This window comes from Mytilus californianus, unplaced genomic scaffold (assembly GCF_021869535.1).
Source record: "Mytilus californianus isolate M0D057914Y unplaced genomic scaffold, xbMytCali1.0.p SCAF_4, whole genome shotgun sequence".
Classification (NCBI taxonomy): Eukaryota; Metazoa; Mollusca; class Bivalvia; order Mytilida; family Mytilidae; genus Mytilus; species Mytilus californianus.
Genome location: NW_026262690.1, coordinates 8759412 through 8903590, shown reverse-complemented (window position 1 = coordinate 8903590; position 144179 = coordinate 8759412). Strand labels below are relative to the sequence as shown.

Genomic DNA, 144179 nt, shown 5'->3' with positions numbered 1-144179 from the left:
ATGCCATAAGAGATAATTCTTTGTATCTTCTGCCCTTTCTTTCACATTATAAAACTATATACCAAATATCAGCATATAACTAATGCCATAAGGGATAATTCTTTGTATCTTCTGCTGTTTCTTTCACATTAAAAATCTATATACCAAATATCAGCATATAACTAATGCCATAAGGGATAATTCTTTGTATCTTCTGCCCTTTCTTTCACATTATAAATCTTTATACCAAATATCAGCATATAACTAATGCCATAAGGGATAATTCTTTGTATCTTTTGCTGTTTCTTTCACATTATAATCCTATATACCAAATATCAGCATATAACTAATGCCTTAAGGGATAATTCTTTGTATCTTCTGCCCTTTCTTTCACATTATAAATCTTTATACCAAATATCAGCATATAACTAATGCCATAAGGGATAATTCTTCGTATCTTCTGCCCTTTCTTTCACATTATAAATCTATATACCAAATATCAGCATATAACTAATGCCATAAGAGATAATTCTTTGTATCTTCTGCCCTTTCTTTCACATTTATAAAACTATATACCAAATATCAGCATATAACTAATGCCATAAGGGATAATTCTTTGTAGCTTCTGCCCTTTCTTTCACATTATAAATCTATATACCAAATATCAGCATATAACTAATGCCATAAGAGATAATTCTTTGTATCTTCTGCCCTTTCTTTCACATTATAAAACTATACCAAATATCAGCATATAACTAATGCCATAAGGGATAATTCTTTGTATCTTTTGCTGTTTCTTTCACATTATAAATCTATATACCAAATATCAGCATATAACTAATGCCATAAGAGATAATTATTTGTATCTTCTGCTGTTTCTTTCACATTATAAATCTTTATACCAAATATCAGCATATAACTAATGCCATAAGAGATAATTCTTTGTATCTTCTGCCCTTTCTTTCACATTATAAAACTATATACCAAATATCAGCATATAACTAATGCCATAAGGGATAATTCTTTGTATCTTCTGCTGTTTCTTTCACATTAAAAATCTATATACCAAATATCAGCATATAACTAATGCCATAAGGGATAATTCTTTGTATCTTCTGCCCTTTCTTTCACATTATAAATCTTTATACCAAATATCAGCATATAACTAATGCCATAAGGGATAATTCTTTGTATCTTTTGCTGTTTCTTTCACATTATAAATCTATATACCAAATATCAGCATATAACTAATGCCTTAAGGGATAATTCTTTGTATCTTCTGCCCTTTCTTTCACATTATAAATCTTTATACCAAATATCAGCATATAACTAATGCCATAAGGGATAATTCTTTGTATCTTCTGCCCTTTCTTTCACATTATAAATCTATATACCAAATATCAGCATATAACTAATGCCATAAGAGATAATTCTTTGTATCTTCTGCCCTTTCTTTCACATTTATAAAACTATATACCAAATATCAGCATACAACTAATGCCATAAGGGATAATTCTTTGTAGCTTCTGCCCTTTCTTTCACATTATAAATCTATATACCAAATATCAGCATATAACTAATGCCATAAGAGATAATTCTTTGTATCTTCTGCCCTTTCTTTCACATTATAAAACTATACCAAATATCAGCATATATCTATTGCCATTAGAGATAATCTGGAACAAATTCTAACTACTCATTCTACAATAATAAACCAAATCATACTTTCATGCAATCGTGGTGCCAAATATCAAGACCAAAGCTGTCATTTATAGTTGCTGAGAAAAATGCAACAAAAATTTCTTATTTATACATCAATAAAAGAAAATACAATACATGCATCTTGCAAACTGGAAATAGATAAGTGTCAGATCTGAAAATGTGTCATTAGGTATAGCTTAGCAATATGATCTCTTGGTAACAGAGGTCAAGAAACTCTAATTTATAGTTGCTGTGACGAGAAAGTGGCACATAAATGTGAAGAACATATATATACGTGACCAACAGAAATTAGATAAAGTGATTGATCTGAAAACGTGTCTTGCAGTAAAGCTTACAAATATGAAGGGTGGTATATAATAATTTATTCACCATCAAGTCCAATTACAATATCAACCTCATAGGCAAACTGGTCTCCTGGTAGCATGCTCAATAAAAGGCAACATTAAAATAAGAATTATTGCATCTCCTCGATGAAAGCAGCATTTAGGAGTAATCATAAAGACGGGTTGGCTTGTAGTCTAAACTAACATGTCGGGTAAAGGAACTTGTCTTCAAATTGACTGCCAACTTGTTTGCAAGATTTTGAAATCTTTTTATTTATCATGTTTGTCTCAAATAAAGTACATTTATGTTACACGGATGAAAGGACCAACAAGGTGATTGCAATACAGCCTCCTCTCCTAGAGTGAGGGTTATATATTTCTTGTCTGATATAATGCAGTCATCTAAAAACAAACTATAAAATGGGGATGGTTTAAATATGTGACAAAAAAAAGCAGTAAGCAGTGTAATTTGTATTTTATATATTATTCCTTGATCACCGTAAGCTAATATCTGGAACTTACCATGTATGCATTATTTTCTACAGCAGATAGAGGTAGGCATTTAAAAGAAGGATACAATTTGTTCGATATCTTTTATTTTCAAAATAAAGTAACAATAGATATGAAACAAGTGAAAATTTAAGTATATATATCAAAATAATTTATCATATTAATATTGCACTTAAAAATTTATTGTCATATAACTGTAGAACTGATTATTGCACTTTGAAGTAACATGTAAATTTGGTATAAAGACTTATAAATAAAGCACTCAACATTTAAATACATTTACACTTTGGATATCTTTCTCAATGACTGGTAATATCAATATAAACTCCTATCATTTAAGATTAACATGCCTTTTAGGCTCGGAAAGTAAGAACTTTGAAAAAAAATAATCACATTTTATAAACCTTTCACAGATATATGAATGGTGTTTATTTAATAGTACTATGATTTTGTTGACTCTTACACACCTCTTTCTTTGCTTCCTTATATAATGTTTTCTTTAATTCTTACCAGATTTATCCTTTTCCTGACCCGTTTATTATTTTTATTTAATCAACGTGTGGTTCGTTTGATCTCAGTTATTCATTGATCAAAATTCAATTATGACGTCAAATTTTTTTGCCTTACTCTGAATTTTCTATTGTGACGTCATGAAAAAAGGCGACCATGCCTGATGACATCACATAGAAAGAACACATCTTTTTGCAGATCATTCGAAAAGAAGAATTGAGTCTGTCTGCATATCCTTAAAAAATCATTAGAGAAACAGATTCAACCACCAAATCTTGTGCAATACGATATATATCCACTCTCGACAGTTAAATTTTAAATATTTGAAAATTTAACTGTCTCGAGCAGATAAATATCGTATCACAATCGATACAGTGGTAGAATCTATATAAAACTGGCCATAATATATTTATAAGAATGAGTATCTCATAATTTAGAACCCGTTTGCAGCCTTTGCCACAAGCCAATTTGTATAGAAAGATGAGCATACTGTACCATTACAATTCATTCATGCCTCTAAACATATCAATAAATACTATGAATTACTTAATACTATCACAGTTCATAGATTTAAAGCAATTAGCCTTTTCTCAGTTACAATTTTAGATAAACAAAAAGTAGAAAAACATTACAGTTTCCCTATTTAAATACAGTAATATAATTACTCATATATAATGAGGAAAAAAAACATCCACAGAAAATGAAATCACATTTTTTATTGTGCTAACAGTTTAATGAGAATTTACAATATCCTTACTTGTCATAATTAAATACGCTTTGTCCTGAGATGAAAGTGAAATGAAAAAAAGAGTTAAATTTATCAACATTCTACAAAGCCAATTTAATTTTACCATACACATATATGAGCTCATTCACTATGGTTTTTCACTTGCACTAATTAGAGTTGAGCAGTTAGTATGTATACAGCCAGACAATCTTTAGTGATCAAACATTGTCTGTTCATGATCAGCTTTGTTTTCAACATTTGTTAGGTGGAATAATAAATTAAGCGATTTTTGGGAGGAAAAGAGATCTTAATTAATTTTGAGGTTTTTTTCCTGAAATTGACCTGGTTTTATAATATGAGAGGTTAAAAATTCATGCCTGTTTATGTTCTTTTGAAAAAGAATTACTACTTCTAGACTTTCAAAAAGCTACTACATATTTATATTTAATTATATTCCTTACTGTAGGTAAATATAAAAAAGAAGATGTGGTATGATTGCCAATGAGACATCTCTCCACAAGGGACCAAATAACACAGAAAAAAAGAAATAGAACATTAATATAATGGAATATGACAGCTCTCTCACAAGCAAAAAACCCTAACTGCATGACTGAATGGATAAGGGTCCAATAGGTGGGTATTCACACACAAAAACTGGAAGTAAAATAGCCATTTCTGGGTGAATGAAAAATAAAAAAATAGCTTGCACATATCTTTTTAACCAATTTACTCAAAACGCAGTGAATAGCGAGCTTCAAGAAAGAAAAAAATGTGAATTAAAATGGCAAACACATTGTAAATAAGCCTTTACCATCCAGTATCATGTTGGAAGAATGATATAATATCACATTTACAAACTAATATTTTAAAGATGAATATGATAAATGAAAATAATCACTTGATATGGATTTGTGCAAGCTTGGTATGACAGTGTTAATAGTCCTGATTAGATGAATGACTGCAATTTGTGTAAATTATTTTGATTGGCTTATTTAATGCCAATAAAACAGCATGTTGATATCATGCATGTATGTTTAACAAAATGCTATAACAACACACATCAAAGTACAAAATTAATTCCTTTGAGGAAGTCCGTTAATGTCTTGTTTATATATTTATTTACTTTATCTACCATCTCAATCTTGACATAAAAAGAAATTGATAATTGAATAGTGTGTATTGTTATTCATAGTAATTTTCATATGTAGTTTTCTCCTGTCAATTTTGTCTACTTGTAACATGATTTTTCTCTCTATTCTCTTTGTGTTGTGGTACTAGAACACCACAGTAATCTCCAGGTTGAAGCATTTCTGTCTTATTTCAAATTTCTCCATCTTGATAAAAACAGTTATCTTTCCTTGTTTAGAACCAATAGTTGATAGGGCCAATAATGCTGGTCTGGAACAGAATCAGTAGCACCAAACAGGACAGAACAATGATGGTTATCAAGTAGGCTGGCATAATTGGAATGTGGAATAACTTGGCCTATAATGTACAAATAATTAGATGTATTTATATATATAAAAGCTACTGATATAAAATATTTGTCCAATCTTTCACATACTGTGAAAGTACTTTTATTCGTGGGGTACCAATTTTTGTGGTTTTCGTGGAAGGCTTTTAATATCCACGAATTTAAGTGTCCGACGAAATATAACAACTGTTGTCCAAATCAAGACACAGAAAGATCCCCATGTAAGTTTGACTGCATGCATACTGGCAAATAATCTAGAGAATACATCAAATATCAGCAAACGCACTATGAACTATATATACAACTTGAGACAGGACTTTCTCTTTCAAAAATTTGAATAAATTGCTTCGCCAGGCGCAGCTGGATACAACCGCAGAGGTCCAACCCTGAACAGTTGGGGCAAAAATGGACACAATATTCATGCTTGATACAGGTCTGAATTTGGATTGTAATTAAATATTTGACACATAATAGGTTCCTGACACAGAATTCCTAATTCCTAAACGGTGAGCCATAACCCCCCAAAGCCAAACCTAACCATCCCTTTGTGGTATGGAAACTTGTGGTATAATTTCAGAGAGATCCATACACTTAAACACAAGTTATTGTCTGGAAGTTACAAAAATGCTTATTTTTGGCCCCTAATTCCTTAACTGTTGGTACCATAACCCCCAAAATCAATCCCAACCTTCCTTTTGTGGTATTGAACCTTATGGTAAAATTTCATAGAGATCCATTCACTTAAACTAAAGTTATTGTGCGAAAACCAATGTGTCTTCGGACGACGACGCCAACGTCATACCAATATACAACCGCAAACTAAAACTGTACCACTAATAACTTTTATTTTTCAAGAAAATTTAGTTTTGAGTGATGAAAGTCAGACTTCCGGTAATGATATGTGCTGATGAAGTATTATGTTTTAAATTTTATCTCCTCATAATTTTCATACGAAAAAAAAAATCCTTTTGGGATTGCGCTTTTACTTTTTAAGAATTAATTCTACAATTTAAAGTACATTTTCTAATGTACCTGTTTTTTTTTAGTGACATGTTTATGGCCCAATTAACACCTTTGATGATCTTTAATCTGTTGATCATTCGATCTCGGGTTAATTAGTGTCACCACTTCTGATTAATTACACTTGTGCAACAATTGAAATGTCTACTTAGCAAATTCCTTCAATCAAGACACTTTGTTAGCATAGAGGAATCATTTTATTTCCAAAAGCAATTATTTTATTAAAAATTTGATGAATGCTGTCAATAATAAAAGACGAACAAGTTAGTGAAAAAGAATACTTTATGTTGCAATGTCCCGCAAATCAGTATAAAACAACATATGATTATTTTCAAGGATCTTCGTTTCTGATGGCTTCAAATTCTTCACTCGATTATTTTTCAGAAAACTAAAATCCATGAATTTAAGAACCCACGAACATGTAACTTTCGCTCAAATCACGAAAATTGGTACCCATGAATAAAAGTACTTTCACAGTACAATATTTTGGTTCTTTGTTTCTAACAACAAAAGGCTCCCAGGACCTTGAATCCTAACCTGGTAAACATATACAACGATAAATCATTAGTAACAGTAGCTACGGCAGGGGCATAAAAATTGTTAAAGTAAATTTAGGATGGATAGATGAATTTGTGTTTAATGTCCAGTGGCTAATATAACATGCACATCATGATGAGAACATGTTTATGCAATTTAAATATGAATCATGCTGTGTATTAGACAAACAAGCTGAGCTGAGTAGTAAGTAATTAGTTTATTATAGTGACTTGTGAACATGTATCAATAAATATAACACAATAACAAATTTTGTATAGTCAATGTTTGGACCTATATCTCATCTATTTGACAAATTTAGTAACTTTATGAATATTAATACAAGGCTGTATCATAAGGTAATTCTCTGAAGGAAGACATGACACTTACATATACACATTATTCTGTGTCATAGTTGACCAGTCTTTTCTCTTACTAGTCTTTGCTTTTACTCCTAACCTAAATGCCTGCATGCTTAGAGGAAAAGCATCAAATATAAAATACTTTGGCCTGACAGGGAACAAACCCACAACCTCCCACACTAGAGACAAGCATGCAACCACGAGACATATGAGGGGGTCTCATCAAATTGTAATAGTTTTATCTTGTCTTTTTTTTGTTCAGTCAATTTAGAAAAAGTTATTTTTTAAATCCTACAAACTATATATTATCTTACCCTTAATTTAGTATTTGATACAAAATTCATAAAAGAATCAAGATCCAGCTGTGAACTTCCTTTGTAACCAAATACTCTCATTTCTAATGCAATCTTTATAATCCTACAACATACAGAATTCACTCTGGCTGCCTGAAATAAAACATTTCTGATGTAATCTTTATAATCCTACAAAATACATTTTTTAGTGAAATAATAATGAAAATGATGACATTCTACATTTCAATCTTTGTGTTGTCTGTTTTTTCAGTCCCTTGGTTTCTTCTCTGTTAAAAGTGTATTAAACACAAGTTAACATTTTGGGCTAAAATCACTTATCCTAAGTTGTGATGGTTGTCTCTATATAAATGTCTTACAAAAGCTTGTACATGTATAAAGAAAAAATATTGAAAATGAGATAAAAAAAATGTCCAACTACCTGTAGGTTAAAAATGGCTGGATCACAGGACAGGCAATTCTTTGATTTATTGTTGGTGAATAAGCATTGTTGGGTGTCAACTGTTTCATTGGTTTCTCCCTTTGTTTAAATATTGTACATAATTCAAGAAATCTTACTGGAGGACAAGTTTTTTTTCTTTACTAGTCGTTTTTTTCTAATATTAGTCATCTTCGCTAGCCAAGGGTTACGATTCAGTCCCCTCCTCTCCACCCTTAGCTAATTAAGGTAGAATTTCGGATCCACGAGGTAATGATTTCCCTTGGTCACAGTTGTAACTGGCTGCATCAAATCAAAAAGCGCCTTTAAGATGATCATGTGTAAATGTAGAAAATGTAAATAGACAATAGCCACGTGTTGATTGTGCAAAAAGTATTTACCCCAAAAACATAGGACGATATTTAGTGACAATTTTAAAGTTCAAAATTAACTAATTGAAGTTCCTGGGTAAGTTTCTCAAACAAATGTTGGAATGTCAACGTATAGTTTCGGTTCCTGCTTCACAAAATTTGTAAACACTACACACGACCATTTTACACCTCCACACTGAAGAGAGTTCAAGTGCTGCCATTGGTCAAGAATGATGTAGTCGGAATGGGCGTGACTTTTATCTACTAGCAGATGGTGCAGCATTGTAATCACAAATGTAGGCTTAATCTGCCAAGGGTTGAGAGGAGGGGACTGGATCGTAACCCTTGGCTAGCAAAGATGAATACTAGTAAGCACATTTTTTATCAGAAGTTAAATATTGCAAAGGAGAAGGTTATGATAAGGCCACTTTTTTATCCCCTTGAATTCAAAAAGCAAAAATTGTTATAAGCCTACCAAATGTTCATTAGACATTTGTCTGATAGATACAAGAATTTATAGTTATGAATGTTGCCTTACATATTTGCATTAAGTGTTCAAACTTCTTGAATTTAGTGAAAAATTGTAAACTGCTGAAATAACCTCATTTTGAGGTCTTGACATAAATATTTAGATATGAGCAACAACTTTACTCAAAAAGATATTTGCTACAAAATGTATTTTACACAGAGGTTAAGGTGTGTAAAATATCTTTTGGGGTAAGGCTGTTGCTCATATTCATTTTGTCCGAAAACTGTGCATAAAATAGCCATTTGTTGTCAAATATTTCAATTTCAACATGTTTATGAAGACAAATTGACTTCATAAGTAATTTTTTTGCACTAAAGTGTTCAGATTACATTACCCTATTCATTTATCAATTAAATTAACATAATTTTAAAAGCACAGCATAATTTTACTATTTTTGCAATTTCAGGGGCCAAATAATGGCTTTTATCTTACCTTCTCCTTCTGTTGGATACCGATAAGTTACGTTCTCTCATTATAAATGTATTGTTATATTCATTCATTAGTATTGCCTAATAATCTATTGACTTACCTGAAACAAAGGAAAACACAACATGACAAAAAATACCACTGGAAAAAAAGTCCTATACAGCCAGATCTTTGGTAGGTCATTCTTATTCAGCACTAAAATACTTATACCTGCAAATATCCAGTAAATTAATCACAGTGTCAAGGTTAGTTATTCTTTAAACAAGGTATTTGTATTCTTTATATGTTAATCTTAAATGCATGCAAACTATGTATCAGAATTAAAACCAAGTAACCAAGAAAATTGACATTGTTCTGCATTCTTTTCATGTTTCACAAAATAGACACATGGAAATAAAATAGATCAGTACCATTACGACATGTGTCAGACAGACTGATATACAGAGGAAACATTGTTGATCTATCATGTACAGCTAGTTTAAAAGAAATGTATCAGACAAATATACTCTTTGCATCCAATCTTCATACCAAATATTGTTGGCATACCATGGATAGGAAATGAGGAAGACATCATCTTGAAAATTTAACCTGACCACTCGAACGTGAAATTGACATAAATGTATTTAAAACTGGATATTAAATTAAGGTCAAGACCATGTGACATATAGAATATCATATGTGCTGATATTGTTGAAGAAATATTCTCTATCACATTAATTTAGGACTCAAACTTTAAAATGCAAAGCTCAGGTTCAATATATTGAGTTCTTACCTATAATAGTTAGTTCACAAAATATAACACAAATCAATGATGTCATTCTAGCCATAGGACCATTCAACACACTCAGGTTCTGTCGTACTGATAATACATCCTGAAAACATGTTCAACTGGGGGTTATAAGATGTTTTAAAAAAGAATTTGCATATATAACATAATACACTTTATTTTAGTTTAGTATGTTACTTCCATTTTATATATCGTAAGCAAAAATCATTAGCTGCCAAATTTATAAAGAGAAAATATTTATATTTCTACCATTTAAACTTAAACAGAGTAATGAAATCAATCTCTCCCACAGAACTACAATTTTTAAGAAGTCCCAAAAAATGTCAAATTCGTCAAGACAATCATAACCTGTATTACATGTCCTTATTAATGTTATTCCAAAACTTGGAAATGAACGGACTAGCCCTGAAACCATAAAATTACAGAAGTGAGTGCAAATTCTGAGCTGTGATCTGCATTTAAACATGAGGATATCCAAATTGTACCCATTTTGAAAGTTTTTTCACCTACGTTTATTTAAGAAACAGACAAAAGTTTCAACTTTGTGTTTATTTTGTAGATGTATCCTTATTTATTATTTAGTTACACAAATTCAACTTTGAATCCATACTGAAAAATGGGTTTGAATAGACTGCAATAACATCCAGGATTCTGTAATGAGGCATACCTAAATTGCACCCATGCTGAACTACACATCCATAAAAATCGAATCACTGATGTTTTGTTTTAATTCTTCACATTTTTTTAACAATTTGACGATAGTCCATGTGTTTTGTAAGAAATGGATGTCTGTGACATATTTTAATTTCTAATTTTTAAAAGTAGACTTTTTGTAGACATTGCATGCAACCTTTCCGTAAATTTTACTTCTTTCACTGGAGAATTCATCTGTTCACTTTAAAATAGTTTAGTCTTCTAGAAAACCTATAAAATTTCCTCTTCTTTTTTTTCTTCTGCAAATTGGATACTGTGATGATAGCAGAAGACAGTTTTTTTTTAGATTGAGTACATTGAAGATAACAAAATCTCCTGGCAAATGATGGGTGGTGGAAATGTTCAACATTTGGTTCAAAGGACTTCATGTTAAAACATAAATTGCGCCCAAATTTCAGTCTTTGATTAGCTACTGTTACCTTGGCCTTGAAATATTGACCCAAAAATCAATAGGGACTTCCAAATCCCAAGGGGCATTACTACACCAACAAACCAAGTTTGGGAAAAAACTGGACAAATGTTTGATAGGATAACATATGGAAACAAAACTTCTGCCAACATTTCAGTCTATAGATAGATGATGTGACCTTTACCTTTGACCCTAAAATCAATAGGGTTTTTCTTTATCCCATGGAACATTATCAAACTTGGTTTGGTAAAAGTTAAACATATGGTTTAAAAGATAATATTGCAAAGTTTAGTAAAGATATCCATAATGGCTCAAAGATTAGTTCGATTTCATTGCAATTCGGATTTCATTGCAATTCGGTATAAAAAATTGGCAAAGTGAGAGAACTTTATAATATACTGCCAACTCTTTCAGGTAAAACTTAAAATTGATTTCATTAAATGTCATCATACCTTCATAGCATATCTAAATGATTTTTACCTTCATGGCATTCCTAAGATCTGAAGACTTTTCTTGCAACCTAAGTGCCAGTCCACGTATATAGAATAACATCATCTCACATTGTGTGACATAATTAGCTACCACAGCCAATGACACAGAATTCAACACCATTGTTCCTAACAGTTCTATACTAAATAACACCCAGTGTACTGTTTTACTGGAAAAAAAGAGACTCCCATTAATAAATGTTATAAATAAACTGTTAACATAGAGATATACCTCGCCTATTGGCATAAAATTCAGGAAAAAACAATTTTATGGACAGCAACATTGCCTATTAATTCAGACACTGGACCATGATCTAGTGGGCAGGGCCTGAAAATGGTTGACAAACTGAGATGTACAGACAGTAATGTAACTTTATAGAAAATATTGTTGTCTATTGTAAGTAGTTCCTATCAATATGACTTATAAAGCAGAACACTTAACATTGAAAATTGCTAATTAATTCAGTCACTGGACCATGTCCTAGGGGTCAGGGCCTCAAAATAGTCATCAAACTGATATGTACTGATAGTAATGCAACTTTATATTGAATATCACTGATCTATTACAAGTTGTTCCTATCAAATTAACTTAAGCAGAAAACTAAACAATTGTTGACGCCGTCGTAGCCTGAAAAGCAATCCCTATGTCTTGCTTTCCGTGACTTTCGTCACAGGCGTGACAAAAACACATGCGTAAGAAAATATAATTATTCATATTCTAACATGAGCTGTTGTTAGTGTTAAATGGAGTGTGATGGTGAGAGATTTGGACACTGAACAGCACAAGTGTATGTCATCATAATAAATTTTCTACATACATTTTGAAAATGGTGTCATATCCAGAAATTAATTCCAAAATAGCATGTTATACATAGATTAAGATTTTGTTAAAATCCTACCTATATAAAATCATAGCACAAAAATTGTTTCTCAAAATTGTGCTTTAAAAAAAAGTTTTACTGCAAATTTTTGTTTCCCAATAAAAAATTATTTTTTCACTTTTCACGAGGAAACTGCATATTTTTACAAGAAGATATGAATACAGATACATTTATAATTGAGATACAGTATTCTTTACCAATATATAATAGTTTAATTGAATTCTTACCCTGTGGCTTGAAAAAAAATCAACTTAGGAAAATCGAATGCCCATTCATACATTCCTTGTAAAATAAGTGTGCTCAAAACCCATAATGCTCCTAAAACTTGGAATAATCTGAAATAGCAGAGTAAAATAGTATGGAATATTTGTATGCATAAAAAATTATATAAAACCATTGAAGTTGCTTACAAGCATGTCATTTGGACTCTAGCAATCATACCAAATCTTCTTATTTTATATTACATTCAATGTAATTATATAACTTATATTTTTACATTTAAAATACTTCTGAGAATAGTGTGTACTACATATTAAATATAAAATAATGATGCAAATGTCTGTGCACATGATACAAATATAGGTTTAAGGCTGGGGGATAATTGTGCATCAACATATTAGGGTTCAAAAAGGAATTTGTTCTAGAAAAAAGTTTCCACCATAATTGCAAACCATTCTTTTCAAAATCATTTAATGTTTCTTTCTCTTACAATTAATCAAAGACAATTTATGCTGTTTACTAAATTTGACTGTTTATTCTGAAGATGTTAGTTACTTCCCACCAAGCTTGTGTTTATTCTGAAGATGTTAGTTACTTCCCACCAAGCTTGTGTTTATTCTGAAGATGTTAGTTACTTCCCACCAAGCTTGTGTTTATTCTGAAGATGTTAGTTACTTCCCACCAAGCTTGTGTTTATTCTGAAGATGTTAGTTACTTCCCACCAAGCTTGTGTTTATTCTGAAGATGTTAGTTACTTCCCACCAAGCTTGTGTTTATTCTGAAGATGTTAGTTACTTCCCACCAAGCTTGTGTTTATTCTGAAGTTGCTAGTTACTTCCCACCAAGCTTGTGTTTATTCTGAAGATGTTAGTTACTTCCCACCAAGCTTGTGTTTATTCTGAAGATGTTAGTTACTTCCCACCAAGCTTGTGTTTATTCTGAAGTTGTTAGTTACTTCCCACCAAGCTTGTGTTTATTCTGAAGTTGTTAGTTACTTCCCACCAAGCTTGTGTTTATTCTGAAGTTGCTAGTTACTTCCCACCAAGCTTGTGTTTATTCTGAAGATGTTAGTTACTTCCCACCAAGCTTGTGTTATTCTGAAGATGTTAGTTACTTCCCACCAAGCTTGTGTTTTGTTAACAACTTATACATATTGATACCATGTCAACAGAAGAAATTAAACAATTCAAATAAAGATATGCCTTGACAGAAAGTTCTTTATCATGTGTCATGCTTCAGCATGGTAAAACCTAAACCCTTGTAAATACTCGTTTTGCACGGCAAAATTATCAGGAGCAGTTCAAATCTCCTTTGTTGTTCTACTGGTAATTTTGCAAAACTAACCAAAAAGTGTTCAATTTGTTCCTGTCATGAATAAGTATTATTATATAGCATGTATAGATAATGATTTCTCTAATTTTTGTGCTATTTTCACATTTCTTGATCGGTGTGAGAAAAATATTTCTCCTCACTAGTGAAATATCTGTTCTCTGCAAATGATTGGTCGAAATTTAATTATGACGTCAAATTTTCTTGATTTCTTCTGAATTTTCCTATTGTGACGTTATAAAAAAAGGCGACAATGCCTGATGATGTCACACATAAAGAACACAACTTTCTGCAAATCTTTGAAAAGGAAGGATAAAAATCATTAGAGAAACAGATGCCACCACTGTAACTCGTTTATTACGATATTTCTCCACTCTCAACAGTTAAATTTTAATTATTTAAAAAGCTCAGCAAGCCTCGTGCTTTAAATATTAAAATTTAACTGTCTCGAGTGGAGAAATATCGTAACACACTTGTTGCAGTGGTGAAATCTATATTTATAAGAATTTCCTTGCGAAAAATTCAGATATCTCACATGTGAAATAACTTGTTTATTTTCACCCTCAATACATTTTCTGCATTTTACCTGACCTTCACTTAAGAATTCTAACTGAAGGTTTGCACATTGGTTTTTAAAACTCATTGATTAAGTGTGTCACATTTAAAACAATTTCTTGTTTCACAATAATTGCCAAATCTGCATCAATTTTCTCGAAAAGCTGATCTGCCATTTTGAAAACTGTGTGCAATACACATATATTCACATGCCAGAAAAGTATAGTGAAATCGACAATACATAAAGTGAATTCATTGGCAGTAACACAGAAAAGACTTTTGATTGGTTGATTGTTGGTTGCTTAACGTCCTAAAAAGAGTTTTGATGTTCTGTTACTACATTATAAAAAGTATAACTAATCACCATATTAGATAAATAATAAGACCACTTGTGAACAAAAGACCGCTGTGGATTAAACTTGTGCTGCACAATCGTTTAATCCATGCATTTTTGGGTCACACGTCTTATTTTTTATATTCAAATATGGCAATTAGTTATATCATAAACATTTGCCATTCTAGATTAGATGTACAAAAACCAAAGAATCATATTATGTGCATGTATCTGTAATTAATGCCATGTCTATAGAAAAAGATATTTATCTATGTAAACTAGCATCCTATATATTACAAGGATCCACATTGTTACTCTTACCTTAGTTTTTTTATCATTCTATGTTGAGATGATGCTCTGTTTGATAAGGGTGTGGCCTGTAAAAATACCTGTAAGATAGATTGCAAATATATACATGAAGTTAACCGCAAGTCATCTAGGCCTTCATTTTTTTTTTTTTTTTTAATCAGAAGACATTTTTAACCCTTACCATGTTGGACTGTAATATTACTGTCTTACCCAAAACACGAACTTGGAAAATTGAATTCACATAAACTGGTTTTTCTGGAGGGGTGGACTTCCCTTCTGTGTCTAACACACGCAGTTCAGAAGCCTAAAACTTCCAAAAATAGTTTAGACCCACTGGAATAAAACTACTGATCATGTTTATTATTGAAATACACTTAGTGAACAACTACTTTCGGTTGCAGGTCCAGTTGAAGCCAAAAATCGAGAAATTCCGTTTTTTTTGTGTTAATGTCCTTCTTTAGACTGCTGTACACAAATCACTTTCACTCGACCTAAACTTTGTTTTGGTTTGTGTGTTTACTGGGGTCCATTCTACATGCAGACTACAGTAAGATACATCTATTTGCATCCCTCTGTCTTCCTGGTCAAGAAATAGGACGAAAAATTGTCAAAATTGACACTTTTTTTCACCTGATGACCAACTCTGGGGCAAAAGAGTTGTATCAAAATTCAGCTACTGGTTAAGAAAGTATTGACTGATTTTTTCACCTTCCCCAAACTATAAAGATATAGAAAAATCAATGTTTTGCCATTGGAAAGCAAGTATTTTCTTACAAGGATGCCTTGTCAAGAAAAAAATGAAAAAGTATCATTATTTTTTTGGTTTAAAAAAACTAGTGCCACTCAAGTGTTCTGTTAGTTATGCTGATCAAATATTACAGACCTGTGTTAACAATAAAAAGTTCTTAGTATATCAGTGACATACAAATCTAGACATTATATAAAATATAACATTCAGGTTAAACACACCCAAATTAATTCAAGCACTTATACTTTCAAAACTTTGTTCTAATATTGTTTTGCTACTCTTACAAAAAAATAACCTACTATGAAGGAATTTTGTTTTGCTCAATTTCAGTCAATTCATTAATGTTAACATTAAAAAATGTTGTATTCACCACACAATATTTTTTTTTTTAGGTAATTGAACTAGAATTATTGATCAATTTAGTGGCTATTGAAGATGATTATAAAGTTATTAAGAGACATATAATGAGTTCCTAAAAAAACCAAAATCTCCCATTTTTTACATGTCCGAACTAAAAATACTACAAGTGCTCTCATTGGTCAAGAATAATGTAGTATCAGTTTTGTTGCTTCTTTCTACCAGTAGATGGTGCAGCGTTGTATTAAAAAATTTGGCTTAATCTGCCAAGGGTGGAGAGACGGGGACTGGGTCATAACCCTTGGCTAGCGAAGATGTGTACAAATAAACAAGGGTTAACCTATATACCCATGTTTCAATCATTGTGAGGCAAATAAATTGATCATAACTAATGCTGACCTTCTCCATAATGGCATATAACTGTTCATTTTCGTGTATCCTGTAATGTACAAAGCCCATGACAAAGGCAACGAAATGTAAAATATTTGGTATAACATATGTTGTGATGACATGTTCACATGCCTCTGGTGGCAGGCTTCGCTTGGAATGGCTGAGATTCTGTAGTATCAGGTCTGAAGGACTGTATGTAGCTAATGGTTGATACTCATGTGTGGAATTTACAGATATAGTTGTTATTGCTGCTGTTGATGTCTGTAATATCTAAAACAAAAATGAAAATTCATAATTACCGACATAAACAACAATTTTTTCAATTATTTTGACTGCATTCAATAAACGTATTTACATTTTTGGTATTTAGCTATATTTTGCCTCCGAATGACCTTAGATATATTCCCAATCACCTTTTGACGTCAGGCAACAATCAATTTTTAATTGTGACGTCAAATGTTTTGAATTATGATGTCAAAGTTTACGGGAACCTGTGTGATTTTACGTAATGGCGGACAAATTTGCATACAAGTGTAAATACGTCTATATTCAAATGATTTTCTAGAACTTATAACACTAATGCATATATATATGTCAAACCTAACATATTAATATTTATTTGTTCTTCAATTTCATCAATACATGATTTTTTTTAATTTTTCAGCAAAAATGATTGATTGTGAATTGTTGGTTGCTTAACATCCAGCAGCAAATAGTTCATGCATTTTCAGGACAATCAGCAAAAATGAAGCTGTCAGTATACCAGATAATTCTGTCATTCTATAACTGATCTAATTGATTACAATGATATAAGGGTAAGAATTGCCTTTATCATCAATCACCAAAGGGCTTATTGCATTTGCAACAAATTAAAAAAAATCTAAATTTGCATTTGCTCCATCTTCAAATTACCTAGCCTTGAAGTCATTAACATTTTGATTTTTGTACTCACAGAAATCAACTAATTAAAATACTGGATTTGGTGTTTCGAGCACTAATTGTGTACTCCAAGTACTGAGCAAAGTTTTATGACTGAGAGCCCAGGTGAGATCATACTAATTTTAGATGATCAACTGTTAATCTTAAGACAGCTTGTTAATGGTGTGTAATGAGTTAATGGTCACCATACATGTACATGTATTGACACAATAGAAGAGCTCATTAGCTTAAAACACTTTAATGTGACAGGATTGATGTTTAGCACAATGAAACAAACTGAGGAAAAAAGTAAATAATTACATATATTAGATATTCTTAATCAGCAATAAAAAAGAAATTTGTTCTTGAAAAGTATCTGATGTACATTAGAGGAAAAATTGTATGTCCGAGGTTTAGAGTGAGCATGGAGATATTTGAATAGTTTTCAATGACCTTTCAGTGCTCAAAGAAATATTGATTATTCCTTGCAATCTCCTAGTGTGTGTGTCCTTCCTAAAGCTCACCATCGAAACCAGGCCTTATAATTTGGCACCTCAGACGACATGGTTTCATCTATATAACCTCATCATAAATTATATCTTATCATATTTTATTTCTATTTGTAAATGAGTTCCATAAGTTGATCTACTTTTCTTTATTGAAGAGTTAATAGTGACTTTTCAGATGATCATCTGTGTTTTTGCAGCATACATGCTTTTTATTTTACACTGCATCTAGGACTTCTTACAGTTGTGTACAAAATTATATCACTATGTTTTATTGCCTGAGTAACACTCACACTTTTGGTATCTTTCTTTACATTAAGTTTCCACTGACAGGCAACAATCTCATAGATATAAACATACCACAACAATAGTACAATAAATACTGGATAAACAGTGTTCAAGAACGAGTACACTTTGCTGCCTGAGTTAATAGACTCACGACCAAAACCTCGCCATCCTATCTGAAACAATAAATACTATACATAAGTACAGACAAGACATTATTATTACAAGGACTTAACCAATCGAATCTGAAATATTATAAAGAAATAATTACTTTACATGCATATGTTCTGGAAGGAATATCCTTGACTGATAAAAAATCATAGGTTTGTAAAATTGAAAATTATGAATAATTTGTTTCTTTTCTTTTCGACAAGAGTGCACACGCTGAAATGTCTCGCCTTCTCTATTAATCATTGATATTATGTTGATAGTCCTAAATATAAAGCTTTATTACAACTGTCACATAAACTTAACATTAACCAAGTAAACTAAACATTGACCAATGAACCATGAAAATGAGGTCAAGGTCAGATGAACCATGCTAGGCAGGCATGTATAGCTAACAATTCTTCCATACAACAAATATAGTTGACCTATTGCTTATAGTTTAAGAAAAACAGACCAAAACACAAAAACTTAACACTGAGCAATGAACCTTGAAAATGAGGTCAAGGTCAAATAAAACCTGTGTGACTGACATATAGATCATAAAATATTTCCATACACCAAATATAGTTGAACTATTGCATATAGTATTAGAAAAAAAGACCAAAACTCAAAAACTTAACTTTGACCACTGATCCATGAAAATGAGGTCAAGGTCAGATGACACCTGCCAGCTAGACATGTACACCTTACAATCATTCCTTACACCAAATATAGTAGACCTATTGCATACAGTATAAGAAAAACAGACCAAAACACCAAAACTTAACACTGAGCAATGAACCTTGAAAATGAGGTCAAGGTCAAATAAAACCTGCGTGACTGACATATAGATCACAAAATATTTCCATACACCAAATATAGTTGAACTATTGCATATAGTATTAGAAAAAAAGACCAAAACTCAAAAACTTAACTTTGACCACTGAACCATGAAAATGAGGTCAAGGTCAGATGACACCTGCCAGCTAGACATGTACACCTTACAATCATTCCATACACCATTTATAGTTGACCTATTGCATATAGTATTAGAAAAAAAGACCAAAACTCAAAAACTTAACTTTGACCACTGAACCATGAAAATGAGGTCAAGGTCACATGACACCTACCAGTTGGACATGTACACCTTACAATCATTCCATATACTAAATATAGTAGACCTACTGCTTATAGTATCTGATATATGGACTTGACCACGAAAACTTAACCTTGTTCACTGATCCATGAAATGAGGTCGAGGTCAAATGAAAATTGTCTGATGGGCATGAGGACCTTGCAAGGTACGCACATACTAAATATAGTTATCCTATTACTCATAATAAGAAAGAAATTAACATTACAAAAAATGTTGACTTTTTTTTCAAGTAGTCACTAAACCATGAAAATGAGGTCAAGGACATTGGACATATGACAGACGGAAACTTCGTAACATAAGGCATCTATATACAAAGTATGAAGCATCCAGGTCTTCTAGCTTCTAAAATATAAAGCTTTTAAGAAGTTAGCTAACGCCGCTGCCAGATCACTATCCCTATGTCGAGCTTTCTGCGACAAAAGTCGCAGGCTCGACAATAACATGTAATAATATGCTACCATATAAATTTTTATTACTAATCATTAACATGATGCTTTTGAATCTAGTTTATGGCAATGGAAACCTGAACAAATGTGCTACATGTATTGTGGTGGAGACTTGAATACATGTATCAATGGTGATGGATTAACTTGAATACATGTATCAATGGTGAAGGATTAACTTGAATACATGTATCAATGGTGATGGATTAACTTGAATACATGTATCAATGGTGATGGATTAACTTGAATACATGTATCAATGGTGATAGATTAACTTGAATACATGTATCAATGGTGATGGATTAACTTGAATACATTTACTATTGTGATGGAAACTTGAATACATGTACTATTAAGATGGAAACTTATATACATGAACTATTGGTGATGGAAACTTGAATACATGTACATGGTGATGGAAACTTGAATACATGTACTATTGGTGATGGAAACTTCAATACATGTACTTTTGGTGATGGAAACTTCAATACATATACTATTGGTGATGGAAACTTGAATTCATGTACTATTGGTGATGGAAACTTGAATACATGTCCTATTGGTGATGGGAACTTGAATACATGTACATGGTGATGGAAACTTGAATACATAAAATTGAGAATGGAAATGGGGAATGTGTCAAAGACACAACAACCCGCCAATAGAACAGACAACAGCAGAAGGTCACCAACAGGTCTTCAAAGCAGCGAGAAATTCCCGCACCCGGAGGCGTCCTTCAGCTGGCCCCTTAACAAATATATATACTAGTTCAGTGATATTGAACGCCATACTAAACTCCAAATTGTACACAAGAAACTAAAATTAAAAATAATACAAGACTAACAAAGGCTAGAGGCTCCTGACTTGGGACAGGCGCAAAAATGCGGCGGGGTTAAACATGTTTATGAGATCTCAACCCTCCCCCTATACCTCTAGCCAATGTAGAAAAGTAAACGCATAACAATACGCACATTAAAATTCAGTTCAAGAGAAGTCCGAGTCATGTACTATTGGTGATGGAAACTTCAATACATGTACTTTTGGTGATGGAAACTTGAATATATTGGAAACTTGAATACATGTACTATTGGTGATGGAAACTTGAATACATGTCCTATTGGTGATGGGAACTTGAATACATGTACTATTGGTGATTGAAACTTGAATACTTGAAATTTTGGTGATGGAAACTTGAATAAATGTACTATTGGCAATGGAAACTTGAATACATGAACTATTGGTGATGGAAACTTGAATACATGTACTATTGGTGATGGAAACCTGAATACATGTACTTTTGCAATGGAAACTTGAATACATGTACTATTGGCAATGGAAATTTGAAAACATGTACTATTGGTGATGGAAGTTTGAATACATGTACTATTGGTGATTGAAACTTGAATACTTGAACTTTTGGTGATGGAAACTTGAATACATGTACTATTGGTGGTGATAATTTGAGTACATGTACAATTGTCATGATTGTGATGGAAACTTCAATACACATGTACTATTGGCAATGGAAATTTGAAAACATGTACTGTTGTGATGGAAATTTGAATACATGTACTATTGGTGATTGAAATTTGAATACTTGAACTTTTAGTACTGGAAACTTCAATACATGTACTATTGGGGATGGAAACAAGAATACATGTACAATTGGTGATGGAAACTTGAATACATGTACTATTGGTAATGGAAACCTGAATACATGTTCTACTGGTGATGTAAACTTGAATACATGTCCTATTCGTGATGGAAACTTCAATACATGTACTTTTGGTGATGGAAACTTCAATACATGTACTATTGGTGATGGAAAATTGAATACATGTCCTACATGTCTTATTGGTGATGGGAACTTGATTACATGTACTATTGGCGAAGGAAACTTGAATACATGTCCTACATGTTTAATTGGTGATGGGAACTTGAATACATGTACTATTGGTGATGGAAACATGAATACATGTACTATTGGTGATGGAAACCTTAACACATGTTCTATTGGTGATGTAAACTTGAATACATGTCCTATTTGTGATGGAAACTTCAATACATATACTTTTGGTGATGGAAACTTCAATACATACACTTTTGGTGATGGAAACTTAAATACATGTCCTACATGTCTTATTGGTGATGGGAACTTGAATACATGTACTATTGGTGAAGGAAACTTGAATACATGTACTTTTGTGATGGAAACTTGAATACATGTACTATTGGTGGTGATAATTTGAGTACATGTACAATTGTCATGATTGTGATGGAAACTTCAATACACATGTACTATTGGCAATGGAAATTTGAAAACATGTACTATTGTGATGGAAATTTGAATACATGTACTATTGGTGATTGAAATTTGAATACTTGAACTTTTGGTGCTGGAAACTTCAATACATGTACTATTGGGGATGGAAACTTTGAATACATATACTATTGGTGATGGAAACTTGAATACATGCACTATTGGTGATGGAAACTTGAATACATGTACTATTGTGATGGAAATTTGAATACTTGTTCTATTGGCAACGGAAACTTGAATACATTTACTATTGGTGATGGAAACTTGAAGAGGTTTCAAAGCTGCATAAAAGAGGAAGTAATCTGCAAGTTTCTATCTTAACCAGGTGTCATTTAAGTAAACTTTCTTGACATTAAACAAAGAAATAATCAAATCCTATTTTAAGACACATACAGAAAAAAGATAAGAAACTATAAAGAAAGACTTCCGTTAACTCTCAACTCAGACATGCCTTACAGGACAAGTAAAACCTTACTTTTGAGTATCATATCTTTTCTCTGCCTAGTCACAAGTTACAAATTTCTTATAATCTTTACACCTACTCACTAACAGAAGAAGTCTCCAATAAGGTCTCAGAATTTGTTGCTTACAGCGTCGTAGTGTTGTAGTAGTGAGATTTAAACTGTCTTCCCCATCCAAATCTGCAATCTGTCATAACAAAGAGGCAAATATCATTATAACACACATCTTTTGTTTCCTTTAACTGTCTCATTTCATAATTAAACCATGGACACAATACTTAATATTGTGACATAATTAATGTTAATTACTCTACCTTACATGTCTGCAAGGTGGTCTTGACACACAATTTGAATCTTTTCATTTTTTTACAAGGATATTGGAATGTACTAATAGTTATGTTAAGCTGCTACCCAAGAAAGGTACATTTTCTTATGCAAAAGTGACTAAAGCCCTCAAAATCCTAGCTTAAACCCTGACTGAATTTAACTGTAATTTTAAAAGGGTAATTTATTCTATGAGTGAACTAATTGATAACATGTATCTACAGAATCTTGTAAGTAAGTTTCTTTGATTATCAGGATTTCAGCTGTTAAAATTGAACGGGAGTATGGGAAGCCACAAATATTAGTTCAAAATATACCTGTATTTGCTGGATTTCTATTTCATAGAAATTTCCAGAATTTGTGTCTTTTGACACTTATCTAAAATCTGATTTTATTACAATAATTAAATGTCAGGAATAAAACCTCTAACATCCTAGTTTCTTATTTCCTTTGAGGGAATTTCTGTTGATGGTAGATCGTTGGTAATCTGTTTAATTTCATAATTTTTCCTGACTACAGGCAACTCAATAAACCTTATCACTATATTTGACAACCAATATATGTTATCATAGACATTCCAGTAAATTGTTGTGTCACAAATCACATCATAAAAGTGAAAGCTGTATAACATCAATGGGTAAGGTGTAGTAGAATCCACAATAGCAAAAAGGTCCATACCGGTACTTGACATCTATATTTTAGGCTTTTGTATATATTGCTGCAGACCTCAATATGTCTTTTTTTAAAATTCAGTGTGTTGTTGGATTGCTGTATCATTAACAACTAGAGGCTCTCAAGAGCCTGTGTCACTCACCTGACTCTACTTTGGTTTTAGAAATCATGTAAAGATAGATAAAAATCATAACAGATACCCAAATAATGATTGAGGCCAAATTTTGATTAATATTGGTCCCGTTATTTAATAAAATATCCAGGTGGCCATCTTGAACAGTAAATCGGCAACAAAGTAGCAACATTTGGTCAGCACTTCATAAGGAACATTCATGCCATGTTTGGTTTCATTCCATTCAGTGGTACTCTAAAAGAAGACATTTGTATGTATTTCCCATAGGGTCCTATGTTAAACTAAGCCCCCGCCCCCCCCCCCCCTAGCGGCCATCTTGGATGATGGATCGACTGCAAAGTAACAACACTTGGTCAGCAACTCATAAGGAACATTCATGCCATGTTTGGTTCAATTCCATTCAGTGGTTCTCTAAAAGAAGACAATTGTATGTATTTCCCATAGGGTCCTATGTTTAACTAAGTCCCCCGCTGTCGGCCATCTTGGATGATGGATCGGCTGCAAAGTAACAACACTTGGTCAACATCTCATAAGGAATATTCATGCCATGTTTGGTTCCATTCCATTTATTGGTACTCTAAAAGAAGACATTTGTATGTATTTCCCATAGGGTCCTATGTTAAACTAAGCCCCCCCCCCCTAGCGGCCATCTTGGATGATGGATCGACTGCAAAGTAACAACACTTGGTCAGCAACTCATAAGGAACATTCATGCCATGTTTGGTTCCATTCCATTTATTGGTTCTCTAAAAGAAGACATTTTTATGTATTTCCCAAAGGGTCCTATGTAAAACTAAGTCCCCCGCTGGCGGCCATCTTGGATGATGGATCAGCTACAAAGTAACAACACTTGGTCAGCATCTCATAAGGAACATTCATGCCATGTTTGGTTCAATTCCATTCAGTGGTTCTCTAAAAGAAGACAATTGTATGTATTTCCCATAGGGTCCTATGTTTAACTAAGTCCCCCGCTGTCGGCCATCTTGGATGATGGATCGGCTGCAAAGTAACAACACTTGGTCAACATCTCATAAGGAACATTCATGCCATGTTTGGTTCCATTCCATTTATTGGTACTCTAAAAGAAGACATTTGTATGTATTTCCCATGGTCCTATGTTAAACTAAGCCCCCCCCCCCCCCCCCCCCCCCCTAGCGGCCATCTTGGATGATGGATCGACTGCAAAGTAACAACACTTGGTCAGCAACTCATAAGGAACATTCATGCCATGTTTGGTTCAATTCCATTCAGTGGTTCTCTAAAAGAAGACAATTGTATGTATTTCCCATAGGGTCCTATGTTTAACTAAGTCCCCCGCTGTCGGCCATCTTGGATGATGGATCGGCTGCAAAGTAACAACACTTGGTCAACATCTCATAAGGAACATTCATGCCATGTTTGGTTCCATTCCATTTATTGGTTTTCTAAAAGAAGACATTTTTATGTATTTCCCAAAGGGTCCTATGTAAAACTAAGTCCCCCGTTGGCGGCCATCTTGGATGATGGATCAGCTACAAAGTAACAACACTTGGTCAGCATCTCATAAGGAAGATTCATGCCATGTTTAGTTTCATTCCATTCAGTGGTTCTCTAAAAGAAGACATTTGTATGTATTTCCCATAGGTCCTTTGTTAAACTAAATCCCCTGCTGTCGGCCATCTTGGATGATGGACCGACTGCAAAGTAACAACACTTGGTCAGCACCTCATAAGGAACATTCATGCCATGTTTGGTTTCATTCCATTCAGTGGTTCTCTAAAAGAAGACATTTGTATGTATTTCTCATAGGGTCCTATGTTAAACTAAGCCCCCCCCCCCTAGCGGCCATCTTGGATGATGGACCGACTGCAAAGTAACAACACTTGGTCAGCATCTCATAAGGAACATTCATGCCATGTTTGGTTCCATTCCATTCAGTGGTTCTCTAAAAGAAGACATTTGTATGTATTTCCCATAGGGTCCTATGTTAAACTAAGTCCCCCGCTGGCGGCCATCTTGGATGATGGATCGGCTACAAAGTAACAAGCTACAAAGTAACAACACTTGGTGAGCACCTCATAAGGAACATTCATGCCATGTTTGGTTTTATTCCATTCAGTGGTTCTCTAAAAGAAGTCATTTGTATGCATTTCCCATAGGGTCCTATGTTAAACTAAGTCCCCCGCTGGCGGCCATCTTGGATGATGGATCGGCTACAAAGTAACAAGCTACAAAGTAACAACACTTGGTGAGCACCTCATAAGGAACATTCATGCCATGTTTGGTTTTATTCCATTCAGTGGTTCTCTAAAAGAAGTCATTTTTATGTATTTCCCATAGGGTCCTATGTTTAACTAAGTCCCCCGCTGGCGGCCATCTTGGATGATGGATCAGCTACAAAGTAACAACACTTGGTCAGCACCTCATAAGGAACATTCATGCTATGTTTGGTTTCATTCCATTCAGTGGTTCTCTAAAAGAAGACATTTGTATGTATTTCCCATAGGGTCCTATGTTAAACTAAGTCCCCCGCTGGCGGCCATCTTGGATGATGGATCGGCTACAAAGTAACAAGCTACAAAGTAACAACACTTGGTGAGCACCTCATAAGGAACATTCATGCCATGTTTGGTTTTATTCCATTCAGTGGTTCTCTAAAAGAAGTCATTTGTATGCATTTCCCATAGGGTCCTATGTTAAACTAAGTCCCCCGCTGGCGGCCATCTTGGATGATGGATCGGCTACAAAGTAACAAGCTACAAAGTAACAACACTTGGTGAGCACCTCATAAGGAACATTCATGCCATGTTTGGTTTCATTCCATTCAGTGGTTCTCTAAAAGAAGTCATTTGTATGCATTTCCCATAGGGTCCTATGTTAAACTAAGTCCCCCACTGGCGGCCATCTTGGATGATGGATCGGCTACAAAGTAACAACACTTGGTCAGCACCTCATAAGGAACATTCATGCCATGTTTGGTTTTATTCCATTCAGTGGTTCTCTAAAAGAAGTCATTTGTATGCATTTCCCATAGGGTCCTATGTTAAACTAAGTCCCCCGCTGGCGGCCATCTTGGATGATGGATCGGCTACAAAGTAACAAGCTACAAAGTAACAACACTTGGTGAGCACCTCATAAGGAACATTCATGCCATGTTTGGTTTCATTCCATTCAGTGGTTCTCTAAAAGAAGTCATTTGTATGCATTTCCCATAGGGTCCTATGTTAAACTAAGTCCCCCGCTGGCGGCCATCTTGGATGATGGATCGGCTACAAAGTAACAACACTTGGTCAGCACCTCATAAGGAACATTCATGCCATGTTTGGTTTCATTCCATTCAGTGGTTCTCTAGAAGAAGTTCAAAATGTAAAAAGTTAACGCAGACGACGCCGGACGACGGACGCCAAGTGATGAGAAAAGCTCCAGGCGAGCTAAAAACCCACATATTTATTATTAACATCAACAAAACGTGACCAAACTTTTTTTTACTGTCAGAGGACCTAAGTAGTTGTTTCAGACAAATAAATACTACACATAGGCTACTGTATCCCTAAAGATGTTTAACTGTGTAGTGTTATTGCTTGTAAAAAGATGAAATATGAGGATCTGGATAGGGTTTCTCCATTTCTGTATTCTTTATTTTTTCAGGCCATTTTGCTTTTTTCTTTATTTGTTTTGAATATTATTCTTTATTCTTTATATTTCAGCACCCCATCATTCTCTATTGTTTTCTTTTCAGGCCAATTTTTCTCTATTTTTTATATTTTTTAACCTTTATCATGTTTATTTGCACTCTTTGCCCATTATTCTCTATTTTGTAAACCCCATCCAGACCCTGAAAAATTACACATGATAACTGATTTATCAACCTGCCACATTCTTTATGTGCCTCTCAGCATCACAAGTCAGGAGCCTGCAGTTCAGTGTTTGTTGTTGGTTCATGTCTATCATATTATTTTTTCGTAAATTGTTTTATTATAAATTAGGCCATTATTTTCTCAATTGAAATGTTTAACATTTTTCATGTTGGGGCCTTTTATAGCCGACTATAAGGTATGGGTTATTCTCATTGTTGAATGCTGTATGGTTGCCTATAACTGCTTACATCCACTTCATTTGATATTTGTCTTATTGGCAATCATACCACATCTCCTTATTTTTGTACATTGTATATGCCATACTGGACATTATCATAAAACCTTGACAAAGTGGACTCACAAACTTCAATGAAATACATACATCTACTCTAATAGCACTAGTATAGGACTCCCCAGACATGTCGCTGGCATTTTGTAACTCTTGATGTTCACCTGAGTTACTCATATTTATAATCTTTTCCTTTGGTACATCTTTTGTTTCTTCATTAGACAACTGTTCTTCCTAGAAATGAGAAAAATAATTCAATAATTTCCTTACAGCTGATTTTCTGTTAAAAGAAATTCATTGGCATAGGAGGCGGTAAGAGGGGCAATTCCCACAACACTATCAAAAGATGGGGGGGAGGGGTAGTTTGGCAAAACAAAAAAAATGAAAAATGAAAGAGGATAACTTCTATCTTTTAGACTATTATAGAAAAGTTTTCTTGCTTCTCAATTTCAGAACTTTGCAACCATATCCCCCTCTCCCCTACTTTTCAGTCCACTTCTATGCCACTGAAATTTTGTACAAGAAAAAAACAATATGAACTGCCTGCTCACTAATGATACCCCACTATAAATAATTATAAAACAGGAAGTTGAAGAGCAATGAATGTGAACTAACACATCAAAGAGTACAGCATGCAGTAGTTTCAGTTAATTTTGTTGAGTTTACAATGGCTAGAGTGCAAATTAGAAAAAGGGGATTCAAAAGCCAGGGATAGACCCATGAGGACCTCATCCAAACCAGTATTGGACACACCATTACTTATTTTATAATTCAACATGATTACAATTTACATTAATAATCCACTCACCAACATGAAGATTTTCAAGTACTCCTATCCTAGCTGATAATACAACAACTTTACATAAAATCATTTTATGTGATGTACACATAAGATGTCGGACAATTACTTATGTTCATCATATATATACATTGTACAATAATAGTATATCCTTCACAGGATATAAATGTGAAGTCACGTTAGCAGAGTATGACAGTATTTTCATCCTATAAATAATATCACCTTTTACCTTATACAGCTTTTCCCGTTTAAATTATATTATACAGTTATCATATCTTATTAGGAATTTACACATGTAATATATTAAGAAATCAATCAAAGTGGAATACTTTTAATTAAAAGGACCACTCAATTGAAACAACTAGTCTATAGTAATCCATAAAAATATACTTGATATATGATGAGGTTTGTATACCGGAAAAAAGGAAACTAATCATTTTCTATTCGTAGCATGCTTACATGTTAATTAATTCGACAGACCATGACATGAGGCTTTATAAATGTTTTTTTAATCAAAATTCCTTTCGATTAGGGCAAATGTTTAATGGTCATTTTCACAAATTAAATATGATACAATTATTAGGGTCTGAATTAATTATAAAAAAAACCCCATGAGCAATAAGTACATTGTATTTTATTTGTTTGAAATGACAGAAATTAGGGACTGCAAATTGTCCTTGTAGAAAAATTCTTCAATGGAATATATTTTCTAATATTAATTACTCCTCTTTAGAAAAATGTTAGATGCTGATACTGTGTGTAAGCCTTACCTTAAGATTAAAATATGTGACCATTATCTAACCAGTGTTACCAATTTGAATTAAATCACTTATGTACAAAATGTTATTATAAGATGCAAACTCAGTATATGAATATAACATTACAAATCCTCTAGAACACTTCTAAACAATATGATCTCCGTCTATATGACCATAAAACTATAAAGTCATGATCACTATAATGGACTTGTGCATCAATGTATCAAGATAAGATAAACCTAATCCAGAGTAGACTGACGTTAACTAACCAATTAAGACTCTGTCCTAAATAAAGGATGCTTACTACCTATATAGTGTTACCAACCTTAAGGTAATCAGATAATAATAATATACTGATATGGGATCATTTTTATCATTATTTGTCCATGAAGTGCAGATGTCAAATCTGATTGTGTCAGAAGTGTAGAGGATATAATACTTTAATACTATCATGACTTGGAAAACAGCACATAAACATGATAAAGGTGGCGGGGTTACATGTGTCTGTGATCTTGGACAGTAATGTAACAGCACAATACAAGAACAAACTGTAAAAATCAGCTGAAATTGGCTCGACTCAATAGATCGGTACAAAGTACACAAAAAAAAACTTACATAAACAATAGACACAAAGAACCGATATAAGAGTACTTGACTTAATTTATAGCAATATTGTGACATGAAAACTAAAGTTTGCAGTTGAAAATTAAAGTTGATAGTAGCCACAAAAAATATGTAAATATTTTTGAGAATAGTTGCAAGAATAATGGGATATTTAGAAGGCATTTAATCAGAAGCAAATGAAATGGCTCTGTAGAAACACATGCATGGGGATATACTTAGGCATACAAATATGTTGTCCAATATGCCTGTAAAAGTCCATTCCTAACAATAGCTTTAAGTTTGAACTGAGACTACAGTGAGTACTATAACACATAGTCAACTGTTATAGTAGTCTCGGGTTTGAAGTAATTTGATCCAAGCATTCTAGAGCAAGTGCATGACATTTAAAAAAAGCCTTTTATTCATTTGAGGGTTAAAGTCCCATAACTCTGGAATGAAACATCAGATTTTTTTCAAACTGTTTGTTATGTTGACCAATTCAAGCAAACTGAAGTTATGGTACAACAGGTGAAAAATTTACTTCAATCTGACAAATAAAGTCCCATAACTCTGGAATGACAAACAAGAAAATTAAAACAATCAGAAGGGAGCTTCCATTTATCAATCCCAACAATAATGTAAAGTTTTGAGAAATCAATCCAGGCATACTGGAGTTAGTACCACTTATGTGATAAATTGCCTTAATCAATCGGTTTACGTCTCTTAACTGTGAAACTACAAACCAGAAAATAAAAAAAATCTGAAGGTAGCTTCCTTTTATCAATCCCCACAATAATGAAAAGTTTTGAGGAAATAAATCCAGGCATACTGGAGTGCATATTATGTAAAAAGTTGCCTTAATTGAAACAATGAAAGTCCCATAACTTAACAAATGGACACTGGTATACAATAATATGTCCTCAGTCTTTGACGGGCATAAAAAAACAAAAGAAATGACTTTGTCCATGTACATGAATCCTGAATCGGTGACCATCAAGCATAAAATGGAACATTTTAGTAATCAGGTCAAAGCCTTGTAGTTTATCATTCTAAAATGGAAGAATTAAAGTCAAATTAGGTGAATTAAATAATATCTTAACTTGTAATGTTCAACAAAGATCAAGATATCTATAACTTTTAGTACAATAAGGTCACAGTAAAATTACATTCATGTATAAATCATTAAACCCTATGTCTGACACAAAGATCAAACTATTGAAAAATGAGTGATAATTGATAACAAATAAGGTACAAAGTTATATACCATGATATATGTCTGTTTATCATTGTTTATCTAGCAATGTCTAGGTAAGTTAAAAAATCACTTTCCATATAAACAACCATCATATCAAGTATTACCTTTTCAACATATATATAGCAATAGTGATCAATGATAGATTCAGAATTGAGATAAATTTAAAGTGGATTGGTACCAGAAATATACATCTTCATACAATTATTGTTTAAAGATAACTGGATGCACAATCATGACAATATAATCATGATGTTATCATTTCTCTCTGATTATAGAAAACGATGAGAAAAGGAGGCAAATTTGTGTAAAATTGGTCTAAAATGTTGCATATGGAAATAAATTCTCTACATGGTTGTACACCTCAATGGAACATGTCAATTATTTCATTATGTATGAAAAAACACACTAAAAAATTTGGTGATATACAACACTTGATTAACATTTTTGAAATTTAGTTACAAGGCATATTCTCTAGACCTTATTCCTCTATAATATTTAATGTGAGTTAACATCAAGAAGACCTCACATTCATGACAAAACATAGAGACAACTTATTCTTAAAATTGTTAAAACTAGATGTGTTGGAACATGTGGAAAGAAATGAATGGCCCAACTCACAAAAAAAGCTTGAAGCCATTTTTAGGCATTTAGGTGTGGAAATTTGAGAGTGAAAGTCAATAAATCTGTAACTCCTCATAGTAGACTCACATACTAAAAATTAGCTCAATATGTGAAGTCATTTAGATAAAGTCTGTAAAACTGTTATTTTCACGATATTTTTAAAGTCCAAGGCCCTCAATTTCGGCAAAAATCAGTGGAGCGGAACCAAACATAGTCTCAATCTGTAACACAGCATAGTAGACTCACATAATAAAATTCAGCTCAAAAGGTGAAGGCATTTAGAAAAAAAATTTGTATATTACTGTTATTTTTACGAAATTTAAAGTTAAAAGCCTATAATTTCTGAAAAAATCAGCAAAATGGAACTAAACGTAAACTTTATCTTTATAGGCGTTTAGAAAGAAAGTCTGTATAACTGTTCCTTGCGGAATGACGGACAAGGGTGAAACTATATGGCCCCGACCACTTTGTGGCGGGGCCATAAAAATAGTAATAAAAGAACAGAGTTCAAATGTCCCCCGCGTTGCACATATTTTATATTTCCAAGGGCATAACTCTTTTTAAAAAAGTTGATCGGCCACCATTATAGAACTTGTCCAAGATATTATTGATATTATACTATATAGTATAAGTTTTATAAAAATCTGGCAAGAATTGTACATGTGAGTGCGCTAACGAGGCCATTTTCCATAAATTTAATATTTCGAAGGAGCATAACTCTTTTAAAAGAAGTCGATCGGCCACCATTATACAACTTGGCCAAGATATTGCTGATATTAACCTATAGTATAAGTTTTATAAAAATCTGGCAAGTATTGTACCTGTGAGAGCGCTATCAATACTGGACAGACGGAAAGACAGACAGACGGACGCCCGGTATTTCCATGTCCCCTGCAACGCGTTACACGGGGGACAATAAGTCTTTAAAGAGCCAGTCTGCCAGAAAACAATGCAAAATCAAAAATTTTGTCCAAATGGCAAGTCAGAACTTTTGAAATCTTTTTGTATTTTTGAAATTTCAGGTATAAAGGAAAACGTAAAATACATCTTAGGCTTTGGTGAATCATGTTTATTTCTAGCAACAGCCTCATTTGCATAATGCCCCAAAAATCACTAAAATGTTATTGAAAAATGTGTCTATAGTTTGAACACAGTAAATTCTGATTTTTACCATTTTAGCCCCCATTTAAACTTATATGTTACAAATAACCTTCATAGACAAAAACAAGAGTGCACACGCTGAAATGTCAGGCCTGCTTTACTGACCATTAATTTTATGTTGATAGTCCTAAATATAAAGTTTTACTACACATGCTACAAGTACCACATAAACTTAACATGATCAGAGAAAATGAGGTCAATACAATACAGTTAATCTACCTTAACTCCTCTCAAAGTACTGAATGGATTTAAACCAAACTTATGTTATGTTTTGTGGGGGTAGTGAAATTTTACACCATACATTTGTTTATCTATTGAGGGTTCATGAGGGAAACTTTGGACCAAAACCAAAATTCCTTCAAAACTAATTTACTGTATTTACACTGCATGAGTACTATGATTATTTGCCAAAATTGGATTTTTTTATATATTGTAGATACATAATCATAGTTTAAGAAAAACAAATGGCAATCAAATACTTTCCCCACATTAGCAAATACAAACTTTTAAAAATTACAAATTTCACCATTTTGGCAGTTTTGTAAAACTTAGGATATTTGGACAAGAACAAGCAGATAAATTAATTGATTGGTGTTTTACTGTTTTACACCATTTTCAGCACTATTGTGCTATTTCATGGCGGTCAGTTTTTATTGGTGGAGGCAGACACAGTGCCAGAAGAGAACCGTCGACCTTCAGTAGAAAAACTGACATAGTCAAGATTGGAGTCAAGTGCACCTGCGACATAAGGGATTCGAACTCTTTAGCAAATACCCACTTTTTAAAATTTTCCCAATTCGCTGCACCCTAAATGTCCAAAGCGATGCCCTTCTGTGCATTCTCCTTTCAATCTATAATGCCTTGAATTGTTTTTGCAATTAAGTGCCCTTTTTGTTATCGCTTTACCATCAGTAAATTGATTTACACCATTCTTTAACATCTACCAATGTTAAGATAATTCTGTGTAACTTACCTTTGTTGTACTTCATGTACTTAGGGAATAAACTTATAGTATAGGTTTTTTTAACTTTATATTAATATAAAAGAACAGAGTTCCAATGTCCCCCGTGTTGCACATACTTTATCTATCCAAGGTACAAAATGTACAAGGGCAGTATAAACTAAAAAAAGCACTTTTTCTTTGTTCTATAAGACTTTTCATTAATATCTTAGAGAAATGAATGCCTTTGTGATTTCCATTATAATTAATATTTCCAAGGGGCATAACTCTTTAAAAATATTTGATCAGAACTTATTTTCAAAAGTGTCAAAGAAATTGTTAATAAAAAACCTATAATATAAGTTTCATAAAGTTCTGGCAAGAATTGAACACATGAGAGCTCTAGCAATTTTCCATATAATCAATATTTCCAAGGAGCATAACTCTTTTAAAATTTTTCGATCCGCACTGATTTTCAAACTCGTCAAAGACATTGCTGATATGAACCTATTATTTACATTCAGAAAATTCTGGCAAGAATTGTACACATGAGAGCGCTAACAATGCAATGTTCCATATAATTAATGTTTCCAAGAGTTATAACTCTTTTAAAAATAATTGATCAGCACTGATTTTCGAACTCGTCCAAGACATTGCTAATATGAACCTATTATTTACATTCATAAAAATCTGGCAAGAATTGAACAAATGAGAGCGCTAACGATGCCATTTTCCATTTAATTAATGTTTCCAAGGGGCATTACTCTGTAAAAAATAATTGATTGTGACTGATTCTCGAACTCTTCCAAGATATTGCTAATATAAACCTATGATATAAGTTTCATAAAAATCTGGCAAGAATTGTACATGTGAGAGCGCTAACAAGACTGGATCAACGGACGCCAGTTATTTCTAATATGTCCCCCGCAACGTGTTACGCGGGGGACAAAAAGACTTGTCCAGCAGAAAGTCCAATTTACATCTCCCAGGGGGACAACACATTTACTCAGCTTACGGTGGAGGCAAATATATTTGCGGAAACGTAAAACTCCCAAAAAAAAATCATGTCATTTTAACTTATTTCAAAAGATAGGCCCCATTGCAGGGTGTTTATTACTGGGTAATTATTTACCTGACAAATCCACCTAGCATCGTTTTCTTTTTTTTCTTGCTTTTATTATAATTTTAATTATCTTTGACCATTCAGTTGATGATTTCCACTTTCGTGGCTTGATTGTTCTACCACAGAACTATAGTTTTTTTTAGAATAAGAATCATTCATTAATGCATACCGATTAGAGATTTGAAGATGGGACCGGCATATGAAATTTTCATGAAAGGCATGTTAACTGTCGATTAACTTGTGAACTGACTCATGCTTTACCTTTTTCTTTTCTATTGACACAGTCCCTTAAATAATATAACACAACTTATTTACATAAAGAAATTTTCAGTTAAAAGTTTCATGACGATTTTCTGCATGGTCAAGACTAATTAAGATCTATTTAAAACTATCAAATGAAAATACGCTTATCATACATTACACAAAACCAGAAACATGAAAAACATTACAAAAGTAAATGAAAAGATTATTTGAGTTTTAAACGTTAAGTTAGCTTGTTTCAGACAAATTACGACAGTCAGAAACACTCTTTCCATTCTAAAATTGTCTGTTTAAAATTTTTGAAATTATAAAGAAACTAAGGTTTCAACTAACTCAGGCAAAGTTGACTTTAGATGGATTTGGCTATTTTTTAAGGTCCTTTTTGATCATGTAGCTCTTCAACTGTTTTGGTTCTTATACATCCTTGGCTTTCAAATATTCAGCTTTGAGCGTTCCTGATGAAGGTAAATCAAGAAAAGTGCTTCGGACGCATGACATTTATAAAGTGTTGTTTTAATTTTTTTCAGTTATATGTTTTGACTTTTTGAATCTTCAGAATATAAAACACCAAATTTTTTAATTCTCAAGAATTACAGGTAATCATATTCAATTGCCTAAAGGGTCATTATGACAATTGTCACTGTCACGAGAAGTAACTTTCATAACCTGCATTAATTATTTGATAATTTGTTTAAATTTACTGTGCAGAGTAAGAGTCTATCAGTGCCATCAGAAATTAAGAAAGCCCTTATCAAATAACAGGGACCTTAATTTCATGGAAGTATTAATATATTAAAAACAAGTGTAACCTGAACGCATGAAATTGTGCCACTTTTAAAACAATTTATGTGAGATTAGATTACATTACTGTAATATGCATAGTGATTTTATGATAATTTTATGAATGAACAAGAGCAAATTGACTTCTTTCAAAAAGAAAGACGAATTAAACAGCATAAAATAGTATATGGGATAATGCAGTCAAATCATCAATATTTATTCAACAACTGACATCATTCTATATTTTGTTGAAACATCTCAAGAATGAAATCGCAGGTATAATAATGCACCTTTTCACTCGGACTTCTACGATCTTTGAGGCAAAAAAAATGTATCTGTTAACGGTAACCCGACCGACCCTAATTTGAGTGGCGACCCCAAGTCATTTTATTTCTGTTGTTAAGTGAATGTGTTAAAAGCTGTAAGCAAAGTTAGCATGAGTTGCCAATATATTAAATCCATTGCCTGATACATTCCAATGTTCACAATTGTCAATATGACAGCTGTTTTAAGGAAACTCACAACTCGTGTGATGAAATAAACACTTTGCAGCCATTTTTTCCCCAATCATTAAAAATATAGGTAAACTCTGCCATGTACAACTGAGATCACAGCAAGACGTACCACAGGACTCAAAATAATGTCGCAAAAAATAAAATGGAAATACCAACCTCCTTACTTTATTATTTTTTTTATGATGTAGCCTTAAACGGTCATATATATTTTTTTTGGCCCGATAGTCAGGCGATTGTCATCTTAAATACAAAAATACATCTACAAGAAAATATGTTGAAACTTCACTGTTAATTTTCAAAGAGAGGCGAAAGATACCAAAGGGACATTCAAACTCATAAGTCAAAAATAAACCGACAACACCATGGCCAAAAAAAAAAAGACCAACAGCAGACATACAACAGAACACAAAACACAACAAAGAAAACTAAAGACTGAGCAACACGAACCCCACCAAAAAAAATTATTCAGAACAAATATAGGAACATGATTAAAAACGTATATACATGACTGGAGAGAGACAGTACAAAGAGGGATAACTCCATATGTTCACCTTAACTGGTCCGAGTACACAGTTATTTCGTAGTGCATTTCTTTTAGACAATAAATGAAAATTAAAAAAATCCCACCTGCGCTTTCTCAATAATATTTTCACAGTGTGTTGTACTACTTTTGGGACAAATTATATCAAAATTATAGAAAACTTCATCGGCTCTAACTCAAATATGGACAATTTTATGTTAAGGGGGTCTTCAAATCTTTTGACAGCTTCCGAAGTGCTAATTTTTAACATTTTTCAGCTGGACCAAATCACTACTTTACTTTAAAATTCATGACCCAAATTTTTTTACAGTGTCATTTCACCCCCCTACTTGCTATTTGAGTCATAAAACATGGAGAAATAAATTTGGAAGGGGTATAAAAAAAATTAGCAAGTAACACACTGTCCACACTAGGGACTATATTTGTGGACAACGAAAATCAAAGGACGATAACTGTGTACCCGGACCTAATAGGGTAGAATAAGTTGACCAATCTTAATGAAACTTGGTATGACCAAAGCTTAATAAATTATAAGACTGCTTACAAAGTTTCATGGCAATAGGATATATATTATAGACAATATGACTAATTCTATATTCAACTTTGTGTGTTAAATTTAGACGTTAAAATTGAAAAATTTCAACTATCAACATTTGGGGCTTAAAAAATTTAAATATTGCAAAAAAATACTTTTGAAATGCCTTAATATATAATATATTATGTATTAAAAGCAATAGAGTACTCATTTGATTTATCAGACTTAACATAATTATTAAAAAGTTAAATTTATATGAGCCTGTGCCTAAAAATGGAGGTTTTCCAATGAATGGGGGCCTTACATGAAGATGTAATATTTTCCAGCAATTTTAAGTTTGTAAAGCTTTTTGGTTATAAATAATCCTTACATATGTATTTAATGTACTTTAAATAAAAAGAAAACTTACAAATAACATATCATATTAGTTTAAAAGGGTCTAAGGCCAAGTAAGACTGAAAATAATTTAGGGTCAATTTAGGCCGTAGCACATATTTACATTTAAAAATGCATATTGAAGCTATAGGAAATAAAAATTTGTGTCTTTTCTATCATTTCTATACTCAGGTGACATGATACAATAAATCTGAGCACAAAAAGACTCTTGCATTCAACTTTTTTTGCAGACAGTATGGTCTGATACAAAGATTTTTCATTTTTTAGTGAAAAACATGCATGCAATTTTAGTCTCAACAGGCTTTTATTTGAACCACTTGCTATCCTACAGAAGAAAAGAAAGATATTATGTGACATGAAACAGCTACAAAAGACATTGTTAAGTGCTTTTTATACAAATTTAGTGAGGTCTTTATTATGGACTTCAACTTTTATGTTCCAAGCTCCTCACATTTAACTTGATCCAAACAGGGCGTTAAACGAGGGTCATATATACAACACATTTTGCACATATTGTATGAGATAATCTTCTTTTCTATAGATTCAGAGTTCACAAATGAGTAATACAACTGGATTGAAGCATAGAAACACAAATATTGACACATAAAAACCTGTCAGATAGAAAGTTAGAATGCCACTTATGCATCAAAATTGAAAAAGCTATGAAATGCTTATTTTGACCATAAAATACGCAAATTGGTCATTTTTGCAGAAATTCTATGAAATAAAAGTTTAAATACTTTAGTTTTATGCTATTTGACAAATTGACACCATCAAATCATTCGGGGAAGTTGCAAATGTACAGATTCCATTTTTCATGATTTCACCTCTTAGGGTAGAAAAAGTTGACCAATCTTAATGAAACTTGGTATGACCAAAGCTTAATAAATTATAAGACTGCTTACAAAGTGTCATGGCAATAGGATATATATTATAGACAATATGACTAATTCTATATTCAACTTTGTGTGTTAAATTTAGACGTTAAAATTGAAAAATTTCAACTATCAACATTTGGGGCTTAAAAAATTTAAATATTGCAAAAAAATACTTTTGAAATGCCTTAATATATAATATATTATGTATTAAAAGCAATAGAGTACTCATTTGATTTATCAGACTTAACATAATTATAAAAAAGTTAAATTTATATGAGCCTGTGCCTAAAAATGGAGGTTTTCCAATGAATGGGGGCCTTACATGAAGATGTAATATTTTCCAGCAATTTTAAGTTTGTAAAGCTTTTTGGTTATAAATAATCCTTACATATGTATTTAATGTACTTTAAACAGTCAGGGGTACTACTTAAACAAGTGATTTCAGAATCACTTCCTCGAGTGATTTTGGCTGTGAAATATTAAAAATTTTCACACAGACTTTTTAAAATCACTGAAACAAGTAATTTTAGAAGTTAAAATGTAATCACTTTAATAAGTGTTTATAACATTTTCTTGATATTTTTCCCACAAGCTTGATTTTTTTATTGGTAAAAAGACAACATTTCCATTGAAAAAACAACTATGTACATGCAGAAATTGTCTTTTACTTGATAAGCCTGACACTTTTACAGTTTTTTTAAAATATGCAAAAACTGGAATAGTTTGTAGATCAGGTCATAACCTTGAAGTAGATCATTCTAACTCTAAAGAAAACCAATCAGGTTACCTAATATTGTTGATCTTTGTCTGATAGTAAGAGTAGTTAATGAATTTTTGATTACAGAAAAATTCCCAAGGGTACTTTTAAAAGCTTTAGCGCACTAACTTACTGACCAAGCGCACTGGTGAAATTAATATACAAAGAAAAAGGGATAATTGATTTATGTAGGAAAATTATAGAAAAGATTGTGAAAATATGGAAAATCAATGAAATTAGCATTTGAAGATCAAAGAAAACACTAAAATCACTTAAATAGGTGATAACTGAATTTATCAAATCACTGAAATAAGTGATGATGAAATCACTTGTTTAAGTAGCACCCCTGACTGTTAAATAAAAAGAAAACTTACAAATAACATATCATATTAGTTTAAAAGGGTCTAAGGCCAAGTAAGACTGAAAATAATTTAGGGTCAATTTAGGCCGTAGCACATATTTACATTTAAAAATGCAAATTGAAGCTATAGGAAATAAAAATTTGTGTCTTTTCTATCATTTCTATACTCAGGTGACATGATACAATAAATCTGAGCACAAAAAGACTCTTGCATTCAACTTTTTTTGCAGACAGTATGGTCTGATACAAAGATTTTTCATTTTTTAGTGAAAAACATGCATGCAATTTTAGTCTCAACAGGCTTTTATTTGAACCACTTGCTATCCTACAGAAGAAAAGAAAGATATTATGTGACATGAAACAGCTACAAAAGACATTGTTAAGTGCTTTTTATACAAATTTAGTGAGGTCTTTATTATGGACTTCAACTTTTATGTTCCAAGCTCCTCACATTTAACTTGATCCAAACAGGGCGTTAAACGAGGGTCATATATACAACACATTTTGCACATATTGTATGAGATAATCTTCTTTTCTATAGATTCAGAGTTCACAAATGAGTAATACAACTGGATTGAAGCATAGAAACACAAATATTGACACATAAAAACCTGTCAGATAGAAAGTTAGAATGCCACTTATGCATCAAAATTGAAAAAGCTATGAAATGCTTATTTTGACCATAAAATACGCAAATTGGTCATTTTTGCAGAAATTCTATGAAATAAAAGTTTAAATACTTTAGTTTTATGCTATTTGACAAATTGACACCATCAAATCATTCGGGGAAGTTGCAAAAGTACAGATTCCATTTTTCATGATTTCACCTCTTAGGGTAGAAAAAGTTGACCAATCTTAATGAAACTTGGTATGACCAAAGCTTAATAAATTATAAGACTGCTTACAAAGTTTCATGGCAATAGGATATATATTATAGACAATATGACTAATTCTATATTCAACTTTGTGTGTTAAATTTAGACGTTAAAATTGAAAAATTTCAACTATCAACATTTGGGGCTTAAAAAATTTAAATATTGCAAAAAAATACTTTTGAAATGCCTTAATATATAATATATTATGTATTAAAAGCAATAGAGTACTCATTTGATTTATCAGACTTAACATAATTATTAAAAAGTTAAATTTATATGAGCCTGTGCCTAAAAATGGAGGTTTTCCAATGAATGGGGGCCTTACATGAAGATGTAATATTTTCCAGCAATTTTAAGTTTGTAAAGCTTTTTGGTTATAAATAATCCTTACATATGTATTTAATGTACTTTAAATAAAAAGAAAACTTACAAATAACATATCATATTAGTTTAAAAGGGTCTAAGGCCAAGTAAGACTTGCTATGAATGAATTTTCAAAGGATTTTATGCCAAATTATGGTCATATGAATCAGAATTCGTACTATGCATGCTTTTTCAATGGAAATTGTGACGTCACAATGCATTCTTAATAGCACGAAAACCCATGAGACGAGGATAATCATGGTTGTTGTTGTTTCCAGCTCAGACTAGTTTAGTTCGGTGTGAGCCAAGGCTCAGTGTTGAAGGCCGTGCTCTGACCTACTAATTGTTTACTTTTTACACATTGTGACTTGGATGGAGGGTTGTCTCATTGTCACTCATACCACATCTTCTTATTTCTATATAGTTTAATAGCTAAATGTCCTACTTTAAACCATAGGCATAGCTCATGGTGGTGCTCCTAATGAAAGGAGGCTTATACGTAGCATACATACATGTACCATAGCCCAAATTTTAAGTCAAATTCCTCTTTCATTTTTTGCTAATAATGCCTGTAAATAATGCAAAAGAAACTGAAAATTACATTTCTTAAACCTTACTAAATATCTGTACTTTGGCAGTGCTGACATTTTGATTTGTTTAGATTTCACACTCCCGCGGTAATTTCATTTTTTTTTACCGGAAGTGTACAGTTATAGTTCTTGGAATCTTGGACATTATGACGCAAGATAAGCATTTTGATTGGTTTGCGAATATTTGTTTTATCCAATGAAACGAAGATACACAATATACAAATTTCAAAGATTGATGTCGGATTTGTTTACAACACGAAAAATATATTGAGTAAAACAAAAAGACATTACGAGTGCAGTACTATGAAATTTTATCAGTAACTAACCTTAGGCTTCTCAAGAATATACATTTTGTGATTGTTTTCTGTAGAAATTGTGAACAGAAAAATGAATACGAGGAAACAGAAGCACCAAACAGGCTTTGATGTAAAAAAATCAAAAGCAGCTGTTTCTCAGGTAAACTTCTTCTTCTGCACAACGCTATCTCTATCCCTGATAGTAGGCAGAAATATGTATTAGATAGACCTTGAGGGCTTTAGCTAATTTGCACCAAGATATTGTCAATGCAGAAATGATAGTTTTCAATAATTTAGCCTTTAGGAGGGGATCTTCCTGGAATCCAGGTCCGTTCGTCACCTTTGCTCCCATTCATGTCCACCCCCTTTCATGTTCACACCCTACACTTTCAGTCCCTATGCCCCCGCAAAAAAAAGTTGGGGGGAATATTGTTTCCCCCTGTTCATCCGTCTGTCCGTTCGTCCCGTTATGCATGTTATGGGTATAGAGTAAAGGAGTTACAATGTATGTGGAATAACTCAGAGTTATTCGGAACTTATTCCACATACATTGTAACTCCTCCTACAGTTTGAATGCTAGGAAGTTTTCACTTTGCTGGCTGTTTGTACATATATTGAAGGTGTGCATGTGGTCAGGGTTTTGATTTTTATTAATATTTGCTCTTTTGGGAGATACATGTAGTTGAACTTTGTCATTTTTAGAGTATAAGAGATGCATAACCTTATAGTTATACCGCATAACTCCCCCTACAGTTTGAATGCTAGGAAGTTTTCACTTTGCTGGCTGTTTGTACATATATTGAAGGTGTGCATGTGGACAAGGTTTTGATTTTTATTGTCGAGCCTGCGACTTTTGTCGCAGAAAGCTCGACATAGGGATAGCGATCCGGCGGCGGCTACGGCGGCGGCGTTAGCTAACTTCTTAAAAGCTTTATATTTTAGAAGGTGGAAGGTCTGGATGCTTCATACTTTGTATATGGATGCCTCATGTTACGAAGTTTCTGTCAGTCACATGTCCAATGTCCTTGACCTCATTTTCATGGTTCAGTGACTACTTGAAAAAAAAGTTCAGATTTTTTGTAATGTTAGATTCTCTCTTATTATAAGTAATAAGATAACTATATTTGGTATGTGCGTACCTTGCAAGGTCCTCATGCCCGTCAGACAGTTTTCACTTGACCTCGACCTCATTTCATGGATCAGTGAACAAGGTTAAGTTTTGGTGGTCAAGTCCATATCTCAGATACTATAAGCAATAGGTCTAGTATATTCGGTGTATGGAAGGACTGTAAGGTGTACATGTCCAACTGGCAGGTGTCATCTGACCTTGACCTCATTTTCATGGTTCAGTGGTTATAGTTAAGTTTTTGTGTTTTGGTCTGTTTTTCTTATACTGTATGCCATAGGTCTACTATATTTGGTGTATGGAATGATTGTAAGGTGTACATGTCTAGCGGGCAGGTGTCATCTGACCTTGACCTTATTTTCATGGTTCAGTGGTCAAAGTTGAGTTTTTGAGTTTTGGTCTTTTTTTCTAATACTATGTGCAATAGTTCAACTATATTTGGTATGTGCGTACCTTGCAAGGTCCTCATGCCCGTCAGACAGTTTTCACTTGACCTCGACCTCATTTCATGGATCAATGAACAAGGTTAAGTTTTGGTGGTCAAGTCCATATCTCAGATACTATAAGCAATAGGTCTAGTATATTTGGTGTATGAAAGGACTGTAAGGTGTACATGTCCAACTGGCAGGTGTCATCTGACCTTGACCTCATTTTCATGGTTCAGTGGTTATAGTTAAGTTTTTGTGTTTTGGTCTGTTTTTCTTATACTATATGCAATAGTTCAACTATATTTGGTGTATGGAAATATTTTATGATCTATTTTGCAGTCACGCAGGTTTTATTTGACCTTGACCTCATTTTCAAGGTTCATTGCTCAGTGTTAAGTTTTTGTGTTTTGGTCTGTTTTTCTTAAACTATAAGCAATAGGTCAACTATATTTGTTGTATGGAAGAATTGTTAGCTGTACATGCCTGCCTAGCATGGTTCATCTGACCTTGACCTCATTTTCATGGTTCATTGGTCAATGTTTAGTTTACTTGGTTAATGTTAAGTTTATGTGACAGTTGTAATAAAGCTTTATATTTAGGACTATCAACATAATATCAATGATTAGTAAAGAAGGCGAGACATTTCAGCGTGTGCACTCTTGTTAATATTTGCTCTTTTTGGAGATAGTTGAACTTTGTCATTTTGGAGTATATACTCGCATAAGAGGTGCATAGAGTTTCCAAATAACTCCTCCTACAGTGAACCATAGATCTATGTGCTCCCATGCTCAACTTTGTGTATTTTTAAATAACACTTTGCATCTGCGGGAGCATCATTTGTGTCTCCCAGACAATAATATCTCAAAGAAAGTCCCACATTGACTTTGTTATAATACAGATACTTCAGAGTGGAGTGCGGGGGCATCACTTTGTCTAGTTTCTTTTAAGGTTTTGTGTTGAATTATTATTTAACTGTTTAATCATGTTTTAGAGATATAAGTTTTTTTTTATTGTTTTAAGATAAAGAGACATTCTAAAAACATAAACTGGTTTCCTTTAGTGTTTTATGAATAATGAATATTGTCATGCTGACCAAATGCTAAGTTCGTTCTAAGACTTGTAAAACAGTCAGGGGTACTACTTGTACAAGTAATCTTTATTTACTTGAAGAAGTAAATAAAATATACTTATATAAGTTAATTATAATGTTTAAATAATCTCCCCTTAATTTTCTAAAAAATTTACTTGTATAAGTAAATTTTTTTTACAATCCCACTAAAATTCTCAAGTTTTTCGATGTAAAATCATGCCTTTAACAATTTTTCTCAGGTTAGCTCATAATTTTTGATAAGAGTTCAATGTTTCATCTCATTAATTCAACAAAGAAACTGATTGCGCAAAGATCTTAAGTATTTGCGCAAGGCCTTCAAAAATTGCTCCTTGGGGGCTTGTAAATGAGCAGTGTTCTGAAGATAACAGACAAATGAGATTTTCATTGTCCATGAAATTACACTTAAATGATTAGTAAAGACATCTGCAAAGGACAGACAATTCAAAATTCTGTTAGAGCAAAGAAGTTCTAAGAATTCAAGAAAAGAAGATGGGATGACTTTTTTACTTGTATAAGTAAAAAAATCTGAATGTCTAAGGGACATAATTAGGCCAAAAAATAATTTCATTATACAAGTAAATAAAATACACTTATATAAGTATCCAACAAATTTACTTATATAAGTATATTAATATTTACTTCTTCAAGTAAATAAAAATTACTTGTACAAGTAGTACCCCTGACTGTAAAAGAAAAGGGAAGATGACATTGCCACGGCAACAACGAATAACACAAAAACTGGGCCACCAAGCTCATGTTTATTAGCCATGTGTAAAGAAGATTGAAGGTACCAACATATACATGTAATTATGCTTATTTGGTGTTGAACTATTACAGCTATCTGTATATATGAGCATTTATTTTCATGTGTATTAAAAGCTCACACAATCATTCAAATCATACACCATTACGAATTAAAAAAAGCCTTAAAATATTTAGGGCAACTACACTACAGCTATAGTAAAGGAATTTAGTTAGTGTCAAATGCTGCTTTTGCTAACTTTTTTTCTTTTTCTTTCAGATTCACCATGATTCAAAAATTCACATCGGTGGTTTTAAAAGACAAGGAGACAACATGGCTGATCCCAACCAGAAAAGAAGACCTGCATTTGGAGATATAACTAATGTATGAATAGTTAATTGTTCTTAATGGACTGGTACCTCTAGAGCTCACAGTTTTTAGGGCAGCACTAGTGTTTTTTTCCTAAGTTTCTATTGCTTTAAAAAGTTTAAACTGTCAAGAAATTGTGACAAATCCATTGTCAAGCAAATGGTCCATTCATGTACAACTTTCATCTCTACAATGCTCTAGTTATTCATTTCTCTCCACAAACATTTGTAGAAAAATCAGTCAATGATTTTATTTATCCCAAAGTATTTTGTTATGGCATGTAAAACCTCAAGCTTTAAGTTTGAAGTAAAGCAATATAGAGATGCAAATTAAATTTAACAAACTGCACATTCAAGGAAGAGTTAATAATGAATTTGCCCCTTTTTGGTGTAACACAATGATCACATGATGAAGTGTTCCTTTTAAATTCATTAATTGCTCTTATGAGTGTATGCACAAGGCTCATTTCTTTTTTGAAACTATTCCTCATGAGTCAGGCTCTACTTTTTTCAGCTCCTGGATGGAACACACACATGTATTTTTTCTTTACTTTAATCTTTTAATATAGTCTATCATAGAAAACAAAGGGTTGGTTAAGAAAGGAGAAGGAAAACAGAACATACCTGTGAAAGCTATGGTTGTGAACAAACTGAAGCAGACAAAGACAAAGAAACACAAGAAAGAAAATTTGGATGATGAAGTTATTCAGCTGTCTCAGGGTTCTGTAGTGTCAAGTTCACAAGAGAGGTATAAATATAAAAAGTTGACATTAGTTGAATCAATCAATATGCACAGTCATTAAACAGTTGATTCAAGAAGTCTTACATTTATTGAATGTGATTTATTCTTTTTTATGTTCTGTTATGATACAATAAAAAATTGATAAACATCAAACACTTTGGTCTTGTGGAAAGTTGTTTCATTAACAATCATACATGTACCACCTTTTCTTATTGTCTAGCCGAATGCAAGACATACTGATGCAAATACCATGGCAGCAACGACAACATAAACTATTGTATAAAGCATTTAAAATCAAGGTCATTACTTCAGCAAGTTATTTTTGATCCTGCCAAGTTAGGTCCATATTATCACTTCATGTTTTAAGATTGTGCAGAATTCTATGTTGATGGCATGTCATGAAACCATAGGTGTGTTTTATGACAAGTAAATGACTAGCTGAAAGTATATACACCATATTATTCATTTACTTTATGATTCAAAATAAGCGTTGGCCTGTGGCCTATAAATTTCTTGACCATCCAGTGGCAGTAGATTTTTGGGGACATCTACCTGCCAGGCTACTACATTTTCAGAAATTGTAATTCTGAAAATGGGACATATAATTAGTTTCACCTGTATTCTTGACAACTAAGATTGATCAGAACTACTTGTGATAGATCATTAATATTTTGTATGAAGTTGCATTACTATCAGTACATATCAGTTTGACGACAATTTTGAGGCCTGTCCCCTAGGCCATGGTCCAGTAACTTTGAATTAATTAGCCATTTTCAATATTAAGTTTTCTGCTTAAGTTAGTTTGATATGAACTACTTGTGATAGAACAATGATGTGTTTGTATGAAGTTGCAATACTATTAGTACATATAAGTTTGACTACTATTTTTAGGCCATGGTCTAGTGACTGTGAATTAATTAGCCATTTTCAATGTTAAGTTTTCTGCTTAAGTAAGTTTGATAGGAACTAATTGTGATAGAACAATGCTATTTTTGTATGAAGTTGCATTACTATTCATGCTATTAGTACATATAAGTTTGACGACTATTTTGAGGCCTGCCCCCTAGGCCATGGTCCAGTGACTGAATTAATTAGCAATTTTAAATGTTTAGTTTTCTGCTTAAGTTAGATTGATAGGAACTACTGGTGATAGATCAATGATATTTTGTGTGAAGTTGCATTGCTATCAGTACATATCAGTTTGACAATTATTTTGAGGCCCTGCTCCCTAGGTCATGGTCCAGTGACTTTCAACATAGACCAATGCCTACTAACTGGAAATGTAAGTAAATGGAATGCCAGAAGCGGATAAGGCAACTTCTGGTTTGTCAATTAAATGCAAATAAATAGACCTATCAACCCTATTTTTTTCAGCAGGTGGTAACTTTTTTGAAATGACATATTTTGAAAAAAACATCTTTTTATGCTACATAAACATACACATGCGCAGTCCCGGTTATGGATATTTCCATAAAATATACCTCTGTTAAAACCCTTAAAATTGGACAACACTGTTGGGGAATCCCATAATGAACCAATGAAATATGTTTTACAAATAAATAATCTTTCAACTCATACATTCCTTTTTGTGAAAGGGTTTCAAAGCAAATTTGAAACATGTATTCCAAATTGATTCCTGGTAATTGTTGTAAAAACTTAATTTTTGTTAAAAAACATTTTTTTTTTAGAAAGATCTGATTTTGCTAGGATTTCATTGAAGATGATGAAAATCTTTTTGTAGGTAAAGTTTACTTTTCCAAATTGATTTCCTGTGTCTTAATACATAAGTGCTTGGATTTTATCAAAACTTTACATTCCTTTATGAAAATAAAACTAAAACATACTAAAAACAGAACATTTTTTTTACAGCAATTCAACATCAGACTTATCAGATACAGAGATTGATGAGCAGTCCTTGACCTTTACTGTAGAAGATACTGAACCTGAGATAAATACACCAGAGGTATAATAGCGCATCATACATATTATAATTATACAAATTATGTGGATAACTATTGTAACCTCTCATTGTGCAAGTTACAATCAAAAGAGTTATATGTATATATAATCCAAGTCTTTGTAGTCAAAGATGAAACTTAAGAGTTTTGCTGTGGTTGCCACTTGAACAGCTGTTAGCATTAGTTTCGAATTCTGTTATTTTTCACATTTATAACTGGAAAAGGTTCATCATAAAAGTAACCAGTTGCAGTTATTAATTTGGTGTTTCAGGGTATGTAAATCAACTAGCTTTAGTTATATTCCAAATTCATGTTCAGTTTTCATCAGAAAAGCAATTTTATTGTTTTTTCTTTCAATGAGTATCTGATCTACAGACACCTGAGTATCCAAAATATGATATATGACACATTTATACTTCCAAAGAAACCAGTCAGGGGTACTACTTAAAACAAGTGATTTCAGAATCACTTCAAGTGAATTTATCAAATCACTAAAATTGGTGATAATGAAATCACTTGTTTAAGTAGTACCCCTGACTGGAAACAGTTGATTAAAAACTTGGGAAATATAAATGTAAAGAATGTATGTTTAACGTGGGTAGGATTCACTTTTCCACTAAAAAGTGGTATTTCTTGAAAATTTGTCCCAGAATTTTCATTAAGAATTATATTTTATTGCTGTTACTATTTCTGTTTTAATGATTAAAAACATTTTAAGGGAAGGGGGTCAGAAGGCACTTTTTATTAAACCCTGCTATGCATGAAATTTTAATTGATTATTTCATATAATTGTTAAGGCTTTCTGTCTAAAATAACCATTATCCATCAAACTTTTATCTAGAGCCTTCCCACCAGGGTTTCAAAAAAATATTTGAGCCATCCAGACATTTTTTGTCTATCCTGATTTTAATCCCTTAACACTTAGTACCAAACTACAATCATGGTAATCAGTTAGCAATATATTGAGACTAATTGATGTCTACTGATTATACAGTGTTCTCCCCAGGCCCTTAAAGGACTGCGGGCCCGCGATGTATAATTTTTTACCATGGTGGTATCGTTCTTTATACCGCGATGTATAATTTTTCTCCGTGGTGCTAAAATTTTCAGTTAAAAAATCGTAAATCGGTAAAGTTTTAAACGACTTGTTAAATCTTTTCCGTGCGGTATACAATTCCAGGTGAAATTTGACCAGTTCAAACCAGTTCAACACAGATTGTTTACACCACGTGATTGATTTACCTTATAAGGTTAACCTTGTTGATTGGATTTAATTGATGTAATTAACACTTGTAACATGATTCTTTTGTGTTTTATTTAAGAGTTCATAACTTTATGATCACAGATAACTATTTTATGGCTTCACTCTCCACCCAAGCACTGACCTGTGACAAGTCGGCAAATACTTTGTACACAAACAGTGTCTTGACCCGATAGGTACATTTTTTGTACATCATAATGGTGGCTCATTACGTATAATGGACAACTATACATTTCCCAATTCTTATATTATAGTATTATACGTGTCTGATTAAACCATGGCCAATATTATCTTTAATTATGACATAGTTATTGCATGATAGTCGGGTTTCAAACTGTAGTATCTGTCTGTACATATCACATGACCCAGTTAATTCACGTAGAATATTCAAGTTTATTTACAATTAATTGCAATCTATTATATTTTATAAATAAAATGCATGACTGTACCTTCAAACTGGATATCTATAATTCTATATCCATAATTAATGAATAACAGAAGTAATCTTGCAAATTTTATCCATAAGCACATGTTAAATCTATTTATATCTACTTCCTGTCATTTAGGTGGGAAAATAGGGAGACTTAGTTGTTGACATTGAATATGGTTACTTATAGATCTATAGACCAAAGATGAATTTATAGATTTAGGAATTCTTTTTAAATGGTTCGTGACAAATAAAGATTTAGATTTTAGGGCAGTGTTAAGTCTGTATCTATGTGTGATTATCAGCAAAGACAAGAAAGGTTAATATTTACATGAAATCTATGGCAAAATGTTCTAAAATTTATGAAAAATTTCTTTTTATTAAAATCTAAGATAGAAACTGGTTCATATAATAAAACAATATTTGCAATTGTTCTTGTTAATTTTATATCTTCTTATGATAGGAATCCTTTCACATACAACAACTTTTTTTCTAGAAACTAGAAAGTTTTTTAAATTGAACATTTTTGTTCTCTTTTGAATGATATTTTATTTTTATTGATTTTGGATTTTATAAAAGATTTAATTACTTTAAATTCAGATGAATATTTTATTATGAATCATAATTTATTTATTTTAAAAAAATATTAAAGTATACAAACTGTTTTTTTATTTACTTCTTTTTTTACCAATAATTTTCTGAATCAATGTCTACATAACACAGTACCACAGTGTTAAAACACAACAAGAGACATAAAACATACAGTAACTAGAGCTAAGCGACGCGACGCGACACAACTGATTGCATGAAATATTTCACCAAGAAGTCCACACTCGTTACCCTGGTGCTATCCAAAAATCCTGGGGAGAACACTGCTGATAAAACGAGTACAGTAACCCTGTTATACTTTCAGAACACCTAAGGGAGATAACTCTTTAAAAATCAGCTGAACATTTTAATCACATACTATTTTATTTGTAAAGAGAAATCAAGCTTCTCAATGATCAAAATTAGTTTTTGTCAAACGGCTATATATCCAATAAAAATATACTGGAAATTGTGTGGTTCAATTGCTGGAATATATTTGTATTTAACCACTGGTGTGTACTCAAAGGGTTTGGTTTGAAGAACGACATATCAGAAAAAACATAATTTTTATCAAAATTCTGTTGATAGATTTCAAGAATGCAATTTAAAGCGAAAAAATGCACATTCTTCACAAATTTTTAATTGATTGTATCCTAGAAATTATAAATGCTACCTATTTGTCTCGCTCATTGTCTTAAAGATTTTATATAACACCTACAACATATTGCAAAACTTAAAAAATGACAAATGAAACTGTCCTGACTACAGTTAAAAGCAGTTTCTATATATGAAAAAAAAAAAAACTTATTATGGACTGTTAGTAACACTAAATAAATTTTGGGTGTTTTTAGACTATTTATCTCAAAATTATGTATTTGAATGATTCAGAATGTGCATGGTGCAACTTAGATTACCTTAGTAACCTTAGGGTTTTGATTTCATTCTCTTTTCTTACCTAAATGTTCTCAACCTTTATTTGATAAACACTTTTTTGAAAGATGTAGAAAATTATTAGAAAGATATCATGCTTATTATATATGAGTTTATTGTGGTTTTTTTTCAGGGTGTTGACAATATTGACAGAGAAAACCTAAAAGACATAGCACAAGTGGCATTATATGCTCCATTTATCTTCAATTACTATAAGGAAAGAGAGGTATATAAGACATATCCAAACCATTTCTAGTGTTGTTACAGTGTTTTAGTTTGGCATGATTTCACCACTTAAGTATATTACCACAATACTGTCTGAAGGTTTGCAGCCGGATCAATTGATATCAAGTTTAGTTTCCTGCACTGACCTGTTCCAATTTTATCTCACCTTATTCAAATGGTCGGAGTGAAAAACTGAATTTAGATTTTAGATTTTGAGTAGACTAATGTATCCTGGATTCTGTAACTATTATTTCTTAAGATAACAAAGCGGCTGGGATTATGAAGTTACAACTGAAAGAGTAAATTCCAATCCTTGCGCTTTGGGTTTAATTATACCCCACGCAATTTATTGCTTCAGGTATTATGTTTTTGACCCGTTCGTCAGTCCTGTTCTTGTCATCGCAACTCCTCTGAAACCACACAACAGAATTTCATGAAACTTTGTAGGTAATAAGGACATACTATGTGCTCACAAAGGTTCTTTAATTATTGATATCATCTGTAATTCAGTCTTTTAGGAACATTTACTTTAAAACACAGAAAAATGATAAATTTTTCTACTAAGTGAATTTCTTTCCTGTTCAGCATACTTTCTATTTTCAGCTAAAGTTTATGGTACCTATGTACATGGACAATCAGCCTACACTAACAACAAACATGAGGTCTATTTTGGTGGATTGGTTGGTAGAAGTCCAGGAGAATTTTGAACTTAATCATGAAACCTTGTATCTAGCTGTCAAACTGGTGGATACATACCTTTCAAAACAGATTGTCACCAAAGAACTTCTACAACTTGTAGGAGCAACATCATTGTTCCTAGCTTGTAAATTTGATGTAAGAAACATATAAAAAGGAGTAGGCTTTAAATACTAAGTATTATATATTAAACACCTAATACATCTTAGTTCGATGATAATTTTGATGACTTCCCTCTGTATCATTGTCCAGCTGCTTTGAATTAATTAGCAATGTTGCTGTCCATCAGATTGTCTTTTTGTGAATTTTCTGCAGAGAGGTAAGACATATGTCAACAATTTATATTTTATAAGCAATAGGTCAACTATATTTGGTGTATGGAATGATTGTAAGGTATACATGTACGACTTGTAGGTTTCATCTGACTTTGACCTCTTTTTCATGGTTCATTGGTCAATATTGAGTTTTTGTGGTTTGGTCTGTTTCTCAGATACTATAAGCAATAGGTCAACTATATTTGTAGTGTTGAATGATTGTAAGGTGTACATGTCTTACTGGCAGGTTTCATCTGACCTTGACCTCATTTTCATGGTTCATTGTCCAGTATTCGGAAATAAGTCTGTTTCTCAGATACTTCAAGCAGTTGATTAACTATATTTGGTGTATGGTATGAAATTTAATCATGATTAGTAAAACAGGCAAGACATTTCAGTGTGTGCACTGTTGTTGTCTTTTACTTACACATCTGGAATACAAAACAACACCATTTTATTCCCTTCTACTCTGTATAAATACATGTTGGAACACCTTTGAATACAAGAAATTTGTTCCAAGAAAGAACTCAATTATTATTTTCCAAGGACTGAATATCTACTCAAGATATGTCTCCATCTTTCTGAATTTAGGACAAATAGGTTTATTAGGTTTTTGTCTCGCCTTGACGAAGTCAAAAAGCGAGACATAGGTATGCTGTTTCTGGCTCGGCGGCGTCAACAATGTATTAGTTTGTGATTAGGTCTAGTTTATGGTGAACCACTAGTGGTAGGTCAATGATATTTGGTATGCAGTTGTATAAGCATTGGCATATCTCATCTCCATGGAGATTATTTGCCCCCCCCCCCCTTTTCAGTCATGGTCTATTGACTTATTGACTGAAAATTTTTCTTAGTTTTCATGTATTAGTTTGTGATTAGATCAGTTTATTGGGAACCACTAGTGATATGTCAATGATATTTGGTATGCAGTTGTGTAAACATCATGGTCAATTGACTTTGAAACTTTTGCTTAGTTTACAAGTTAATGTTTGTGTTTAGGTTTCTTTAAAGGGAATGACTTATGAAAAGTCAATGGTATTTGGTATGCAGTTATATTATCTTTGGCACATCTCATTTCCATGGAGATTGTTTAGCCCTGTACCTTTAGTCGTGGTTCATTGACTTTGAATATTTGCATAGCTTACGTGTTAAAGTATTGTTATTTTCATTTCAACATTTGCATTATCAAAATTACAAATAGGCGAGACATATCTCTGTGTTAACAGTTTATTTGTTTTGCCTGCATTTCGACGCAGTATGCAAGACATAGGGATTACTACCCAGAGGCTGCCCCAGTGTAAACCATTTGTTTAAAGCTTTATATTTGTGAAGGTAGAAGACCTGGATGCTTCATACCTTGTATGCAGATACCTTATGTTACGAACTTTCCATCTGTCATATTCCCATTGTCCTTGACCTCATTTTCATGGTTCAGTGACTGCTTGAAAAAAAAAAGTTTTTTGTCATGTGAATTTCTTGCTTATTATGAGTAATAGGATTACAATATTTGGTAAATTAGTTCCTTGCAACGTCTACATGTCCATCAGACAGGGTTAACCTGACATCGACCTCATTTCATGGAGCAGTGATCAAGGTTAAAGTTGGGTGATTATGTTCTTTTCTCAGATACAATAAGCAGAAGGTCAACAGTATGTTGTGTATGAAATGATTGTAAGGGATACATGTCAGTCTGACCCGTTTCATCTGACTTTGACCTCATTTTCATGGTTCATTGGTCAATGTTAAGTTTTTGTGTTTTGGTCTGTTTTTTCGAGTACTATAAGCAATAATTCAACTATATTTGGTGTATGGAATGATTGTAAGGTGTACATATGGAACGCCATAACTGCCTTATAGGAAGAAACTACTATGACATAATACAAATGTGGTTTACATCATGTCAAAACACTGTTTCTTAATATGAATTCTCCATTACTTTATCTGAAATCTGTATCATTTGGTATGAAAACACTATTACATGATAAGAATACTTCATTACATGATGTGAATTCTTCATTACATGATGTGGTTACTTTACATGATTTGAAAACTTCATTACATGATTTGATAACTTCATAACATGATGTGATTACTTCATAATATGTGGTTACTTCATTACATGATGTGATTACTTCATAACATGATGTGTTTACTTCATTACATGATGTGATTACTTCATTACATGATGTGGTTGCTTCATTACATGATGTGTTTACTTCATAACATAATGTGTTTACTTCATTGCATGATGTGATTACTTCATTACATGATGTGTTTACTTCATTACATGATGTGTTTACTTCATTACATGATGTGATTACTTCATTACATAATGTGTTTACTTCATTACATGATGTAATTACTTCATTACATGATGTGTTTACTTCATTACATGATGTGATAACTTCAGAACATAATGTGATTACTTCATTACATGATGTGATTACTTCATTACATGATGTGATTACTTCATTACATGATGTGATAACTTCATAACATGATGTGGTAACTTCATAACATAATGTGGTAACTTCATTACATAATGTGGTAACTTCATTACATAATGTGGTAACTTCATTACATAATGTGGTTACTTCATCATGTGATGTGGTATTTTCATTTATACCTAATGTGAAAATTTCATTATTTACATTTTATAGCCATAAAAGTTGGGGGTAGAAAATAGAGATCAGAGGTGATTCTGGTATCATACTCTTTAAACCCTCTAGTGTATACTAATGAAAGCTGAAAAAGAAAATCAAAGTAAACCTTTAACAGGTTGTTTTTATTGATTAAAGCTCCTTCAATAACTGTCTTAGTCCTATGATGTTACACCAAAATATTTAGTTTTCTGTCTCATGCAAAAATGACCAAATCCCTCAAATTCTGGCTTAATCCTTGTTTTAGCCTACTTCAAAGAATCATATCCTTTAATAGCAGGAAGATTTTATGTGCATGCTTTAAACAAGATAATATTGACTATTGTTATATTTGTATAGGAACGATGTCCTCCATTGATAGAAGATTTCCTTTACATATGTGATGATGCTTACAACAGAAGAGAGTTCATCTTGCTGGAAATATCAATATTTAAAACTATAAATTATGACATTGGCATGCCCTTGTCATACAGATTTCTACGTAGATACTCAAAGGTTTGTGAATAGTTAAAATGGAATATCAAAGCCAATTATACAAACAATAACAGTGACAACAATACACTTTCTACTATACACGGGTGATTGACAAAACTAGACAGGTTCTTATTCCATCTAATCTTGACACGTTACATTTGTTAAGATTAGGTTGATTCAATATGTGGTCAGCATATTTCAAACTACTTTCTTTGTATACTGTATACCTTTAAAGTTGACCAGTTCTCATATGACCAAGGGTCTGGAAAAGGTCAGTTTTGCCAGACATGCCCTAAACTGAAAGGTCATCAGCTGAAATGGATATTTTTGTCATTTCATTGAGATCTGGTTTCTTAATTGCCATTTTGCACTTATTTTTTGTTATGAAATGCTTTTCCGATATTAAAACTGCTACTCCAGTATAGTATGATAATCATAATGGCCCTCCTAATTCCAGGCACTTTTTTTGCACCCATCATGCATTAATTTTAATGACCTACTTCCCCCACCATGCACAAAATAAAAGTTGTAAATATACCCACCATGCAGAAAATTAAATAAAAAAATGTTTAAGGTAGCTGGGGTGTCTGAATGCACAACAGTAGATTTTTCTTAAACTTCTGTAAAAGACTTCTGGGTCAATGTACTTTCAAATTTCAAAAAAAACTGAGCGGTCAGGACCTTGTTTTTTTGTTAAAATACATTGAAATTAACAGTTATTTCATATGCGTTATATAAAGGAAAACTTAATTTTTCCTTATTGAGGAAACATTAAACAATAAAATTGGTTAAAATTCAATGAGAGAACTGCTTTTCAATATACTAACAAAATATCAAATAAAATTGGGGGGTTACAGCCTAATTTTCTTGAAAGATAGAAAAACACAAATTGTCCTATCAAATTCAATATGATTATCTGCCCTTCATTTTGAAGTATTTTTTTTTTCCTGAACATTTTAGATACACTTAACTACACCTAATTGTTTGATAGCTTTAACTTTCAAGTTAAAGATGTTTCTGTTGTATATTGAATGATACTAGGTACACCCGATCTACCTTAATTCTAAAATGTTGCAGTTAATGAGTTTTATTTAATCTGATGGATTGTATACAATGTTACAACTAATTTTTGATATCTAATAAAGTTTCCTGCATGCAGGGTAGGATATGGTAACCCACAAGAGCAAAATATACTAATTAGTTTTTCAAGGGAGTCCTGCTTGCTCCAACTATAGTCTCTCTTGTTTTGTTTGTTTAAATGTCTGCAATATAAAAAAGTATGAGATAGATTAAATTATTTGGGTTCGGTTATACAGAAAAATAATTTTTGATTTTGGTACTCGATATCCCATGATAAAATATTAAAAATGGGCAGGGTGTTCCCTAGATTTAAAAAAAAATTCCAACCTACCTCATTTAAAAAAAAATTGCAGGGGTTCCCATAGTGAAAGTGCCTATACTATTCATCACCCTTCTACTAAGGGCTTCAAGAGTGGGCAAGGGAAGAATCAAGGTAAAGAGATTGGGGATGAAGCTCTCCTTATTCTAAAAGGACATCTTCAATAGAAAAAAAACATACATACCTTGAAGTTAATTTCAATATTTAAATTTTTCTAAGCCCAGACCTTTTCGTTGGTTAACTGGTACATCTCCCCCCCCCCCCTTTTTTTTTACCAGACAAAACATTCATCAGAACTCTAGTTCAAACCTATAAACATTTCTCTTTTTACCTATGATGACATCTTTTTGGTTTTCCTGGCCAAGTTCACTTGATAACATCCTACAACATCTGCCAAATTCCACTTTCATGCTGGCGGAAGTGATCATTTCCGTGGGTCAAGGGAGATAACTCAAGGACAATTACACTTCCGATAGACAGAATATTGCCTAAATGATTGAGTCTGGAACGCAAATATCTAATTTTATTTTATTTTTGAAACACCATCATAAAACATAATTTGAAACGTTTTCATGAATTTCCAATGAAGGAGAAACCCCACAATGCACAAAATTTAATTCAATTGTAATATGACCCACCATGGATAATTTTAAAATGATTTTGCACCCACAAGGTATGCAAATTTAACAGCACTGGCTTCTGACCTTCCCATACATCTAATTCTGGAACAGCCCTCAATTTTATTCAAACGCTTTGACAGGTAATAAAATTTAAAATGCAATGATTTCCTGCCATTTGATAAACACAAAGAATCCCATTAATGAATCTGGAATCACTCGTAATTTAGTATTAACTTGAAACTTTCTGTTTTTATTTTGTTGTCAAAATCAAAAGTAGTGTTGGTGATTCCTGAGAATTTTACAGTTTTAAGTCACTAAAATCATTTCAATTTTAAAATTGCATTCAAGAATGATTTATTGAATGCAAGTTTAAAATTGAAATGATTTTAGTGGCTTAAAACTGTAAAACCCTCAGTTTCTGGAAAATTGGTAAGAAACTTCATGACGTAAATGGGATGAAACCATCAACACAAGTTCGTTGATGCTGTGAAACTAGTATGAATAATTTCAGCAGTTTGAAAAAACAACCCAAACTTTCAAGTCATGTCAAAATGCCCGAAATTGTGTGAAAAAATCTCTAGTATCCTTGATTAGCAGTGTATAGTCTACAGAAAGACACGATCACTGACAAATATTATAAAAAATGCCCTATATGGATTGTTTTAGAACTTGATGTTTTATATTTTCAGTGTGCAAGAGCTTCCATGGAAACCCTAACCCTTGCAAGATTTATATTAGAAATGTCCCTGATGGAGTATGAGTTTATCAAGTACAGAGAATCCAAGATGGCTTGTGCCTGTTTACATCTGGCTCAGAAAATGAAAAAAAGTGGAGAATGGGTACATAACAAGTTATTTATATGACATATTTACTGATATACAAAATTAGTAACAACATAAAAATAATACCTAACAAAAGTAATAATTAATGTATTGCATATATATATAGAATAACCATACATTGTCACGAAATATAAATTTTATTTGTACAAGGCTTAGAAACAGGTAGAAAGCAAGGCATTGCCGAGCCGAGAACAAATAAAATTTATATTTCGAGACAATTTATGGTTATTCTTTATATACTGCAACTCCTACAACTGTTCCAAATGAAATATTTAGGGTAAAAACCATCATTTTATAATTTGGAGTGAACAACGTAAAATTCCCAGAACCTGTATTTTTTTGTTGGCCAAACCAAAAATTTTACAAAAATCTGTGACAAAGCCCATGTACTGTACCTTAACCTTAATGTTGATCATGGTAATAATAATGCATACAGATATTGAAATCAAAACTTAAATTACAGTTTTTTTTGTAGTTTTGGCAATGATAAAATCATCAAAAAAAAATTCTGAATTCTAAAAGTACAAGAGTTTGAATTTATTTATCAATTTATACATTGTTCTTATGTTCATAATAATAACAATTTGAAATGTTTTTACTCTAAAATACAATTTATTTTCAGACAAGCACATTAGAGTTTTACACTGGTTATAAAAATGAAGATATTCTACCTCTCATGAAAGAATTAAATCAGATGATTGCATCACCTCCTAAACATCTGAACACAATATTGTCTAAATATTCACACCAGTAAGTATCACTGTTAATTGTACAATGATTGACCAATGTATATAAATCTTACTACCAATTAACATGACATGCATAATAAAAATTATCACAGCTAAGTTGAACCTCAAAGGATGGATATAAGCAAACTTTGATATAGAAATGCAAATTATGTCTGTTAAAATGAAGACATTTAGATGATGTGTAAGTTTCCTTTGTCATGTTTGTGGTAATAGCTTTTTTGACAAAAACATAAAATAACTGACCTGAAATATAAAACAATTTTATATATGCATTGACTTGAATCTCAGTTTACATGTTCACTATTATGTGAAGTTTTTAAGATATGGGGAAAATTAAGCAATGGAAAACTACATATTTTTTTTCAACACCCTATTCTCTGTATGTAGTGTCAGTCATACAGAGATTAAGATACATTTTAAGAAATAATTTAATTCATCTTTACCCTTGTACAAAACCTTTTTAAAAAAGGAAAGAACTTGACATTTATTGAGACTGGAAAATAAAGCTTCAAACCATCATGTCACAGTTTGTATTTAACATTTCATGCATGTCCTTTACTGTGTGTGTAAGACAGATTTCTTTTATGACACTAAATCAATTTTGTTTGACAATGTTTGAGTAGATGTAGCAGTCAATGTCTAAATAGAATTTAAACATTAAAGGAGTGAAAATTGACATACATACAATTAATTTTCTGCTCAAACACTGTTACATTCAACATGTATGAACAAAATTACACACTGCAGGACCCAAAATATTTAAATTTATGTTTTTATTACATTGGTTACAATGAAAAACCATGATTTCCCAGTAAAATAGAAAAAAAAACCAATGATTTCACATGGGAAATAAATCCGATAATTTCACTCCTCTGACATGCATAATGTATGTACAACTTCCTAGGTCAAAGGTCAAGGTCAAAAACTGGTTTAAAATGACAACCCCATGTCCTATGGTAAAGATCGTGTCCGCTCTATATCTTGAGAACCGTTGTGATTTCAAAGTTTATACTTGACGTATATAAACCAACACCAGAGGGTGTGTCATAATGTATGTACATCTTCCTAGGTCAAAGGTCAAGGTCATAAACTTCGGTTACAGTTGACAACCCCATGTCCAATGATAAAGATACAAATTTTTTACCACACATTATTCACAGCGGGGCCCACAGAGATGGCTACCATCTCAATGATATCTAGTTACAATAAATATATCTCTTCTAGTATGAAAATTTACAATAATTATCTTTTATTTTTCAGTGTGTTTTATGAGGTAGCAAAGATAAAGGCATTAAGTTCAAGTGAATTCAGCTGAAGCTAGTTAAAGCATAGTAATATTTATGTTCTGGAATCTAAGCTTACATCACATCAACCATAAAGAGTCATCAAACTGTTGTACATTTTATCACATGTTGCATGGTGCTACTTAACATTATTACTGATCAAGTTTCAATTTTAGGAACACAGTTCATGTGTTAATTTTAATTTCTCAAATCATTACAACAAAAAGAAGGAGGTCCATGAATGCCAGAATTAGACCATTAAAATCAAAGCATTAAAATATAATTGCTTCACTTTCTAACTGCAATCAATTTGTGATCTATTGATGTTTATAATTGGATCAGAGCATGCAGCTTATTTTTTACAAGATCCAAAGCCCTTCTCCAAATTTTGTCTTAGGTTTTAGTTTTAGGTTACACATTTATGTCCTAGTGACTGATCAAATACATTTTAAACAACTTAATTTTATGTCAATCTAATAAATGAAAATTCCTGCCAAAAAGATTTGATATTTTATTGGTTTTCAGGACGCTTTATGAACCTACCTCCTTTTGTATATATTTAAGTTTTATCAGTATTGTAGAATGTTTTAACGAGGAAGACTCACAATATTTACTACAAATTTATATCACACTTTTTATTCAGTTAATCATTAGTTTTAACATTTTTTGTTCTTTTGTTTTATTCATTTTGAAAATTATTTTTAGAGGAAGATGAACCTTTTGTAGAGAGTTTAAAAAACTGAAAAATCATGAAAATTTTATTATAAAATCAGTGAGTATTCTGTTTTAATAATGATGAACAAATATTTGATTTAAAACAGGTTGTTTTTATATATCTACTTTGAAATAACTTGAAAGATTTTTTAGAATGTTTGAAACAAGCTGTTAAAATGAGAACATTTCATCATGAGATACAATTTATCTGACAGAAATAATCTATATAATATGGTTGTTGATATATATACTAGCTAATTGAATAAGATCAAACATCTTAAATTTAAAAGTAGCTGCATGAAAGCATTGATAAGAATAAGCTAGTCTCCTAGATTTTAAATTTGGTCTAATATATATTTATATACCTTTAGACATGTAATAAATTTTATAGATTTTTTTAATTTATTTATGTATATATATATATTAAGATTTTAAGAACATTCTGTAATTGATATAGGAGTTAGTCTTTATATGGTTATAATGGTCTTTTGACATCTTTTACCAGTCAAAGACCACGATTTCTTTTAATCAATTATAGAACTTTGTAAGGGTTTTAACATACTGTGAATTCATTAATATTCGTGGGATACCAATTTTTGTTGATTTTGTGGGTTAAGGTTAACCACGAATTTAGATGTTCAACGAAGTGCCAATTATCTATAGGATTGTATGCAGACTTTGGCATACCACGAATTCAAATATCCATGAATATACAATTTTTCCTCAATCCACAAAAAATTGGTACCCACGAAAATAAATGAATCAACAGTAGCTGGAAACAGACGGCTTCCAAGTCAATAAAACTGAAATATGGTTGTTATACATTTCATTCATAAGTTTAGTAAAAAGGTTTTACTGTTGTCCCAGAATAAACTTTGTACATACTAGGGAATAGTACTGTAATATACTGAAATAGAGAATATCACTCCTGTAACCCCTATCCTCTAAGAATTATGTCAGAAAAATTAATTGGTAGTTTTATTACATATTATAGTGTTGATTATCTATCTGTAACTCTTTCCTAATATCTTTGAACTTTCCATCCTTTTATAACTCTTCAATCCTCTCTCTCTGTTGTGTATTTTTGTAATACATATTTAACATGGTAATGTCAAATTGTTTGTGTTCATGTAGAGGCACAATTCATCTGCTTTCCAGTTTGTCATTAAAAAAGTATTGGAAATCTTTTATTTTAGTCATTTAACCTGTCCTAACATCATATTGTTTATAGAACCATCCTTGTGTTTATACTATTTGGTTTCAAGGAATAATTCTATATCTACCTCAAAAATAAATACTCTGTTATATATAGAAGTACACCATTATGTTTACATGAGATCAATATCATGTGGACATTAATAAAAACTATTGTTACCAAGGATCTTTGGTACATAGCATCTTATATTCCTTTCTATAATATACTTAGTGTTGCAATTTACTTGTAACATGATAAAAGTTTCTTTCATCTTTTTTAATCCATTGAACAGACAGTTGTAGTTAAATATAAAGATGTTGCTGATGATGCACTTTATTTACTTTTGTGGACATATTACACAAATCAGGCCAATTGAAACAGAAAATGACTGAACTTTATAATCCTTGATGTACCCAGTTTTGAATATTAATTTAATTATATAACCGAAAGTAAAAAAATATCAGCCCCATAATAACAGTGGTTTGAAACTGAGGCTTCCAAAGTAGCTTTCTGATATTCTATCATAAAGTATTTATGTCTGAAGTCAATCTCTCCTCTACTCTATTGATCCTGAAGTTTGTACATATTTGTTAATAAATGTTGTTTTATATATGCATTGTTGATTTGTATGATTATCACCTTGAAACATATTCACATATAATTAGACTTTTGAAAGATGTGAGACCATGGTATGTATATAATATTTACCAAACTTAACTCAACTCCCATTACAGAGTTATCTTGATTGTTTATAAAAAAATTAAGTATCACTGCTTTGGCTATCTAAATCTCAAACATTTATGGAGTTCTGATGTTCATTGCTTTACCAAAGGATTCTTGATTTCTACCATAATTTCAAAATTAGCAAACAAACAAGTGACTGGTATTCAGAAAGGGACAACCTGTGCTCCATTTATCACTGGTTTGTTCCTTAATGTTGGGAATCATTGTTTAGGGATTAACTTATTAAGACTCAACAAAATACCACATATTAGATATTATCACCAATATGGCAGAAATAGATAATTCTAAAAGTGTTGATATTTTTTTTGGAGATGAATTTCCTGAAACTTCTGAAGAGATACCAACCTTGGATAACAATATTTTTCAAGATGAAAAAATGTGCTAATTGGTATTTTAAAATCGTCTTTTTGTCGAGCCTGCGACTTTTGTCGCAGAAAGCTCGACATAGGGATAGTGATCTGGCGGCGTTAGCTAACTTCTTTAAAGCTTTATATTTTAGAAGGTGGAAGATCTGGATGCTTCATTCTTTGTATATGGATGCCTCATGTTACGAAGTTTCCATCAGTCACATGTCCAATGTCCTTGACCTCATTTTCATGGTTCAGTGACTACTTGAAAAAAAAGTTAAGGCGAAGTGTACGTAATTGCACGCCTCTAGCGGAATTTAGGATAAAAAACGTGCGTCGTTAGTTACGCGGGTTATCTCACCTACTCCAAGAAAGGAAAAATGGGCACATGAAAGAAAAATGACTTCGTGCGGTCTATCATGAATCCAAACAAGTATTCATGTGCTATCTCAAAACTTCAAAGAAATAATTAGAATGACTCCAATCAGAAATCTGAGTATCCTATTGTGAGTTAGTCTGACTTTAATACCACTGTTTTTGTTTTAGACACGCAGGAGCAGGTACACAATACGACTCGTGTTTTTTTCAACAGAAGGTAAACACGCATAAACAACAAAATTATAACCAAATAAACAAATAAACCAGTGACAATTCTGCTTCTATTCGTATCAAATTCATTAAAATCAAACCAGAATTGACCCCACAATATTTTTTGAAAAACCATAGTTTTGAAAGAAATCATCACAGTGTAGCGTAAAATTGTAGGTAACGAATAATTATAAATGCATGTGAATTTGTGTGTTGAACAAGAAAGACGTTGGCATGTCCGTTTTTATGCAATTGAAAATTTTATGATGTTTTATATTTTATTATTTATGTAAAAAGTATAAAAGATACTAAGGGGTAATCGACAACTTGTACAACATAATGAACATTTATAAGCCGAAGGCGAAGAAAAAGCCAACAGCAAAAAAAAAAACCATCAGATTCCGTCCACAAAACATTACACACTCAGAAACTAAGAATTGAGCACTATTACATTTATCTCAGAATAAGTAAAATATATGTCATCCAAATCTCAGTTTTCAAGGTGCAGAAAATAAACAGGTGTCTTCTATTCCGTCCGCAATTGTTGGGGAAAGTAAAATCTAAATTTAGAACCATGGTTGAAACTGAAACTACACATGTATGATAAAAATAGAACGTGTTATTTTTTTCTTTATCAAATTCCAATTTCGAAGGGATAGCGAAATATGTTTTCTTTTGTTGTGCTTTTGTGTATCATTCAGCAGTAGTATAAGGTAGGGGAAGAAGGGGTAGGGGTGAAGAAAATAAGGTCTACAATGTCGGGGCTTTTTATAACTGACTATACGATATGGATTTTTCTCATTGTTGAAGGCCGTATGGTTGCCTATAATAATTGCTTACATCCACATCATTTAAGGTAGCTGGGGTGTCTAAATGTTTGACGATAAATTTTTCTTAAACTTCTGTAAAAGACTTCTGGGTCAATGTTATTTCAAATTTCAATATAAAAACTGGGGATCACGGACCTTGTTTTTTCGTAATAACACATTGAAATTAACGAAATTTGGGTTATTTTATATTGTTAATATAGGGGAAACTTAAGTTTTCCTTATTGCGGAAACATTAAACGATAGAATTAGCTAAAATTCGATGAGAAAATTGCTTTTCATTAATAACTCCGAAATATCAAATAAAAATAGGGGGTCACGGGCCTTATTTTCTTGAAAAAATCCCCAAAAATTTTAAATATACTTTACGACACTTAATTTTTTGATAGTTCAATCTTTAAATTTCAAGTTTAAGTTTGAGGTATTTTGTTGTATATTAATGATACTTGGTAAAATATTTTTAAAACAAAAAAGTATTTTTTCAACATGATCAGAACGAACGCTCAGAAAAAGACACCCGATCTACCTTAAACTGTGGCAGATAGTTGTCTCATTTGAAATCATACCACATCTCCTTATTTTCATATTATATTAACAAAACTGCAATTCATTTGCATTATATACAGGGACAAGTTATATCAAAAACTCCGATCTGTTTTACTTTGCTAAAATCATATGCGGGTTCTTCTTTTGACCTTATTACAGCCATAAAAATTCTCAAGATAATATGCAGATGCAGTTTTCTTATTTTTTCATGTTTTTTGGGAGTCGTGCATGTGGATATTCAACAAATAATGGTACAAGAAATTATTTCCTTTTTGACTTAAAATCTCCAGCAAACATTATATTATGCTTTGTCGTGTAGTTAAAGAAAAGGGAAAGCGATCGAGACAGGAAATTTTTAAAATAAAATTGCAGAGTTGTGTCACGTGCACGTGTGTGAACCTGACAAATAAAATGGGTTTTGTGCCCAATACCTCGAATAGCGCCGGAAATGGTGAGGATGAAAAGATGCAGCAAATTATATACACTTTTTTAAAATACAAACATGCAGAATTAGATTTTAAAAAAGACGTGTATACGCGATCCCAATATTATAACCGATTATTAAAATACGTATAGAATCATTCTGTCAACGCTGTGTTAACCGGGACAATTTCAAACTTGATATTTGATTCATAATTATTAGAACAATACAATATAAAAATAAGAAGATGTGGTATGATTGCCAATGAGACAACTCTCCACAAGAGTCCAAATGACACAGAAATTAACAACTATAGGTCACCGTACTGCCTTCAAAAATGATCAAGGCCCATAGTCAGCTATAAATACAAGCATTTCAAAAAAGATGTGGAACCCTGTCTAATAAAGAAAAGATGGAGTTAAAGTCTATACAGTAACTTTCTTTCACTTGCAGTATATTTATTTTGCCAATTTGCTTTTTTTTTGGCAGCAGAATTTTCCTTAAAAAATACTCAGTTTATTTCCTTATCAATTGATTACGCTTGAGCATTTGCAATAATTAGGAAAATGGGTTATAAATAATTCGTAAATATAAATCAACATGTAGACATCTTATACGTTCAGGTATTTCTCATCCAATATTTTTTGGTAATATTCTTTACAAAGCACAAAAATGTCGGCATTCTCCTCAAAAGCTAACCACTTGAAACTTTAAACAGACTTATTCGGAAAGGATATAGTTACGATACTGTTGTCAGGTAATTAAGGATTGCATATTTTGGTATTAATATTGATTCACTCGTAGGGTCTTTGCATCGGAAATTAACACTATTATTCTAAAACCAGTTGTTGGCATGATACGGGTTATGTTCTTCTCATATATTTTATGATTGTATGATACTAAACCCCTAACGGGAGGGATTGTACTTGATTTTCATAATTTATGATGAAGACATAATCTTTCAATCAGTTTAATTGAGGTCTGGAGCTGGCATGTCAATAACTGCTAGTAGTCCTTTGTTAATGTATGTATCATTGTCTTTTTGTTTAGTTTCTTTTGTTACCTATTCTGACATCGGACTCAGGCTTCTTTTAAACTGAGTTATACTGTGCGTATTGCTATGTGTTTCTTTATTCTACATTGGCTAGAGGTATAGGGGGAGGGTTGAGATCTCACAAAACATGTTTAACCCCGCCGCATTTTTGCGCCTGTCCCAAGTCAGGAGCCTCTGGCCTTTGTTAGTCTTGTATATTTTTTTAATTTTAGTTCATTTATATGTTTTGGAGTTTAGTGTGACGTCCATTTTCACTGAACTAGTACACAATTTTATTTAGGGGCCAGCTGAGGACCACCTCCGGGTGCGGGATTTTCTCACTGCGTTGAAGACCCATTGGTGGCCTTCGGCTGTTGTCTGCTCTTTGGTCGGGTTGTTGTCTGCTCTTTGGTCGGGTTGTCTGCTCTTTGGTCGGGTTGTTGTCTCTTTGACATATTCCCCATTTCCATTCTCAATTTTATACACACTCACGATTTTGTTTCGACACTGTACGGTATAATAGCGTTATAGAGTTATATCTAGTAGAAATTGTGATGACGTTACAGTAGACATCAATAACGTCGCCGAATGTTTTTTATTCTTTCCGCTAAAAATCAAACTTCCACAGGATATAGCTTGAAAACTAGCACGGTTGCTAAGGACTTTCTTTGCACCAATGGGTTCGTCGTTCATTTTTGAATCGCATATCGATTTTTAAAAAAATTCTGTGGACCAACGAATTAGAAAATCTTGATAAAGTAAAAGTATCTGCCGATTTTTATGATTTTCCCTTTATATCCTTTGTATTTTTTGGCGTATCATGCTGTTAATTTCAACAGCTTGTATCTGAAAAACGAAAACGGTTACCCCTTTTTTTTATTTTATTGTCTGATGTATTTTTACAAGCAGAATCCACATGTAAAATTAAAAAAAATTCTGTGGAGTAGTTAATTACGTACACTTCGCCTTAAGATCTTTTGTAATGTTAAATTATCTCTTATTATAAGTAATAGGATAACTATATTTGGTATGTGCGTACCTTGCAAGGTCCTCATGCTTGTCAGACAGTTTTCACTTGACCTCGCCCACATTTCATGGATCAGTGAACAAGGTTAAGTTTTGGTGGTCAAGTCCATATCTCAGATACTATAAGCAATAGGTCTAGTATATTCGGTGTATGGAAGGACTGTAAGGTGTACATGTCCAACTGGCAGGTGTCACCTGACCTTGACCTCATTTTCATGGTTCAGTGGTTAGAGTTAAGTTTTTGAGTTTTGGTCTTTTTTTCTAATACTATATGCAATAGTTCATATATATTTGGTGTATGAAAATATTTTATGATCTATATGTCAGTCACGCAGGTTTTATTTGACCTTGACCTCATTTTCAAAGTTCATTGCTCAGTGTTAAGTTTTTGTGTTTTGATCTGTTTTTCTTAAACTATAAGCAAATGGTCAACTATATTTGTTGTATGGAAGAATTGTTAGCTGTACATGCCTGCCTAGCATGGTTCATCTGACCTTGACCTCATTTTCATGGTAGTTAACTTGGTTAATGTTAAGTTTATGTGACAGTTGTAATAAAGCTTTATATTTAGGACTATCAACATAATATCAATGATTAGTAAAGAAGGCGAGACATTTCAGCGTGTGCACTCTTGTTTAGTATAACTCCAATAAGGTGTCAATTTAAATGGCATTTTCGTAGATCTTGTTATATATATACTATTAATTTTTAGATCACCTGGCCCAAAGGGCCAATTGAACTTTGCATCCGTCAACGTCCGATAACTATTACAAAAACGTCTCTTGAAACTACTTGGCAAAATTTAACTTAACTATTCCACAATCACCATTAGGTATCTAGTTTTTAAAATGTGTCTGATGACCCTGCCTGCCAACTAACATGGCGGATATGGCTCAAAATAGAACATAGGGGTAAAATGCAAGTTTTGTCTATTATCTTGAAGACCACTATAAATAGAGAAAATCTGACACGGGCAGAATTGTTGAGAACTATCTACTGTCCATGTACGTCAAAACTCAGATGACTTCTTACTGGAGTTATTGTGTTTAAAAATACAAATTTTACCAATTTGTTTTCCTTTTTGTCTATTATCTTGAATACTATAATAGATACAGTGAAATTTTAATTGCAAAAGTGATCACCAAGACCAGATCTACAAATAAATTAACATAGCAGAAATCATCAGACGACTCCTTATTGAAGTTATTGCAATTTTTACCATTTTTTTCTTCATATTTGTCAATATCTTTAAACAATAGTAGATAGATAGAAATTGTGACAAGCCAAATGAATAGAAAGACAAGATCTACAAATAAGTCTAATGACCGAATTCGTCAGTCGCCTCTTTATTGGAGTTATTGGTTTTTAATGAGGATTTTTAACAATTTTTGTGTTCTTGCCCATTATCTTGAAAACTACTAGTATATCAGATAGAAAAGATCTATAATTACGAAACTTCAACCCTTTGAATTAAGGCAATTTTTCACATTTATTCCAGTATGCCTGCATCGATTTCCTCAAAATTCATATAACTGTTGAGATTGAAAAAAGGAAGTTCTTTTTTTCATCATTTTAATTAAAGAACCTTTGTCAGCATGCTCACATACCCCAAGCCCCACATTGTCACTGGGCAAAAAAATATCTACTGTCCATGTACGTCAAAACTCAGATGACTTCTTACTGGAGTTATTGTGTTTAAAAATACAAATTTTACCAATTTGTTTTCCTTTTTGTCTATTATCTTGAATACTATAATAGATACAATGAAATTTCAATTGCAAAAGTGATCACCAAGACCAGATCTACAATTTAAGATGAAAGACTCATAACTGCTACAAAAGTCAGCTGATAAAAATTTCTTGTAGATATGCACATCTACATAGTATGTTCTTATTATCTAGAGAAGCTTCATGAAATTCTGTTCTGTGGATTCAGAGGAGTTGTGATGACAAACTTGCAGTTGTATATTCTATGTTCAAATGGCATAACTTCTAGAAAAAAAATTTATCATAATTTCCTGTCGATATGCACATCTACATAGTATGTCCTAATTATCTACAAAGTTGCATGAAATTCTGTTATGTGGATTCATAGGAGTTGTGATGACAAGAACAGAACTAACAGACAGACGGGTCAAAAACATTATACCCTTCAAAATTTCATTCTTTGGGGTATAATAATCTGGTTTGTTGTTCAAGAGTTGCAGGACTTTAATCGTCAGACTTAAGTAAATATTTGACATGTACCAAAACTTGAGTTTGCTTGGATTGATTTACTTGAAACTTTACAAAATTGTTGGATTTGGTGAACATGTAACACTTCTTGATTAAAAGATAAAATGTGATTTGTCATTTTCTAAATGTCATGCAATAGCTTTAGTATGCTGGGATCAAATTACTTCAAATTTAACACTTGTTGGGATAGAATGTAGACACGATTTTGATTTTGAAAATTTTCTGGTTTGTCATTCTACATAATGGGACTTAAAACAGTCATAAGTATGTTCACTTCTGATAAAATGCTTTCTAAATATCCCATTTTATTTTTGCAACAATTTCAATATGCACAATAAAGACTTATTTTAAAGCGCTCTTGACACAGCTGTTTATTTGTTTTGCCAGAGACGAATGTCACAAAATGCAAGACATTGGTATGCTAATCTGACAATGGTGAAACTATTTGTATAATTCTTTATATTTCAGAAGGTAAAAGACCTGGATACTATATACCTTGTATACAGATGCCTTATGCTCTGATATTTTTATCTTGCATGTCTGTTGCCCTTGACTTCGTTTTCATGGTTCAGTTACTACTTAAAAAACTTTATCAGGTGATTTATGTGTAATTTTAGTTGGTATATATTAGAATCATTTCATGGTCTACTCTACATGTCCATAAGACACTCACTAAAAGTGTTCACCAGACCTTGACCTTATTTCATGCTCACATACAAGCAAGAGGTCAATATAAAAATAAGGAGATGTGGAAATAATTATTGATTGCCAATTAGACAAATATCCTTCAAAGTTCAAATGAAGTGGATGTAAGCAATTATAGGCAACCGTACAGCCTTCAACAATGAGAAAAACCCATACCGTTTAGTAGGCTATAAAAGAGTCCATCATGAAAAATATGGAACAATTCAATTGAAAAAACAAACGGCCTATTTTATAACAAAATAATTTACGAAAAAAACAAATATGACTGACATGAACCAACAACAACCACTGAACTACAGGCTCCTGACTTGGACAGGCACATAAGAATGTGGCAGGGTTCAACTATATTTGATGTATGATATCAGAACATACTGTTGTTGTCCAATGAAAAATCAGTTTTAATTTCCCTTTTATTTTTCATAGTACATGGCTTTCCATGCACTATAAAATGCTATACATGAATGACTTTTCATTGTAGATTAACAATGAGAGTGAACCCTTAAAAACTGCACCAATAAAGTGTACAATCCCATAAGGGAACAACCATTTAACTTCAAGGGGGGGTTATGGTTTTTTCCTGAAAAAATATTTTGATCCCAAATTTGATGAAAAAAAATATTCTGAATCCAGATTTTCCCCATACCTTAATAATTTGATTGATAGCTTCGAAAAACTAAAAGAAATGTTCGCTTTTTGTGCGAGAAAAATTTTCTGACTCCGACAAAAAACCATAACCCCCCCCTTGAAGTTAAATGGTTGCTTCCCAAGGAGTTGTATACTCACTATACAAATCCTTGCTTCCTAATGAAAAAAATCATGAGTACTGTCATTTGTCTAATTATTATAAATGAAAACAGGAGAATAGAACTATAAAGGCATTTTAAGTTGAGATTTCCATATTGTAAATGTTATATAGTGGTACATATACAGAACCAACACAAAAAAGAATTGAAAGGTAGGTAAAATAATATCCAATCTAATTTTTATATGAGACCTTAAAATCAATGTTTTTTGAAGAAACAACGACTGTTGATATAAAAGAAGTTTTTGAAGAAAAGAAACCCAGTACGTTTATTAATAAAACATGAGGCTCTCAAGAGCCTGAATCGCTCACCTGTATTTCAGAGGAGAAGATTTTTAAATGTTAGCAAACTTGATGAACAAATTGTGTAAAATTGTCTTTAAAGGGCAATAACTCTATAAGGGGTCAATTGACAATTTTGGTCAGATTAACTTTTTTGTAGATCTTACTTTGCTGAACATTATTGCAGTTTATATCTATCTAATATAATAATATTCAAGATAATAACAAAAAACTGCAAAATTTCCTTAAAACTACAAATTTAGTGGCAGCAACCCAACAATGGGTTGTTCGATTCATCTGAAAATTTCAGGGCTGATAGATCTTGACCAATTGAACAATTTTAACCCATGTCAGATTTGCTCTAAAAGCTTTAGTTTTTAAGATATAAGCCAAAAACTGCATTTGACCTCTATGTTCTATTTTTAGCCATGGTGGCCATGTTTGTGGATGGATCAAAACTTCGGAAACAATTTATAAACTAGATACCCTAAGGAACATTTAGTTAAAGTTTGAAGGTATTTGGCCCAGTAGTTTCAGAGGAGAAGATTTTTGAAATAGTTTACGACGACAGACGACGGACGACGACGGACGTCAAGTGATGGCACAAGCTCACATGGTGAGCTAAAAAGTAAGCATTTGATGTTTAAAGGATCATAATTTTAGAATTTATTGATGTAGTTTTATCATTATTAAAAATTACACAATTTTAGAAAAGCTGATTTATATAACATTGTGTTCTTTTTAAAATGAAGGAATTATATATATATAAGTATTAAATAGTACCTGTAGCAGAAGAAAACTGACAAATTTATCCTTTTTTGTTATCACAAAACAATCTCACTGCTATTTCATTCCATCTGTTGAAATGACCATTAAATGAATTGCATCCCTTTTACTAACCATGCTTACATCTTAAGTGAGCTCAAATTAAGGGTTTGATTATTACAATGGGAGAGGCTAATTTGATAATGTCACTCAAAGGTGTGAATATGTTCTAAATTGGTCAGACAATACTTGGTCGTGTTTTATGAACATTTAAAACCCTTAGCTATGCCTCAGGCTTTAAATATTCATAAAACATGACCAAGTATTATTTAACCTAGAAGTAAGGTGTTCATATCGGTCTGGCAGGTCTCATTGACCTTGACCTCATTATCTCACCTTGGATGAAAATCACAGAATGTGAGACAGGGGAAGAAGACCTGGATGCTTCATACCTCGTATACAGATGCCTTATGTAGCGAATGTTCTGTCTATTGTGTCAATTGTCCTTGACCTCATTTTCATGGTTCAGCGACTGCTTAAAAAGATGTTTAGTTTTTTTGTCATGTGAATTTCCCACTTACTATAAGTAATAGGATATAACTATATTAGGTATATGGGTTTCTTGCAAGGTCTACATGTCCATCAGCGATCAAGGTTAACATGATTAGGTCCGTTTCTCAGATACTTTAAGCAGCAGGTCAACTATATTTGGTGTACGATTGTAGGGTGTACATGTCAGTCTGGCAGTTTTCATGTAACCTTGACCTCATTTTCATCTTTCATTGGTCAATGCTAAGTTTTTTGTGTTTTTGTCAGTTTTTTCAAATACTATAAGCAGTAGGTCAAACAAAATTTGGTGTATGAAATGATTGTACTGTGTAAATGTCTGTGTGGCAAGATTTATATGACCTTGACCTCAATTTCAGGGTTCATTGGTCAACATTAGGTTTTCCTTGTTAAGTCTAATTCCCAGATATTATAAATAATAGGCCAACTGTATTTGTTGCATGGAATGATTGTAAAACACTAACAATACACTTACTGAATATTGTTGACCAATCATGTAAAGTTACTAAGGAACAGACCTCATCCTGAAGACTTTACCTGATCAATGGAGTACTAAATGGAGGTCACAGTTGACTGGCTGACACAATGTCATCAGAAATTACCTCTTTACAATTTTTTTATATCCTAGATGAAAATGGGGATAAGACATTGAAGTTATTTGGAAATATTTAATGCTGCCATTGCCACCAATTGAAAAGTTTACATATGTCTTGTCTCTGTAGACATGTCAAGTAATTCAGGAATCATATCACAAAATTGTACCTTAGAAAGGCCATTGTAAGTATTTCAATTAGACTACACAGATTTTGGTCAAGCTTTCAAGTGGTTTCAACAGAATAATTTCAAGGCAAATCATATGATTTTAAATGCAATGTACTTTATTTATTAAGCCAAATAAGATACGTAATGCAAAGTCTCTCTCCAAGTAAATAACGAAACATAAAACAAATATACATCATGTAAAATGAAAAATTGTATTTTATAATTTATACAGAATACAAAATATCAATTCACTCATTTCAAATAAAAAAATAATTCAAATCATTATCAGTCCACATCTGGTCCCTTAAAAACTGTCTTATGGGTTCACTTTATCTTCTGTGCTGATCAATGTGGTAAAATAATAATTCCTTTTTTTTGGAGAGTCCTGGTATGATTTATTGTATCCTTGTCTACAAGTTCATCCCTTCTTTTATTGGTTGTCACTATTCTGCTTGCATATGGCTGCTTATACTGAAACACAAAATACTTGTATAGAATAACATGTATTTTGGTTGTTTTAGATTACAAGATTGATCTAATAATTGATGGTCTTACATACTTTTGTGGAATTAAACCATATTCCCTAGTATCTGCCACGATGAGCTCAGGGAAAATAATGGTCCAGATCCTGTATACATTTTTGCAAGATCTAGCTTACTTTGCTGTCATTTCTGGAAGGTCTTCATTTTCCTAGCAACTAGGAATATTTTGCCAATTCATAGCAACATACCGTGAATTCATTATTATTCGTGGGATACCAATTTTCATGGATATAGGCAAACAACGATTTCAAAAGTTCAACGCAGTACATATTTTAAATAGGCCCATATACAGATTTAAGCAAAACCACGTAATCAAATATACACACAATTTGACAGAAATACAATTTATCTTTTATCCACGAAAATAAATTATTCACAGTATATTTAGTGTCTAAAGTCAATATAGACTGAGGATTCAACAAAAATGTAACAGTGGCTCCAGTACTGTGTGTTTTGATTTTCAGCCAAATAATTTCCAACTGTCAGCCAACAAAATTGTTTTGTCTAAGGATTCAATAAAACTCTTGGTACCTTTTGGTTACATAACATTATTCAGAGATTTGTTATACTTGCCATTTAGGCTTTTTAAATAGATCCATTTAAGATCCAAATTGTGACCTTATTGATAATTTATGATTTAAGTTGAAATGAATGGCCATATTTTGGCAAAAGTTGGTGTTCAAGTAAAGCAAATGTACTCCTTAAACTTTGTCTAATTAATTTTAATTTAGTTTCAATTTCACCTCTCTGTTCAATGTGTGCTTATACTGATAAGACTATTCTTTTGCAATGGGCTGAAAACGTTTGCTCCATTGGTTTTATAATATAAGTTATATGGTTTGCTACTGACTCCCAATTGATCCATAAAGGGTTAGTACAATCCATTTTTACTTACCCTCTATGGATCTGTAAGGGGTCAGTTGTGAACCATATAAAAAATTTATTGCACACTGGACTTTTCCTGTCAAGTTTTGTATATAAAATAAACAATGAAATACAATAACATTAATAGTAGTTATGATGTCATGAACCCCCTATGAAATCTACTAAACCAATCTGGATTCATAGGGGGTCACTACGTGACTGCGTTAAACCAATCGCAATGTCACTAATTTACCTGAGGTGCAATAAAAGGCAATATCAATTACTTAATAATTCTTTATCAGATTATCTTGCATAAACACAGTAAAATCAATGTAATATCAATTAATAACTCTAATGTTCTGACATATGTAAGTTTTCTCACCTTGCTCCAATGGTATGATGTCCAGGTTCTGATCTCTCTAACTTCTCAAAATGTTTTCTAGCATTTTTAATGTTGATTAAAGTTGCTGCTGAGGCTGAAATTGTTATAATTCTTCATAAGTCTGTTGTATAAATTTGCATTAGGAATTCAAAATAGACTCAACTTAATGATATACTGAACGTTAGCTGACAAAACATTGTCGGCATGATAACACAGATAAACCAAAGTGATCAAAATCAATGGTGGAAACATTTGTGTAAATAATTTCAAACCATATTTTTATCTTCCATTGAGGCATGGTTGTGAACACAAAAAAAAATATATAAGCACTAATTCATATAGTTGCATAGCTGCCATTCCAGATAAAGATAAGTAATTGTCAGTAGATCAAATGAGATAAATGTCTATCAATGTCAGAAGGTCACAAGGTTACCTAAACTTCAATTTGATATTTTTTTCAAATCAAGTTCACAAGGTCTCGGCTACAATTGCGAGAATTTATGTGAAATACTAATACCTAAATAACTTCTATTGAATTACTCAAAATTGTATTTTTTCCCATTTGAAATTATAAAAGATAATTTAACTGTTATCTAGTTAGATACTAATGACTAAAACAACATATTACGTTAAAAAACGTCTATTCTTTTTTACATGCTGGAATAAACAGAATAGGTAAATTCAAAATGTTGGAATAGCCAGAAGACACCAAGTTAATATCAAACATCTAACATACAATTGAGGTCAATTTTACTTTATAACAGATATATGTAGCTTGTCATTGTCAATTGACCTCTAAAATTTAAATTACATATTATGGTATCAAACTTCCTCTCTGAACTAAAACTTACGTATTGTGGTATCTGACATAACCACCATTATATAAGTATTTGAGGTAAACAGATCTATGTATGCTGAGAAACATGAGTTTCTGACTTCCATGCTCTGAAATGTTGCTGCTAGCTTACTGCAGCTTAGTTTGAACTGTTTGATTATGTTACTGATCTTTTCAAATCTATGGACATCACTATGTGGTTTTCTTTCACAGTGGGAAATAACCTATGGAAAAATATAGAAAGGAATGTAACCTAGGATAAAAGGAAGTTATAACGAAATATAAGACCATAGATCTTTAACATCATATGAAACAGTCATAATATACAACATTAGTTATCTTTGTGCTTCAAACATAAAGCATTATAAAAGTCATGAATTTATTGGAAATGTCAAAAGTCATAGAGGACTTTTATTTGAGCTGTCTCAATAAATTTCTATCACATTTTATTTTTTGAAGCCTTTGATACCTATAACAACAGACATCCATCCCAGGCCTTACTTTCACATTTCTATAACAACATCCATCCATCCCAGGACTTACTTTCACATTTCTATAACAACAGACATCCATCCCAGGCCTTACTTTCACATTTCTATAACAACAGACATGCATCCCAGGACTTACTTTCACATTTCTATCTATTATCAAGTTTCGTAAAAAAAAAGGTGCAATAAGTGTGTGTTTACAAATATCCTAATCAACGGAATGGTATGATTGAAGCTACACTTTTCAAACTGAGCATGTATTGCTTTTATTTTGACTAGTAAATTTGATTAATGTAATATTAAGATAGCTGCTTATATTAATATTTTTCAAAATTATGTACAATGTATTCCTTCAAATGAGTTTTCAATATTTCATCATTGATAAGAATATGTGTGGTCAGGTTGACGCTTGACCCTTTAGGAGCAACAACATAGATTACTAATATTTGGTATCATTCATAAGTTTTAATTGAAGCTGAGTTATTTAAAATGTCTTTGATTACTTATTTTCAATTCATGATATCACATATGCATTCCTTTTGAATTGTAAAGAAATCCTAAAACTTGAACATTTTTAATTAACATGTACAGATCCTATTTGACAGAAGTATATGTCTATCAAATCATATTTCATTCCTGGACCAGTCTTATGTAAACTGGGGACTATTTGGCATTGAAAAACTTCTGTTTATTTAAAAGTTGCATAAATCAATGTGTTGCTATGATAAGTTCTCAAAATCATTGTTACATAAAAATTTGACAGATATTGTGTGACATAAGTATTCTGATGTTTGTGTTGTTGTTTTTTTATTATTTAAAAACAAATAAACACAAGCCCGACCCAATTATGTAACTTATAAGACCTTTTATGCCAATAATCTATGAATGTTTCTTAAATGTTAAAAAAATAAATTTAGGCTGTTTAAACAGATCACAAATAGAAAACCAATTTATAAAAGAAACTTGACAGCACCTATACTTGGGTATGTAAAAGGGACAATTAAATTTGCTAGGTGGACCATGAAATCATTATTAGCTTTGTTTACTACTATCAAAAAAAAGTAACAATAGTTATTGCTAGCTAATCAAATCAAAAGGATGACTGAAAACACTGACCAATTTGTTACTATACTTCTACAAGCTACTGAACAGTTCATGGCTCACCTAACAAACACAATCTGTCCTCTTTTCTTCATATATTACCTACTGAATTAGACTTATCACCCGGTTTGTACTTACATGAGCAACACAACGGGTGTCACATGTGGAGGAGGATCTGCTTACCCTTCCAGAGCACCTGAGATCACCCCCGGTTTTTGGTGGGGTTCTTGTTGCTCAGTCTTTAGTTTTTCTATGTTGTGTTTTTGTATAATGTTTGTCTTTTGGTCATTTTTTTGTTTTTTGCCATGGTATTGTTCCTTTTTTTACTTATGGGGTTTGATTATCCATTAGATATCTTTTGCCTCTCTTTTACAAACAAGAAAATCTAACTTTTATACATGAAGTACACACTCATATACATTAACTGCAATATTTCTCTTGTATTTCAATGTAAATAAAATGTACTACCGGGTATATGCACCTAGTTAGATGCAATTTCTAAATGCCATATCTATTTGAAATATTTGGTTTGTCTGTTTGTTCAAATAGCCCTTAGTTTATAGTTACATATATTCTCTATTCACATTAAATAAATATAAAAATAGCTGTATTAATGTGTGTGAGTAACACAACATGAGTCATAACATCACTCACCAGAAAAGTAGCTCTTTCAAAGAGTAGGACTTCATCAGCATCAATGATGTTAGCAAAATTAGCCAACATACTCTCTAACTGTTGTACATTTGGTATTAACTGATAAACTATGTTAGACCAAGCCTGAAATATAAAGTGGAATGTTACAATTATTCAACACAGTGGAAAGGGTTTATGTTCTCACATACCAAGACGAAAACCATAAATTTCCACCAGAAAAATAATTTAGAATTATTACAATGGAAAAAATGTGAAGAAATTTTGGTCAGGGCAGTTTTTCTTTTGACTTACTTTTCTTCTGTTATGACAGTGATAGTGAGAAATAGTTAAGTTTATAAGGCTTTTATACATAAACTATTGATTGAATAGATCTTTCTTCATTCAGAAAGCTTTATACAAATAGATTCACTGTCTCCACCAGCAACTGTCACAGGTAATCAAATAAATGATAAAAAACCTTTCCCACTCAAATTTTTGTGTAGATATTTAAATAATTTTCATGGAGTAAAATTGCCAATTATGACGAAAATTGGTTACACTTAGGTGATGTTGTCAGCTGTGTTTAACTGAGATATCTACATATATATGACATGTTTGGGGAATCATTCATATTTGTTAGGAGGATGAAAATTTAGAGTGCAACATATAAAAATAAACCTTGTATAACGTTTCATCCCATATAGAAGTGGCAAAGCATGTACAGTTCAGAGGTTTTGATAATCTTTTCAAATCTTCTTCTCTTTCTTTAAATACCTGTAATAAAAATTAAGTCTAGAAACAGTTGTTCATACTAAAAATGTTATGACAATCTCTGAAAATAAATAAGTTATTAAAATATAAATTCTTTTAATTTAAATTAAATAAGTTAAATACTTTATCAAAGTCACTGCAAAATGAAAAACATTTGTTATGTCTCATGTCAGTATCTACAAAATTATCATTTACACCAAATTTTATTGCTGTATAGTTGTGAGTTTCTTCTAAATGGATGCTGCACACAGGGAAGTGAATGTTTTGGTACTCTGATGGTCCCCCTAATTTTTTGATGAGGCAAACTTAAAATTATCTGTATGTTTTGTGTAACTGGATATCTTATCATGATTCCTCAAGACAAATATATTCAATTCAGTTTACTGAAGGCATTATATCAAGATCTGATTTGAAATATCCAACATAACCATCAAGACAAAGCAATTCATCACACTGTATAAAATCATCTTTAATTTGAAAAATGGTATTACCTTTAGCAATGTGGACTAAAACCATGGATGAGGTATGATAAGAGCTATCATCTGGCCCTTGTTGAAATTGCAAAAATAGTGAAATTCTTTAATCCTTTACAAAGTCTGACAGTTTCATTAAAAATAATTAAATTAAGATCCAACGATTTACCAGAAAAGATAAATTATCTACAATAACACCATGAGACATTTTGTGGTAAAATGTCTTTTGAGTAAGGCCTAGGTTTAATTATATATTTATGACAAGCTTGAAATATGAGGCTATTTTGGCATTTTTGTAGTTCTACATCAAAAAGCAAGTAGTTCGAAGTCATAAAGTAAGTATGTAAGGGAAAATTCTAAAATATAAAAACTGTTACCTGAAAAAATAAAGTCTTGCAGAAGGATATTATTTGAAATATACATATTTCACTTTTTTAGACCCAATTTCTCCTTTTACCCTTTGGTGGGGAAATTTGCAGTTAAGTCAGTCTTACCCATCTATAAATCTTAAATAAACTGTGGGCAGCCATTGGCATATCTTAAATAAACTGTGGGCAGCCACGGAAGTATTTATAATTCATAATTTGCTTACTAAGTCTCTCTGATCATCTTGTACCAAGTCCATTTTGTGTACGAGGCAGAAGACTTTGGCCTCTGGTGAGTTCTGTAAGATAGCCTCTAAACATGACTGATAGTAATGCATATCCTTCTCAAGCTCGTGGCTTTCTACATCAAACACATAAATTAATACTTCTACATTTCTGAATATATTGTCTCTTTGACTAGCAAAATAATTCTCCATGAAAGCCTCTTGTCTGAAAAGTTAAATAAATTAGACTTAAAATTAACACCAATTCATTACATGGTTATATGTATCACTAAAGTCAAAGTTTTGGGACAGGTTGATCTTTGTGTAATTTCTTGACTGGTAAGATTATAAATTAAGACTGTCTAGCTACAGTCAACAAAACACTGCTGAAATGTATGTTTATCTGGTCTGATCTGTATGTTTATCTGGTCTGAACTGTATGTTTATCTGGTCTGAACTGTATGTTTATCTGGTCTGAACTGTATGTTTATCTGGTCTGAACTGTATGTTTATCTGGTCTGATCTGTATGTTTATCTGGTCTGTGATCTGTATGTTTATCTGGTCTGAACTGTATGTTTATCTGGTCTGATCTGTATGTTTATCTGGTCTGATCTGTATGTTTATCTGGTCTGATCTGTAACCTACATACCATCCTTCTTCAATTAACTTAAAACAAGATTTACTCTTTAATATTACAAAATACAAAAATGTAGTGAATCATGAACATGAGGAACAAGATAAAAAAAAATTATATTTCAAGAATACTTACATTACATAAACATCAATACAGACTTGTATTAGATCCACTTTATATGGTCTCTGGTGGATAGTTAATCTCATTGGCAATCATACCACACCATGTATTCAAAGTTTCAAAACTCATAAGTAGGACTGCTACCATGGCTACTGTATTGATTACACTCAAGGGAATCATAATAAACTTTGATTCACTGAGCATTAAGAATGACATGGATTCAACCACAAACTTGCTGCTTTAAGATAACTTACCCACCACAGTCCCATAAGTTCAATACCAAGTTACCCAGGAATCTGACGTGTGAATGCTCAACATCAACTGTAATAAGAGTAAAACCACTGACTGAAGTTTTCTAAGGTGTATATGTTGAACATTTACTGACATGACTGATTTGGACAATAAATTTAGCATTTAATAGTCATGATTATTTTTATTGTAAATATTAGTCTTGAATGGATCTTTTATCAACCATGATATTTGATCAACAATTTTCAGTCATGAATCTTTAAGATTGAACAAGGACTATAGGATATAAGTGATATCATACAAGTTTTGTATTGTGATTTTAATTGGCATTGGCAGGTTGGGTGTGCTTATAATGATCTCAATTCTCTTTAATATATATTTCTATCATCGAAACTGCACAGCAATTATCACTGACTTTCATGACTGGTTCCCTGTAAGAACCTGCATACCAAACATCACTGACTTTCATGACTGGTTCCCTGTATGAAACTGCATACCATATATATAACTGACTTTCATGACTGGTTTCCTGTAATACTCTATGTAGTATGAGGCAAGCGTTACATGTTAAAAAAGGTAAAAGTCTGTATAATTTTCTTTATTCTATTTGGTAATCAGATGTACAAATTTGCAGAAATCATAAGGTTAACAACATAGCAGCCTCCATCAACATGGTCAAGAGGGTAATGCACAAATGTTTTAATTATTTTGGACACTAGTTTATAGATTTTTTTATTGTTATACGGACTTTGTCTTCTAGTAGTAATATATGATACACATTCAGTTGTATGCTAAAATCAGGACTGGACATTTTTTTGTTTGAATTTTTCACATTTTGTCATGTCATGCATGTTTGGGCCTTTTATAGATGACTATATGCTATAAATTTTGCTCATTGTTGCAGGCCATAGGGGAACCTAAGTTGCTTAAATCCGCTTCATTTGGACTCATTACCAATCATACCACATCTCCATATTTTATATATATAATGTGACACTTCTATCTTTACTGAAACTAATTATGAATGGCATCCTCATACTCACTAGTTGCACCAAGTCGCCTTGTATCACGGGCAATGTAATTGGCAAAGATGATGGATCTCATACTTGTCTTGCCAGATCCACTCTTGCCCATCAATAAAACCTGTAGAAAAAGAACAAACTTCCTTAATCAAATCAAAATGTCATCTGACATTTATTCTCCTCAAATTAGAGCTAATTTCAATATACGTGTATCAAGTCTTTCTATAAACAATTAAATCGGGAAGTTTCCTGAAACAAGTAGAATAATGTATATAACAAAAGTAATTTTTCTTGCATCTCAAATAACATTTTAGGAGTTATTCAAAAATAAAATGCTTCGCTGGGGCGCAGCTTGATACGACCGCAGAGGTCGAACCCTGAACAGTTGGGGCAAGCATGGACACAACATTCAAGCTTGATACAGCTCTGAATTTGGATTGTTATTAAATATTTGACACAGCATAGGTTACTGACACAGAAAGAATGTGGTCTAAGAACTTGAATTTTTTTAATTTACCTATTATGGTCCAATGTCCAAAATCAAAATACATGGTTAGATTCAGCATTTCAAAGAACCCCATATATTCAATTTTTGTTAAAATCAAACAAAGTTTAATTTTGGACCCCAACTTGGACAAACTTGAAAACTTGGCCCATAATCAAAAATCTAAACACATGTTTAGATTCAGCATATCAAAGAACCCCAAAAATTCAATTTTTACTAAAATCAAACTATGTTTAATTTTGGACCCTTTGGACCTTAATGTAGACCAATTTAAAAAACGGGACTTAAAATTAAAAATCTAAATACACAGTTAGATTTGGAATATCAAAGAACCCCAATAATTCAATTTTTGATGAAATCAATCAAAGTTTAATTTTGGACCCTTTTGACCTCAATATGAACCAATTTGATAGCGGGGTCCACAAATAAAAAATCTAAATTCATGGTTAGATTCAGCATATCAAAGAACCCCATATATTCAATTTTTGTTGAAATCAAACAAAGTTTAATTTTGGACCCCAACTTGGACCAACTTGAAAACTGGGCCCATAATCCAAAATCTAAACACATGTTTAGATTCAGCATATCAAAGAACCCCAAGAATTCAATTTTTGTTAAAATCAAACTAAGTTTAATTTTGGACCCTTTGGACCTCAATGAAGACCAATTTAAAAAAAACGGGACCCAAATTAAAAATCTAAAAACACGGTTAGATTTGGCATATCAAAGAACCCCAATAATTCAATTTTTGATGAAATCAAACATAGTTTAATTTTTGACCCCAATTTGGACCAACTGGAAAACTGGGCCCATAATCAAAAATCTAAATACATGTTTAGATTCAGCATATCAAAGAACCCCATATATTCAATTTTTGTTGAAATCAAACAAAGTTTAAATACTGGACCCTATCTTGGACCAACTTGAAAACTGGGCCCATAATCAAAAATCTAAACACATGTTTAGATTCAGCATATCAAAGAACCCCAAGAATTCAATTTTTGTTAAAATCAAACTAACTTTAATTTTGGACCCTTTGGACCTTAATGTAGACCAATTTAAAAAACAGGACCCAAAATTAAAAATCTAAATACACGGTTAGATTTGGAATATCAAAGAACCCTAATAATTCAATTTTAGATGAAATCAAATAAAGTTAAATTTTGGACCCTTTTGACCTCAATATGAACCAATTTGATAACGGGGTCCACAAATAAAAAATCTAAATACATGGTTAGATTCAGCATATCAAAGAACCCCATATATTCAATTTTTGTTGAAATCAAACAAAGTTTAATTTTGGACCCCAATTTGGACCAACTTGAAAACTGGGCCAAAAATCAAAAATCTAAATACATGTTTAGATTCAGCATATCAAAGAACCTCATATATTCAATTTTTGCTAAAATCAAACAAAGTTTAATTTTGGACCCTTTGGACCTTAATGTAGACCAATTTGAAAACTGGACCCAAAATTAAAAATCTAAATACACTGTTTCGACATAACAAATAAATAAATGTGATCAAAGATTTTAAAAATCTAATGCGCCATACTGTGCAATTAAAGATTACTTCTTGAAATTTTTCAATATTTGAAATTTGAAAAAAAAATAATATTTCAAGAATAATTCTTTTTAATTTCTGAAATCTGAAATGAGAAAAAATTGACCCCCCACAATTTCTTTTTATCCCCCCCCCCTTTTTTCCCCCAAAAAATTATTTCCCTCAAGATATGGTCAAAATCTCAATTCAAATTTCCAATGGAGTTGGCAACCATAATTACCCATTTAAATTTACCATAGTGCTAACTTAATCTATTTTATAATAGAATTAAAAATACAGTGTCAAATCTTTCATATGGATTTTTTTGTAAAAAAAAAGATGCAACATTTGAAGATATTTTTACTGGTCTTCCTTTATAAATATGCATTTCTTTAAACATAATTTAAAAGCAGTGTAAGGGAAGTAACCAAAACGTTTATATTTGGATTACCTCCCTTACACTGTTTTAAATTATCTTTATTGTTCATTAACCATTACTTTATACATAATTTAAAAGCAGTGTAAGGGAGATAATTTCAATGATGTATTTGATTTATCTCCCTTACACTGCTTTAAATTATGTTTTGTACTAAAGTATTTGTCCATTAACCAGGACAACCTTGTTTTTCCCCCTTTTTTGCCCCTAATTCCTAAATGGTTTGAGCCATAACCCCCCAAAGCAAATCCTAACCATCCCTTTGTGGTATGGAAACTTGTAGTATAATTTCAGAGAGATCCATACACCGTTCCACAGTTATTGTCTGGAAACTAGAAAATGCTTATTTTTGGCCCCTTTTTGGCCCCTAATTCCTTAACTGTTGGTACCATAACCCCCAAAATCAATCCCAACCTTCCTTTTGTGGTATTTAACCTTATGGTCAAATTTCAAAAAGATCCATTCACTTAAACTAAAGTTAGAGTGCGAAAACCAATGTGTATTCGGACGACGACGCCGGACGACGACGACGACGACGACGCCAACGTCATACCAATATACGACCACAAAATTTTTTTGCGGTCGTATAAAAATAACTACCATTGATACCATGTGCTGTTATTTCTGATAACAAAAAAATAGGGTTTTCCTTCCCCATGCTAGTTTGACAACAAAATGTTGTCCCATTATATCAATTTTCCAAACATGTAAACACCCTTACCTGTTGTTGTAATCCTCTTAATCATCTCATTGATCTAACAATTAGCATATGAATATAAATATATACAATCAACACTTTTTTTATGAAAAATCATGCAGACAATTTCTGTGTGTCACTTTGTGAACTTTTTTTTAAGCTTAAATTTAAATAAACTGACTTATTAACAAAAATCTATTTTATAATGTGAGGACCGTCATTACTGTATTTCATTCAGTGAAATTATGATTTTCTCTTACTTTTTCACAATACTTTTGACAGAAAAGTGTTTAAAATATGTGTTGGTTCCAGAAACACATGAACCAATAAACTTGAAGCTGCTTTATTAGAAATGACAGTGTTACCCACCTTTTCATATTCCATTACGCCAAAGATCTCTTACTAAATATTCATTGATTTTGAAAAATATTGATCCATGTAAGGGATACCCCTAGGTTTTAAATCATCTGGTATCTTTATTAAATACAGTATTTATCTCCAATAATACATAAAGACAATGAAAGAGGATAACAGAAATCACAAAAAATACAGGACTGTAAATCAGTCCAGTACACTACATTGTAACACACTTGTTTGTACTATGTCTAAATGGTTACCCTCCAATATGGTGTTCAAGGGAAATAACTCAATCTTTAATGTCAATGGAAAACTACCTGTATACAAAATTCTTACATTTTCTTCTTCCTTTACATGCATGTACATAAAAAAAATTTGTACATTTTAATTTATTGTGGATTTGTGACAGCTACTAGTCTCATATGTTTGATATTGTGTATCAAGAACATGAAGAAAAGCAGAAGGTAGGTAAAAGAACCAAACACATTGTCATTCTGGTCATTAACTGAAAGTTCTTCTTTTTCTAAATCTGAACTCATCACTGATTTGTCTCTTGAAATCAATAATTTACACTGTATTGAAAAGGAGCATCATGTTAGCATAGATTTTAATTTTTTAATGTTTATGAATCTTTTTGAATTTTTTTAAAACAAATTTGCATACTGTAGCAAGTTTAGATATTGTTTGGTTAGAAAACAGTCAGTTTCAAAATCAAGGATGTCATATCTTCCTCCAATGCGACTGCAAAAAAACTAAGCATTTTCATAGCTTCCAACTTTTGAAAATCATCATGGGGGTTTTAGTGCTTGACAACATTTCTAAGAGTAACAATCATCACTTCATTTTAATGTGCAGTTTACCATGATAGTGACATATGTCTTCTATTTTCTTATGAGGATGAGGAGCTTATAAGCTTTTTTCTTCTTTTTATTTGAACGATTCTTGTGCTTATTGTATTGTGTAGAAAAGAGAGTTTATGTAGCTAGAATACCAGCAAAATGTTTTCTTGTGTAGAAATTACTGACTGTCAACTTTATCCACTTATAAATATGGACACAAAAGGACATCTTCCTGATTAAAATTAACTTCTAATACAATACTTTTAATAATTGGATATTTTAATTAACTTCTAATACAATACTTTTAATAATTGGATTTTTTTAAAAACAGTGATGACAACAATGTATTGATCTGTTACAATAAATGTAATGTCAAAATAAGCTACTATCTAATATGTTTATTGTAGCACTGCGTCTCTGACAAATAGTCAGCACACTTCACTGACTTGTATCAAACTTGATTCCTATTTTAACAGGCTGATTATCTCATAACAAGGGAAATTTCTTCTTTACTGTACATGCTTGCTTGACCAACTTTATTTGCTCAGCATCTAATTAATCCTTAAAAGAATTAACTGACATCTTGGTAGTGTTATGATCTTCTGATGAAGTTGATCAGTCCTTGCATGCTTTAAAATGTCATTCAGGCCACAATAGTCAACTTTGCATTCTCAATTGCAAACTTTGCATGTGACATGCATCCCCATCATCAACCAGACTCAGAATTTAACCACACCTTTCTTTCGAGACTGTGTAAGATTCAACCACCAATTATAAAGAAATTTATTGACAGAGGAATACAATGCAAAAGTTCCGAACAAGTTCAAAAAATTTGGTCAGAAACAAACTTATTTTCATGATTTTTAGTGTAAATTTTCACAAATCATTTTTTAGGGTTTTTTTTCACAATTATGATCGTGAAATCGGGACAGGTGGTAAAAATCATGTCAGTCATGCCTAAAACATGAATTGGGTCTATTGGCAGGTATGCATTTCCCTCTCTAAATCAGATGAAAAATAAACCCAGAGAACTTTCAACTAAAGTAAAAATATTTACTTGTAAATACAGAGTAGCATGTTATATTTATGCAACACTTTGGATATTGCATAAAATGCAAGGTAGTAACTGGTACTCGAGCAGTAGTGAGAATAGACAGTCAGGGGTACTACTTATATACAAGTGATTTCAAAATCACATCTTTAGGTGATTTCGGCTTTGAAAAATTGAAAATTTTCACAAAAATAGACACAGACTTTTTAAAAGCACTGAAACAAGTATTTTGAGAATTAAAAATTATCACAAACATAGACATGAAGACTTTTTAAAATCACTGAAACATGTAATTCTCGCTGATTTGAAGACCCTTAGGTGGCCTTGGGCTGTTTTTTGCTCTTTAGTCAGGTTGTTGTCTCTATGACACATTCCCCTTTTCCATTCTCAATTCTAATTTGAGAATTAAAAATGAAAACACTTCAGTAAGTGTTTATAACATTTTCTTGATATTTTTCCCACAAGCTTGATTTTTTTATTGGCTAAAAGACAAGGATTACATTTAGAAATAAAGTACATGCAGAAATTATCTTTTGCTGGATGAGCTTGTCAGATTTTACAGTTTATTTGAATTATGCATAAACTGGTAAAATTTGTAGAATAGGACATTGAAGTTGATCATTCTAAGTGTAAAGAAGACCAATCAGGTTCCTTAAAATTGTTGACCTTTGTCTGATTGTAAGAGTTGTTATAGAATATTTGATAACAAAGGGAACCTTTAAAGCTTTAGCGTACTAACTTACTGCCCAAGCGCACTGCTGAAATTAATATACAAGAGAAAGGGATAATTGACAAATGATTGATCTATGTAGGAAAATTACAGAAAATTAGTCAAAATATGGAAAATTAAATATATTGAAATTACCATTTGAAGATCACAGGAAACACCAAAATCACTTAAATAGGTGATTACTGAATATATTAAATCACTGAAGTTATACCCCTGACTGTTAGAAAATGGTTCAATCCTATGACCAAGGGTTTATAACTAACATCTAATATACATGTACACCCTTGCTTTGATTACAAGTGCTTTTACAAGGTAAGATATTTCATACAAATTTCAATTTGATTTGATAAAAAGCATGTAATCATACAGCATTCTGTTCACACATTATGATTTTTCATTCATGCAACCATGCAAACAAAATTCGATTTTAGTGTTCACATGGTGCAATTTTTGACAAAACAACATTATAGGCCATAGGTAAAATAATCAGATGGAAAATTGTATTTCTAATGCAGTCAAGTAAAAGGCTCTTCAAAACTTATAATTCAGAAATAATTCATGATGCTTAAATTTATTGTGATTTTACCATGGGTTGGCCCTTTAAGCAAAATATTTTACCACAAGCGATAGCGAGGGGTAAAATATCAGCATAAAGGGACAACTCTTGGTAAAATCAATTTAAATTCAAGCCCCCATGAATTATTTCTATTCTAATAGGACAAAGACAGCAATTCTTTTGTTTCGAAGCGCTCTAGCTAGGTGAAGGGAATGTTTGCTGTTCCTGAAATTAAACACACTATTAATATTGACGTAAAATACGAAAAAAAATGAATGTGACATGCTTAAATGATTTATAACATACTTAGACAGGTTTGAACGAAGCTGATTGATTATTTTACTTTTATTTCGGAAAATGGGCTTTGAACGAATTCGAATCATTGTTTGTTTTGTTTCATGTTTTGACAACTTTCAGTTTCAAATTCTTGCATTTTCCCGTAGAATGCTTATATTCTAACGTCATCGTTCAATGACATCATTTACACCGTCTGACCTCGGGTAATTCATTCATAAAAAGCACACAACATGGGAGTAAGATTGGAACAGCCCAAATTTATACAATCCATGACGTCGACAATCAGCTGACATATCAATATATTCATTTTTGACCACTGGTGTGAACCCAAAGCGTTTGAAGAACGTCATATTAAAATATCTGTTAATTTGCACATGTATACCGTCATACGACATAGAATAAATAACACTTTGATTTAATTTGTCACAGTTTGTTCGAATTTGCATCAGTCCCATGCTAAGATCTGTATTTGTATCGTTACGTAAATATAATATAAATTATAAAAATTCCTAAAAGGCTGTCCAACTGTATAGTAATAAAAATCTGTGTTATATTTACCTTTTTCTTCATGATTTTTGTTTCCGTATGAAGACGATATCACATCAACTTGTCTGCCATTTTGTTATCACATGATCAAATCACATGAGATAAATTCATTCATGGAAAAGGTGGAAGTAGCCGAGAGGGTGTCAAAGCACAATATGCTAAAATACTATCCATAGAATTGATAAAACTCCAGATGAAAAAGATTTGTCAAACAAAGAATTTTAAAATCCTCGTTTTAATGTTGTTGCTTTTGATGTATCGATTATTACAATAAACATTAAAATCGGTTAGGCCACATTTTACAGCGTGTCTAGATTTCCGTTCGGTAGATCTCGCACATCTTTCCCGAAGAAAGAGAAAGAGAAAGGGAGATAACTGAGAACACAATTTGTAAAAAACACAGGACTTCAGTTCAGGTAATTTCTAGTTTAGTGATTAATCTTTGCCTTTATCAGCCTTAGGTTTCAAAACGCTAAACCACAACTTAAAATAGCAATGAATAACTGTAAAAATGTACCAGCTGGTATTAATTGCTGGTTTTAATTGAATGTTTTTTTTGTTTTTTTTACCCAATTGTTTTAAAGAGGCATTGAAATCATTGTATATAAATTTAATTTAATTATTCAGCTCAGCTTTGGGTGCTGTAATTAGCAATAAAACACTGTTCTATTTTATATTCTTATTCTTATTATTCTTATTCTATTCTGTATCGAATAAAATACTCAAAATTTACGATTAAAAAGGGTTCAACGAGATGTCTCAACAACCCAATGATTAAATTAATACTAGATAAAATAACCAAGACATCTGAATGTAGATCTGGTTTCCCGTAACGCTGTTTGCCCACATACCTTTATATTATATATATTTACATGACATTCATGTAATATGCCTAAAATATTGATATAGAGTGATACAGGCGATTATATAAATTAAAAAAAAAAGGATTTAAGAGTTGCTACTCCAGAGATGTGGCAAATGTCCTCTCACTTGATTTTATTTGCAGTTATTTATTTTTGCTGTAAACATGGTAAATGTATAAATACATTTGATTGTTTAGCTGCAACAGGTACCAAGGGACGATGCTCTAGGATTGTGAGTTTAAGAGCTCTAACAAACCTCCTTGTATCTGATGCAGAGAAACAAACATAAAGGTAACAAAAGTTTAAGTTTATTCACCATTGTTCACAGCAGATAACATATACTGCAGTAATAGGTTTTGAGAATAAGTAATAAATTGAGGTGTCATGCATATATCAGAAGTCCATTCTTTACAGAACAGACAAAGGGAGAACAGAAATTTTACAGAACACAGGGTGAAGAGGAATATTAATCAGAAATAAGAAGATGTGGTATGAGTGCTAATGAGACAACTCTCCATCCAAGTCACAATGTGAAAAAAGTAAACAATTATAGGTCAAAGTAAGGCCTTCAACACATAGCCTTGGCTCACACCGAACAGCAAGCTATAAAGGGCTAAAAAATGACTAATGTAAAACAGTTCAAACAGGAAAACCAACGGTCTAATCTATAAAAAAACGAGAAATACTTATGAACCACATCAACAAACGACAACCACTGAACAGGCTCCTGACTTAGGACAGGTGCATACAAATGCATCGGGTTTAAACGTTATAACAGGTGCCAACCTTCACCCTAACCTGAAACAGTAGTGTAACATTACAACATAAAAAGACATACTATATATAAAATATCAATTGAAATGGCTTAACTCGATCAAAAAGACATATAGACAAAAACAAGTAAATGGTTAGATACATGTATATACCTGTATGCAGATTTTCCTGAAATCGCAATAATAAATCTTGCATTTTTGGAGTGTCATAAATCACAATAATAAATACACGCAGTAATTTCTGAACTTACAGTATATATTTAAAACAAAAAATCCCAGACATCTTTTTCCTGCCAACAATTCCAGCTTTTCAAATGCTACCATTAGGTTGATGTGAGGTGTACTGTCTAGGAGTACAAATGTATCTCTGAATATTATTTTTCTTTAATTTGACGTATGATTAACTATTAATTAAAAAAGCTGATATTATATAAAGTTGAGACAGAGTATCTACAGTATTTGTTTTTTGTACAGGTTTATTTGTAGTAAATGTACACAGAACAAGCTTCACAAGTTATGTGGCACCTAAGATAGATGTATGGCATCTACAGACTGTGGTTAAAATGAAACAAGACAACTATGTTCTGATGTCAATAATTGTTCTTTTCTGTCCAGTTCTGGTATCAACAAATAAAGGCAGTAAGTACAAAGTATGGCAAGTATAAATACAACACTTGTCAGTATGTATTTTAACATTAGGGGTTTTCGTCAAGAAAAAAGTAAGAAGCAATGCAAGATCAGTTCAAACCAGAAGGACCACTAATTTAAAAGTGTTAACATGATCATGTCAGTTAAGAATTTTTTTTTCATCCTATGCTCTATGCTCATTTTAACATGGTTAGGCATATTTGTCAATAATTATATACTGATATCTGAGTGTAAGCTAATTGTAAAATATAATGCCTTCCCATGTAAAAATGAACATAGAGCATTGCATGATGGAATTAGTTCCATTCTAAAAGGAAAATTCAGAACTTTTGCACATCGAAACAGATCTATAAGACATGTTGGAAAGGCAGGCATTTAGATTTGGTGAGGCAAAAACATTCAAGAAAACCAACTGTTTCACGATTAAAAATTGAATACAAACATGTAAACTTACTTTTAGAATGATTTTATTTAATTTCCTTCCAGGCAACACTAACGAAAATGTCCATTTAAATCTTGGGCGTTATTCAAAATACAATTCATGTTGCAATGTTAATGGTGACGTCACACACATGCACCCCATGTTCTATTGGAATTAGAATATGTCTTTGTTTACAAAGCAAAAGTAGGCCATCATATTACATGTTTAGAATCTGAGTTAACATAAAAATGCCATGTTTAAAAGTGTTTAAAAAATTGTGATGATTTTCAAAGTGAATTTATACAATCCAACCAACGATTAACTTTTAAACAGTCACATTATGATTCAGAATTTTTGTTCCACATCACCACTTCATATCTTAAGATGTGACAGAGTTCTGATTTGGAGGCATTTGGAAGTAATTAGATAAAATGGAAAAAAAGATTTTAAAGCTTTGACAACAAAAGTCTCATAAAAAATATATATATGTCATATGAAATTCTAAAATGGGTCAAAATGAATTTGGCAATATATAATTTTTTTTTCCAGAATCAATAAAAGTTGAAAATTTACCAGAATGGCAACAAGTATTTATTAACTACACCACATGGAATGGACAGTACATTTATAATAAAACATCATATGCATGTCGTATGGGCATACACTCGGTAAATGGTAATGTTACAGCATCACTGGTGGACAGTGCTACACATATAGACCTGACAGGTATATACTGCTATTTATGACAGCAGAAGAACATCTTAATCTATACACATCACCATATGTTCTTTAACAATTTGGACAAGCTCCAACAACCCATGGCAAAAATCCAATATTTCTTTATATAATGTATCAACTGCAAGAGACATTTTTATACTGGGATCAAATTTCCAGGATGTGCAAAATGATTCTCTTGTTCAGTCAGGGGACTAACTTAAATGAGTGATTTTTGGTATGACGTTGGTGTCGTCGTCGTCGTCTGAAGACACATTGGTTTTTGCACTCTAACTTTAGTTTAAGGGAATGGATCTCTATGAAATTTTACCATAAGGTTCAATACCACAAAAGGAAGGTTGGGATTGATTTTGGGGGTTATGGTACCAACAGTTAAGGAATTAGGGGCCAAAAAGGGGCCAAAAATAAGCATTTTTGTAACTTCCAGACATAACTTGTGTGTTAGTTTATGGATCTCTCTGACATTGTACCACAAGGTTCCATATCACAAAGGGAATGTTGGGATTGATTTTGGGGGTAATTGCCTCAAAATTTTAGGAATTAGGGGCCAAAAAAGGGGCAAAAAACAATCATTTTTCTAGTTTCATGACAATAACTTGTGTGTAAGTGTATGGATCTTTCTGAAATTGTACTACAAGGTTCCATATCACAAAGGGAAAGCTGGAATTGAGTTTGGGGGTAATTGCCCAAAACGTTTAGGAATAAGGGGCCAAAAAGGGGCCTAAAAACAAGCATTTTTCTAGTTTCCAGACAATAACTTGTGTTCAAGTGTATGGATCTCTCTGAAATGGTACTGCAAGGTACCATACCTCTAAGAGAAGGCTGGGATTGATTTTGGGGGTAATTGTCTCAAAATTTTAGGAATTAGGGACCAAAAAGGGGAAAAAAACAAGCATTTTTCTAGTTTCATGACAATAACTTGTGTGTAAGTGTATGGATCTTTCTGAAATTGTACTACAAGGTTCCATATCACAAAGGGAAAGCTGGAATTGAGTTTGGGGGTAATTGCCCAAAACGTTTAGGAATAAGGGGCCAAAAAGGGGCCTAAAAACAAGCATTTTTCTAGTTTCCAGACAATAACTTGTGTTCAAGTGTATGGATCTCTCTGAAATTGTACTGCAAGGTACCATACCTCTAAGAGAAGGCTGGGATTGATTTTGGGGGTAATTGTCTCAAAATTTTAGGAATTAGGGACCAAAAAGGGGAAAAAAACAAGCATTTTTCTAGTTTCATGACAATAACTTGTGTGTAAGTGTATGGATCTTTCTGAAATTGTACTACAAGGTTCCATATCACAAAGGGAAAGCTGGAATTGAGTTTGGGGGTAATTGTCCTAAACGTTTAGGAATTTGGGGCCAAAAAGGGGCCTAAAAACAAGCATTTTTCTAGTTTCCAGACAATAACTTGTGTTCAAGTGTATGGATCTCTCTGAAATTGTACTGCAAGGTACCATACCACAAAGGGAAGGCTGGGATTGAGTTTGGGGGTGATGAATCATAAGGGGGTTCAAACAATTTGGGGGAGGGATTTTTGTTTCCTTTTTTTTTCTTTAAAATTTTCCATTTTAAATTGGTTATTTCTGATTTATATATAAAAGCAAATAATAATGATATGGTTTGAATAGGTAAATTAAAAACTTTTAAGTTCTTAGACCACATTCATTTTGTGTCAGAAACCTATGCTGTGTCAAATATTTAATCAAAATCCAAATTCAGTGCTGTATCAAGCTTGAATGTTGTGTCCATACTTACCCCAACTGTTCAGGGTTCGACCTCTGTGGTCGTATCAAGCTGCGCCCAGCGGAGCATTTTATTTAATCACTGATTCAAGTAACATTGTCTCCACAAATGTTGGAAGTAAGAGTTGTCTTTCTTTAATAATCACCTATTTAAGTAGTACAAATTAATCACTGGACTAAGTGATTTAATTTTATTGTAGCTTTAAATATACAATACTAATGATCCAGGGACTAATTATGTTGCTAAAACTATCAGAACCAACATCTGTGTTGATATGATGACTAGTCATGTCAGGTGATGACCTTGTTCTGAATCTGGGATAATGACATGAAATCACTTGTTTAAGTATATATATATATCATACCTCTATTTTCTTCCAAAAAATCACTTCTTTAAGCATTATTATTTTAATTACCCCCACTAATTTAAACACCCCCCGAACAGTGAAATTTTGATAGCGAACAGTACAGTTTTATTACATAATCTGTAAGATGAAACCTTGAATTTTACAGGAAAATTACTCCCACTGCTGGGAAAAATCTGTTAAGAAAGTATCAGTTCATTATGTAAAGCCTTTATTATAGCATTTTTTCAACAAAAATAGAATTTACAGCTAATTGATTGCATTAAAGGCATAAACCTTGCTGTTTAAAAGAAGAAAAAGGTTCATTTTTTCTAATTTTACTAATAATAAGATATAATCTAAACCTATATGTTTACAATTTTGGTAAAACTACAAAATCACAATTTGAGACAAAATTTCAAATTTTCTACTTAGATAAGTGATTTTTAAATCACTTATTTCAATAAGTCCCCTGACTGTTGTTTAAGAATCATTTTGCTAGTGGGATCTTTCGCCATGATGTCACTTGGTGTTTGTTGTCCATCACCCTGGGGTAATAGAATTTGGAAATCTTCTCTGAAATCAAACATGACATGCAACAACTTGAAAGAGTCTACAGGTACTTCGGATCAAAACAACATAGTGTCAAGATGTACCTACAACCTTTATTCTACAAAAAATGTCTGATGACTCTTGGAAAGAGTTGTGCTCTGAAATAGTGATTTTTATGCCCCACCTAGGGGCATTATGTTTTTCGGTCCATTCCTTTGTTAGTCCGTTCATTCATCTGTCCCGCTTCAGGTTAAAGTTTTTGGTCAAGCTAGTTTTTGATGAAGTTGAAATCCAATCAATTTGAAACTTAGTACACATGTTCCCTATGATATGATCTATATAATTTTAATGCCAAATTAGAGTTTTGACCCAAATTTCACGGTCCACTGAACATAGAAAATGATAGTGCGAGTGGGGCACCCATGTACTATGGACACAGTCTTGTTCACCAATGTTTTTGTTTTGCCATTTATCTTGAAAAGCAGTTACAGAAACTATAAACAACAAAAAGGATCAGCCAATCACCTCACCAATTTTAATGAAAATGGCTAAATAATGGTGATTTATATGAATTTCCCATTGTGATGATTTCTGATAAACTTTTTCACTGCCTTATACCAGACTTTCACTTAAGACATTCCCCGCCTTGTACCAGACCTTCACTAAAGACATTCTCCGCCTTGTACCAGACCTTCACTTAAGACATTCCCCGCCTTGTACCAAACCTTCACTTAAGTCATTCCCAGCCTTGTACCAGACCTTCACTTGAGTCTTACAACTGATGATTTGTGACTTCATAATTAAAAAAATTTATTAAGTGTATTATATATCAACAATTAAAAGTCCAGGTGCATTTAAAACAACTTTTTGCTTCGCAATAATTGCAAAATCTTCATCGATATGCCATTTTGACAACTGTGTGCAATACACAAATATTCATACTCCAAACAAGTGCAGGGAAATCAACAACATATCAAATGAATCTAACTCAAGAAACACAGAAAACAGTTTTGATATTCAGTTTCTATATAATAAAAAGTACAACTAATTGCTGTATTTAAATATAAAAAATAAGACAATTTGTGACCAAACACTGCACACTCTTTTAATCCATGCATTGTTACATGTAGGTCATGCATTGTCTTATTTTTGTCAAGCCTGTAACTTTATGTCGCGCAAGCGAGACAGAGCCATCCTAGATTCAATTATTGGCATCGGTGTTATCAACATTTAGGTTCAGTCTTTTATAAAGTTTTTTTCTGACATCAATAACTTTGTCAAACCTTTATGAAATTTGGACCCATGTCCCACAAGGATAATTGATCAACTTTATTAGAAAAATCTTTATTTGGTAATTTCTGCTATTCTAAAGGTGAAAACATACAACAGGAAACAGAATATTTTTGATTTCAATCAAATATGAAATTACAATTTAAATGAATTTTTTAGGGGACCCACTGTCATTGACTCACATTTATAAAGATAAGACAAGATAAGAAAAGATAATTTTATTAACCAATCATGGTGCCCAAAATTTGAGCTATACAATCAAATGAGTTACACAGTTAATGATTAGAATGATTAGAATGATTAAAGTACATTACAACAAAAACATGAGTACACATTTAAACAAAGTAACATAATTATAAACCATGTTATTGACAAAACATTAAGTTATTTTGGAAGCCACTGTGACCTGGAGAAATTACATTTCTTAATCAATTTATAGCCCTAGGCCGATGGGAGACAACATATATATTTTTTTCTATTTTTTTCAAACAACATTGATTTTTCTAAGAGTTTCTATCGTTCTTCAAAAAGGGAGTGCAATAATTTAGATAAGTTTGAAGTAACAAACAAATCTTCAGATGAAAGAATCCAAACAAGTTTCATTTCCTCAGATAACTTTGAAAAATTTTGAACTTAGAATTTAAATTAGACAGATGTTGAGATCTTGTATATTTTAGAACAGGACATTTTAAAAGAAAATGTAGTTCATCTTCTATAAAGAAGATTTGGGATGATTGCCAATGAGATAACTTTCCATAAGAGACCAAATGACATAGAAGTTAACAGCTACAAGTCACCTTCCAGCCTTCAACAATGAGCAAAACCTTGGCTCATTTTAGCCTCTGAGAATAATGCTTATTTTTCATTAAAGAACTGGAGGTAAAGGCTTTAAAGTCTGAGTCTTTGATGCTAAAACTAACTTATGGGGACCCTTTATTTGTTTCAAGAATTATTTTCAAACTGAGTTCCTGGAAAACAATAGCAAAGCTGAAATGTAGAAATCAGTTCGAACTGAATTTCTAAATATAAATGTACTAAACCAGAAGACAACAAAAATGATCAGCAATACATGATCTACAATAATGCCAGTATGCCTTTAACCATCAATTGACCTTAAAGGATGTTTGCCCCTAAATGACAATATTTAAAAAATAAATTGCTGACAGAATTAAAAATGCTTAGAAAGTCAAGATCTGCTTAAAACTTTATCAATCAAAATTGTAAGTGGTTGATTTTTTTTGTGACTGTATAATGGTATGAGGTTGTTGTCGTCCAAAGACATTTGGTTTCCAGACAGTAACTTGAGTATTAAAGTGTATGGATCTCTATGAAATTGTACTACAAGGTTCCATACCACAAAAGGAAGGTTGGGATTGATTTTGGGGGTTATGGCCGTAACCTTTTAGGAAAAATGGGCCGAAAACAATACTTTTCTAATACTTTGTATAAATTGCTTATTTCTTGACCAATTTCAATGTGGTTTAATTCAAAGTCTTGAGTTTTTGGGGTTCTTTGATATGCTGAATCTAATGGTATATTTAGATTTTGTATTTTGGGCCCTGTTTTTAAATTGGTCAACATTAAGGTCCAAAGGGTTTCATCAAAAAATTAATTATTGGGGTTCTTTGATATGCTGAATCTAAACAAGTTTTTAGATTTTTTTGGGCCCAGTTTTCAAGTTGGTCCACATCAGGGTCCAAAATTTAAATATATGGTGTTCTTTGTTATGCTGAATCATACCGTGTATTTAGATTTTGGATATTGGAGCATGATAGGTAAATGTCCAATTTCAAATTTTGAAGTTCTTAGACCACATTTATTCTGTGTCAGAAACCTATATATGCTGTGTCCAATATTTAATCACAATCCAAATTCAGAGCTGTGTCAAGCTTGAATGTTGTGTCCATACTTGCCCCAACTGTTCAGGGTTCAACATCTGCAGTCGTAGATATAGTATATGCAATTTGAATTGAAAGTGAATATTAGCAGAGCATGTGTAGTCTTCAATTTGGAGTACTATTGCACTGTATCTTCAATTGTGAGTCTTTATAAATTTCTTTGAGGTAAAATTGACAAAAAATTAGAAAATAACAACAATAAAAAGAACAAATTCATTATCATAGTTATCACCCTACAATAATGATTTTCATGAACTTTTAGTGTTTTTAAATACAAATAATCTTGAATACAATATTGTGTAGAGAGAATCTGTGAACAGTGAAATATATGTATATAAAAAATAAGCAATTTGAGATCTACAAAAGACAATTTGATTGGTTTTGATATTGAGATTACTACTTAGAAGAGATAGTTTGATTGGTCTATGATATTGAGATTACTACTTAGAAGAGATAGTTTGATTGGTCTATGATATCGAGATCACTGCTCAATAGAGGGCAATGTGATGTGGGAAGTGGGAAGGAAGTGGCAGGCTTTGTCAATAGAATGTTATCCTTATATTTACATAAATAAATAATGTGAATATAGTACAAAAAAATGTACTGTCCTAGATATCAATTAGCACACTGGGAAATCTTTTTATTTAGAATAGATAATTTGCGTCAGGAAAAAAGTTTAAAAAAAGATGATAATAAATAATTAATATTTAGTAAATGTCATAGTATGATAATAATATAATTGTTTGTTTAGGTTACTCAGTTTTTGGTAAAGTGATATTTAACAAGACAACAACTTACCAATCAAGTGAGAGATTTTCAGGATCATTCCAGCTTGCTGGTCATTTACAGTGGGTACCTAGTCATAAATACTGGATGTATACAGCAAATGTTACCATACCAACAGAAAAACCTTTTTCACTGTTCAAGTTCATGAGTAATACAGGTGGGTAGTTTATAAAGAGTAAACATATCTTCTGTAATTTGAAGTCATGTGACTCGAAAACACATTATCATTTGCCTTCACTTTGCATCTGTTGTTTGTCTTTAGCCTGTTTTTTATTTATTTAAAGATTATCTATATGAAGTGTAAGCTTACAAACAAGGTAACAGTACAGACTTAGAGGAGCCCCTTGTTCATCAACTCTCTAGATATCAGATGAAAGCCCTCTGTACAATAGTCTTCTTTTAGGCATGTCTAATCTCTTACTTTCAGGAAACAAAATTCGTTGATATCCTCCCTTTGGCTGTTATGTCACTAAAAGTAGTTGTTTCTTCTGTAAATTTGGAAAAATTATTAACAAATCTTTGTTCTATCCTATGTAAAGTGGTGAACTACATGACATGTTGCTACAGCTGATCTATTAATATTTTTATGCTTTAGAATTTAGTACGAAATATTAAAAATTTACCACCATAGCACTTCTGCGTAGCTATCAACAAGATACAGTCATAATGCCACCATCACACTTCAGCGTCAAACCATCGCACATTAGTATGACCAGCGTGGTTCGGAGTACCATCGCAGTTCAGAGTCCCTGCAGAAAGAGGAAAGCTCTACTAGAAAAGAATTTCTTGTTCCAATTATTTTTTCGTGAATATATATATATTTCTGTGCCTGAGAACATTGTTTACATATTTAGATTGCATTATGTTATCTTTTGAATTTCAGAGAAAACAACTATAGAATCAGAAAGTTCAAGAACTACATCTATAGTTTTAGGGATTGTGTTTTCATTGGCCATCTTAGGGGTTGTTCTTATGGCGGGTTCAATGATATGGTCATACAGAAAAGGACTGCTACGACATATTCCTCTAAGTTATAGAACATTTAAAAATCCTAAAGAAGAAAGAAGAGCCTCCTTTGATTCCAGAGAGGAAACAGTACATATATGATACAGTGCAATGTTAGATAACCCACAGATACTTCTATCATATCTACACTATAAAGTGCAATATTTTTTTGAAAGATCAGAACCAAAGACAAGAATAGCCCAAAAATAAATCTTTTGAACAGGTTTGGGCCTTGAAATCGCCAAATTTATACCTTGTGAAATTATCAACTTTACAGTAACCTGAAATAGGTGGAAACAGTACTTGATATAATACATGTATATACAGAAAAGTGTTTCAGACACATGCAATGAGATAAATTGTTATTTACATTTATGTGTAAACATGGTTAATTCTGATTAAATTTGTATTATTATGGACATTTTCATCTCTCTGTAACAAATTACAACACTTAAGTCCTTATTTATACATGTTGTAAATTCACTTTAATTCATTTCAAATTAGTTTTTTTTTTTTTTTTTGGTGTAGCAAAAGATACATTTACATACAAATGAAGAAAAACCACTTATACTTATGAGTTATTTTGAGATTGGAAATTGAAAACATGTGAACCCTTATGATTAAATTAATGTTAAAATGGTTATAACACAGATATTTATTTAGGAATACTAAAGCTATCTTACTCTTATTTGGAGAGAAATTGTGTAAATACACAGTTAGTTTATTTCAAAAATTAGTATAAAGGTTTAAAGTGTGTTAAAGTAAATGAACCAATTTATGATTTGTAGGCAGGGTCCGTTCAATTTTGGGTTTTATTTTTGTTGACTTGCTTCTCCTCTAATTATTGTTGTAATATATAAATAAAAATACCCAAATAAACCAAGTTCATCTGAACAGTAAAATGTTTTTAAGAGTTGTTAGAATTATAGCAATTTTTAAAAGTATTTAATTTGAGGTAGATGCAGCACTGTTCTGACATTTAACCCCCCCCCCCCCCCCCCCCCCCAGATTTGTTTAGAAACCGTTAAAGCAATTGAGAATCATTGTTGAGAACAGGTGTATAAATGCTACTGAACACTCTAAAAATAACAAAACAGTCTTAATTAACTGCAAGTAAATTGTCTGAAGAGTACTGAATTAGATACAAATGGAAATGTATGGTAACTGTTTGATGAACTAAATGCGATTTACATTTGTTCAGATTTTTCAGATCAGTTTAAAACTTGTTTGATAAAGGGATGGTTTATATTTTTATTACATATGACCATTGATTAGTTGCATACCGGTACTATAGAAATACCAAAAAGTTGTAAAAAATTAGTAAAAATGTAAATTGTTGTGAACATGTACATGTATACCAAAATGCTTTTTAACTCTTTTATCCTTGTAATGAAAAATATGTAACATTTATGCTAAACATATAGTGAAAAAAGGATGAAAATATATATCACAGAGAATTAGTTTCTTTTTTAACTGTACAGATATTTGTTAACACATGTTTAGACTTAGGCAAAAAGTATTAAGTTAAGAGAAATACAATTACATTCTATAGATCAGTTTATTATGACCATGGAAGTATTATATTGACAGGAACTCCAACAAACCGACTTCAAATGTTTATAGTGCGATGCCGCAAATTCGTTAAGTATCTGTTAATTGACTCGACGTCATATCGCAATGCATGGGTTCAATAAAATTTTTGGAACTTCGTCATTGATCGTAATTACGGAATATACCGAATAACCGGGTGTGTACTTAATTGTCAAGGAAATATGTCAGTTTCTACGGGTTTTGCTGCGTTAAAACAAATAAAGAAAAAGAAAAGAAAACCCCTTGACTGTTTTCACAAAATATTCGTAAGGGTTACGCGGAACCCAGTGTCTCGCCTACTTTTGCTGTTAGTCGCAGGTGCATCAAAAATGGGGAAATAATTATTAAAAATTTTCCTCTAGATACTATCTTTTGAGTGTAAGAAGCTTCTGTTCAAGTTTGGTAAGAATCCAGGATGGTTTATGAATCTAATAAATGTTTTAAAAACTTTAACTGCAGGCTGTATGTAATGTTAACTGGAAGAAAAACTAAGTCCATTAATAAGTAATATACGGAAAAACAGGAATTTTTTTTTTACAAAATGTCCTTCTAGATACTAGCTTTTGATCTTAAACAAGCTTCTGTCCAAGTTTGGTACAAATCAAGGATAGTTTAAGAAAGTTATTAAAATTTTTAAACTTTAACCACAGAGTGAATGTAATGTTAACTGGCAGAAAAACTAAGTCCATTTATAAGTAAAATACGGATAAACAGGATTTTTTTTTTAACAAAATTTACTTTTGAATACTATCTTATGATCATAAACAAGCTTCCGTCCAAGTATGGTACAAATCCAGGATAGTTTAAGAAAGTTATTAAAATTTGAAAAACTTTAACCACAGAGTGAATGTAATGTTAACTGGTAGAAAAACTAAGTCCATTTATAAGTAAAATACGGATAAACAGGATTTTTTTTAACAAAAGTTACTTTTGAATACTATCTTATGATCATAAACAAGCTTTTGTCCAAGTATGGTACAAATCCAGGATAGTTTAAGAAAGTTATTAAAATTTGAAAAACTTTAACCACAGAGTGAATGTAATGTTAACTGGCAGAAAAACTAAGTCCATTTATGAGTAAAATACGGATAAACAGGATTTTTTTTTTACAAAATTTACTTCTGGATACTATCTTATGATCATAAACAAGCTTCTGTCCAAGTTTGGTAGAAATCCAGGATAGTTTAAGAAAGTTATTGAAATTTGAAAAACTTTAACCACAGAGTGAATATTTGTGGACGCCCCCGCCACCAACGACGACGTTGCCGACAACGGAATGTAGGATCGCTATGTCCCGCTTTTGCGACTAAAGTCGCAGGCTCGACAAAAATCTGAAGGGTTACTTGCAAGTCATGAATGAACATTTCAGTTTTAGTTAAAATCAATTTTAATCGTAAGATTTTTATTCATGAGAGGTCCGCTGACCGAACATGCTCATATACATGAAGATTACTGCTAACTTTGACAGATAATTTAGTTAAGTGTTTACTGAATGTAGAATGCCAAAATATTTCATGAATTTTCAACAAAAATTTTAATTCAAAATTTTGGTTCCCTGTATTTGATTCGGGGTTTGGGGGTGTGTTTAAGGGCTTTGATCGAAAAAAATATCATATTTTGGCATAATGAAAAAGCGCATGGGCAATCATACCATATCTCCTTATTTTGATATTGGCTTGAATAACAATAAATGTCTCGTGCAAGGGTAAAAAAGTTGCAATCTGCATCTATAATTGATGTTTACTGCTAACTTTGACAAATAGTTTGATTAATTGTTTACTGAAAGTCCAATGGCAAATATTTCATGCATTTCAACAAGAAACAAAAACATGAATTGTTTAACATACGTTGTAAGATGTTTTAGAACTTTTAAGCATTTTTACACACAAATAAATCTAATTTGGTTCCCATGATAAAATCTTTTAAAGAACAAATAAATATTATACTGCTTAGGACCCATCATAATGATCGTTCTTGAAATGCATAAAGACATATTTGAAGTTGAGCTATTCTTAAAAAAAAACTGTCAGACGTGAGAGCAATCTCGGACTAGGTTGAACGTTGTTTTTATCTTTTGAATTATTACAAAAGGTGTAATATGTTATCTGTCTCGTAACCTGATATATGCTATGTAGAGTTCATCATGTGCGTGTAATTATTAACCTCTATTAGTTTTTAAAACATATTTGATAAATAAGTTTGATTTAAGAAATAATTCATGGAAGCCATAAATTTGTTATATTAAAATACATTCTTCTACATTAATTGAGACGATAGAGAAAACTATAAATATTTTTGTAACACTCGATAAAAAATTCACAACCTTTAACTTGAAATTTGAGTCATCCTTCGCCATCCTCCACACTACACGCGAATCACATTATTTTATGCAAACACCCTACTTCAGGTACATGATTTCTTTGAGAAAATAAAAGGTTCCGACTCAGTTTGGGATGGGAATGTACTCATTTTTCGTTGGAGTTCCTGTCAATATAATACTTCCATGTTATGACATACATTATAATTTTATACATTAGAATAATTATGACATATACACTTCTAATTGTCATGTATATATACTAAGATATTCAGGAAAAAGAAATTATGTTGCATCAGTAAACACATTAAGTTGTATTTTCATGAGGATCATAGCTTTGCTGTACTTGCCCAATATATGTATTGTTACTTCAAAACTTAGGTGCAAAAATTGATTGTACTATAAGTACCAATAATATTTCAGACTTGTTAAGATATATGGAATAATTACATTTTTGTTTTTGATACTGACTTCATCAGCAAGAAAAACAAGCAAGTCTTTCATTATCAACACATAAGACTCCATTATTTTTGATCCCTAATTTGTCATATTGTTTCTTTGAGTAAAATATAAAATCAAGTTGTCAGAAATTCTGTTTGCACATACAAATGTTGCCACAGTTGTTTGGTAGTATGATGTCACATTTATTGATAAACTGATGTGGGTAGACTTGACAAATGGCTGCATTTTTACAGTGAAATATTATTGCCTTCTATGTTTAAGTCCTTTCTGTCATTTAAAGAAAAATATGACAGTAGGATCAAAGGTAAAATGTACAAAGTGCTGATAAAATATGGTTTTGTGCTTTAGAGTAGTAAGCTTACACGATTTATTATTTTTTAATTTATGCAATATTTTTATATTTATTTTTGTATATGATTTGAGTTTAAAGGTTATCAGATTTTGTCTACCACAGTCTGATTGTAGGTCTGCTTGTCACATAGTAATGACTTCAATGTAAACTAGTGCATTATATATATATCACAGGTAAATCTGATTGTAGGTCTCCTTGTCACATAGTAATGACTTCTAAACTAGTGCATAATATATACCAGTATATTACAAGTAAGAAAAGCATTTTATGAATTGATACTTCATGACTGAAGTTTCCATGTGACTTTTTGATTCAATGTCCCAATTTTTTTATGTGCATGTTTATGTTTGAATTGTGTATTTTGACTGATAACTAGTATATTATTCAGTGATATAGTACAGGGCAGACATTTCTATATGTCATTGTTTTGTGATTTAACATAATTGATCATTTCAGCGCAGAAGGTCAATATTTATTCGGGTAATTGGATAATTTTGTGGTTTGCTTCCACTAATGGATATTAGAATTCAAAGACCATTGATCAATCCACAAAGCTTTGTAGTTTACACAGCTGTTGATTTATTTTACCATGTAATTGTAATTGTTGTGTATCTTTTTAGGAATATTTTGCTCTGTACACATAGGGTACATGTAGATATACTTTACTGAGAAAATGTTACTGACTGTGATTGTTTTAACATTCCTTTTAGAATTGTTTGATTATTATTTTTTTATATTATGAATCTCTTTTCAATGAAAAAAAAACATATCTTGTGTTTTATGCTTTTATAATGAAGATATTTTTAAATAAAATCATTCTATTTGATATATTTTGTCAGTTAGATATCATACAGACCATACATGCTATTACCTTTTCTCTCCTAGTTTCAAATTTCAAACTTTTATATAGAATTGTGTATGCCAAAAATGGTTCCATTATTTTGTATACTCTGCCTGCAATTATACAAAGATTTTACAAATAATATAAACAATTAATATTTTGTTTTCTCCTGTTTGTGTCTCCACCCATGTTTTATTTTGTTTTTTGCAACAAATATTCTATGATGCAACAAATTTTATTTTACAATCACAACCCTAATATAAATGACAACATAGTTCAACAAAATTGAAGTTGTTATCACCTTTTTTTTATGCAAGAGAGTCTTTGGTTAAGAGTTGATATTTTCGGTAAATTTTAAAATGTACTCAACCAAAAAGTAAAAGATCATCATTTAATAATTTCTATTACTATATTATTAAAAGTTTCTGTCTGAAATCTATAATGTTTTTGATGGGGTTGCTCAGTCTGTAGTTTTCTATGTAGTGTTTTGTGAACTTGGTTGTTTTTTTCTATGACATTTTCAGTTTATCTCCACTTATAAGTTTAGAATGTCCATTTGGTAAATTCCACCTTTTTTTTTAGCAGCCATTGACTGTGGAGGGGCACTGAAAAACTTTTTTTTACCTAATTATTGACAACTAATCTTAATTCTTCAAAAAGGTTTATGAAGTTTATGTTCCAATTGGCATCCCTTCCTTGAAATTTCAGATTTCTGAAATTTGAATTTTCTCCTTAAAATGATACCTTGCCTAAACTTTCAGTTAAGACTGATTTTGTTCCTGAAGAAGCATTTCTATTGAATGGCTTGATACTGAAATACAACTACTAAATTACATCCACAATGTGCAATGTTTCCATTTGCAAAAGTAGTATGAAAAATTGTGCTGTTTTAAAGGCAGATGCCTTTATTGTCACAGAGTGAGACCAGATTAGTTTAACTTACTGCATGACGGATTGGCTAGTTGAAATCATAGTGAACAATTTTGGGTTTTTTCATTGCTTTCATATTCTTTAGTTTTTTCAAGATATAGTCAAAATATAGTTTTATTTGCTTTAATATCGAAAAGGATTGTAATTTGATTGGAATATCCTAAATCTCATTATTTAAATGCCTTGAAATTTAAAATATTGATTTTCCTCCACAATGGCCAACTAACAGTTATGTAACAGTTTGTTTCCAGGCACATCTACACATGATTGTTTGCATAAGGATGATAGGCTGCACTGTTGGTGATGGTGAAGGTTCGTGTTATATGGTGTACAATTTACTATGCAAATCTAATGTCATAACTCTTAAGAACACACGTTTGCACTTCAGGAGAATCTAAAGTCCTAACTCTAAGAACTTACTTTTGTACTTCAGGACTGAATATTCAAAACTGATTACTAGTATATCATACTAAATATTACATACAAAGGTCCTATAAACAACACAGTCCTTCGTGCTAATTACTAGTATATCATACTAAACATTACATACAAAGGTCATATAAACAACAGTCCTTCGTGCTAATTACTAATATATCATACTAAATATTACAAAGGTCCTATAAACAACACAGTCATTCGTGCTAATTACTAGTATATCATACTAAACATTACATACAAAGGTCATATAAAAAACACAGTCCTTCGTGCTAATTAAAAGAAAGATGATTGAACATTTGCAGAGGAACTGGCATGTCACTTCACAAAATCTGACACTAATCATACTTGCTGATAGCAAGGAGTTCAATTTAGAGTCCAATGTGTTCATAAAAACAGAATAAAATCTAATAGGGTTTGCAGATAAGGAACCGAAACAGAGTTGTGAGTGGCTAGGAATTTGTATTGAAGGTTACATCTATAGGCATATTTATGGGCAGGTACCTGTCACCTTACTTTAAAAATTGTATATATATGTAGCCTCAAGGACTAGTTATGACTCGTTCATACATGATTTCATAACAGAAGCTAGCTTTATTGTCGAATGTACCGAAGCTCACCCTAGATGTATAGTTGATATATTTGAAGTTCCATCCTAAACTCACTAGTATCTAGAAATTGAGCTGGAGGGAAAAGAGAGGGTAATATACAACAATGTTAACCGGTAATAGTTCAAAAACAATGTCTGCAGTACTGTACAAATGCATGGTTAATATTTGATGCGATGTTTGGTGTCAATCGTGACACCCTTTTCTTGATAATTCTGTATTATTCATGTCTATACCTGTTACCTGTTACCTGTCTGGTAGGTTCACCCTTTCTAAGGGTCACTCCCAATGGGATTTATTTAGGTTAGTATTAAATATGTACATTATTTACAGTTGTACATTTAAACTTTTTAAAATATCAATACCTGTACAGTAACACCATAAACCAAGAAACTCCTACTTTCACTTGATAGACTGATATAGTTCATAAAGAATAGTTTAACTCTTATTCATCAGGGTTGTCCGTTTTGTATGTAGACCATAGCATAATGTTCGTGTGATATTCTCAATGTCTCTGATATTTTGATGTTTGCTGTTAACTATTTGCTTGATCCTTTCAGATGATGAGTCCATAATAAACTGCACCATGAGTCCTTCATCCACAATTTTATCAAATATCTCGTTGCCTATGTTGTTGATCACGTATGATTTTAGTGTTGTTAAATGTTTATCTCTTTCGGTTTTCAGTGCATTGCATTCTAGCATAAAGTGTTCTGTATCTTCCGTAGCTGAATTGCACAATAGGCACATATCCTGCTCCACATTTCTGCTAAACTTGGCACGGTCTATTTGAAGTGTATAAGTCCTAGTTATGAGCTTTGCTTTTATTTCTGCTTTTTTTACTTCTAAAGTATTATTTGAGGTGAACTTCCATATTTGATGAGGATTTCCAATTGGCCTTGTTTTAATATTAATGTATTTCATTGTAGATTTTTCAGATTTTTCTATCTCCCATTTCTCTGCCCAATATTGCTGAATGGCACACTTGACAGTTGTTTTCCATTTTTCCCTAGTTGGTTTAACTAATAACAGTTCATGAGCTTTTGGTAGTTTGTATTTTGATAAAGCAGTTTCTAATCTACTAATGAATGTATTAGCATTTTGTTTTCACATTATAAGTTGCCTTTCTATAATTCTGTATTCTATGCTGGTGTTGTCTTGAATTATGCCTCCAAAAAATGTGAGTAGCAGTCGGTCCACAGTTGACTGTATTGGTTCTATACCTAGTAAACTGTAGTTGGCAGCACTAGCAACTCTTTTTGGTAGTCCCTGTATCTGTCTGCATATTTGGAGTTGGAGTCTCTCCAATTTTGTGATGTCAGATTTTGTGTAGTTTAGGACCTCAATGCCATACAGACTCCTTGGCAAGGCGTAAGTTTGCCAGAGTTTTGCTGTAACCATTGGCGACATTCCCTTTCTGGCACTCAGTCCAGGACCAAGCATAGCATATATAGTACGTCGGGCAACTTTTAACCGGTCTTCTATATTTACTTTATTCTTTATAGTTCTTATAAGACCAAGATGTTTAACCTCTTTCTTTTCGTCAATTTTATTGGTTCCTAGATAAACATTTAGTTCTTGTTGAACTTTTGTTAACGGCACAATTTCAGATTTTGTAGATTTTAGTAGAGCCTGAACCTCATGCTCCTTGCTGGCCAGTATGGCAATGTCATCCGCACAAGTTGGAGCGACAACATTAATGTTGCCTATTCGTGCACCTATGTTTGACCTTTCTAATGCCTCTAAGATGTTGTTGTTATAGCGTTTATATAGAACAGTCGATAACTTTGCACCTTGTCTAACACCTATTTCATGTGTAAATTTATCTGAAATGCTATTGTTCCACTTAACTTTAATTGTTACATTCCTGTACATATTTCTTAGCAATAACCACATATTTCCCACAATGTACATTTTGTTAAAGAGGATTTCGTGATGTAGTTTATCGAAAGCCTTTTGAGCATCTAATGTAAGTAATATGAGTTCTTCTAGAATCTCTTTGTAAAAATCTGCAGCAGCAGATACGATAAAGGCAGTTTTTAATGACGATGTTTTTTCAGTGAAGCCTCTTTGTAGCTTACTTTGAATTTTCAGTAGTTCGGATTCTAACCTGTTTTTTAAAATACCTTCTATTAGGGTAGAAAAGGTATTGGTTACTGTAATACCTCTATAATTCTCTGGATGTAATTTATCTTTCCCACTCTTGTGTACCGGAGAAACTACTCCTTCTTTTGTTTCTTGTGGCAGATCTTTATCCTTAAATATAAGGTTCACTATATGCACTATGTACGTTAAAAGTTCTTCCGGCATTAGTTTGAAATGCGCTGCTGAAAGTCCATCAGGACCAGGACTTTTTCCAGTTTTAAGTGCCTTAACTACTTCCTGCACTTCTAAGACATTAGTATTGTCAATTTCTATATTTCTTTCTGTTTCCAGTTCTTCTATTATTTTGTTTTGTACCTCTATCACTCTTAAGTTTTTTTGTACTAAAGTTTTGATGACTGTTGGAATTGTCAAGTTTGTATAGATTTTCGAAATAGTCTTTCCATCCACTCATCATTAGCTCTGGATCTGATTCCTCAATACCATTAAATACCATAGTATCAGTTAAAATGTTGTTACATTTTCTTTGGCCCTTCACAAGTTTGTGGAACAGCTTAGAGTCATTTTGAGATGCCTGCATAATTTTCTCAGTTAGCGTATTTCTTTTCGAAGCATGTGCACGTCTTTGTGCACTTCTCAGTACTTTACATGCCTTATTCATTCCTTTATACTTGCAATCATCCAACTTATCATTTTTCCATTCAAAAAAAGCCAACTTTGACAGTTTTGATGCATTGCTTATTTCTTTATTCCAGATCCCCCTTCCAACTGTCTTTACTGTGATTGTTTCCCTGTAGTTAGGTATAGATTTTCTACCAGCACTATGAAGTAAGTCTACTAGTTTTGAGATTTCACTAGACGCATTATCTAGGTTGACAGTGTCTATATTTGTCACAGATTCTCTGATTGCTTCCTGATATTTCTCCTTGTCACATCTTGCCCAGTTTGGCCTTTTAATAATTTGTTTTTTACCAAGACTACTCTGCGAGCCCTTTATGATTCCAGGTATTATTGCTATTAGAAGCGTATGATCTGATACATTCAGAGGATTTCTATCTTCTATCTTAACTGTATATATAAAGTTGACATCACAATCTTTGTGTATGATATAATCGATCTGTGAAGACATCACTCCATTATGATGATAAAATGTTGGTGCCTTTGGATAATTATCTGTTAAACACAAGCCATTGTTTTCAATAAAGCATTTAAAGCGTTTATCTCTTGGTCTATCATCCCTTAAGAGGGAAGCATTCATGTCTCCACATAACATAACTTGGTACCCAATATGATGGTACTTTTCTATTATCTCTTCTATTTGTGAGAGAATGTCAATATAAAGTTCATCTCCATGTTTATTATGAGACGGCATGTAAACACCAATTAGACATAATGGGTTATTTGAAATGTTAAAAGTTAAAACAACTATACGGTCATTACCATCAGATGTAAATCTCACAACTCTATCAATATCTTTTCTCCAATAGACAGCAGTGCCACCAAAACCTCTATTTCTTACAAATATTTCTGTATCTAAATCATCATCTACGGATTTTGCTTCACATATATGTGTATCATTTACTCCTTGTAGTTTATGTTTATCACATGAATATAGCCAATGTTCTTGTACAAATAGTATGTCACATTTTTTTAACACATTTACAAGGTAGAGTTGATTTGATAGAGCATTCTGCACATTAAGAGTTCCTATTGTAAATTGGCGTGTATGGCCTTCTGTGTCGAGGCCCGGCCGTGCTCTAAAAAATGATGTTGTTCTCTATCCTCAGTACTCAATATTGGTTCTTTGACTAGATTTTGACTACCACAATCCAAGTTTGTTACATTAGCACTATTTCCTGTAGGAATATTGTCTTTATTCGGCTCATTATCCCTGTTTTTTGATACAGTAGTATTACATGTAGCTAAATTGTCTACGTTTTGGCATTTTTCAGGTATTGGCGACTGGCCAGCTATATCTTGTCGTACTATAGGCTTTTTACAATTTTGTCTCTTATGATTCTGTATGAGTTTCTGATCACTCAATATATGTTGCCTTGGTTGAAAAGGTTGGTTTGTATTATGGGGTTGCTGGCTAGACAATATCGGATTTTGGAAAATTACGGCCTGGTTAGCATACTGACGGCTATTTTGTTGGCTGTATAAATGTTGGTTACGAGATTCCTGCAGTTGGTATGAAGCCTTTGCATGCTGATGGCTTTTCATTAGAGCAGTTGTCTGATAATTTCCTGCTTTAATATTTATCGAGTGTGCCACATTATGAGGATGTACTATATGAGCAAATTGTGTTGTAGTTGGATGGTATAGTTTTGGTGGTGCCGTTGTAAAGGGCTGATGAAAGACAGGCAGTGCTGTTGTTATTGGCCGATGTAAAACAGGTGGTGTTGTTGTTAACGGCTGATGATAAACAGGTGGTGCTGTTGTTAACGGCTGATGATAAACAGGTGGTGCTGTTGTTAACGGCTGATGATAATCAGGTGTTTCCGATACATTTGATTGTAGTTGTGGTACATATGGCACTGTGCTGGTTCCCTGTTGTGTCATACGATCCATCTTTGCCTTCAGTTCACTTACTTCTAGGTGATGTTTCATATTTAGTTCGTGGATAGTGAATTTATGCTGCATTTCTATCTTCAGTATGTCTAGTTGGGATTTGATTGTAGCTTCAAATTGACTAAGTCTGTTATTCAGAGTATTTGTTTGTTCGTTCTGTTCATACACTGTACTCTCACTGGCAATGTTGTTACTATTGAGTTTTCTCTGGAGAAGTGTGATCGTGTTTTCATAATCTCGGTTTTGCTCCTCCAGCATAATGATGCGGGCTTTATGGGCTGATAACTGCTCATCTGTTTCAGTATAAACAATCTTCTTATTTCTCTTTGTTTTTGCTTTTGATAAGTTTTGGTCATAGCTTTGATTTACCTCTGAGGCACTTGATTCTTTTTTGTCTCTAATGAATATTGTTTTTTCCGGTGTTTCTTCACTATGTGATATTTCTTGGCTATATGTAGCTAGATATTTCGAGCCTGTAGTAATTTTCCCCGTTTTGCTCGGATATTTTGTCCTATTCTCAGACTGTTCGTTAATCCTTTCTTGTGAAGACGGAGGTAAGCAGATTCCTTGTATATATTTGACTTCTATAGTTGAAGATGTCCTTGTGGTGTATCTGTTTCTATCAGCCGCGCTTATATTTTCAGTGGGGTCTTCACGTATATCATTTCCTATCGGCTGTGTTATAGATGGTGTCATGACACCTTCTCTGTCTGTTTCAAGATCAAAATATACCAAACTTCTATGATATTCATCTTGAATTGCAGTTGCACAGTCATCTTGATCAAGTAGGGTACAGAGATGGCATGTGTATAGCATATCAATATCATTAGTATGTAAATCAAAAAGCTCATCAGATAAGACAGTACAGTATTTGTGTAGCCACATGTCGCAGGCGTTACATTCTATTGAATCGCTATCAGTTACTTCAAGTTCACAAATGGGACAAATATTATGATCTACACTGTCCTTTCTATTTCTAGATTCATTAGGATATACAATAGTTTTTGGTGGATTTTCAATTGACTTCAAGATGTTCCTTGGAGACATGTACATGTTTGAATGTTTATCTATAGTCTCTGGGCTGTTTGTACACTTGTGTATTTCATCACTCTGATTTTTATTTGAATTATATTTTACCATGTTAGAGGTTTGGGTTGTTGGTTTAGGCTGATTTGCTAGAACTGTCAGACAGATTTCTAATATTTTTTCATTCACCAATTTCACCTCCTTTTGATTCACAGTTTCTAAAATTTCTGGAAGGTCATAACATATAAAGTTTTGATATAACCTGCCGTTAACGTCCATTTTACTTGTTGTGTTGAACATATTAATTCTAAAATGTTGCCGCTTTTCACTATTAGCATTTCCTTTCTCTTTGATGGAGAGGGACTCTTCAACAATAGCCTTTTCTAATAATCTGTTATTAGTTTTGCTAGTCTTAAAAGTTTTACTATATGTTTTTGTATTGCTATTATCATAGAATTTATAGATGGCCTGCTTGTATAGCTCATATGCCCCTGGTGTGAAAGTCATAACTAACGTACCTCTTTTCAGTTGAATATCCACATTGTGTTCTCTTTCAGCAGCTTCGATCTTTTTTACCAAAGCATTTTTCTCATTTAGTTTATATTTCATTAGAATTTCAGATTTGCTAGGAGTATAAAGCTCTCTCGGAGTTATTTTTCTACTTGGCCTTGACTGAACTATGGAGGTCGCCATCTTGAATAGATCACTTCCGGTAAAAGTTCAAACTAAATGATAACACTTTAAAAAGTTTCTAAAACACTAAAATCAGGTTTTCTATAGTACGTCTATGTAGGAGGTTCTTTCGGTATTTAATGTTAATAAAATACGCTAAGATCGAATAATTTAAAAGGTCCAATGTCTATGTGCTGCTATATACATGTGCTGTAAAAATCACTCATGCACGGCGGAATAAAAACTGACTCAAGTTCATCTTAAAATGTTTGTTTAAGAATAAAAAGTCTGTAAAACACTAATTTTGGTAAAAAAGGTGCCACTATACAGTAAAATACCTAAATAAAACGTGATTGTTGGTGCTAAAACTTAAAAATATTGGGAGTGCTCTGTGCCTTTCCTTGTTCAGTCCGCCATGTTATCCCTTAACTATATGTTATTGGAATATCCAGTATACACTAAATTTACATTTCTCAATTTTTGAATCCATATTTCGTTTGAAATATGACCAAGCCTTGGATGTGGATGATTGACAAAAAAGAGATGAAGTTTCCATTGTCAGATATCTCTCGAAAGGGAGCTATAAAAGAATATAAAGATTCCCGAGTCGGATGTTTCTGGAAAGAGGGCTGTAAAAATAGTAGAAGATTGTAGTGTTAGACAAATTTCAAAAGTACATAAAAAGACATAATAATTCCATTGACATGTGTCCCTCGAAAGCCAGCTGTAAAAATTACATGAAGATTCCAGTCGCAAATATCTCTGGAGAAGAAGCTGTAAAAAAGATATAAAAATATCCAGTACCAGACAAATCCGAAAGTAGGATAGGAGAACAGAATAAAAGCTGTGCTAGGAGTAATTACAACCAAATACTAAACGTGGGGCGATACTGCATTAACCATTTCTATTCGTTTGTCCGGCCGATCGTCCAATATTAGTAATTACTACCGTCACTCATTTTTCAGGTACTATTGAACAGAAGGAGTTTATTTTTGGGTCAGCAGGTTGACAGTGATGACTTGTAACGTATGTAGACATTTTAGGCCTGGGAGACAAATACTTTATGTTTGCTGATACTTTGAATGATTCAATATATTGAATGAACTTAACTTTTTCACCACATTTTTCTCACAATGTTCTCTTCAGAATGGTGTTATATGCTTCCTGTTTGCCGATTCCTGTTTGCCGATACTTGCATTGCGAGTGTGGGGTTGAGGTCTTGTTATATCAACACAAAAGCTGTATCTACATGTAGGAGATATTATATCAGAACTAAAGTCGTAACTAGAAGTAATAATATCAGAAAAAATCGAGTAGAAGAGTAAATCTATCGTAACAAAAGCCGTGCATGAGAGTAATTTTATCAGAAGAAATACCGAACATTGCAGTAATATCAAAATGGAAGCCGTACATAGGTGTAATGATATCGGAACAAAACCGTGTCTAAAAGTGATTATATCAGAGCAAAGGCCGTGGATAGAAGTAATTATCTCAGAACAAAGCTACAATCAACATGCATTTCGTGTTTGTTATAGGACTAGACGCAATATAATTAACCATCGATATGACTTCGGAAGAATGCCGACGGTCATGTGACCCGATATAAATATAGATAGACAGACAAGAATGCACAAAAATATAATGACGATTCTAGGTCATTTTGAGTTCATGTCATCGATTAAAACAAATTTAACCTGTACAAGATTTTTTGTGGGTCGAATCAGTCAACACATTGATTTGATTTGTCTGGTGCCCCTTATTTCACTTTCCAATATTTTGACATGCATTTCCTTTTGAGTACATCTCCAACTTAGTGTAGAATTAAAGGTAGCATACGTATGGAACAAACGAGGTCGAATTATTTTCTTGCAAGACAATAATGTATGTACGGGTAGATTCCTCCGTTATTCGGAGGACCCCTCGAGAGCTGCGAGGGTACAGTGTGATTTGTGTACACTCCCTATCGGGATTAATGGAGATGTGACTAACGTATTTTCAACAATATTAACAAGGACAATCCGCACCCCAAACGCAAAGGGAGTGTTAGGACAGCTGGAAGTCTGTTATTATGCAGGAGGAAGCCAAAGCACTCGGAGATAACTACCGTTCTACTCGGCGGGAAAAGACAAACCGAAGAGATGTCAGCAGATTGGTCCCAAGTTCAAAGTCGGGGGCAACTTTGACCAACCGAGATCCCAAAGTACCCATTCTAGTTTAAACTCCGGTCTGGGTACCAGGGGTGTGTTTTGGAATTTGAATATTATATAAAATATAATATAATATTAGTAGTATTTTCTAACCAAAATGACACCCCATAAACCGGAACTCGGTACGCGAATACCAATACTTTATTCATAGACGAACTACTTTTATCTGGAATACTTTAAAATCTCTCTCACACTTCCAGACGTTAGATCTTGTTCAGGACTTAAGACCTGCTACGTGTAGGTGATATAAGACTTTTTTTTAAAATTTTCCATTATTTTTTTTATTGATATTTTTCTAAACCAAATATAGCAACGAGTTTGCTATCATACATAATCAATTGCAAGTCAGTCCATCTTGAGTCCCCGACACCTCAATTTGACGTAACAAATGCACCACACTCCATAGGTATCTGAACCCCCGGGTTGAATTAGGTTGCTGACAAGACTTTATTGCGTTCCATTAACGACGAGTACATTTTTAAAAGGAATCGAAAAATTTGGGCGGACCCGATGCGGGAAAATGAGAATTTCGTTAAAGAGAACGAGACAATGACAGTTTCATCTCTGTGAAGGGTCTTTGCTAAAGAGCAAGTTCTGATTTGAAACGGCTACCGATAAATCTCCTTGGTGATTTCTTTCCGTAAACAAATCATTAATTCTGGAGTCTTATGCTGACGTCGACACGAGATAATGATTCGAATTTTGGGATCGAAAAAGTAATCACTCTCGAGGTCGATATATAGATTCCACGAATACATTTAACGCGAGAAACCACTGTTCGTTGTATTTCCTTTTTTAGGGGTTGCCACATTTGTACAACCAGATGATACTTTTTGAACTAGGACTACACTCCAATCGTATCTGTTGTAGCATATTTTTCATGAAATACGTCTTTACGCAAGAGGTGGTACCGGACACGATCATGGTAAAAGGATGTTTGAACACACGAAATCTTGCTGCTGCTAATACTGCTGCTGTTTGGGAAGTTTGTTGTTGCTGATATTCTATGTGTTGGTGGTATTGTTGCTCATTAGAAGCATGCTTACTTCTCGTGTGTCCTCAAAGATCATGCGATCAGACATACACATTACGACAAAGATTGTAACTATACATTTTACACTTTTGCTCTCCTGGTCTGTGATTGTGAGGGTAAAACTCATGAAAAAAAACTTTTGACTATTTAAATTCCTTCAACAGTTGTTTTCCATTTGTTTGATGTGTTTGAGCTTTTTTTTTTTAACAACATGAATATTTATTACAATTACTGGCTTGTTACAATATCCTTCACAAGTCCAAGCTCCTCCTGGTGTTCCCTGTTACATTCCACTTATTACCCAGGGCAGTAATGAGTTGTATAATTCAGATTATATCAAAGATATATTCAATAATATCCCTCATTGTTCAAATGTTTTCTAATGGTTACTAAAATATTATTCTGAATTGTCACACTTACTCTTTTTTGAATTCTTTAAGGAAAATTGAAAAAAAAAACATTGACATTTTTTGTCTTTTTATTAGATACGTAATACGCTTTGTAAATTGAAAAACTAACAATTGTTAAAAAGTAGTTAAAGCCAAAAGTGTTTGAGCTTTTGATTTTGCCATTTGATAAAGGATTTTCCGTTTTGAATTTTCCTTGGAGTTCCGCATTTTTGTTATTTTACTTTTTTCTTAAAGGGGACTGAAAATTAAGGTAAAAATTACTCAAAAATAATCAGATGGAGTTCAATATGGCTTTAAATAGAGCTGAGTATACAAGGTTAATCGAAAAAACAGAGATTAGGAGTAACTTACAAAGTTAATTATATACCTAATGAAGAACCATCATCATTCACTTTGCATATCAACACATTAATTGTTCAAGATAATATGACTTGTGACAAATTGCGTTTCAGATAGCATTGCTTTCTATTTTATAGGATTTATACAGTAAACACTGCATACAGTATCCGGGCCAGTTAAGGTTCATGTCGGGTAAACAGTTTAAGAGAGGAAATATACATTATTTTATATAGAGTCTCAGCGGGAAATATGTGCTACCATAATGCTCAACTGTTGGCCAATTGATGAAAATTAAAGAAGAAAAAATTAGAGGAGAAAAGGAAATGGATTGTTTATTTTATGTATTACATCTTGCTCAAAGATAAATGCCAGTCACCACTCTCATTACATTATAAACATTAGGGGATGTGATAGGATTACTCCCAGTCACCACTCTCATTACATTATAAACACTAGGAGATGTGGTAGGATTACTCCAAGTCACCACTCTCATTACATTATAAACACTAGGAGATGTGGTAGGATTACTCCCAGTCATCACTCTCATTACATTATAAACATTAGATGGGGTAGGACTACTCCCAGTCACCACTCTCATTACATTATAAACATTAGATGTGGTAGGATTACTCCCAGTCACCACTCTCAATACATTATAAACACTAGAAGATGTGGTAGGATTACTCCCAGTCACCACTCTCATTACATTATAAACATTAGATGTGGTAGGGTTACTCCCAGTCACCACTCTCATTACATTATAAACATAAGGAGATGTAATAGGATAACTCCAAGTCACCACTCCCATTACATTATAAACACTAGGAGATGTGGTAGGATGACTCCCAGTCACCACTCTCATTACATTATAAACATAAGGAGATGTAGTAGGATAACTCTAAGTCACCTCTCCCATTACATTATAAACACTAGGAGATGTGTTAGGATTACTCCCAGTCACCACTCTCATTACATTATAAACATAAGGAGATGTAGTAGGATAACTCCAAGTCACCACTCCCATTACATTATAAACACTAGGAGATGTGGTAGGATTACTCCCAGTCACCACTCTCATTACATTATAAACATAAGGAGATGTAGTAGGATAACTCCAAGTCACCACTCCCATTACATTATAAACACTAGGAGATGTGGTAGGATTACTTCCAGTCACCACTCTCATTACATTATTAACATTAGGAGAAGTGGTAAGATTACTCCCTGTCATCACTCTCATTACATTATGAACATTACATGTGGTAGGATTACTCCCAGTCACAACTCTCATTAAATTATAAACACTAGATGTGGTAGGATTACTCCCAGTCACCACTCTCATTACATTAAAAACATTAGATGTGGTAGGATTACTCCCAGTAGGCCCCCTAATTACATTATAAACATTAGGAGTTGTGGTAGGATTACTCCCAGTCACCACTCTCATTACATTATAAACATTAGAAGATGTGGTAGGATTACTCCTAGTCACCACTCTCATTACATTATAAACATTAGGAGATGTGGTTGGATTACTCCCAGTCACCACTCTCAATACATTATAAACATTAGGAGATGTGGTAGGATTACTCCCAGTCACCACTCTCATTACATTATTAACATTAGAAGAAGTGGTAAGATTACTCCCTGTCATCACTCTCATTACATTATGAACATTACATGTGGTAGGATTACTCCCAGTCACAACTCTCATTAAATTATAAACACTAGATGTGGTAGGATTACTCCCAGTCACCACTCTCATTACATTAGAAACATTAGATGTGGTAGGATTACTCCCAGTAAGCCCCCTAATTACATTATAAACATTAGGAGTTGTGGTAGGATTACTCCCAGTCACCACTCTCATTACATTATAAACATTAGAAGATGTGGTAGGATTACTCCTAGTCACCACTCTCATTACATTATAAACATTAGGAGATGTGGTTGGATTACTCCCAGTCACCACTCTCAATACATTATAAACATTAGGAGATGTGGTAGGATTACTCCCAGTCACCACTCTCATTACATTATAAACATTAGGAGATGTGGTTGGATTACTCCCTGTCACCACTCTCATTACATTATAAACACTAGGAGATGTGGTAGGATTACTCCCAGTCACCACTCTCATTACATTATAAACATTAGGAGATGTGGTAGGATTACTCCCAGTCACCACTCTCATTACATTATAAATACTAGAAGATGTGGTAGGATTACTCCCAGTCACCACTCTCATTACATTATAAACATTAGGAGATGTAGTAGGATTACTCCCAGTCACCACTCTCAATACATTATAAACACTAGGAGATGTGGTTGGATTACTCCCAGTCACCACTCTCATTACATTATAAACATTAGGAGATGTGGTAGGATTACTCCCAGTCACCACTCTCATTACATTATAAACACTAGGAGATGTGGTAGGATTACTCCCAGTCACCACTCTCATTACATTATAAACACTAGGATATGTGGTAGGATTACTCCCAGTCACCACTTTCATTACATTATAAACATAAGATGTGGTAGGATTACTAATAAGATTACTATTTATCAAAGTAAAAATGGCGTGGATGTATGCAATTATTGTTCATCGTACGGCCCTAAACAATGAACAAAACATATAACGCAAAGCATAGACTTTTAAACTAGAAAACCAAATGCTCTATTAATGCAAAAAAAAAGACCAACGACAACTACAACATTACATGATTATTATTTGGACAGGAACATAAAGAATGCGGCGGGTTTGAGTTGTTTGTGAACGCCCCTCGCCCCGATATTCTGAACAGTGGTGTAACATAACAACATAAGAACAAACTGTAAAAGCTAGTTGAATAAGTCTTGACTCATCATATCGACAAGAAGCTCAGAAACCCCCCCCCCCCCAAAAAAAACAAAAAAATAAACAAACAAACAACAAAGTATTAATCTAAAAATACTAACAGTAACCGAAAGTTTAAATTCCCGTATTGGACCATTAATTTAATAAGATTATTTTTAGACGGCCAATTTGAAGCATAATTTCTATCATTATCATAAAATAATAAAAAGACCTAAATGTTCTACCACAACGGCAAGTAAGATTCAGAAAATAGAACTTTGTTTTTAATTTTCGCTCTTTACTTTTGTCAGCGAAGGTAACGTAAAGTGAAAACTGCTTATCTATCTGGTCCATTTTTGACGTCCAAAGGTAACAACAAGTGACAATGACAAGTATTTTTCTTTCCGACTATGATTCGTCTTCTTTAGTACCGTTTCTAGGCGGGAAGCATCCCGCTGGTATCTGACGTTTGCAAAAGATCATGTCTACACGTTATATGTATCTGCAAAAAAGAATTCTGAATAGTTTTGCATTCATGAATTGTCTATAAGTCCTATATGTAGCACCTCTTTTAACCCTCCTATGACCGAAAACTGAAAAAATATCAGTTTCTGCATAAAATGGCCCAAAAAATGTTCGCCTCGCTCCGCTCGGCGTGCACATCATTTTAGTCTAGCTACGCCCCTGAATCCAATAGTGATAGATTGTTGCCCTTTTGTAGTGTTTAAGTATATATAAAAAAATTCCAAACCAAAGTCCAAATGCGATTGAAAGTTGGTCTATATGAAGTATTTCGGAAACATATTATTTTTTTTGTTAGAGACGTCCTAGCTTAGTTGACACATTATACAAAAACATGTAAAACTTGCAATTTTTAACAATATAGTTGCACCAGCAACATATGTAGCGCTAAATAATGTTAAAATTTTTATAGAATTATGTAAACTTTTTGAAAAATTATTTAAATCTGTGAAAACTCATCGAAGATGCATCGTATAAACTCTTGTATAAATAGGATTTGACAACCATCAGATTTTCAACCTGTGAGTGAACCGAATTGGGGAAATTTGCCTTTGCTCAATTGTTTTTAATATACAGCACATTATTTTGTGTAAAATAATCGTATTTTCACTAAAATACTATTTTCCTATAAATGTTTTGAATTTTGTTAGTCCAAAGTGGACATACATGAGTGTGTCAAACAACAGTCGAGTCATTAGATGACACTTATCGACCACTGAATTACAAGCTCCTGAATTGGTACAGGAACATACACAATGTGGCGGGGTTAGACATGTTAGCAGGAGCTAAACCTTCCACCAACCTGGCGCAGAGGTACAACAGCAGAACAAACTGTAAAAAACAATAAACGAAAAACGAATATGATATACACCAACAAACGACAACCACTGAATTACAGGCTCCTGAATTGGGACAGGCACACATAGAAATTAAGAATGCGGTGGGTTAAACTTGTTTGCGGGCGCCCAATTCTCCCCTAACCTGGGACAGTGTTGGAACAGAACAACAAATGAACAAACTATGAAAAACAAGTTGAAAATGTCCATTCAACAGAGTTTCAAATTTTGTTTAGGGAACATGATATATATATTATTAGTTGTTGGCTTTGATGCAGATTTCAGTCACTGCGAGTACTCTTAGATCGGTACTTCGTGTCTTTTTGTTCCATGTTAGTTGGGTTTTTATTTTGTGATTCGTACCAATCTGTTAAACAAAGTCATTTCAAACTGAATTGATAAAGTGTGTTCTTATCTTGTGCTGCTACACCACTGTCACAAATAAGGGGAGTGTTGGGCGACCACAAGCATGTTGACCTCGGCACATTTTTTATTTGCATGACTTAATTCAGGAGCATGAAATACAGCAGTGGTCGTTGATTACTGTCTGTCATTCTTTTAAGTTAAATGTTTAGTCAAAATATTATTTTTCGGAAAAATCCTGTTTTTTAATGAAAATGTTAATTATCTAAAGCTACTTTTTTATGATTTTGTGAGTAAAATGAAAGTGTTTAATGAAACATTTATAATAAAAAATAATTTTAAGAATTTAAAGCCATTGGTAAGAGATTAGAAAGTAAAAGTGAAATTGTTACTGGTATTATTGGTAATATGGTTTCATAATGCTTTTGCTTATATAATTTACTGAATTTAAACATATTTTATTCAAAAAAATAACTGAAATGGATTGGACAGCAGGTTAAAGCCTATATACATCCTCTCCAACACATAGCAACAAGCAAAATGTGGAAACTTTTCGCTAATGAAGTTGTATACATTGAGTATTCTTTTCCAAGATTACTTAATGTGGCTTTGGCTACTTTTTAAAAATTATAAATAGCGAAGAATAAGAAGAAAAAACTTGTGTGTTATGATAACTTCAAACAAATCCAACAATAAAAATAGATATTAGAAAAAAATCTCATAAAAGAAACAAGGCTTTTTATTGAATACGTCAGACTGGTGTTTTGTCTATTTAAGTATCACCAATGGTGCTCGAATTTAGACAAATGGAACGTCAAAACTATTTACTACTTTGAAGAGTATTACAAACTTAAAATTCCTAAAATTGTGCTAAATATCTCAACGGTCATCTACACTGAAGGAATATAACAAACCTTGTCTTTGTTGTTATATCATATAACAAGCGTGCACATCGTTTTATATTACAGGCAAAACGACCATCAATCTAAAATAATGTTGGCAACATAGTTTTCCACTGCTGTTTATTATTTGTATATGCTATTTTATTCATTCTTAAGTTGGGTGAATTTTATAAGAGAAAAGATGTTACCCGATTCCCGATTGAGACATTTTTAGGAAATATGGATTCGCATGGCGGGTGATGCATGCATAACATGATACCTTTACCCTGTGGACGCACACGGTTTTGCTCCTTTTGTGGTTCATGCGATCCCTCAGTTTTTGTTTGTTACCTTAAATTTACTCTATATCGATTAACGAGATTTGAACATCGGTTAACTATTGTCGCCTTAATTTAATACCTTATTTAACCCTATGGGACTTAACAGCAAATCAAAGACACTCCTTGAGAATCTTCATCTACAAACTATGCTGTTCAATTAGCACCATATTGGTATTGTGGTATAAAAGTCAATGTTTGCCTTATGATAGACGAGACATGGGCAACTACTCCAATGTATCCGTTGTCACCTTAACACCTTACTCCTTTATATCTGTATCTATTACGACAGTTATTCTACAGGTTATCGGTGTCATATTTAATGCAGTATTTATCCACATATCACGTAAGGGTAGCGACAAACACTCAGACGTTACGTTGCTACTGGTTTGTAGTACACAGATAGGCCAGGCATTGGCGACTCTTGTAAAGTTTATTTATGTGTTGGTTTGCAAAGATGATAACACTACATTACAGTGGTACTTTATTTTTGGTAAGTAACTTTTATCAGAATAACTTAACTTTTACATGTACATTCTTCTTATTTATTATGAATTTTTTTATTCGGCTGACAACGTTCAACTGTAGGTAGCGTATAGTATTACACAGAAAATAGACCTACCTAGCAATGAAGATGAGAAACTTTTACAAAAGAATATGCGTGACAGGAGGCACTCCTGATGTCTGAATAGATATGTCACTAGTCGTATTTAAGTGTGGCAAGTAGAGCAATGTTTTGTTAGGGGCGTTTAATATATATAAACGAAAGAAATATTAAGAAAGGAAAAAATAACAGCTATTAGTCAATTTTACGCAGTAATATAATTGAAACTCAAATATCTAAATGTAACTGGTTTATATAATTTCAATTTTACAGAACCATTGGATTTCCTGTTCCGTGGATTGTACATCTGTTTCACGTTATCACTTTCGACAGCCCGATATGTAGTTCTTAAGAAAATAGATATTCCAAGAAATAGCCCAATAGTTAGCAGGTCAAAGATCAGACAATGGTTGCCATTTCCAATCGTTTTAGTTGCTTCTTGTATCTTTCTACTCATGATCACATTGGAAATACCAGATGTTTCACGATATTTCACAGTTTACTTTTTGCAGGTAGCCTTTATTGGAATACCAATGTTAAGCTTTGTAATTCTCACGACTTTTCTTGTTTTGTATATTTTAAAAGTCGTTCATAAAAAACAAAATATGATGGATCGTCATCTGAAAAGAACGAGTAACAAACAGAGATCGCAACAAAGCGTAACCGGGAAACTTCTAAAACAAGTTATCTACTCTGTTCTTTACCACATTGTTTTTATGGCACTTCCATACAGCTATGTTGTAATGATGGATATGTTTGTCGACAACTTGTTTACTGACAGGGACGTCTTGAGAAATAAAAGACTGTTTTTCCACTATGCTGAGGCTATTTTACCCATTTTTAATCCGATCTCATTAGGAATTTTTCTAAAGAAACATAGGAAATCGTTAAAGTCATTTTTGAAAGCGATACAATTGTTAGCAGTGAGAATGCAATCTCTTGAACCAATACCCGAAACACAAGAATTACAATTACATGTAGTCCCAAATGCAATGAATGAATTCATTGAAAGTCAGAAAAAAGGATGCAAAGACATTTCCTGCAGACGGTTTTCCAAATTGTCAGCTAGTAGTAACCGTTCAGTTAGTCGTCGAAGGAGATTGTCTAGTATCGATTCGTTGTATTATTCACCAGATTCCCCCTTCGTTCAATCAGATCATTCGAATGACGATCGATATGAAGTTAATAGCTCAGACATTATAAGTGCGACTACGTTTGTTACCCTATACAATACGGCTACTCTATCATCTTTATCTACAAGATCAAATGGCAAAAATGACAGACTCAGCGTGGCATCTATTAGTTTACATGCCAGTTCCTCTGGAAGAAGACTCAGTACATTGAGTGCGAGTAGTACAAATCCCCATAGGCTAAGTATTGATTCTTTGAAAAATGATCCTGCTTTGCCACGTTCAATTTCGATATTGTTTGATCAATCAACAGAGGAAGTTATACAGGACACTATCACATATATTTAATTAAAACTATCAAATAACTTGATGTATAATTATTATTAATTCATGAACAATTACCTGTTTTTTGTGTGTCTGTTCATGTTAGTTTAAACATATTTTAAAGTCCAAAAACATTGACAATAGGATTAGACACAAGTTTTGCAACTTAGAACGTCTTCTCCATTACATACAAATAATAAATAACCGAACAAAATAAAATACATAATAATAACATCATAAACAATATTAATATGGAGACATGAAATTAACAAGAATTTAAACGACATGGCTCATCGATTTCTAAAAGTCGAGTTGACCGTAAAATTATTTATGATAGACCTAGTAGATTGTTTGAAATTTGGAATAAATACTCACTCAAAAGGTAAGTTATTATTTTAAAGCAATTAAATTAAATTGTTGTTGTCAACTGATGGGATTTTATATATAAATTAAATTGATGATCCATGTCTTTGGAAAAAATGAACAATTTCATTCGAAGTCAACAAAAAGTAATTACATTATTATTGTTATATATTTAACCATAATGTCTATACACTATGAAAAGCGATTGGTCTTTTTGATATAATTCTGCACTTTTGTAAAAATTAGCGTGTTTATGTTCATATTAAACATATCATTACCGTACATTAAAGTTTCCAAGTCAGTAGGTATATTTTCTTTTCTATGTTCAAAAAATAAGATATTCCTTTGAGCTGTATAATTTTTACATGAAAGGAAATAATGTTGAGCATTTTCATATAAATAACCACATTGACACATTGCGTTAGGTTTAATATTTGCGTGATACAGATCCATGTTAAGGGCACTGCATTTGTTTCTTAATCTTGCGTGCAAAACATTTAAATATCTATCGCCAATAGTGAAATACGTGGGGGGTGATTTGTTTTTAAAATATTTCTGTTTAATTTTTAATTTAAACATATTTAAAGACAGTTCATTTCTAATACTTAAATCGATCGAATTCCACACTTTAATACTAGATGGAATAAATGATTCTTGATAAAGGGACAGTCTAATAGAGGTTTGGTATATATTTTGACTGTTTCGTAGATTGTAATTGTTTGTTTCTGCAACTGTAGGGGGTATTAAATCTAATAAGTATTCTGGAGCGTCCTCTTTCATAATTTTGTAAAATAAAGTTAATTTCTTAACTTCCCGTCTAATCTTTAACTTTTCCCATTCCGTCTCTAAATAAAGTGATTGAGCGCTAGCATAGCTTGTTAAACCAGTGATAATACGTGCTGCTTCCAGTTGTAATGTTTCTAATCTTTCAGAATTCAACTGTCCGCAATTATCCCAAACTTCAGAGGAATATTCTAGAACGGGCCTAATAAAAGTTAAATATATTTTTTCTAAATATTCCCTTTTAAGTCGGAATTTCAAACGTCTAAGAACATTTAATTTTTTTGATACCTTTTCTATTAAAGAATCAATATGCTTGGTCCACTTACAGTCAATGCTAAAAAATATACCAAAATGTTAATGACTAGTAACTGTATCTACTTGAACTCCTCCAAAATCAAAAATCAAGTTATTTTTTGAATTTTTGTTACTAAACAACATGATATTAGTTTTATTTGGATTGAATTTAACTAGCCAATCATTAAATTTTGCCCAGGAATTAATATTTTGCAGATCGATAATTATCATAGATTGAAGGGTAGTTTCATCTGGAGCAGTATGTCCAATAGATGTATCGTCTGCAAACATTCTACTTAATCCAATCATATCATCTGCAATGTCATTACTGAATATTAGAAATAAAAGAGGACCCAGTACCGAACCCTGTGGAATACCAGCTTTAAGATTACCTAATTCGGAAGTTGCCTCTTTAAATACTACCCTCTGAGTTCTATTTGTTAAGTAACTTTCAAGCCATATTAACAGATTGCCTTTTATACCATATCTTTCTAACTTGTGAAGTAGGCCCCTTATCCAAACTCGATCGAATGCCTTGCTTACATCAGCAAAAGTTAAACTTGTATAAAATTTATCGTCTAAAGTATACACGATAGAATGGTACATCTCAATTAGTTGATGAAAAGTAGAGCAGCCGGGTATGAAACCAGACTGAAATTTATACAAAAGTTTATTAGAAACTAAATGATTGAACATATGTTTATATATTATTTTTTCTAGTACCTTGCTCACGCAAGAAAGAAGTGATACTGGTCTATAATTAGACGGCATTGACTTATCTTCATTTTTAAACAAAGGAATAACATTGCCAATTTCCAATCTTTAGGAAATATATTTTGAGAGAGCGATTTATTAAAAAGAATACATAAGGGAAGTGCAATTTCATGTTTTACTGTTATAAGCATTCTATTACTGATTTTGTCTGGACCAACAGCTTTATTTGGATCTAAAGTAGAAATAATATCTTTAACGCCTTCTAAAGTTACAGTAATTTCTGACAAAACGTTAATACCTCTATCATCGAAGTCAGGCAAATTTTTGTTTTCTTCATCTAGACTAGCTATTGAACAAAAATATCTATTTAGAATATCAACTTTTTCTTTTGCATCATAAGAAAATTCAAAATTATTACTAGGGTTTTGCATCGGTAGAATATCATTTGAAGATCTGTCTTCTTTTAATAAGGAGTTTATGATTTTCCAATATACTCTACTATTTGTTTGCTTGAGTTCATTTAAGTTTTCATTAATATTTTCATAAAAGTTTTGTTTAATTTGTTTCTTCAAATTATTCACTCGATTCCTTTGGTTTTTAAATTTCTTTTCGTTTGTAGTGCTTTTATTTTTTTTAAATATTTTCCGAAACCTGTCTCGTTTTCTTATTTCTTTACGGAGATTTGAATTAAACCAGATTTTATCATTAGATCGAATAATTACTTCTTTTTTCGGAATGCAAGATTCAGTCACTTTTAAAAATTCGTGCGTAAATATATTGCAAGATTCATTGATGTTAATATCATTATCCAGTAATTTATTCCATTCGACCTCTGAAACCATCTGTTTCATTGAATTATAATCCCCCTTTTATAGTCCCATATTGTACGTTTGAAACTCTTCGAGTTACTGAACCCGCTTCTGACTGTTATGTAAGTACCTTCATGATCACTTATGTTTCTATTGATAGGTATAATACCCGAGTCAATAAATTGAATGGAATCAGTTATTAATATTGGGTCTAATAAGGACAACGAACCAGTTCGTGAATCAAAATGAGTAGCATCGTTAATTGTATTAAATAGACCATTTATACTTAGTATATCACTGATACAGTTAGGTAGGTTGAGAAGGAAATTTTTATTTAGATCACCCAAACAAATAATATGATAAGTTTCGTCTAATGCCCTTTTCAACATCATATCGTATAGCGACCAAAAATTGGACGGTGAAAAGCGCTCAGATCGATAAGTAATGTTTATCAATATCACGTGCAATTTTGTTTTCAACTCAAACCACATAATTTCTAGACTATCATGCTCCAAATCCAGGCGCTGCTTTATTTTAATGTTACTTTTATAATACATAATAACTCCGCCTCCATCGGAGCTCCTGTCTTTCCTTATTGGTGTTTCAAATTCCGGGAGTGCTATTTTTTCGTTGGTAATAAAAGGGGCCAGATGAGTTTCTGAAAAAAATATGATATCAAATTCTTCTATAACATTTGAAATATAATCCAGTTTGTTTCTCAAACTGCGTATATTACAGTGGAAAATTGATATACTTTGGTCTAAAATGTCAACTGTATTCGCAGGGCCTGGATTTGATTCAACATCTCCTGCCAAAATCAACATATTTACATATGTAAGACAAATAAACAAGAATGATAAAATGTTTTTCAGCATGGATAATTGGTTTTTAACTAAGCAACAAAGCCATAGTATAAATGAACAAAATACATCATATATATTGACATGTATTTTTATCGCGTTTCTTGTAAGTACTCCCCTAATTTTGCCGTAAAATAGCCCTGTTGTTATTCTATGTGTGATTGCGTCACTACCCATTGTCAAAAATTGATCTGACACACATGTTTAAAAAGGGCTGTATAAAAACTAAACAAAGAAAAAATGACTTAATTGTTGACTTCGAATGGTAAAAATGAAAACATATGAACATATAAAACAAAAAACAGTGTATGTACAAGGAATACTTGCGTTCTATAAATCGATGTATGTTTGCAAATATCAAAATTGGAAAAAAAGGTTATAATATACTTTTTAACTGTAGATTAAATCAATCTATAAATGAATATGTATATTTATACATTTTTGTACCTGTTGAAATTTGTATAGTAATTAAAATTCGAATATCTACATTAATTTTAATTTGACTTAGAAGGTCTAAAACTTTAAATTTGTGATTTTTTTTTTATTATATATATCTTTATTTCTCAACAAACCAAATTACATTGGTATAGAGATACACACAATAAATATTACATAATGTATATGTACAGACATACAAAAATTATACGGAAGCAAGAGGGAGGCACATATCATATATTACGGTATACATATTAAACTAAATGATATCAAGTACACGAATTACCCAGGAGAGCCTAAATGCATATTTATTAGTCTTATAAATTTGCACAAGTTGTTAAGATCAGAAAGATTTTTACTATTCATCAGTTCATTAAATTTCAATGAATTTGGTTGCTGTATATCATATTTGTTTTTCGTTCATTGTTTTTTACATAAATCAGGCCGTTTTAAATTTGTCATCTTTATATATGCCTTTAATAGCTGACTATGCGGTATGGTTTTTGCTCGTTGTTGAAGGCCGTATGGTGACCTATACTTGTTAGTTTCTGTGTCATTTGGTCTCTAGTGAAGAGTTGTCTCATTGGCAGTCATACCACATCTTGTTAGTTCAATATTGTTTGTCTTGTCATCGTCTCTCTTTTTTTCCACGCCTGTTTTTTAATAGTCGTATTAATATTGGAGTGTTCAAACCATATTTTTACGAGGCTTTTCCAAATAAATCTGCCAAACTTGAGTTGGTTTTTTTACGGTTGAAAATCTTCAGAATTTTATTTGACTTCCGTTACATAAGTCAGCCCTAGACGCCATAAAATCTGTTCAGCACATCGGTTTTGTTTATATTTTCTAGTAACATCGTTAGTCTTTGCTAGTTATTTCATAATTCTCTGGCAGTTTAATTTGCTCCGTAGATTGCTGTCACATAATCGGATGTAACTTCAGTCTTTTCCGCTTTTCAAATAATTCAAACATTTTATAAAAATAAAAGAGAGATGACAAAAGACACAGCAAATGGACGTGCCAATGATATGTAATGTCAACACAAAGTGCTGACTTGTAGGCTTATCTGTTAAAACTTCCACCAGCAATGGCGATGACCCAGACATTGTAAAAGCTCATCAAGGATACCGGATGTGTACCCTCAATTATTCGCAAGTTTTCCTTCTGAAACCCCATTAATTTATCAATTCATGTCTGTACTAATTGTACATTAGTACAGACAATATTGCATCCTGCATAACCCTAAAATGATCCGAAGTAAAAATCTGGTTTTAAATGCGTAAATATTGTTTTCTATCAAACAACACATCTTTATCTGCTTATGTCCATTTGACGTTTTCTGTGACGTCAGCAAATTCATTTACCGTGGCTTCTTTTCCTAAAATCAACGCTTTTTAAGTCTGTATCTGAAATGGACTCACCAAATTATATTCAATTATTTTCTTTGTGTTCCTAATTTCACTAAGTTTAAATTGGGGAATTTTCTGATTATTTACAAATGAAATTGTAATCTTAAAAACCTACCTTATGAACCTTCCTTTTTTTCCATAAAAAGTCCGATTTTATACCTATTTTATTTGGAAAAATCTAGATTACAAGCAACATTTTTTTTCTTATGTAGGAATGGCTGACCGTTGACAAATGTTGACTGACACATTTAAACTCATTTATCTGAAATATCAGAAAATAAGGCAATGTCTAACGAACAGTCCTTTTTGTACCTTACAAGTTTGCTGCTGGCTGTCTTCAGATGCTCATTTTTGAGAAGGAAACATTAACATTTGTTGGTGTTGTTTATTTTCAAAGAAAGTAAGGAGAAGCAGAAGTTTGGCTTGTCTAAAACTGACCTCATGTGATTTTTGTTGTAGTCGTTGTACCGTTGAGAATACATGTTCTCAATCTTGGTCGGTAGAGGTAGTTACTGGCAGGCTTGGAAGTGTTATTCAGACCAACATGGTAATTTTTGAAGTTTCTGTTACAGACTTAGTAGAAGACATATTATAACCCAGACGTTGATTGATTCAATCAGGAATTCGATATTTACGTATCAAATCGTTCTATGTATCGACGCTTATCAGTATGTACTTCTCAAAACAGTGTGACTACCATTTTTCAAGTGATAATTCATCAACCATAATCATCATTTTTATAACTGTTCCACACAATGCAAGACGACGGAAAACACTCTTAATGTCGAATTGGCTTCGACATAGTCTGTTTCAAAATACTGTCATTAATAAGGACATGCAAATCACGATTTTGATTGGCTTATTGTCACGTCTCATCGTCTCATCGTATTACTTTTTCCTATTTTTGCTTCGCTGTACTTAACTTGATTATGAAGCACATGTAGCGGTGCTTCCCTTTAACTAGAAGACATATTACTGCCCTCTAATTGCTGCGCTAGTGAAATATTCCTTATAGCTCAGTTGGTAGAGCGGTGGCTTACTGTGACATGGGGTCGGGGAACGAATCCCGGCTGGTACTGTTCTAATTTTGTTAGTAAAATCATGCTCTCCGGATGCACGTACTTATTCGAATTTGATTGAATATTTATTCAAATAGATCGTTCTTGGTGTGCTTTTGGCTCATGTGAGGGGAACGATTTTCATTCTTTCAAGAACTAAATTGATAAGCGAGAGATTGAAAATGTGAATGATCTACCATGGCGTCCTACTTATGATGTTACTATAAGTTAAAGAAAACTACGCATGCGCTTTATTACATAACAACGAGTTAGGTTTTCGGTTTTCTTGAGGAAGTTCAATATTAAACTTTCATACAAATTAATTACTGTAGTTAAATTATCGAAAAACTGTTAAGTCTTCACAGATTAACGTTTTTTTTTTTATTGCGGAAAAGGATATCCCTGCTTCAGAAAAGGAGTAGGCCCAGTAAGACCCCTTTTTGGCCCCAAAATATAGCAGTTTTACAAAATTGTTAAAATGTAAATTTTTAGCTATTTATTGGAAAGAAGAATAATTCTGTTACATAAATATGGGCTGTTTTTGACAATACAATGCACATGTATCGGTTACTAACATCATTAAGTCATGCTAAATTACTGAAATCATCGAAATTTTAGCATTTTGGTTAATATTTAGGCGGTTTTCGTCTGAAATGGAAGTGGCCGCATTTGTGTTCATTCTTAATATTTAAATGTAAGTTGTATTTGATAATAATACATAACATATATAAAGGTTGAGAATGAACACGGATGCGGCCACTTTCATTTTTGACAAAAACCATCTGAAAAGTGACATATTATGGCATATTTGATAGATTTTTCATATTTAAGCTGGAATTTGAGCGTCTTTAATGACTAAATTAGTTCAAATCTTTCACATAAACTGATTGAATCGACTGAAGTAGACACTTAAGTGTTTAAAAAGTGTCCAAAATCTTTCATCAGATGAACTTGAATTTTGAGGCCAAAATCGGCCCTTACCGGACCTACTCCTTTAAGACTGTATATATATGATGAAAATAGTTCGTTTCGGAACAACTATCGCATTTACGTTACCGAACAGAAATCCGTGTTACTGTTGTGGTCGAAGTGAGGAATTCACACAGTGATGTCATGTGAAAAATGCGTTCAAACGAATTTCCATACTGTAAAGTAAACACAATTGAAAAAGGGAGATATCAGCACATTGTAATTTTGAGAAGAAACATGCACAATAGCGGTTGAAAGCCAATCTATTCATTTGTTTTATTCCTCTAAATCAAATCAATCTGCAAAATCTGAGTTGTTCCTAACTGTGAAGCACAAAATGGTTGACACGAGGGTATTGGTAAGTAGAAATTAATGTCTTATCGATAGTATATATCATAAGATGGCTTTTTGGTGGGGTTTGTGTTGCTCAGTCTTTATTTTTTATGTTGGTTTTACATACTCTTTGTCTTTTGATCGTTTTTCGTTCTTGCCATGACATTGTCAGTTTTTTGTCGACTTATAGTTTGGTATCTTATGCCTAACTTTTCCCAATAATGTAGACATCATGGATAAAAGGTTGGATCGTAAAAAAGATACCATTCTCCTTCCGGGCTCATGCTTTCTTTTTAAAGAAATAACGCTTAACCATTTGGTTCTGCTTTAAATAAAACTTCATCTAAAAGTATTGATGAAATAGTCTTACTAACCTGCATTTAGCGGTTTTTTTTATAATACATTTTTGTTGTAGAGTAAATTATTTGATACTCAAGTTTTTTTTTCTAAAATGATTTTATTGTAAACCCTACCCTTCTTTCCACAAAGAACCTCTTGTAGGACCCTTTGCACGAAACAATTAATTTAGTCTTCATTATTCATCTGAATAGAAAGAAGTTAATATGGTCATTTGAAAACCAACTTTCATAATATAAAAATTAGGAGATGTGGTATGATTGCTAATGCGACTTCTATACTCCAGAATCCGAATGGCGTGCATATATGCACTTATAGGTCACCGTATGGCCTTCAACAATGAGCAAAATCCATAAAGTAATATCAGCTATAAATGGCCCACAACATGATAAAATGTGAAATCATTCAAACAAGAAAACCAAGCTAGTTTTGTTAAGTAAAAAACATATATGACAGACAGCAACCAAACCCATCCAATAAATAACAGGCTCTCTTTTTCAAATAAGATAAGATACACTAGAAATCTTAATTCCTCTTCAATGATATACCTGAGTTAAACTGTGATCACACTATCTGAAGTCAGATGAAACATTTATAAAAAACTTAAAATGTAAATGCTGCTACTTTTAAACCATTGTGGTGACGTCAGCCTATTGATTTACAGTGGATTCTTTTTCTAGAATCAACGCATCCTAAATCTGCCGCTGAAATTGACTCACCAAGTTATATTCAATTGTTTCCTTTGTGTGCCTAATTTCATTAAGTTTGAATTGGCTAATTTACTGATTTCTGTTCATTAATGGAATTAATTTAAAAACTTACCTTTAATTTTTGTAATTTATATATGCCTTCACTGGGAATCGAACCCTTCCTTGAAATCTGTTATGTGTGACTGACATCAACACACCGACGAAACCTCTCAGCTACCAATGGGTTACACTATAGATGTTTATTTTATATATTTAAATGAACATCTGATATACATCGGTTCATCGGACACACAGGGCTTGTACCTTTATATAGACACAATAGGCAGTCGTATAGTAGGAGTTGGTAGCCGCGAGGTTAGCATGGTTAAAATCAATGAGTTAAAGATCGGGATTTGTCGGTTTAGGTTCGAATCCCTGTATTCTCTCTGTTGTTCCAATTCTTAAGTTATCCTGGTTTTTTTTCTAATTTTGCAAGTTATAGTGGATATTTTTGTAATAATAGCGAGTTTTACTGTTTTTTTTTAATTATTATTATTGGCTATTTCACATGTTTGAAACAAAAATGTTTACATTCTATTTGTCAATTTTTGTTTTATAAATATAGTATGATTTCAAAGGTTTGTTCGCAAATTCCTATGCGAGAAAATCGTGATGTGCCTAGAGTGCTAGAAATTTTTTTTCGATAACACACTTATTATTTATACTTTATATATGCTTTTTAATCGGGTTGTTGTCTCTTTGACACGTTCCCCGTTTCCATTTTCAATTTTATTAGAAATAATTTCGAATATGTCTTATTTTGTATAAACAGATAATATTCATATGCCTGGTAATATAAAGATCTTTAAAGGTAGAAGTGTTATATTTGTATTTTGTTAACCAATAAATTGTGATCTTAGATTTATCAATGCATCGTTGGACTCGATAACATGGTTATTTAAACTCACTTACAATACCTTCTAATTAAGAAAAGGCTTTAATTTTGAAAAGAAATTAACACAATAGTTTAAGTTATAGATACAATGGATAAGAGTAGATTCATGAAAAACAAACCATTCGCCCTCCGGGCTCATGGTTTCTTTTTCAAGAATCCACGCTTATCCATTGTATCTATATAACTTACACCCCAGTTCTATTGTTATACTTCATAGTTTCTATTCCTGAAACAAGTGTAAATTGAATAGATCTATTGTTACGAATTACAATGGACTTTGACCACAGGGTGTGACGAGCGGGGTTTCTGGAAACCCCTGCTTCTACATCCCGCAAACAAAGTCCATTGTTATTCGTAACAATAGAAATTGATTATTCTTTAAATAGCATGAACATAAGAAATTTCTAAAAGTGTTCACTACAAATTGTTTCATGATATTAAAAAAACACATTTTAGGAAATTCCAATAAGCATCTATATGGAATAAAAAAATAATCCTTTAAATACTCCTTTGCTTGAAGGTAATTTTTTTTATCCCAGTCATATGTCTCTTATCTCCCGACCCCCCCCCCACCCCGTCTCCCCCCCCCCCCCCCTTACCCACGGTTACCCAGTGGCCGATCTGAGGTTGGGGGTTCCGCGGATTGGACCCGACTTTTATTTAAAAGATCAATGCATTTGAATGGTTGGAACACCCCCCCCCCCCTCCTTTTTCTCTTGAGTTGGGAACCTCCGGCTGGATCAGCCCCTGATTGCCTCAAAAAGGGAGTTCCTCTACATTAAATTTTGTATGTTTAGCGTGTCTGGTAGTCGTGTTTCTAATGCAGACACACCTATTCCTTAGTATGTTCGAATATGAATTTTTGTTTATTCTCGAGAAGAGGAGGGGGGGGGGGGGGGGCTTTTGTTTTTGATAAAATCGTAAGATATAAAATACAGTTATGATTACCTTTATTAAACTGATACAGGTAAGTACTTTGGGTTATGATATTGCCTTTATCTTTAGTCTCTTCTACCAAATCCAACGCTTGCCACAAAATGTCGTCCGTCTTATACCCGTCCATATTGACAACTGTATACCAGGAGCATGATGTATTTTTTGTTTGTAATAAGAATACACGTAACAGTCAACCTTGACCTGCTGATCCATATTAGCACATGGATTTAACGGGAATATGCAAAACAACTTTGACATTTGTAAAATATACTCACTTGTCAAAGTTTGAACGAAAATAACCAAAGAGAGGTTACTAGTGGGGTTTCATGTGAGAAAAAAATATTCTTATAAATCATGGTTTGAAATTGTCAATAAATATGCTATCGTTTTTTTTTTTTTCATTTAATAATCAATGTTAACAAATATAGGGTTTAGAATGGGGTGTAAGTTAGTTATACACCTCGGGATACGGCGTGTCTGGATAAGAAACCCCTCCGGCCTCCGGCCGTCGGGGTTTCTTATCCAGACACACCTATCCCTCGGTGTATAACTATTACTTAAACCATTGTGGTGACTTCAGCCTATTCATTTACCGTGGATTCTTTTTCTAGAATCAACGCTTCCTAAATCTGCCGCTGAAATGGACTCACCAAATTATATTCGATTGTTTCCTTTATGTGTCTAATTTCATTAAGTTTGAATTGGCTAATTTACTGATTCCTGTTCACCAATGGAAATAATTTAAAAACTTACCTTTAATTTTTGTAATTTGTATATGCCTTCACTGGGAATCGAACCCTTCCTTGAAATCTGTTATGAATGACTGACATCAACACATCGACGAAACCTCTCGGCTACCAATGGGTTACAACTTAGATGTCTATTTTATATATATAAATGAACATCGGACACACAGGGGTTGTACCTTTATATATACACAATGGGCAGTCGTATAGTATAAGTTGGTAGCCGCGAGGTTAGCATGCTTAAAATCAACGAGTTAAAAGATAGGGATTTGTCGGTTTAGGTTCGAATCCCTGTATTATCTCTGTTGTCCCAATTCTGGTTTTTTTTCTAATTTTGCATGTTATAGTGGATATTTTTGTAATAATAGCGTGTTTTACCGTTTATTTTTTGGATTATTATTGGCTATTTCACATGTTTGAAACAAAAATGATTACATTCTATTTGTCAATTTTTGTTGTATAAATATAGTATGATTTCATCTGTTTTACTACATAATTTTACAAATATTTGTTCGCAAATTCCTATGCTAGAAAATCGTGATGTGCATAGAGTGCTAGAAATGTCGGTAACATACTTATTATATATACTTTATATATGCTCTTTGGTCGGGTTGTTGTCTCTTTGACACATTCCCCATTTCCATTCTCAATTTTATTATAAATAAATTCGAATATGTCTTATTTTGTAAAAACAGATAATATTCAGATGCCTGATAATATAAAGATCTTTAAAGGTAGAAGTGTTATATTTGTATTTTGTTAACCAATTAATTGTGATCTGAGAATTATCAATGCATCGTTGGACACGATAATATGGTTATTTAAACTCACTTACAATACCTTCTAATTAAGCAAAGGCTTTAATTTTGAAAAGAAATTAACACAATAGTTTAAGTTATAGATACAATGAATAAGCGTAGATTCATGAAAAACAAACATGGTTTCTTTTTCAAGAATCCACGCTTATCCATTGTATCTATATAACATAAACAATCTATAGATCCTTTTCAAACATGTATAGATAGCTAATTCACTTATCTGAAATATGATAATAAACAATCTATAGATCCTTTTCAAACATGTATATTTATTGTAAAGCTACATTTTATGCATTGCAAGGGTTTACTTACTTGAGCAAAGTTGACAGTTGTACCCTTTGATAAACAAGTGAAAGTTAAATGGTCAACATTTAATTATAACGACCTATGTTATCAAACATCTGTGTCTAGATATTCACAGATAAATATTTTAAAATAGTGCTGTGGTTTCTACATAATGAGTTATAGTGGGCTTTGGGATTTGATTTGTAACAATGAAATCATTATGACCACTTGTCATTTTGACAAATCAGATAAAAAAAATCTGTTTCAAATGAAAATAAAACAATTAAATAAAGACTGTTCGTTAATATACATTTACTGTTTCGTTTTTACAGTATTCTCTATCAATTAAGTTATCTTGTAAGTTAATTAAATGTTTATTTAATTCATTGATGTCACTATTATTTCAGTGACCGCTGCAGAAAGTCTTGACTCTTTCAAGGGACTACTGCATGCACATTAATTTTCAAGTCCCATGTTTTTATTTGCACCATGTATAAATGTTATGTACAACACAAATTATTTCCTTTCTGTTAAAATTATTTTTGGACTTGTTAAATATACAAGAGCACACCAAACAGTGACAGGATAGTCAACCAAATGAAGGTGGTCACTAAGTGGTAGAAGTAGAAATTTCTTATATTATTCACACACTGTAATGCTCTTAAATTTATGTGTGTTTTGGATGTGCACTAGTGATTGGTAAATATTGATACGTTTCTGTGTTTTTAATATATGTGACTTAACATCAAGAATTCAATTATTATGGAATCGTTCACTTTTGTACACTTCGGTATCTAAATAGAGGGCGGTAAAAGGGAGGGTCTGAACACGGAAACACATGATAACATATCGCAAAAACGTTGCACGAAAAAAAAAACACTCTGGAAAAACGAAGCCAAGGAATAAAATCGTCAATATTAAGGAAAAAAGTACCAAAAGTTATTACTCGGCCGTTCTTGGAGATCATGCAGTCATTATAAATGGACATGGCGACCCTGCATGTGGTCACCTTTTAGCATCCGTTAGTTGCATCCGATTTATCATAGTAAAACAATAGGCCATTAATAAATATCTTGGGACCAGTTAATTAGTTTATAATTTAAAACAATATTTAGGCTGATTTTGAATTAGTCCCGGTTTACTTTTTAATCAAATGCGGGACAAGCACGAGAAAATAAGAGTACCGACACGAAACACTGAAAATAATTAAGGGAAAACACGAAGCACGCACATCGAACCAAACACGAGAAAACGAGAAATAAAAAGTCGAAACACGGAAACACGTGAAATAAAAAGTCGAAACACGGAAACACGTGAAATAAAAAGGACGAAAACGTTGCACGAAAATAACCCTTTACCACCCTCTAAATATGCCATACTAGATGTCGACACCTCATATTAGAACTTAAGTAGATGGTCAATTTCGTTTGCAAGGTTAAAGAAATCTTCAACTTGCTCTAATTTGCCTGTGAAGACCATAAAACCGTCATCACTAGTGACAGTGTAATTTGATGTTTTCTCTCCATTGGAATTTATCTAAGATTTTAATGAATAGGGCAGACAGATGCAGATCTGTGCATGTTGGTGACAATGGGCGCTCCTATAATGTGTTTGTATAACAGTCCATTAAACTCAAATTCATTGTTTCTAAGAATTAATTTAACAAATGCAGTTAAATCTATTTTGTTGAGAATCTTTTAAGTATATTCTCCTGTGTGTCATTAAATTTTAATGCATTGATAACAGTTTCTTCTAAATTATCAATGATCATATTTGTGTACATTGACGTACATCATAGGCAATAAGAATGCATACTTTTTTACCTCGTGTGACTCTATTTTATAAATGAAATTTTTTGTATCTTGAATGTAAAAGTTATGCCCCTTCAATAATTGGATGTTGGATGTATACTAATTGATAATTTAGTCTTAGATGCACGATTTTTTTAATTAGTTGTTAGTGGCTTTAAACTAGCTGTCAGTAACTGCAAGTACTCTGAGATCTGTACTTAGTGTCTATTTGTTGTTGGGATATACAAGTACCCGGCCACGTCCACCCTGTGTAGTATTTCTGTTTGTATCCATCTGATGAGTTAAGCCTTTTATAGCTGATTTTTATAGTTCGTTCTTATGTTGTACTGTTACACCACTGTACCGGGTTAGGGTGGGGGGGGGACCCCCTAACATGTTTAACCCCGCCACTTTCTGTATGTATGTGCCTGTCCCAAGTCAGGAGCCTGTAATTTAGTGGTTGTCGTTTGTTGATGTGTTACATATTCGTTTTTCGTTCATTTTTTGTACATAAATTAGGCCGTTAGTTTTCTCGTTTGAATTGTTTTACATTTGTCATTTCGGGGCCTTTTAAAGCTGACTATGCGGTATGGGCTTTGCTCATTGTTGAAGGCCGTACGGTGACCTATAGTTGTTAATTTCTGTGTCATTTGGTCTCTTGTGGAGAGTTGTCTCATTGGCAATCATACCACATCTTCTTTTTATATTTATAAATAGATCAAGTAAGTATCTTTTGCGGGAGAGTTACACTTATTGATGATTGGTCAGTAACGAACATTAATGTGTCCTGCTAGCTGACCAGTTCGCAATGCCTCATTACTTATTTCTAGATTAATTTTATGAATTTTTGGAAGAAGGTACATGTGTCCTCCATGTTTTGAATTATTATTATTCTTTAAGAAATTATACGTCTGTGAATTTTTTCTCTCTCCTTGCTTTATATTTAACACTTCTCTCAACATGCCAAAATTGTAATGATTTACAGTAAAAAGAAAATATTATCCTCCAAACACATGGCCAAGATAACACTGATATATAATTTCTTATTCAGTTGAATTAATAATTAGAATAAAAAAGTTCTAAGGTTCACGTATTGTCTTTTTTTTTTTAAAAAGCAACTTGTTTTATAATTTTTTCGTATTTTTTGGTAGTTAGGACTAATTGTTTATTTTGAATTTTGGATCACTGGCTTGGATGGGGGATGTTGTTACAAGGAAGGCTTTGGGTAACAATATTGTGGCGAATGTAACCCCATCTTTGATGGGATGGGTCAATAAGGTTTTGTCATTATAACCATATTTGTTGTTTATAAATATGATTTATTGATTTAATTATACATGTTTTTCATTGTGTTGCTTCTTCGTCATTTTAATAATAAATGACAGTTTTCAATTC

The 144179-nt window shown here is 32.4% G+C and overlaps 4 protein-coding genes and 2 long non-coding RNA genes across 6 annotated transcripts; 2 read left to right on the top strand and 4 right to left on the bottom strand.

Annotated features, from left to right (window-relative positions):
- Positions 1-2707: 2707 nt before the first annotated feature.
- Positions 2708-29198, bottom strand: LOC127737412 (uncharacterized). Its single transcript, XM_052248064.1, has 12 exons — positions 29035-29198; positions 28320-28460; positions 23058-23159; positions 18454-18621; positions 16746-17006; positions 15254-15321; positions 12723-12830; positions 11607-11784; positions 9989-10088; positions 9320-9426; positions 7476-7607; positions 2708-5256 (listed from the first exon to the last, which is right to left on the bottom strand). Exons 1-12 carry the CDS (start codon positions 29038-29040, stop codon positions 5134-5136), a joined length of 1494 nt encoding a protein of 497 aa, XP_052104024.1. The 5' UTR covers positions 29041-29198; the 3' UTR covers positions 2708-5133.
- LOC127737422 (uncharacterized) lies at positions 18956-20182 on the bottom strand. Its single transcript, XR_007999481.1, has 2 exons — positions 19627-20182; positions 18956-19185 (listed from the first exon to the last, which is right to left on the bottom strand). It is a non-coding gene; the product is annotated as an uncharacterized LOC127737422 (long non-coding RNA).
- A 13361-nt stretch (positions 29199-42559) lies between the features above and the next one.
- LOC127737413 (G2/mitotic-specific cyclin-B3-like) lies at positions 42560-64096 on the top strand. Its single transcript, XM_052248065.1, has 10 exons — positions 42560-42794; positions 46321-46425; positions 46979-47157; positions 49021-49114; positions 52449-52541; positions 53144-53374; positions 56550-56705; positions 59393-59542; positions 60168-60295; positions 61555-64096. Exons 1-10 carry the CDS (start codon positions 42726-42728, stop codon positions 61607-61609), a joined length of 1260 nt encoding a protein of 419 aa, XP_052104025.1. The 5' UTR covers positions 42560-42725; the 3' UTR covers positions 61610-64096.
- An 11144-nt stretch (positions 64097-75240) lies between these two features.
- Positions 75241-91515, bottom strand: LOC127737409 (ras-related GTP-binding protein A-like). The gene is made up of 9 exons (XM_052248061.1): positions 91408-91515; positions 83861-83960; positions 82823-82889; positions 81817-82039; positions 80659-80754; positions 80002-80124; positions 77775-77982; positions 76924-77017; positions 75241-75606 (listed from the first exon to the last, which is right to left on the bottom strand). Exons 1-9 carry the CDS (start codon positions 91417-91419, stop codon positions 75579-75581), a joined length of 951 nt encoding a protein of 316 aa, XP_052104021.1. The 5' UTR covers positions 91420-91515; the 3' UTR covers positions 75241-75578.
- On the bottom strand, positions 84165-86024 carry LOC127737410 (uncharacterized). The gene is made up of 2 exons (XR_007999480.1): positions 85387-86024; positions 84165-84996 (listed from the first exon to the last, which is right to left on the bottom strand). It is a non-coding gene; the product is annotated as an uncharacterized LOC127737410 (long non-coding RNA).
- Positions 91516-91755: 240 nt separating the features above from the next.
- Positions 91756-107995, top strand: LOC127737408 (uncharacterized). The gene is made up of 5 exons (XM_052248060.1): positions 91756-91811; positions 93506-93670; positions 94650-94826; positions 101409-101600; positions 102327-107995. The coding sequence occupies exons 2-5, from the start codon at positions 93595-93597 to the stop codon at positions 102548-102550; spliced, it is 669 nt and encodes a 222-aa protein (XP_052104020.1). The 5' UTR covers positions 91756-91811; positions 93506-93594; the 3' UTR covers positions 102551-107995.
- Positions 107996-144179: the final 36184 nt, after the last annotated feature.

What these genes read in the sequence shown, in the direction of transcription:
- LOC127737412 (XM_052248064.1), bottom strand. An exon ending in CTAGTGCTATTAGAGTAGAT is followed by an intron (nt 23,160 to 28,319) that starts GTATGTATTTCA and finishes TTGTTATGACAG; the next exon opens with ATTGCAGATTTGGATGGGGA. An exon ending in ATTTTTTTTCAAGCCACAGG is followed by an intron (nt 11,785 to 12,722) that starts GTAAGAATTCAA and finishes CTTTTTTTCCAG; the next exon opens with TAAAACAGTACACTGGGTGT.
- LOC127737413 (XM_052248065.1), top strand. Translation starts at nt 42,726, where the DNA reads ATGAATACGAGGAAACAGAAGCACCAAACAGGCTTTGATGTAAAAAAA. An exon ending in CATTTGGAGATATAACTAAT is followed by an intron (nt 46,426 to 46,978) that starts GTATGAATAGTT and finishes CTTTTAATATAG; the next exon opens with TCTATCATAGAAAACAAAGG. An exon ending in CTGAGATAAATACACCAGAG is followed by an intron (nt 49,115 to 52,448) that starts GTATAATAGCGC and finishes GTTTTTTTTCAG; the next exon opens with GGTGTTGACAATATTGACAG.
- LOC127737409 (XM_052248061.1), bottom strand. An exon ending in AAGGCGACTTGGTGCAACTA is followed by an intron (nt 82,890 to 83,860) that starts GTGAGTATGAGG and finishes CTCTTATTACAG; the next exon opens with TTGATGTTGAGCATTCACAC. An exon ending in AAGATGATCAGAGAGACTTA is followed by an intron (nt 80,755 to 81,816) that starts GTAAGCAAATTA and finishes TTTTTATTACAG; the next exon opens with GTATTTAAAGAAAGAGAAGA.
- LOC127737408 (XM_052248060.1), top strand. Translation starts at nt 93,595, where the DNA reads ATGAAACAAGACAACTATGTTCTGATGTCAATAATTGTTCTTTTCTGT. An exon ending in TACACATATAGACCTGACAG is followed by an intron (nt 94,827 to 101,408) that starts GTATATACTGCT and finishes TTGTTTGTTTAG; the next exon opens with GTTACTCAGTTTTTGGTAAA. An exon ending in CAAGTTCATGAGTAATACAG is followed by an intron (nt 101,601 to 102,326) that starts GTGGGTAGTTTA and finishes TTTGAATTTCAG; the next exon opens with AGAAAACAACTATAGAATCA.